Below are 144,179 nucleotides of genomic sequence, written 5' to 3' on the forward strand. Positions count from 1 at the left end.
TCAGGAGGATTTATATTTTTTAAGGCTTTAAGTGCCAAATCTCTGACCTGATCAAAATAGGCAACTACTCCAATGCGGGCCTGTTCTTGAGGATATATGTAGGTGCCACGGCTTGTAAGCATATCAAAGGTTACTGCTATTCCATAGGCAGCATTATTCCTCGCCACAGTTTCAGCCTCTTCCTCATAGGAGGCTTTCCACTGTAAAAACTGTGGTCTTGACAAACATGCCTTGAGCAGTGCAACCCAGTCAAAATGAGTTTGGAGGTTTGCTGCCCATTGTTTGAGCACTTGTTCAAAGTAAGGAGAGTCAGGACCTGACTCTTGAGAAGCCTTTTTTAGCATAGTAAGGTCATTTATGGGCGTTGGAATCCAGGGCCTGAATTCTGCATCCGCTCCTGTATTAACAGCAAATGTGCAGGTGGGACGGGGTCCAGCTGCTGCCCTAAGAGCTTGGGGTGCCCGAGGACTGCCACAAATGTGGGGATCCTCACTGGGTTCGGATGGGATGACCTCGCATGAGTTATTGTGTAAAGGTCCTCTTAGTTCATCCCACGGGTATGTGGGGGTGGCTGACTAGGCATTGCTACCTTGTTTGCTACGTTGTTTTTTTCACTGTCGGAGTTCTCTCTCCCTAAGTCAGCAACCGTTGTCTGTGAGACAGGGACCTGGAGTGTCAGGCTCCTATCACTCACAGATTCACTATCTTTGATAATCTGCACAGGATTCTGAGAGGGGGGTATCTTTCCCATGTCTGAGCGCTTAAGAGTGGCATGGTACGCCAACTCTAGCCAGAGGAAAGACACATAGAGCACTGCTACCGTAACAAAGCAAATTCCTAGCACCTCAACTGTGGATGGCATTTTGTAGGAGGTTTCCCTATGCTAGACAAACAGATAGTGGTGTATCAGATCGTACGTATGTCTTGTGCTTAGTGGGGGACTTCCTTGATTTGTTAGGTCAAGGCCGTATGCCCACACGGTGTCTCCGGAGCATCACCTCTCTCAAAAGAGGGAAGATGACTTGGTTCCGAATTCTGGGATGATCAGTCCCTTATGTGAATTCGCCGGGCGAACCGAAAGTAAAAGGAGGAGCCGAGAAGCGAAGTACGCTTCAGGGCGGTGTGTGCTAACCTGGGGTCACTTAGACTGAGGACAAGGACAAGGAAAGGGGCGTAGGAGGGGGTTCTGTGCTCACCCTCACAGAACCGAACAGCACACAAAACACCGAGGGGCCTACTTGCCGAAATCCAGGGGGGACCTCGCCGAGTCCGACACACTGTCTCTTTCTCAGTCACGTTGGCGCGCCAGATGTTGCCATTGAATGCTCTACAATGTTGCAGTGGGTTCATTTCTGAGAAGAGCAGCGTGGTGGGGGCAAGAGGCACGGAGTCAACACACAGACCCCGGGAGTCCGGTGAGAGCAGGCTTGAGGCGAGCAGCCTGTAGACTCGTTTATTACAGTTGATACAACAGCTTATATAGCCAAGACCAGCCAATCTGGTCAAGGGGTGGTCTATACCCCAACCAATCACAGCCTGTTACCAGGCAGTTTCCAGAGCCATCCAATCACAGCCTGACACCAGGCAGTTTCAAATCCATCCAATCACAGCCTGTCGCCAGCCAGTTTCCAGAGCCATCCAATCACAGCCTGTTGCCAGGCAGTTTCCAAAGCCAGGTGGGTTTCAAAGCCATTCCTGACTAACTGACGCTCGCTTGCCAGTGGCCACCTTGGCATCTATTTCTCATTCCACTACATATTTCCGGTAACATCCAGTCATATCCGGACAAAGTGGTGTGGAATTCGTATGCAATAGACGGAGAATATCACAGTAAACATGGTTTTAGAGAAAAGAAAAGTCATTTCATTAGGCAAGTGCATAAAATGTCATCTATACAAACAGAAATATCATGTTTGTTTGCCGCAGGTCCTCTAGCTTTCTCCCTAGAAAATAGGAATGTGTAGATCTGGTGTTACCATGATGAACCAATTAGTGTTTCAACGGTACAAAATGAAATGTTCCCTGATAAAAACATTCAAAACAATAAAGTCCATTGATAATATCCAGAAAACACAAACACAGAGGCTGTAGCAATATTTCGGATTGAGTTAGCCAAAACACAACCAGATATTTCTGGTTTCATCCAGTCTTATCTGGACAAAGTGGTGTGGAATGTCTATGCAATGGACTGAAAAAATCATAGTAAAAATGATTTTGGAGAAAAGCAAAGTCTTTTCATTAGGCAAGTGCATAAAATGTCATCTATACAAACAGAAATATCATGTTTGTTTGTCGCAGTTCCTCTAGTTGTCGGCTTAGAAAATATGAATGTGTAGAGCTGGTTTCCCCATGTGGAACCAATTAGTGTTTCAATGGTACAAAATGAAATGTTCCCTGATAAAAAACATTCAAAACAATAAAGTCCATTGATAATATCCAGAAAACACAAACACAGAGGCTTTCACAATATTTCGGATTGAGATAGACAAAACACAACCGCATACTTCTGGTATCATCCAGTCATATCCGGACAACGTGGTGTGGAATTCGTATGCAATGTACCAAGAAAATCACAGTAAAAATAGTTTTGGAGAAAATAAAGTTTTTTCGTTAGGCAAGTGCATAAAATGTCATCTATACAAACAGAAATATCATGTTTGTTTGCCACAGTTTCTCTAGCTTTCTCCCTAGAAAATAAAAATATGTAGAGCTGGTGTCTCCATGTGGAAACAATTAGTGTTTACAAGCATAAAATTAAATGTACCCTGATAAAAAAGATTCAAAACAATAAAGTCCGTGGATAATATCAGGAATACACAAACACAGAGGCTGTAGCAATATTTCGGATTGAGTTAGCCAAAACAAAACCGGATATTTACGGATTCATCCAGTCATATCCGGACAAACTGGTGTGGAATTCCTATGCAATGGACTGAAAAAATCAGAGTAAAAATGGTTTTGGAGAAAATCAAAGTCTTTTCGTTAGGCAAGTGCATAAAATGTCATCTATACAAACAGAAATATTATGTTTTTTTGCCGCAGTTCCTCTAGCTTTCTCCCTAGAAAATACGAATATGTAGAGCTGGTGTGTCCATGTGGAACCAATTAGTATTTCCAAGCACAAAATTAAAAATTCCCTGATAAAACATATTCAAAACAATAAAGTCCATGGATAATATCAGGAATACACAAACACAGAGGCTATATCGATATCTGGGATTGAGTTAGCAAAAACCAAACCGGATATTTCTGGTTTCATCCAGTCATATCCGGACAAAGTGGTGTAGAATTCCTATGCAATGCACCGAGAAAATCCAGTACAAATGGTTTTGGAGAAAAGCAAAGTCTTTTCGTTAGGGAAGTGCATAAAATGTCATGTATACAAACAGAAATATCATGTTTGTTTGTCGCAGTTCCTCTAACTTTCTCCCTAGAAAATACGAATGTGTAGAGCTGGTGTCCCCATGATGAACACATTAGTGTTTCTACAGTACAAAAATAAATGTTCGCTGATAAAAATATTCAAAACAATAAAGTCCATCGCTAATATCCAGAAAACACAAACACAGAGGCTATAGCCATAACTGGGATTTAGTAAGCAAAAAACAACTGGATATTTCCAGTTTCATCCAGTCATAACCGGATATGCTGGTGTGGTTTTCGTATGAAATGGACCGAGAAAATCACGGTACAAATGGTTTTGGAGAAAAGCAAATTCTTTTCGTTAGGCAAGTGCATAAAAGTTCATCTATACAAACAATAATATCATGTTTGTTTGCCGCAATTCCTCTAGCTTTCTCCCTAAAAAATACGAGTGTGTTGAGCTGGTGTCTCCATGTGGAAACAATTAGTGTTTCGCAGCACAAAATTAAATGTTCCCTTATAAAAAACATTCAAAACAATAAAGTCTGTGGATAATATCAGGAATACACAAACATAGAGGCAGTAGCAATATCTGGGATTGAGTTAGCCAAAACAAAACCAAATATTTCTGGTTTCATCCAGTCATATTCGGACAAAGTGTTGTGGAATTTGTATGCAATGGACTGAGAAAAATAGAGTAAAAATGGTTTTGGAGAAAAGCAAAGTCTTTTCGTTAGGTAAGTGCATAAAATGTCATCGATACAAACAGAAATATCATGTTTGTTTGCCACATTTCCTCTAGCTTTCTCCCTAGAAAATACGAATAACTAGAGCTGGTGTCTCCATGTGGAACCAATTACTGTATCCAAGCTCAAAATAAAATGTTCCCTGATAAAAAGCATTCGAAACTGTAAAGTCCGTGGATAATAGCAATATCTGGGATTGAGTTAGCAAAAACAAAACAGGATATTTCCGCTTTTTTCCAGTCTCATCCGGACAAACTGTTGTGGAATTCGTATGCAATGGACTGGGAAAATTACAGTAAAAATGATTTTTGAGAACAGCAAAGTCTTTTCGGTAGGCAAGTGCATAAAATGTCAACTATACAAAAAATAATCATGTTTGTTTGCCACAGATCCTCTAGCTTTCTCCCTAGAAAATACGAATGTGTAGAGCTGGTGTCCCCATGATGAAGCAATTGGTGTTTCAACGGTACAAAACGAAATGTTCCCTGATAAAAACATTCAAAACAATAAAGTCCATCGACAATATCCAGAAAACACAAATACAAAGGCTTTTACAATATTTCGGATTGAGTTAGCCAAAACACAACCGGATATTTCTGGTTTCATCCAGTCATATCCGGAAAAAGTCGTTTGGAATTCGGATGCAATGGACCGAGTAAATCACAGTACAAATGGTTTTGGAGAAAAGCAAAGTCTTTTCGTAAGGAAAGTGCATAAAATGTCATCGATACAAACAGAAATATCATGTTTGTTTGTCGCAGTTCCTCTAGCTTTTTCCCTAGAAAATACGAATATGTAGAGCTGGTGTGTCCATGTGGAACCAATTAGTATTTCTATGGTAGAAAATTAAATGCTCCCTGATAAAAATACTCAAAACAATAAAGTCCATCGATAATATCCAGAAAACACAAAAAAAGAAACTTTCACAATATTTCGGTTTGAGTTAGCCAAAACACAACCGGATATTTCTGGTTTCATCCAGTCCATCCAGAAAAAGTCGTTTGGAATTTGGATGCAATGGACCGAGAAAATCACTATAAAAATGGTTTTGGGGAAAAGCAAAGTCTTTTGGTTAGGCAAGTGCATAAAATGTCATCGATGCCAACAGAAATGTCAGCTTTGTTTGTCGCAGTTCCTCTATCTTTCTCCCTAGAAAATACGAATTTGTAGAGCTGGTGTGTCCATGTGGAACCAATTAGTGTTTCCAAGAGCAAAATTAAATGTTCCCTGATAAAAAGCATTCGAAACTGTAAAGTCCGTGGATAATATCAGGAATGCACAAACACAGAGGCTGTAGCAATATCTGGGATTGAGTTAGCCAAAACAAAACCGGATACTTCTGGATTCATCCAGTCATATCCAGACAAACTGGAGTGGAATTCGTATGCATTCGACTGAGAAAATCACAGTAAAAATGGTTCGGAGAAAAGCAAAGTCGTTTCGAAAGGCAAGTGCATAAAATGTCATCGATACAAACAGAAATATCACGTTTGTTTGCCGCAGTTCCTCTAGCTTTCTCCCTAGAGAATATGAATGTGTAGAGCTGGTGTGTCCATGTGGAACCAATTAGTGTTTCCAAGAGCAAAATTAAATGTTCCCTGATAAAAATCATTCGAAACTGTAAAGTCCGTGGATAATATCAGGAATGCACAAACACAGAGGCTGTAGCAATATCTGGGATTGAGTTAGCCAAAACAAAACCGGATATTTCCGGTTTCATCCAGTGATATCCAGACAAACTGGTGTGGAATTCGTATGCAATGGATCGAGAAAATCACAGTAGAAATGGTTTTGGGGAAAAGCAAAGTCTTCTCATTAGGCAAGTGCATAAAATGTCAGGTATACAAACAGAAATATCATGTTTGTTTGTCGCAGTTCCTCTAGCTTTCCCCGTACAAAATACAAATATGTAGAGCTGGTGCCTCCATGTGGAAACAATTAGTGTATCTAAGCTCAAAATTAAATGTTCCCTGATAAAAAACTTTCAAAACAATAAAGTCCATTGATAATATCCTGAAAACACAAACAAAGAGGCTGTAGCAATATGTGGGATTGAGTTAGCCAAGACACAACCGGATACTTCTGGTTTCATCCAGTCATATCCAGACAAAGTGATGTGGAATTCACATTCAATGGACCGAGAAAATCACAGTAAAAATGGTTTTTGAGAAAAGCAAAGTCTTTTCGTTAGGCACGTGCATAAAATGTCATCTATACAAACAGAAATATCATGTGTGTTTGCCGCAGTTCCTCTAGCTTTCTCCCTGGAAAATACGAATATGTAGAGCTGGTGTCTCCATGTGGAACCAATTAGTGTTTCCAAGCACAAATTTAAATGTTCCCTGATAAAAGACATTCAAAACAGTATAGTCTGTGGATAATATCAGGAATACACAAACACAGAGGCTGTAGCAATATATGGGATTGAGTTAGCCAAAACACAAGTGGATATTTCCGGTTTCATCCAGTCATATCCGGTCAAACTGCTGTAGAATCGTATGCAATGAACCGAGAAAATCAGAGTAAAAATGGTTTTGGAGAAAAGCAAAGTCTTTTCATTCGGCAAGTGCATCAAATGTCATCTATACAAAAAGAAATATCATGTTTGTTTGCCGCAGTTCCTCTAGCTTTCTCCCTAGAAAATACGAAGTGTAGTCCTGGTGTCCCCAGGATGAACCAGTTAGTGTTTCAACGGTACAAAATTAAATGTTCCCTGATAAAAACATTCAAATCAATAAATTCCTTGTATAATATCAGGAATACACAAACACAGAGGCTGTAGCAATATCTGGGATTGGGTTAGCCAAAACAAAACCGGATATTTCCGGTGTCATCCAGTCATATCCGGTAATCTGGTGTGGAATTCATATGCAATGGACCGAGAAAATCACAGTAAAAATGGTTTTGGAGAAAAGCAAAGTCTTTTCGTTAGGCAAGAGCATAAAATGTCATCTATACAAACAGAAATATCATGTGTGTTTGCCGCAATTCCTCTAGCTTTCTCCCTAGAAAATACAAATGTGTAGAGCTGGTGTCTCCATGTGGAAACAATTAGTGTATCTAAGCTCAAAATTAAATGTTCCCCGATAAAAAACTTTCAAAACAATAAAGTCCGTTGATAATATCCTGAAAACACAAACAAAGAGGCTGTAGCAATATGTGGGATTGAGTTAGCCAAGACACAACTGGATACTTCTGGTTTCATCCAGTCATATCCAGACAAAGTGATGTGGAATTCACATTCAATGGACCGAGAAAATCACAGTAAAAATGGTTTTTGAGAAAAGCAAAGTCTTTTCGTTAGGCACGTGCATAAAATGTCATCTATACAAACAGAAATATCATGTGTGTTTGCCGCAGTTCCTCTAGCTTTCTCCCTAGAAAATACGAATATGTAGAGCTGGTGTCTCCATGTGGAACCAATTAGTGTTTCCAAGCACAAATTTAAATGTTCCCTGATAAAAGACATTCAAAACAGTATAGTCTGTGGATAATATCAGGAATACACAAACACAGAGGCTGTAGCAATATATGGGATTGAGTTAGCCAAAACACAAGTGGATATTTCCGGTTTCATCCAGTCATATCCGGTCAAACTGCTGTAGAATCGTATGCAATGAACCGAGAAAATCAGAGTAAAAATGGTTTTGGAGAAAAGCAAAGTCTTTTCATTCGGCAAGTGCATCAAATGTCATCTCTACAAACAGAAATATCATGTTTGTTTGCCGCAGTTCCTCTAGCTTTCTCCCTAGAAAATACGAAGTGTAGTCCTGGTGTCCCCAGGATGAACCAGTTAGTGTTTCAACGGTACAAAATTAAATGTTCCCTGATAAAAAACATTCAAATCAATAAATTCCTTGTATAATATCAGGAATACACAAACTCAGAGGCTGTAGTAATATCTGGGATTGGGTTAGCCAAAACAAAACCGGATATTTCCGGTGTCATCCAGTCATATCCGGTAATCTGGTGTGGAATTCATATGCAATGGACCGAGAAAATCACAGTAAAAATGGTTTTGGAGAAAAGCAAAGTCTTTTCGTTAGGCAAGTGTATAAAATGTCATCTATACAAAAAGAAATATGTTCTTTTGCCGCAGTTCCTCTAGCTTTCTCCCTAGAAAATACGGATGTGTAGAGCTGGTGTCTCCATGTGCAAACAATTAGTGTTTCCAAGCAAAAAATTAAATGTTCCCTGTTAAAAAACATTCAAAACAATAAGGTCTGTGGATAATATCAGGAATATACAAACATAGACGCTGTAGCAATATTTTGGATTGAGTTACCCAAAACACAACTGGATATTTCCGGTTTCATCCAGTCATATCCGGACATGCTGGTGTGGAATTCGTATGCAATGGACCGAGAAAATCACAGCAAAAATGGTTTTGGAGAAAAGCAAAGTCTTTTCGTTAGGCAACTGCATAAAATGTAATCTATTCAAACAGAAATATCATCTTGGTTTGCCGCAGGTGCTCTAGTTTTCTCCATGGAAAATACGAATGTGTAGAGCTGGTGTTCCCATGATGAACCAATTAGTGTTTCAACTTTATAAAATTAAATGTTCCCTGATAAAAACATTCAAAACAATAAAGTCCATCGATAAATCCGGAAAACACAAACACAGAGGCTTTCACAATATTTCGGATTGGGTAAGCCAAAACACAACCAGATATTTCTGGTTTCATCCAGTCATATCCGGACAAACTGGTGTGGAATTCCTATGCAATGGACCGAGAAAATCAGAGTAAAAATGGTTTTGGAGAAAAGCAAAGTATTTTCCTTAGGCAAGTACATAAAATGTCATCTATACAAACAGAAGTATTATGTGTTTTTGCCGCAGTCCCTCTAGCTTTCTCCCTAGAAAATACGAATGTGTCGAGCTGGTGTCTTCATGTGGAACCAATTACTGTATCCAAACTCAAAATAAAATGTTCCCAATAAAAAACATTCAAAACAATAATGTTCATTGATAGTATCCAGAAAAAACAAACACAGAAGCTGTAGCAATATCTGGGATTGAATTAGCCAAAACAAAACATGATATTTCCGGTTTCATCCAGTCATATCCGGTAAACTGGTGTGGAATTCGTATGCAATGGACGGAGAAAATCCCAGTACAAATGGTTTTGGAGAAAAGCAAAGTCTTTAGTTAGGCAAGTGAATAAAATGTCATCGGTACAAACAGAAATATATGTTTGTTTTACCCAGTTCCTCTAACTTTCTCCCTAGAAAATACAAATGTGTAGAGCTGGTATCGCCATGATGAACAAATTAGTGTTACTACGGTACAAAGAAAATTGTTCCCTGTTAAAAATATTCAAAACAATAAAGTCCATCGATAATATCCAGAAATCACAAAAAGAGAAGTTTTCACAATATTTCGGATTAAGTTAGCCAAAACACAACCAGATATTTCTGGTTTCATCCAGACATATCCGGGCAAAGTGGTTTGGAATTCATATGCAATGGACCGAGAAAATCACAGTAAAAATTATTTTGGTAAACGGCAAAGTCTTTTCGTTAGGCAAGTGCATAAAATGTCATCTATACAAACAGAAATATCAACTTTGTTTGCCACAGTTCCTCTAGCTTTCTCCCTAGAAAATACGAATAAGTAGAGCTGGTGTCTCCATGTGGAACCAATTACTGTATCCAAGCTCAAAATAAAATGTTCCCTGATAAAAAGCATTCGAAACTGTAAAGTCTGTGGATAATAGCAATATCTGGGATTGAGTTAGCAAAAAAAAAAAAAACAGGATATTTCCGCTTTTTTCCAGTCTCATCCGGACAAATTGTTGTGGAATTCGTATGCAATGGACTGGGAAAATTACAGTAAAAATGATTTTTGAGAACAGCAAAGTCTTTTCGGTAGGCAAGTGCATAAAATGTCAACTATACAAAAAATAATCATGTTTGTTTGCCACAGATCCTCTAGCTTTCTCCCTAGAAAATACGAATGTGTAGAGCTGGTGTCCCCATGATGAAGCAATTGGTGTTTCAACGGTACAAAACGAAATGTTCCCTGATAAAAACATTCAAAACAATAAAGTCCATCGACAATATCCAGAAAACACAAATACAAAGGCTTTTACAATATTTCGGATTGAGTTAGCCAAAACACAACCGGATATTTCTGGTTTCATCCAGTCTTATCCGGAAAAAGTCGTTTGGAATTCGGATGCAATGGACCGAGTAAATCACAGTACAAATGGTTTTGGAGAAAAGCAAAGTCTTTTCGTAAGGAAAGTGCATAAAATGTCATCGATACAAACAGAAATGTCATGTTTGTTTGTCGCAGTTCCTCTAGCTTTCTCCCTAGAAAATACGAATATGTAGAGCTGGTGTGTCCATGTGGAACCAATTAGTATTTCTATGGTAGAAAATTAAATGCTCCCTGATAAAAATACTCAAAACAATAAAGTCCATCGATAATATCCAGAAAACACAAAAAAAGAAACTTTCACAATATTTCGGTTTGAGTTAGCCAAAACACAACCGAATATTTCTGGTTTCATCCAGTCCATCCAGAAAAAGTCGTTTGGAATTTGGATGCAATGGACCGAGAAAATCACTATAAAAATGGTTTTGGGGAAAAGCAAAGTCTTTTGGTTAGGCAAGTGCATAAAATGTCATCGATGCCAACAGAAATGTCAGCTTTGTTTGTCGCAGTTCCTCTATCTTTCTCCCTAGAAAATACGAATTTGTAGAGCTGGTGTGTCCATGTGGAACCAATTAGTGTTTCCAAGAGCAAAATTAAATGTTCCCTGATAAAAAGCATTCGAAACTGTAAAGTCCGTGGATAATATCAGGAATGCACAAACACAGAGGCTGTAGCAATATCTGGGATTGAGTTAGCCAAAACAAAACCGGATACTTCTGGATTCATCCAGTCATATCCAGACAAACTGGAGTGGAATTCGTATGCATTCGACTGAGAAAATCACAGTAAAAATGGTTCGGAGAAAAGCAAAGTCGTTTCGAAAGGCAAGTGCATAAAATGTCATCGATACAAACAGAAATATCACGTTTGTTTGCCGCAGTTCCTCTAGCTTTCTCCCTAGAGAATATGAATGTGTAGAGCTGGTGTGTCCATGTGGAACCAATTAGTGTTTCCAAGAGCAAAATTAAATGTTCCCTGATAAAAATCATTCGAAACTGTAAAGTCCGTGGATAATATCAGGAATGCAGAAACACAGAGGCTGTAGCAATATCTGGGATTGAGTTAGCCAAAACAAAACCGGATATTTCCGGTTTCATCCAGTCATATCCAGACAAACTGGTGTGGAATTCGTATGCAATGGATCGAGAAAATCACAGTAGAAATGGTTTTGGGGAAAAGCAAAGTCTTCTCATTAGGCAAGTGCATAAAATGTCAGGTATACAAACAGAAATATCATGTTTGTTTGTCGCAGTTCCTCTAGGTTTCTCCCTAGAAAATACAAATGTGTAGAGCTGGTGTCTCCATGTGGAACCAATTAGTGTTTCTATGTAGAAAATTAAATGTTCCCTGATAAAAATATTCAAAACAATATAGTCCATCGATAATATCCAGAAAACACAAAAAAAGAAACTTTCACAATATTTCGGATTAAGTTAGCCAAAACACAACCGGATATTTCTGGTTTCATCTAGTCATATCCAGACAAACTGGAGTGGAATTCCTTTGCAATAGACGGAGAAAATCACAGCTGGTGTCTCCATGTGGAACCAATTAGTGTATCTAAGCTCAAAATTAAATGTTCCCCGATAAAAAACTTTCAAAACAAGAAAGTCCATTGATAATATCCTGAAAACACAAACAAAGAGGCTGTAGCAATATGTGGGATTGAGTTAGCCAAGACACAACCGGATACTTCTGGTTTCATCCAGTCATATCCAGACAAAGTGATGTGGAATTCACATTCAATGGACCGAGAAAATCACAGTAAAATTGGTTTTTGAGAAAAGCAAAGTCTTTTCGCTAGGCAAGTGCATAAAATGTCATCGATACAAACAGAAATATCATGTTTGTTTGCCATAGTTCCTCTAGCTTGCTCCCTCGAATATACGAATGTTTAGAGCTCGTTTTCCCATGAGGAACAAATTAGTGTTTCAATGTTACAAAATTATATGTTCCCTGATAAAAACATTCAAAACAATAAAGTTCATCGATAATATCCAGAAAGCACAAACACAGAGGCTTTCACAATATTTCGGATTGAGTTACCAAAACACAACCGGATATTTGTGGTTACATCCAGTCAGATCCGGAAAAAGACGTTTGGAATTCGTATGCAATGGAACGAAAAAATCACAATAAAAATGGTTTTGGAGAAAAGCAAAGTCTTTTCGTTAGGCAAGTGTATAAAATGTCATTGATACAAACAGAAATATCATGTTTGTTTGTAGCAGTACCTCTAGCGGACTCCCTAGAAAATCTGAATGTTTAGAGCTGATCTGTCCATGTGGAACCAATTAGTGTTTCCAAGAACAAAATTAAATGTTCCCTAATAAAAACCATTAGAAACTGTAAAGTCTGTGGATAATATCAGGAATGCACAAACACAGAGGCTATAGCAATATCTGGCATTGAGTGAGCCAAAACAAAACCAGATATTTCCGGTTTCATCCATTCATATCTGGACAAACTGGTGTGGAATTCGTTTGCAGTGTACCAAGAAAATCACAGTACCAATGGTTTTGGAGAAAAGCAAAGTCTTTTCGTTAGGCAAGTGCATAAAATGTTATCTATACAAACAGAAATATCATGTTTGTTTGCCGCAGTTCCTCTACCTTTCTCCCTAGAAAATACGAATGTCTACAGCTGGTCTCTCCATGTGGAACCAATTAGTGTTTCTAAGCACAAAATTGAATGTTCCTTGATAAAAAAACATTCAAAACAATATAATCCGTGGATAATATCAGGAATACACATACCCAGAAGCTGTAGCAATATCTGGGATTCAGTTAGCCAAAACAGACTCGGATATTTCCGGTTTCATCCAGTCATATCCAGACAAACTGGTGTGGAATGCGTATGCAATGGACCGAGAAAATCACAGTAAAAATCGTTTTGGAGAAAAGCAAAGTCTTTTCTTTAAGCAAGTGCATAAAATGTCATCTATAGAAGCAGAAATGTCATGTTTGCTTTCGGCAGTTCCTCTAGGTTTCTCGCTAGAAAATAAGAATTATTCAGCTGGTGTCTCCATTGGAACCATTTACTGTATCCAAGCTCAAAATAAAATGTTCCCCAATAAAAAACATTCAAAAAAAATAAAGTCCTTTGATTTTATCCAGAAAACACAAACACAGAGGCTATGGCAATATCTGGGATTGAGTTAGCCAAAAAAAAATGGATATTTTCGGTTTCATCCAGTCATATCCGGAGAAACTGGTGTGGAATTCGTATGCAATGGACCCAGATAATCACAATAAAGATGGTTTTGGAGAAAAGCAAAGTCTTTTCTTTAGGCAAGTGCATAAAAAGTCATCCAAACAAACAGAAATATCATGTTTGTTTGCCGCAGTTCCTCTAGCTTTCTCCCTAGAAAATACGAATGTGTAGAGCTGGTGTCCACAAGTTGAACCTATTAGTATTTCTACTGTACAAAATGAATTGTTCCCTGATAAAAACATTAAAAACAATAAAGTCCATCGATAATATCCAGAAAACACAAACACAGAGGCTTTCACAATTTTCAGATTGAGTTAGCCAAAACACAACCGGATGTTTCTGTTTTCATCCAGTCATATCCGGACAAACTGGTGTGGAATTCGTATGCAATGGACTGAGAAAATCAGAGTAAAAATGGTTTTGGAGAAAAGCAAAGTCTTTTCGTTAGGCAAGTGCATAAAATGTCATCTGTACAAACAGAAATATCATGTTTGTTTGCTGCAGTTCCTCTAGCAGTCTCCCTAGAAAATATGAATGTGTAGAGCTGGTGTCTCCATGTGGAACCAATTAGTGTTTTTACGGACAAAATTAAATGTTCCCTGATAAAATCATTCAAAACAATAAAGTCCATCAATATTATCCAGAAAACACAAACACAGAGGCTTTCAGAATATTTCAGATTGAGTTAGCCAAAACACAACCGGATATTTCTTTTTCATCCAGTCATATCCTGACAAACTGTTGTGGAATTCATATGGAATGGACAAAAAAATCACAGTGAAAATGGTTTGGGAAAAGCAAAGTCTTTTCATTAGGCAAGTGCATAAAATGTCATCTATACAAACAGAAATATCATGTGTGTTTGCCACAGTTCCTCTAGCTTTTCCAAAGAAAATACGAATGTGTAGAGCTGGTGTCTCCATGTGGAACCAATTAGTGATTCCAAGCACAAAATTAAATGTTCCCTGATAAAAAAACATTCAAAACAATAAAGTCCATCGATAATATCAAGAATACACAAACGCGGAGGCTGTAGCAATATCTGGGATTGAGTTAGCCAAAAAACAACCAGATATTTCTGGTTTCATCCAGTTATATCCGGACAAACTGCTGTGTAATTCGTATGCAATGGATCTAGAAAATCTCAGTAAAAATGGTTTTGTAGAAAAGCAAAGTCTTTTCGTTAGGCAAGTGCATATAATATCATCTATACAAACAGAAATCCCATGTTTGTTTGCCGCAGTTCCTCTAGATTTCTCCCTATAAAATACGAATATATAGAGCTGGTGTCTCCATGTGGAACCAATTACTGTATCCAAGCTCAAAATAAAATATTCCCCGATGAAAAACATTCAAAATAATAAAGTCCGTGGATAATATCCAGAAAACACAAACACAGTGGCTGTAGCAATATCTGGGATTGAGTTAGCCAAAAAAAAAAAAACGGATATTTCCGGTTTCATCTCCTCATATCCTGACAACGTGTTGTGGAATTCGTATGCAATAGACCGAGAAAATCACAGTAAAAATGGTTTTGGAGAATAGCAAAGTCTTTTCGTTAGGCAAGTGCATAAAATGTCATCTACACAAACAGAAATATAATGTTTGTTTGCCAAAGTTCCTCTAGCTTTTCCAAAGAAAATACGAATGTGTAGAGCTGGTGTCTCCATGTGGAAACAATTAGTGTTCCCAAGCACAAAATTAAATGTTCCCTGATAAAAAAACATTCAAAACAATAAAGTCCATCGATAATATCCAGAAAACACAAACACGGAGGCTTTCACAATATTTCGGATTGAGTTAGCCAACACACAACCGGATATTTCTGGTTTCATCCAGTCATATCCGGACAAATTCCTGTGGAATTCGTTTGCAATGGATCTAGAAAATCAGAGTAAAAATGGTTTTGGAGAATAGCAAAGGCTTTTCATTAGGCAAGTGCATAAAATATCATCTATTCAAACAGAAATATCATGTTTGTTTGCCGCAGTTCCTCTAGCTTTCTCCCTAGAAAATACGAATGTGTACAGCTGGTGTCTGCATGTTGAAACAACTATTGATCCCAAGCACGAAATTAAATGTTCCCTGATAAAAAAAAACATTCAAAACAATAAAGTCCGTGGATAATATCAAGAATATACAAACACAGAGGCTGTAGCAATATCTGGGATTGAGTTAGCCAAAACAAAACCGGATATTTCCGGTTTCATCCCGTCATATCCTGACAACGTGTTGTGGAATTCGTATGCAATCGACCTTGAAAATCACAGTAAAAATGTTTTTCGAGAAAACCAAAGTCTTTTCATTAGGCAAGTGCATAAAATGTCATTTATGCAAACATAAATATCATGTTTGTTTGCTGCATTTCATCTAGCAGTCTCCCTAGGAAATACGAATGTGTAGAGCTGGTGTCTCCATGTGGAACCAATTAGTGTTTCCAAGATCAAAATAAAATGTTCCCTGATAAAAAACATTCAAAACAATAAAGTCCGTGGATAATATCAGGAATACACAAACACAGAGGCTATAGCAATATCTGAGATTGAGTTAGCCAAAACAAAAACGGATATTTCTGTTTTGATCCTGTCATATCCGGACAAACTGTTGTGTAATTCGTATGCAATGGACCGGGAAAATTACAGTAAAAATGGTTTTGGAGAAAAGCAAAGTCTTTTCGTTAGGCAAGTGCATAAAATGTCATCTATACAAACAGAAATATCATGTTTGTTTGCCACATTGCCTCTAGCAGTCTCCCTAGAAAATATGAATGTGTAGAGCTGGTGTCTCCATGATGAACCAATTCGTGTTTCTATGGCACAAAATAAAATGTTCCCTGATAAAACATTCAAAACAATAATGTGCATTGATAAATCTTGAAAACACATACACATAAATTTTCACAATATTTCCCATTGCGTTAGCCAAAACACAACCGGATATTTTCCGTTTCATCCAGTTATATCCAGACAACCTGGTGTGGAATTCCTATGCAATGGACCGAGAACATCCCAGTACAAATGGTTTTGGAGAAAAGCAAAGTCTTTTCGTTAGGCAAGTGCATAAAATGTCATCTATACAAACAGAAATATCATGTTTGTTTGTCGCAGTTCCTCTAGCTTTCTCCATAGAAAATACGAATGTATAGAGCTGGTGTCTCCATGTGGAACCAATTACTGTATCCAAGAACAAAATTAAATGTTCCCTGATAAAAAACATTCAAAACAATAATGTCCGTTGATAAAATCCAGAAAACACAAACACAGAGGCTTTCACAATATTTCGGATTGAGTTAGCCAAAACACAACGGGGTTTTCTGGTTTCATCCAGTCATATCCGGAGAAAGTGGTGTGGAATTCGTATGCAATGGAAAGTGAAAATCACAGTTAAAATTCTTTTGGAGAAAAGCAAAGTCTTTTCGTTAGGCAAGTGCATAAAATATCATGCATACAAACAGAAATATCATGTTTGTGGCAGTTCCTCCAGATTTCTCCATAGAAAATATGAATATGTAGAGCTGATGTCTCCATGTTGAACCAATTAGTGATTCCAAGCACAAAATTAAATGTTCCCCGACAAAAAAACATTCCAAACAGTAATTTCCATTGATAATATCAGGAATACACAAACACAGAGGCTGTAGCAATATCTGGGAATGAGTTATCCAAAACAAAACAGTATATTTCTGGTTTCATCCAGTCATATCCGGTAAACTGGTCTGGAATTCGTATGCAATGGACAGAGAATATCAAAGTAAAATGGCTTTGGAGAAAACCAATGTCTTTTCATTAGTCAACTGCATAAAATGTCATCTATATAAACAGAAATATCATGTTTGTTTGCCGCAGTTCCTCCATTTCTACCTTGAAAATACAAATACGTAGAGCAGGTGTCTCCATGTGGAACCAATTAATGTATCGAAGCTCAAAATAAAATGTTCCCCAATAAAACACATTCAAAACAATAAAGTCCGTGGATAATATCCAGAAAGCACAATACAGAGGCTGTAGAAATATCTGGGATTCAGTTAGCCAAAACACAATCGGATATTTCTGTTTTCATCCAGTCATATCCGGACAAACTGGTGTGGAATTCGTATGCAATGGACCGAGAAAATCACAGTAGAAATGGTTTTGGAGAAAAGCAAAGTCTTTTCATTACGCAAGTGCATAAAAAGTCATCGATACAAACAGAACTATCATGTTTGATTGCCGCAGTTCCTCTAGCTTTCTACCTAGAAAATATGAATACATATAGCTGGTGTCTCCATGTGGAACCAATTAATGTATCGAAGCTCAAAATAAAATGTTCCCCAATAAAACACATTCAAAACAATAAAGTCCGTGGATAATATCCAGAAAACACAATACAGAGGCTGTAGAAATATCTGGGATTCAGTTAGCCAAAACAAAACCGAATATTTCTGTTTTCATCCAGTCATATCAGGACAAACTGGTGTGGAATTCGTATGCAATGGACCGAGAAAATCACAGTAGAAATGGTTTTGGAGAAAAGCAAAATCTTTTCGTTATGCAAGTGCATAAAATGTCATCGATACAAACAGAAATATCATGTTTGTTTGCCGCAGTTCCTCTAGCTTTCATCTTGGAAAATAAGAATGTGTAGAGCTTGTGTCTCCATGTGGAACCAATTACTTATTCAAGCTCAAAATAAAATGGTCTCCGATAAAAAACATTCAAAACAATAAAGTCCACTGATAATATCCAGAAAACAAACACACGAAAACTTTCACAATATTTCGGATTCAGTTAGCGAAAACACAACCGGATATTTCTGGTTTTATCCAGTCATATCCGGACAAACTGGTGTGGAATTCATATGCAATGGCCGAGAAAATCACAGTACAAATGGTTTTGGAGAAAAGCAAAGTCTTTTCGTTAGGCAAATGAATAAAATGTCATCTATACAAACAGAAATATCATGTTTGTTTGTCGCAGGTCCCCTAGCTTTCTCCCTAGAAAAAGGAATGTGCAGAGCTGGTGTCCCCAGGGTGAACCAATTAGTGTTTCAACTGTACGAAATTAAATGTCGCCTGATAAAAACATTCAAAACAATATAGTCCATCGATAATATCCAGAAAACACAAACACAAAGGCTTTCACAATATTTCACATTGATTTAACCAAAACACAACAGGATATTTCCGGTTTCATCCAGTCATATCCGGTAAACTGGTGTGGAATTCGTATGCAATGGACCGCGAAAATCACAGTAAAAATGGTTTTGGAGAAAAGCAAAGTCTCTTCATTAGCCAAGTACATCAAATGTCATCTCTACAAACAGAAATATCATGTTTGTTTTTCGCAGTTCCTCTAGCTTTCTCCCTAGAAAATAGGAATGTGTAGAGCTGGTGTCCCCATGATGAACCGATTAGTGTTTCTAAGGTACAAAATTGAATTTTCCCTGATAAAAACATTCAAAACAATAAAGTCTATCGATAATATCCAGAAAACACAAACACAGAGGTTTCAAAATATTTCACATTGAGTTAGCCAAAACACAACCTGATAGTTCTCATCTCATCCAGTCATACCGGACAAACTGGTGTGGAATTCATATGCAATGGACCGAAAAAATCACAGTACAAATGGTTTTGGAGAAAAGCAAAGTTTCTTCTTTAGCCAAGTGCATAAAATGTCATCTATACAAACAGAAACATCATATTTGTTTGCTTCAGTTCCTCTAGCTTTATCCCTAGAAAATAAGAATGTGTAGAGCTGGTGTCTCCATGTGGAACCAATTAGTGATTACAAGAACAAAATTAAATGTTCCCTGATAAAAAACGTTCAAAATAATAAAGTCCATTTATAATATTACGAATACACAAACACAGAGGCTGTAGCAATATCTGGGATTGAGTTAGCCACAAGAAAACCGGATATTTCCAGTTTCATCCAGTCACATCCGCAAAAAGTGGTGCTGAATTCCTATACAATAGACCGAGAAAATCACAGTGAAAATGGTTTTGGAGAAAAGCAAAGGCTTTTCGTTAGGCAAGTGCATAGAATGTCATCGATACAAACAGAAATATCATGTGTGTTTGCCGCAGTTCCTCTAGCTTTCTCTCTAGAAATACGGATGTGTAGAGCTGGTGTTTCCATGTGGAACCAATGACTGTTTCCAACATCAAAATAATATGTTCCCCGATAAAAAACATTCGAAACAATAAAATCCGTGGATAATATCAGGAATACACAAACACAGAGGCTGTAGCAATATTGGGATTGAGTTAGCCAAAACAAAACCGGATATTTCCGATTTCATCCAGTCATATCTGGGCAAACCGCTGTGGAATTTGTATGAAGTGTACCGAGAAAATCAGAGTACAAATGGTTTTGGGGAAAAGCAAGGCTTTTCGTTAGGCAAGTGCATAAAATGTCATCGATATAAACAGAAGTATCATGTTTGTTTGCTGCAGTTCCTCTAGCTTTCTCCCTAGAAAATACAGATGAGTACAGCTGGTGTATCTATGATGAAGCAATTAGTTCTTCTACGGTACAAAATGAAATGTTCACTGATAAAAATATTCAAAACAATAAAGTCCATCGATAATATCCAGAAAACACAAACACAGAGGCTTTCACAATATTTCGGATTGAGTTAGCCAAAATACAACCGGATATTTCAGGTTTCATCCAGTATATCTGGAAAAAGTCGTTTGGAATTCGGATGCAATGGACCGAGAAAATCACAGTAAAAATGGTTTTGGAGAAAAGCAAAATCTTTTCATTAGGCAAGTGCATAAAATGTCATCGATACAAACAGAAATATCATGTTTGTTTGCCGCAGTTCCTCTAGCTTTCTCCCTAGAAAATACGAATGTGTAGAGCTGGTGTCCCCATGATGAACCAATTAGTGTTTCAACGGTACAAAAGTAAATGTTCCCTGATAAAAACTTTCAAAACAATAAAGTCCATCAATAATATCCAGAAAACACAAACACAGAGGCTTTCACAATATTTCGGAATGAATTAGCCAAAACACAACCGGATATTTCTGTTTTCATGCAGTCATATCCGGACAAACTGGTGTGGAAATCGTATGCAATGGGCTAAGAAAATGCGAGTAAAAATGGTGTTGGGGAAAAGCAAAGTCTTTTCGTTAGGGAAGTGCATAAAATATCATCAATACGAACAGAAATCCCCTGTTTGTTTGCCGCAGTTCCTCTAGCTTTCTCCCTAGAAAATATGAATATATAGATTTGGTGTCTCCATGTGGAACCAATTACTGTATCCAAGCTCAAAATAAAGTATTCCCCGATAAAAAACATTCAAAATAATAAAGTCCGTGGATAATATCAAGAAAACACAAACACAGAGGCTGTAGCAGTATCTGGGATTGAGTTAGCCAAAACAAAACCAGATATTTCCGATTTCATCCAGTCATATCCGGAGAAAGTGGTGTGGAATTCGTATACAATGGACCGAGAAAATCACAGTTAAAATGGTTTTGGAGAAAAGCAAAGGCTTCTCATTAGGCAAGTGCATAAAATGTCATCGATACAAACAGAAATATCATGTTTGTATGCCGCAGTTCCTCTAGCTTTCTCCCTAGAAAATACGAACGTGTACAGCTGGTGTTCCCATGATGAACCAATTAGTGTTTCTACAGTACAAAATAAATGTTCCCTGATAAAAACATTCAAAACAAGAAAGTCCATCGATAATATCCAGAAAATACAAACACAGAGGCTTTCACAATATTTCGGATTGAGTTATCCAAAACACAACCGGATATTTCTGTTTTCATCCATTCATATCCAGACAAACTGGTGTGGAATTCGTATGCAATAGACCGAGAAAATCACAGTAAAAATGGTTATGGAGAAAAGCAAAGTCTTTTTGTTAGGCAAGTGCATAAAATGTCATCTATACAAACAGAAATATCATGTTTGTTTGCCTCATTTACTCTAGCTTTCTTCCTAGAAAATACGAATATGTAGAGCTGGTGTCTCCATGTGGAACCAATTACTGTATCCAAGCTCTAAATAAAATGTTGCCCGATAAAAAATATTCAAAAGATTAATTCTGGATAGGAAATTAGGAGAGCGACAAATGGCTGAATAGGCAGGGAGCACACTATTATTTTGAGGGAGAGACAGTTTAATATAAGTGGAGATACTGCAGGGTCAAGGAAGAGTAGGGGATGAAACAGCAGAGGAAACACTTCTGGAACCAGTGATTCACAATGGACCTGTGTGGAAAGCATGGGAGCCCAAGTTCGGGACACCAGTGGCAGACTCAACACACCAGCGCTGGAACGTGAGGTGAGCCGAACCTCAATAGCCCGAGACACCAGCGGGCAAGTGGAAAGAGGTGGCTAGAGGGAACGAGGCTTGAAACTCCGTGGGGAAAAATTCACCAGGCTAACTAGAAGAGAGAGAGGAAAAAATTAAAAAAGTGACTGATATGGACACAAGTTTATCTCTCTCCGCTCACCTCTCAAAGGTGAGCAAGACAGAGCAGGCGCCATTTTGGACATACGTCATAAGCAGGGTGACCTCAGATCTGCACCGGCCCTGAGCCTAGCAGAAAAACCTGACTCTGGGGGGAGGGGTGAAATAACAGGAGGTTAGGATCTAACTTGGCAACCCAGTGGGAGACTGCAGGAGAATTGGAGCCCACACTGAGGGCAGCACAGATTCCCTGTGTGGTCCTTGGGAAAGAGCTTCCGATGTCTGGCTCCTGTGGGTATATCATTTGCCTGCTAACTGCCTCCAATCACGTTCAGCTGTGCGGAATTACTTCCCTTTTGAATCAAAAAAAGAAAGAGACATTTGCCACACCTAACCTGGGAGTGTCATCTTTGACACACCCTCAGCCCTGAGGAACCAAACACAGCTCTCAGTCCACACTCATCTCAAGCCTCTAAGGCTCCAATCAAAGCAGAGAGTCCACTTAATATAGAGCCATAGTGTAACAAGAAAAAACACCACAGTGAAGAAACCAAATATCTCCAACATGCCAAATAACAAACACAAAAACCAAGCTAAGCAGAACAAGGAAGACACTATGACGACCCGAAATGAAAAAGACACCCCAATTCAAGAATATGAAGACGAGGAGATCGAAGAAATGCAATAAGTGGATCTCAAAAAATTGATAAGAACATTAAGAAGTTCTCAAAAACAAATTCTTGAACTACAGAAATCCTTAATGGACAAGATAGAAATTCTCTCTCATGAAAATGAAATATTAAGGAGGAGGGAATAGGAAGGGAGCACATTGATAGTTCGTCAAGACACACGTTAATAAAAGTGGAGATACTGCAGGGTCAAGGAAGAGTAGGGGAAGAAACACCTTGGAAACTCTTCCGGAACTAGTGATTCACAGTGGACCTGCGTGGAGAGCGTGGGAGCCCAGTGGCAGACTCAACGCACCAGCGCTGGAACGCGAGGTGAGCCGAACCTCAATTGCCTGAGACACCAGCGGGCAAGCAGAAAGAGGAGACTAGAGGGAACAAGGCTTGAAACTCCGTGGGGAAAAGTTCACCAAGCTAACTAGAAGAGAGAGAGGAAAAAAAAAGTGACTGATACGGACACGAGTTTCTCTCTCTCCGCTCACCTCTCGAAGGCAAGCAAGACAAAGAGCAGGCACCATTTTGGAGATACGTCATAAGCAGGGCGACCTCATGTCTACACCGGCCCTGAGCCTAGCAGAAACACCTGACTCTGGGGGGAGGGGTGAAATAACAGGAGATTAGCATTTAACTTGGCAACCCAGTGGGAGACTGCAGGAGAATTGGAGCCCACACTGAGGGCAGCAGAGATTCCCTGTGTGGTCCTTGGGAAAGAGCTTCCAATCACGGGCTCCTGTGGGTATATCATTTGCCTGCTAACTACCTCCAATTACGTTCAGCTGTGCGGAATTACTTCCCTTTTGAATCAAAAAAAGAAGGAGACATTTGCCACACCTAACCTGGGAGTGTCATCTTTGACACACCCTCAACCCTGAGGAACCAAACACAGCTCTCAGTCCACACTCATCTCAAGCCTCTAATGCTCCAATGAAAGCAGAGAGTCCACTTAATATAGAGCCTTGTGTAAGAAGAAAAAACACCACAGTGAAGAAACCAAATATCTCCAACATGCCAAACAACAAATGCAAAAACCGTGGTGACAAGAACAAGGAAGACATTATGATGCCCCCAAATGAAAAAGACACCCCAGTGCAAGATTATGAAGATGATGAGATAGAAGAAATGCAAGATGCAGATCTCAAAAAATTGATAAGAACATTAAGAAGTTCTCAAAAACAAATTCTTGAACTACAGAAATCCTTAATGGACAAGATAGAAAATCTCTCTCGTGAAAATGAAATATTAAGGGGGAATCAAAATGAAATGAAACAACTAGTGGAACAAGAAACTCTGATAGTGACGATAAATCATAATGAAATGAAGAATTCAATAGATCAAATGACAAACACATTAGAGAGCCTTAAAAACAGAATGGGCGAAGCAGAAGAGAGAATATCAGACTTAGAAGACGGAGAACAGGAAAGGAAACAGGCAAACCAAAGAAAAGAAGAAGAAATTAGAAATCTAATAAATATTGTCGGGAATCTACAGGATACTATTAAAAAACCCAACATTCGGGTTCTAGGAGTTCCTGAAGGCATGGAGAGGGAGAAAGGATTAGAAGGCATTTTCAGTGAGAAACTAGCAGAAAATTTCCCAGGTTTGGAGAAGGACAGAGGCATCTTAGTACAGGAAGCTTATAGAACCCCTAGTAAACATGACCAAAAGAGATCCTCACCACGACATGTTGTAATCAAACTCACCACAGTGAAACATAAAGAAAAGATCCTAAAATGTGCAAGAGAGAAACGTCAGATTACTCTTAGAGGATCTCCAATTAGACTCACAGCAGACTTCTCATGAGAAACCCTACAAGCTAGAAGGGAATGGAGAGACATAGCCCAGGTATTAAGAGAGAAAAAATGCCAGCCCAGAATACTATATCCTGCAAAGCTCTCATTTGTGAATGAAGGTGAAATTAAGACTTTTCATAGCAAACAGAAACTGAAAGAATTTGTTGCCACTCATCCTGCCCTGCAAAAGATGCTTAAAGATGTGTTACACACAGAAACACAGAAACATGGTCATCAATATGAAAGAAGGTAAAGGAAGGAAACCTCACAGCAAAAGATCACAGGAAGCTCAATTTCTCTTTGACATAGAATTAAACTCTGATGCTCTGTTAAAGCAATGTGTTAAAGTAATCTATTATGTGCTCTTGATGTCTGTTAAATTCTAATTGTTCAAAAACAGCTGAATTTTTATTAAGAGCTATGGGTTATTTAACTATGTGCTTCTTTTCAAAGATTTGAATAATCACCTTGTAACAATGATCAAATTGGTCTATATTATGTCATGCTTTTAAGGAATCTTATTTCAACCAGATATTTTGGATTTTGAGCCTTCTTGGCATTCTTGACAGGCATTCAAAAAATCAAAGTTTCAAACAATCTGGACTCTAAAATTTCCAGTAAATCCTGGACTTTGGTTTGTCCAGTTTGGGCCCAACTGAAAAAATCAAAGGACCTATGTCTCTCATCTTATAGAGACACCAACTAATCAGGCTATTTGGATTATATTAGAAGGACTGTCAAGATGTGATGTGGTACCAGACTTTAAGTTTCTATAATGGAAAATGCTATTAATACAAATGAATGAGAATTAAAAAGTCTAATGATTTTGTGTTACTAGACATGATAGTTATCTTAATGAGAAAGCCCCAGAGGCCTAAAGGGTTAAATACTTGTCAAATCCTACAGGTGCTTTCAAAAATACTGTGAAGTAAGCAAGTGCCTCTTGTTGGTTGATGAGTTTATAATTTTAAACATGGCGACTTAAAGTCTTTTGTCATCCACAGTTATATATGATGTGCTGCTCATAAAACTAAAGCATTGTTGGTTCTGTGTTTATCTGTCCTCCTATAGGTTCCTATGGACTTTTTCCAGCTACTTTTTTTGTATTCAGTACTTTGGGATGGCTCTGTAAACAGATGAAGCCAATAATGTATTAACAGTACCAACTGAGAGAAAGTATGGTTAACTGAGGTTACTAAAAACAAAAAGCAATTCAAATCCATTGGCAATCTACAAAAAGAGTTAAAGATTTTAAAAGCTATTATTAAAATTGCTATATTTTTCTATTATGCTATATTATAAGTGTGTATATATTGTATGTCCACATGGGGAAATTTTATTAAGAGTTTTATTTTAAATGGCTTATAGATAAGATTGTCCATAAATTTAAGCTGCTAAAATCAATCAAAGATACATTTTAATTGGTGTGACCTGAATCTCTGTATCATATGTTTTAAACGTGTTGGTAGAAAGAAACTAAAAACATTTTAGATGGTAGTGCTTAAGTTTACTGGCTAAACAAACTACACCATGTTAGATATTTAAGAGGTGTTTTCAAATACATGATTCTTAAAATTTATAGAAGGCATTCGACCTTCTGGTAAATGTTTTCTTAAGTTGTTATCTAATGGGTGAAACGGTTTGCTAAGTATTCATGTAATATTGCTGTTGTCAGCAAGCGATCTAGGACTTGCTCCCTCATTTCTCTATTCTAAGCCCAACTTGTTCTTTCATTTCTCTATTCTCTTCAAGGTAGGAAACTAATTCTATTATGAAGGAATCTGTAGGATGCACAATTTAATCTTTAGACCTTATAAAAGAGATGGCTAACATTTTTCTGTAATAGCATAGCCAAAATAAGAACTTAAATAATAATCTCATAGCTAGATTCACTTCACCATCAGCGAAGTATACAGTAAGTAGAAAAAACCTCCCTTTCAGACCAAAGGGAAAGAAAGTTTTAAAGTGAGAATATAATTTTCCTCATGGGCATTGTCTACCTTAGAAAACTACTGCAGAACATGCCTGTGACTATAGACTTGTAGTTCAGGCCACCGAAGATTAGAGATGGGACACGGGCACTCCCTTGACTTGCATCCTCTCATCTGCTTTAACACAAACCAGGAGGAAAAGAAAGCTCGGCATCAGAAGCAATGGGTGGCAGTCCTATTAATGGCTGATCTGTACAGTGATCTGCCTCAAAGAGACCCAACAGGCCAGTCCACTGCAGTGGCTTTCAATGTGGTAAGCCTGGGCTTCAGCAGAAGTCAGCTTGTGAAGAGCCCTGGCAGCTCTGCCAAGAGTTGGATCACTGGAAATGGACCTGCCCTGGAGTCGAAGGATGCCCAGGTCAGAGCCACAGATCTTATTGGCTCTAAGCTGTAACACCCTTCACTCAGCCCAACAACCAAAGTGACCACTGCAGCTGAGGGTATGGTCAAGTAGGGTCAGCAACATTGCAGGCAGAACTGTAAATTTCTTGTTAGAGATGCCCCCTGCCTTTACCTGGCCAGCTCTCCTCCCAGGCCAGCCAAGTAATGAAAGTCAACAGAGTGCCTTCCCCTAGGAGGTTCACACCTCCCTTAGGATATACCCCATGTGAAGAGATAGATAGGTCTGGGCCTCTTAACTTACAAGGCCTAAAGCCCACCAGATTATTATCAAGCCCCTTATATCAGGTTCTATTTGCCTCTCGATCAGAAAAATTACTTGTAGCTTAGACAGCACCTTTCTTAGCTCCTCTAATAATGACTCTGTCCTTTGTTCTCCGTCCTGTCTTGCGTACTTGGGCCTCAATCCTTCGTAATCATAACCTCTACTCTACCACCATTGGCTCTACTCCCAACCTGTGTGTACTGATGGTCCTCTTCCCCACTTAATGCTGTATAATTGTTCAAACCTGGTAAATGCCACTCTTAGGATCATTGGTTACTATCCTCACTCTATCTTTTATGACTTTGTCTAAATAGGATCAGAGTCGGTAAAATTGGAAGGCTTCCATAGCCTTGGCAACTCATGATGACAGCCTAGGATGGTTACTGGCGCCATAAACTAGAGTGTCAATTTGTTGGGTCAACAACAGGAGCCACTGTGCACTTGCTCCTCATGTGGGATCTCTGTCCTTAATGTGCTGCACATTGTGATTTAATGCTATAACTAGTACTCCAACAGTATGTTTCACTTTGTGTTTCTATGTGGGTGCAAACTGTTGAACATCTGTATATAAAGAGAATTGAAAATGAATCTTGATGTGAATAGAAAGGGAGAGGGAGCGGGCGATGGGAGGGTTGTGGGTGGGAGGAAAGTTATGGGAGGGAGAAGCCATTGTAATCCATAAGCTGTACACTAGAAATTTATATTCATTAAATAAAAGTTAAAAAAAAAAACAAAAAAAAATAAATGTTCCCTGATAAAAACATTCAAAACAATAAAGTCCATCGATAAGATCAGGAAAACACAAACACAGAGGCTGTAGCAATATTGGGATTGAGTTAGCCAAAACACAACCAGATATTTCCGGTTTCATCCAGTCATATCCGGACAAAGTGGTGTGGAATTCATACACAATGCACTGAGAAAATCACAGTACAAATGGTTTTGGAGAAAAGCAAAGTCTTTTCAATAGGCAAGTGCACAAATTGTCATCTATACAAACAGAAATATCATGTTTGTTTGCCGCAGTTCCTCTAGCTTTCTCCCTATAAAATACAAATATGTAGAGCTGGTGTTCTCATGATGAACCAATTAGTGCTTCAACGGTACAAAAATAAATGTTCCCTGATAAAAACATTCAAAACAATAAAGCCCATGATAAGATGCGGAAAACACAAACACAGTGTCTGTAGCAATATCTGGGATTGAGTTACCCAAACAAAACAGGATTTTCCGGTTTCATCCAATCATATCCAGACAAAGTGGTGTGGAATTCATACGCAATCGACCGAGAAAATCAGAGTAAAAATGGTTTTGGAGAAAAGCAAAGTCTTTTCATTAGGCAAGTGCATAAAATGTCATCTATACAAACAGAAATATCAAGTTTGTTTGCCACAATTCCTCTAGCTTTCTCCCTAGAAAATACGAATATGTAGAGGTGCTGTCTCCATGTGAAAACAATTACTGTATCGAAGATAAAAATAAAATGTTCCCCGATAAAACACATACAAAAAAATAAAGTCCATTGATAGTATCCAAAAAAAACAAACACAGAGGCTGTAGCAATATTTCAGATTGAGATAGCAAAAAAAAAAACCAGATATTTCTGGTTTTATCCAGTCATATCCGGAAAAACTGGTGTGGAATTCGTATGCAATGGACCGAGAAAATCACAGTAAAAATGGTTTTGGAGAAAAGCAAAGTCTTTTCATTAGGCAAGTGCATAAAATGTCATCTAGACAAACAGAAATATCATGTTTCTTTGCCGCAGTTCCTCTAGCTTTCTCCCTGGAAAATAAGAATATGTAGATCTTGTGTATCCATGTGAAACCAATTACTGTATCCAAGCTCAAAATAAAATGTTCCCCAATAAAAAACACTCAAAACAATAAAGTCTATGGATAATATCCAGAAGAAACAAACATAGAGCCTGTAGCAATATCTGGGATTGAGTTAGCCAAAATAAAACCAGATATTTCCGGTTTCATCCAGTCATATCCGGACAAACTGGTGTGGAATTTGTATGCAATGGACAGAGAAAATCACAGTAAAAATGGTTTTGGAGAAGAGCAAAGTCTTTTCATTAGGCAAGTGCATAAAATGTCATTGATACAAACAGAAATATCATGTTTGATTGCCACAGTTCCTCTAGGTTTCTCCATAGAAAATACGAATGTGTAGAGCTGGTGTTCCCATTATGAAACAATTAGTGTTTCAATGGTACAAAATTAAATGATCCCTGGAAAAAACATTCATAATAATAAGTCCATCGATAATATCCTGAAAACACAAACACAGAGTCTGTAGCAATATTTCTGATTGAGTTAGCCAAAACAAAGCCGGATATTTCCGGTTTCATCCAGTCATATCCGGACAAAGTGGTGTGGAATTCCTATGCAATGGACCCAGAAAATCAGAGTAAAAATGGTTTTGCAGAAAAGCAAAGTCTTTACGTTAGGCAAGTGCATAAAATGCCATCTATACAAACAGAAATATCATGTTTATTTGACGCAGTTCCTCTAGCTTTCTCCTTAGAAAATACGAATGTGTAGAGCTGATGTCTCCATGTGGAAGCAATTAGTGTTTCAAAGCACAAAACTAAATGTTCCCTGAAAAAAACATTCAAAATACTAAAGTCCGTGGATAATATCAGGAATACAAAAACCAGAGGCTCGTAGCAATATCTGGGATTAAGTTAGCCAAAACAAAACCAGATATTTCTGGTTTCATCCAGTCATATCTGGACAAAGTGGTGTGGAATTCGTATGCAATGGACCGAGAAAATCACAGTAAAAATGGTTTTGGAGAAAAGCAAAGTTTTTTCCTTAGGCAAGTGCATAAAATGTCATTTATAGAAACAGAAAAATATGTTTGTTTGCCGCAGTTCCTCTAGCTCTCTCCTTAGAAAATATGAATGTGTAGATCTGGTGTTCCCATAATGAAACAATTAGTGTTTCAACACACAAAATTAAATGTTCCCTGATAAAAACATTCAAAACATTAAAGTCCATCGATAATATCCAGAAAACACAAACACAGAGGCTTTCACAATATTTCGGGTTGAGTTAGCCAAAACACAACCGGATATTTCCAGTTTCATCCAGTCATATCCGGACAAAGTGGTGTGGAATTTGTTTGCAATGGACCGAGAAAATCACAGTAAAAATGGTTTTGGAGAATAGCAAAGTCTTTTCGTTAGGCAATGCATAATATGTCATCTGTACAAACAGAAATATCATGTTGGTTTTTCGCAGTTCCTCTAGCTTTCTCCCTAGAAAATAAGAATGTGTAGAGCTTGTGTCCCCATGATGAACCAATTAGTGATTCAAAGCACAAAATTAAATATTCCCTTATAAAAAACATTCAAAACAAGTAAGTCCGTGGATAATATCCAAAAAACACAAACACAGATGCTGTAGCAATATCTGGGATTGAGTTAGACAAAAGAAAACCGGATATTTCTGGTTTCATCCAGTCATATCCGCACAAAGTGGTGTGGAATTCGTATGCAATGGACCGAGAAAATCACAGTAAAAATGGTTTTGGAGAAAATCAAAGGCTGTTCGTTAGGCAAGTGCATAAAATGTCATCTATACAAACAGAAATATCATGATTGTTTGCCGCAGTTGCTCTAGCTTTCTCCCTAGAAAATAGGAATGTGTAGAGCTGGTGTTCCCATGTGGAACAAATTAGTGGTTTCCAAGATCAAAATAAAATGTTCCCTGATAAAAAATATTCAAAACAATAAAGTCTGTGGATAATATCAGGAATACACACACATGGAGGTTTTAGCAATATCTGGGATTGAGTAAGCCAAAAAAAAACGGGTTATATCCGGTTTCATCCAGTCATATCCGGACAAACTGGTTTGGAATTCGTATGCAATGGACCGAGAAAATCACAGTAAAAATGGTTTTGGAGAAAAGCAAAGTCTTTTCGTTAGGCAAGTACATCAAATGTCATCTATACAAACAGAAGTATCATGTTTGTTTGCCGCAGTTCCTCTAGCTTTCTGCCTAGAAAATACGAATGTGTAGAGCTGGTGTCCCCATGATGAACCAATTAGTGTTTCTACGGTACAAAAATAAATGTTAACTGATAAAAAACCTGCAAAACAATAATGTCCATCGATAATATCCCGAAAACACAAACACAGAAGCTTTCATAATATTTTGGATAGAGTTAGCCAAAACACAACCGGATATTTCTGTTTTCATCCAGTCATATCCGGACAAACTGGTGTGTAATTCGTATGCAATGAACCAAAAAAATCAGAGTAAAAAATGGTTTAGGAGAAAAGCAAAGTCTTTTCGTTGGCCAAGTGCATAAAATGTCATCTATACAAACAGAAATATCATGTTTGTTTGCCGTAGTTCCTCTAGCTTTCTATCTAGAAAATACGAATGTGTAGAGCTGGTGTCTCCATGTGGAACCAATTAGCGTTTCCAAACACAAAATTAAATGTTCCCTGATAAAAAAAATTCAAAACAATAGAGTCCATCAATATTATCCAGAAAACACAAACACGGAGGCTGTAGCAATATCTGGGATTGAGTTAGCCAAAACAAAACCGGATATTTCCGTTTCCATCCAGTCATATCCGAATAAAGTGGTGTGGAATTCGTATACAATGGACCGAAAAAACCACAGTAAAAATGGTTTTGAAGAAAAGCAAAGGCTTTTCGTTAGGCAAATGCATAAAATGTCATCTATACAAACAGAAATATCATGATTGTTTGCCGCAGTTGCTCTAGCTTTCTCCCTAGAAAATAGGAATGTGTAGAGCTGGTGTTTCCATGTGGAACCAACTAGTGTTTCCAAGATCAAAATAAAATGTTCCCTGATAAAAAACATTCAAACAATAAAGTCCGTGGATAATATCAGGAATACACAAACAGGGAGGGTGTAGCAATATCTGGGATTGAGTTAGCCAAAACAAAACCGGATATTTCCGGTTTCATCCAGTCATATCCGGACAAACTGATGTGGAATTCGTATGCAATGAACCGAGATATTCACAGTAAAAATGGTTTTGGAGAAAAGAAAAGTCTTTTTCTTAGGCAAGAGCATAAATTGTCATCGATACAAACAGAATTATCATGTTTGTTTGCCGCAGTTCCTCTAGCTTTCTCCCTAGAAAATACGAATGTGTAGAGCTGGTGTCTAATTGTGGAACCAATTAGTGCTACAACAGTTCAAAATGAAATGTTCCCTGATCAAAATATTCAAAACAATAAAGTCCATCGATAATATCCAGAAACAACAAACACAGTGTCTTTCCAATATTTCCGATTGAGTTAGCCAAAACACAACCGGATATTTCTGGTTTCATGCAGTCATTTCTGGAAAAAGTCTTTTGGGATTCGGATGCAATGGACCGAGAAAATCACAGTAAAAATGGTTTTCGAGAAAATCAAAGTCTTGTCCTTCGGCAAGTGCATAAAATGTCATCTATACAAACAGAAATATCATGTTTGTTTGCCGCAATTCCTCTAGCTTTCTCCCTAGAAAATAAGAATGTGTAGAGCTGCTGTCTTCATGTGGAAGCAATTCCTGTGTCCAAGCTCAAAATAAAATATTCCCCGATAAAAAACTTTCAAAAAAATAAAGTCCGTTGATAATATCCAGAAAACACAAACACAGAGGCTGTAGCAATATTTGGGATTGAGTTAGCAAAAAAAAAAAAATTCCGATTTCATCCAGTCATATCCGGACAAACTGGTGTGGAATTCGTTTATAATGGACCGATAAAATCACAGTAAAAATGGTATTGGAGAATAGCAAAGTCTTTTCGTTAGGCTATTGCATAAAATGTCATCTATACAAAGAGAAATATCATTTTTGTTTGCCGCAGTTCCTCTAGCTTTCTCCCTAGAAAATATGAATGTGTAGAGCTGGTGCTCCCACGATGAACCAGTTAGTGTTTCAATGGTACAAAATTAAATGTTCCCTGATAAAAACATTCAAAACAAGAAAGTCCATCTATAATATCCAGAAAACACAAACACAGAGGCTGTTACAATATTTCGGATTGACTTAGTCAAAACACAACTGGATATTTCTGGTTTCGTCCAGTCATATCTGGAAAAAGTCATTTGGAATTCGTAAGCAATGGACCGAGAAAATCACAGTAAAGTGGTTTTGGAGAAAAGCATAGTCTTTTCGTTAGGCAAGTGCATAACATGTCATCTATACAAACAGAAATATCATGTATGTTTGCCGCAGTTCCTCTAAATTTCTACCTAGAAAATTCGAATATATTCAGCTGGTGTCTCCATGTGGAACCAATTAGTATATCCAAGCTCAAAATAAAATGTTCCCCGAAAAAAACATTGAAAAAAATAAAGTCTGTTGATAATATCCAGAAAACACAAACACAGAAGCATTCACAATATTTTGGATTGAGTTAGCGAAAACACAACCAGATATTTCTGGTTTCATCCACTCATATCCGGACAAAGTGGTGTGGAATTCATATGCAATGAACCAAAAATTCACAGTAAAAAGGATTGGAGAAAAGCAATGTCTTTTCATTAGGGAAGTGCATAAAATGTCATCTATACAAACAGAAATATCATGTTTGTTTGCCGCAGTTCCTGTAACTTTAACCTTAAAAATACAAATGTGTAGAGCTGGTGTCTCCATGTGGAACCAATTAGTGTTTCCAAGCACAAAATTAAATGTTCCCCGATAAAAAAAATTCAAAAAAATAAAGTCCGTGGATAATATCAGGAAAACACAAACACAGAGGCTGTAGCAATATCTGGGATTGAGTTAGCCAAAACAAAGCTGGATATTTCCGGTTTCATCCAGTCATATCCAGATAAACTGCTGTGGAATTCATATGCAATACCGAGTAAATCACAGTAAAAATGGATTTGCAGAAAAGCAAAGTCTATTCGTTAGGTAAGTGCATAAACTGTCATCGATACAAACAGAAATATCATGTTTGTTTGCCGCAGTTCCTCTAGCTTTCTCCCTAGAAAATACGAATGTGTAGAGCTGGTGTCCCCATGATGAACCAATCAGTGTTTCTACGGTACAAATGTAAAAGTTCCCTGATAAAAACTTTCAAAACAATATAGTCCATCAATAATATCCAGAAAACACAAACACAGAGGCTTTCACAATATTTCGGATTGAGGTAGCCAAAACACAACCGGATATTTCTGGTTTCATCCAGTCATATCCGGACAAAACTGTGTGGAATTCGTATGCAATGGGCTGAGAAAATGAGAGTCAAAATGGTTTTAGAGAAAAGCAAAGTCTTTTCGTTATGCAATGCATAAAATATCATCTATACAAACAGAATATCATGTTTGTTTGTCACAGGTCCTCTAGGTTTCTCTCTAGAAAATACGAATGTGTAGAGCTGGTGTCTCCATGTGGAACCAAGTAGTGATTCCAAGGACAAAATTAAATATTGCCGGATAAAAAACATTAAAATCAATTAAGTCCGTGGAACATATCAGGAATACACAAACACAGAGGCTTTCATAATATTTTGGATAGAGTTAGCCAAAACACAACCGGATATTTCTGGTTTCATCCAGTCATATCCGGACAAACTGGTATGGAATTCATATGCAATGGACTGAGAAAAGCAAGTAAAAATGGTTTTGTAGAAAAGCAGTCTTTTCATTAGGCAAGTGCATAAAATGTCATCTATACAAACAGAAATATCATGTTTGTTTACCGCAGTTCCTCTAGATTTCTCCCTATAAAATACGAATGTGTAGAGCTGGTTTCACCATGATGAACGAATTAGTGTTTCTACGGTACAAAATTAAATGTTCCCTGATAAAAACATTCAAAACAAGAAAGTCCATCTATAATATCCAGAAAACACAAACGCAGAGGCTGTCACAATATTCAGATTGACTTAGCCAAAACACAACCAGATATTTCAGTTTTCTTCCAGTCATATCAGGAAAAAGTCGTTTGGAATTCGTATGCAATGGACCGAGAAAATCACAGTAAAAATGGTTTTGGAGAAAAGCAAAGTCTTTTTGTTAGTCAATGCATACAATGTCATCTATACAAACAGAAATATCATGTTTGTTTGCCGCAGTTCCTCTAGATTTCTCCCTATAAAATACGAATGTGTAGAGCTGGTTTCCCCATGATGAACCAATTAGTGTTTCTACGGTACAAAATTAAATGTTCCCTAATAAAAACATTCAAAACAAGAAACTCGATTGATAATATCTAGAAAACACAAACACAGAGGCCTTCCCAATATTTTGGATTGAGTTATCCAAAACACAACCGGATATTTCTGTTTTCATCCAGTCATATCCGGAAAAAGCGGTGTAGAATTCTTATGCAATGGACCGAGAAAATCACATTAAAAATTGTTTTGGAGCAAAGCAAAGTCTTTTCCTTAGGCAAGTGCATAAAAGGTCATCTATACAAACAGAAATTTCATGCTTGGTTTCCGCAGTTCCTCTAGGTTTCTCCCTAGAAAATATGAATGTGTAGAGCTGGTGTCTCCATGTGGAACCAATTAGTGTTTTTAAGAACAAAATTAAATGTTCCCTGATAAAAAACATTCAAAACAATAAAGTCCATCGATAATATCCAGAAAACACAAACACAGACGCTGTAGAAATATCTGGGATGGTGTTAGCCAAAACAAAACCGGATATTTCTGGTTTCAACCAGTCATATCCGGACAAACTGGTGTGGAATTCGTATGCAATGGACCGAGAAAATCACAGTAAAACTGGTTTTGGAAAAAAGCAATGTCTTTTCGTTAGGAAAGTGCCTAAAAAGTCATCTATACAAACATAAATATCATGTTTGTTTGCCGCAGTTCCTCTAGCTTTCTCCCTAGAAAATACGAATGTGTATAGCTGGTGTCTCATTGTGTAACCAATTAGTGTTTTCAAGCACAAAATTAAACGTTCCCTGATAAAAACGTTCAAAACAATAAAGTCCATGGATAATATCAGGAATACACCAACACAGAGGCTGTAGCAAAATCTGGGATTGAATTAGCCAAAACACCACCAGATATTTCTGGTTTCATCCAGTCATATCCGGACAAACTGGTGTGGAATTCATATGAAATGGACCGAGAAAAGCACAGTACAAATGGTTTTGGAGTAAAGCAAAGTCTTTTCGCTAGGCAAGTGCATAAAATGTCATCTATACAAACAGAAATATCATGATTCTTTGCCACAATTGATCTAGATTTCTTTCTAGAAAATACAAATATGTAGCGCTGGTGTCTCCATGTGGAACCAATTAGTGTATCCAAGCACAAAATTAAATGTTCCCAGATAAAAAAAAAAACATTCAAAACCAAAAAGTCCGTTAATAATAATTGGGAAACAAATACACAGAGCCTGTAGCAATATCTGGGATTGAGTTAACCAAAACCCAACTGGATATTTCTGGTTTCATCCAGGCATATGCAGAGAAAGTCGTGTGGAGTTCGTACGCAATGGACCGAGAAAATCACAGTAAAAGTGGTTTTGGAGAAAAGCAAAGTCTTTTCGTTAGGCAAGTGCATAAAATGTCATCTAGACAAGCAGAAATATGTTTGTTTCCCACTGTTGCTCTAGCTTTCTCCCTAGAAAATAAGAATCTGTAGAACTGGTGTCTCCATGTGGAACCAATTAGTGTTTCTACGTTACAAAATTAAATGTTCCCTGACAAAAACATTCAAAACATTAAAGTCCATCGATAATATCCAGTAAACACAAACACAGAGGCTTTCACAATATTTCCGAATTGAGTTAGCCAAAACACAACCAGATATTTCTCTTTTCATTCAGGCATATCCGGTCAAAGCGGTGTGGAATTTGTATGCAATGGACTGCGAAAATCACAGTAAAAATGGTTTTGGAGCAAAGCAAAGTCTTTTCTTTAGGCAAGTGCATAAAATGTCATCTATACAAACAGAAATTTCATGCTTGGTAGCTGCAGATCCTCTAGCTTCCACCCTAGAAAATACGAATGTGTAGAGCTGGTGTCTGCATGTGGAACAAATTATTGTTTTTAAGAACAAAATTAAATGTTCCCCAATAAAAAATATTCAAAAAATAAAGTCCGTTAATAAAAATCGGGAAACACAAACACAAAGGCTGTAGCAATATCTGGGATTGAGATGGCTAAAACACAACTAGATATTTCTAGTTTCATGCAGGCATATCCAGAGAATGTAGTGTGGAATTCGTATGCAATGGACCGAGAAAATCACAGTAAAAATGGTTTTGGAGAAAAGCTAAGTCATTTCTTTAGGCAAATGCATAAAATGTCATCGATACACACAGAAATATCATGTTTGTTTGCCGCAGTTCCTCTATCTTTCTCCCTAGAAAATACGAATGTGTAGAGCTGGTGACCCCATGATGGACCAATAAGTGATTCTACGGTACAAAATTAAATGTTCCCTGATAAAAAACCATTGAAAACAATAAAGTCCCTGGATAATATCAGGAAAACACAAACACAGAGGCTGTAGCAATATCTCAGATTGAGTTAGTCAAAATAGCACCGGATATTTCCGGTTTTACCAGTCATATCTGGAAAAGCGCTGTGGAATTCGTATGCATTGGACCGAGGAAATCACAGTAAAAATGGTTTTGGAGGAAAGCAAAGTCTTTTCATTAGGTAAGTGCTTAAAATGTCATCTAGACAAACAGAAATATCATGTTTGTTTGCAGCAGTTCCTCTAGCTTTCTCCCTAGAAAATACGAATGTGTAGAGCTGGTGTCCCCATGGTGAACCAATTAGTGCTTCAACGGTACAAAATTAAATGTTCGTTTTTAAAGACATTCGAAACAATAAATTCAATCGATAATATCCAGAAATGACAAACACAGAGACTTTCACAATATTTCTGATTGAGTTAGCCAAAACACAACCGGATATATCTGATTACATCCAGTCATATCTGGACAAAGTGGTGTGGAATTTGTATGCAATGGACCGAGAAAATGACAGTAAAAATGGTTTTGGAGAAAAGCAAAGTCTTTTCATTAGTCAAGTGCATAAAATGTCATCCATACAAACAGAAATTTCATGCTTGTTTGCCACAGTTCCTCTAGCTTTCTCCCTAGAAACTACAAATGTGTAGAGCTGGTGTCTCCATGATGAACAAATTAGTGTTTCAACGGTAGAAAATAAAATATTCCCTGATAAAAAATTTCAAAACAATAAAGTCCATCGATAGTATCCAGAAAAAAAAAAAACACAGAATCTTTCACAATGTTTCAGATTGAGATAGCCAAAACAAAACAGGATATTTCCGGTTTCATTCAGTCATATCCGAAAAAAGTGGTGTGGAATTCGCATGCAATAGACCGATAAAATCACAGTAAAAATTGTTTTGGAGAAAAGCAAAGTCTTTTCGTTAGGCAAGTGCATAAAATGTCATCTATACAAACAGAAATATCATGTTTGTTTGCCGCAGTTCCTCTAGCATTCTCCCTAGAAAATACGAATGCTTAGAGCTGGTGTCCCCATCATGAACCAATTAGTGTTTCAATGGTAAAAATTTAAATATTCCCTGAAAAAACATTCAAAACAATAAAGTCCATCAATCATATACAGAAAACACAAACACAGAGGCTTTCACAATATTACGGATTGAGTTAGCCAATATACAAATGCATATTTCTGGTTTCATCCAGTCATATCCGGACATAGTGGTGTGGAATTCATATGCAATGGACTGAGACAATCACAGTAAAAATGGTTTTGGAGTAAAGCAAAGTCTTTTCGTTAGGCAAGTGCATAAAATGTCATTTATACACACAGAAATATCATGTATGTTTGCTGCAGTTCCTCTAGCTTTCTCCCTAGAAAATACGAATGTGTGGAGCATGTGTTCCCATGATGAACCAATTACTGTATCCAAGCTCAAAATAAAATGTTCCCTGATAAAAAACATTCACATCATAAAGTCCATTGATAATATCAGGAAAACACAAACACAGAGGCTGTAGCAATATCTGGGATTGAGTTAGCCAAAAGAAAACCGCATATTTCCAGTTTCATCCAGTCATATTGGGACAACGTGGTGTGGAATTCGTATGCAATGGACTGAGACAATAACACTACAAATTGTTTTGGAGAAAAGCAAAGTCTTTTCATTAGGCAAGTGCATAAAATGTCATCGATACAAACAGAAATATGTTTGCTTGCCACAGTTCCTCTAGATTTCTCACTAGAAAATACGAATGTGTAGAACTGGTGTCTCCATGTGGAACCAATTAGTGTTTCTACGGTAAAAAATTAAATGTTCCCTGACAAAAATATTCAAAATAATAAAGTCCATGGATAATATCCAGAAAACACAAACACAGAGGCTTTCACAATATTTCGGATTGAGTTAGCCAAAAAACAACCGGATATTTCTGTTTTCATCCAGTCATATCCAGATAAACTGGTGTGGAATTCTTTACAATTGACTGAGAAAATCACAGTAAAAATGCTTTTGGTGAAAAGCAAAGTATTTTCGTTAGGCAAGTGCATAAAATGTCATCTATACAAACAGAAATATCATGTTTGTTTAACGCAGTTCCTCTAGCTTTTCCCTAGAAAATACGAATGTGTAGAGCTGGTGTCTCGATGTGGAACCAATTAGTGTTTCTACGGTACAAAATCAAATGTTCCCTGATAAAAACATTCAAAACAATAAAGTCCATCGACAATATCCAGAGAACACAAACACAGAGCATGTAGCAATATCTGGGATCAAGTTACCCAAAAGAAAACCAGATATTTCTGTTTTCATCCAGTCATATCCGGACAAAGTGGTGTGGAATTCGTATGCAATGTACTGGGAAAATAACAGTAAAATGGTTTTGGAGAAAAGCAAAGTCTTCTCCTTAGGCAAGTGCATAAAATGTCATCTATACAAACAGAAATATCATGTTTGTTTACCGCAGTTCCTCTAGCTTTCTCCCTAGAAAATAAGAATGTGTAGAGTTGGTGTCCCCATGTGGAACCACTTAGTTTTTCTACGGTACAAAATTAAATGTTCCCTTATAAAAATATTCAAAACAAGAAAGTCCATCGATAATTTCCAGAAAATACAAACACAGAGGCTTTCACAATATTTCGGTTTGAGTTAGCCAAAACACAACCAGATATTTCCGGTTTCATCCAGGCAAATCCAGAAAAAGTGGTGTGTAATTCGTATACAATGGAACGAGAAATCACAGTAAAAATGGTTTTGGAGAAAAGCAAAGTCTTTTCGTGAGGCAAGTGCATAAACTGTCATCTATACAAACAGAAATATCTAGTTTGTTTGCCGCAATTCCTCTAGCTTTCTCCCTAGAAAATAAGGATGTGAAGAGCTGGTGTCTCCATGTGGAACCAATTAGTATTTCTACGGTACAAAATCAAAAGTTCCCTGATAAAAAACATTCAAAACAATAAAGTCTATGGATAATATCAGGAATACACAAACACAGAGGCTGTAGCAATACTTGGGATTGAGTTAGCCAAAACACAACCGTATATTTCCTGTTTCATCCAGTCATATCCGGACAAAGTAGTGTGGAATTCACATGCAATGTACTGAGAAAATCACAGTAAAATGGTTTTGGAGAAAAGCAAAGTCTTTTCGTTAGGCAAGTGCATAAAATGTCTTCTATACAAACAGAAATGTCATGTTTGTTTACCACAGTTCCTCTAGCTTTCTCCCTAGAAAATAAGAATGTGTAGAGTTGGTGTCCCCTTGTCGATCCAATTTGTTTTTCTACGGTACAAAATTAAATGTTCCCTTATAAAAACATTCAAAACAATAAAATCCATCGATAATATCCAGAAAACACAGACACAGAGGCTTTCACAATATTTCCGAATTGAGTTAGCCAAAACACAACCAGATATTTCCGGTTTCATCCACTCATATCCAGACAAAGTGGTGTGTAAATCGTATAAAAGGGACTGAAAAATTACAGTAAAATGGTTTTGGAGAAAAGCAAAGTCTTTTCGTTTGGCAAGTGCATAAAATGTCATCGATACAAACAGAAATATCATGTTTGTTTGCCGCAGTTCCTCTAGCTTTCTCCCTGAAAATACAATGTGTAGAGCTGGTGTTCCCCTGATGAAGCAATTAGTGTTTCACAGCACTAAATTAAAAATTCCCTGATAAAAAACATTCAAAACAATAAAGTCTGTGGATAATATCAGGAATACACAAACACAGAGTCTGTATCAATACCTTGGATTGAGTTAGCCAAAAAAAATCCGGATATTACCAGTTTCATCCAATCATATCTTGAAAAAGTCGTTTGGAATTCGTATGCAATGGACTGAGAAAATCACAGTAAAAATTCTTTTGGAGAACAGGAAAGTTTTTTCATTAGGCAAGTGCATAAAATGTCATCGATACAAACCGAAGTATGATGTTTCTTTGTCGCAATTCCTCTAGCTTTCTCCCTAGAAAATACGAATATGTAGAGCTGGTGTCCCCATGATGAACCAATTACTATTTCTATGGTACAAAATTAAATGTTCCCTGATAAAAACATTCAAAACAATAAAGTCCATCGATAAAATCCAGAAAACACAAACCCAGAGGCTTTAACAATATTTCGGATTCAGTTAGCCAAAATATAACCGGATATTTCTGGTTTCATCCGGTCATATCGGGAGAAAGTGGTGTGGAATTCGTATGCAATGGACCGAGAAAATGACAGTAAAAATGGTTTTGGAGAAAAGCAAAGTCTTTTCGTTAGGCAAGTGCAAACAATGTCATCTATACAAACAGAAATTTCATGCTTGGTTGCCACAGTTCCTGTAGATTTCTCCCTAGAAAATACAAATATGTAGAGCTGGTGTCTCCATGTGGAATAATTAGTGTATCTAAGGTCAAAATTAAATGTTCCCTAAGAAAAAATATTGAAAACAATAAAGTCCCTTGATAATATGCGAAAAACACAAATACAGAGGCTGTAGCAATATCTGGGATTGAGTTAGCCAATACAAAACCGGATATTTGCTGTTTCTTTCAGTCATATTCAGACAAACTGGTGTGGAATTCATATGCAATGGACCAAGAAAATCACAATAAAAATGGGTTTGGAGAAAGCAAAGACTTTTCGTAAGGCAAGTGCATAAAATGCCATCTATACAAACGTAAATATCATGTTTGTTTGTCACAGTTCCTCTAGCTTTCTCCCTAGAAAATACGAATGTGTAGAGCTGGTGTCTCCATGTGGAACTAATTAGTGTTTCCAAGCACAAAATTAAATGTTCCCTAAAAAAAACCATTCAAAAAAATAGAATCCGTGGATAATATCAGCAATACACAAACACAGAGGCTATAGAAATATCTGGGATTGAGTTAGCCAAAACAACACCAGATATTTCCAGTTTCATCCAGTCATATCCGTTAAACTGGTGGGGAATTCGTATGCACTGGACCAAGAAAATCACAGTATAATTGGTTTTGGAGAAAAGCAAAGTCTTTTCGTTAGGCATGTGCCTAAAATTCATCTACACAAACATAAATATCATGTTTTCCGCAGTTCTTCTAGCATTCTCCCTAGAAAATACAAATGCATAGAGCTGGTGTCTCCATGTGGAACCAATTAGTGTTTCAACGGTAAAAAAATAAATGTTCCCTGATAAAAACATTCAAAACAAGAAAGTCCATTGGTAATATCCAGAAAACACAAACAGAGAAGCTTTCACAATATTACGGATTGAGTTAGCCAAAACACAACCAGATATTTCTGGTTTCATCCAGTCATATCCAGACAAAGTGGTTTGGAATTCATATGCAATGGACCGAGAAAATCACAGTAAAAATGATTTTGGAGAAAAGCAAAGTCTTTTCGTTAGGCAAGTGAATAAAATGTCATCTATACAAACAATAATCATGTTTGTTTGCTGCAGTTCCTCTAGCTTTCTCCCTAGAAAATATGAATGTGTACAGCTGGTGTCCCCATGATGAAACAATTAGTGTTTCAATGGTACAAAATTAAATGTTCGGTGATAAAAAACATTCAAAACAATAAAGTCCGTGGATAATATCAGGAATACACAAACACAGAGGCTGTAGCAATATCTGCGATTGAGTTAGCCAAAACAATTCCGGTTGCATCTGTTTTCATCCAGTCATATCCGGAAAAAGTGGTGTGGAATTCGTATGCAATGAACCAAAAAATCACAGTAGAAATTGTTTTGGAGAAAAGCAACATCTTTTCCTTAGGCAAGTGCATAAAATGTCATCGATACAAACAGAAATATCATGTTTGTTTGCCGCAGTTCCTCTAGCTTTCTCCCTAGAAAATACGAATGTGTAGCGCTGGTGTTCCCATGATGAAGCAATTAGTGTTTCAACGGTACAAAATTATATGTTCCCTGATAAAAACATTCAAAACAATAAAGTCCATCGATAATATCCAGAAAATACAAACACAGAGGCTTTCACAATATTTCGGATTGAGTTAGCCAAAACACAACCAGATAGTTCTGGTTCCATCCAGTCATATCCGGACAAAGTAGTGTGGAATTCATATGCAATGGAAGAAGAAAATCACAGAAAAAATGGTTTTGGAGAAAAGCAAAGTCTTTTCGTTAGGCAAGTGCATAAAATGTCATCTATACAAACAGAAATATCATGATTGTTTGTCGAAATACCTCTAGCTTTCTCCCTAGAAAATAAGAATGTTTAGAGCTGGTGTCTCCATGTGGAACCAATTAGTGATTCCAAGAACAAAATTAAATGTTCCCTGATAAAAAACATTCAAAACAATAAAGTCTGTTGATAATATCAGGAATACACAAACACAGAGGCTGTAGCAATATCTGTGATTGAGTTAGCCAAAATAATACCGGAATTTTCGGTTTCATCCAGTCATATCCGGACAAACGGGTGTGGAATTCGTATGCAATGGACCGAGAAAATCACAGTAAAATGGTTTTGGAGAATAGCAATGTCTTTTCGTTAGGCAAGTGTATAAAATATCATCCTTATAAACAGAAATATCATGTTTGTTTGCTGCAGTTGCTCTAGCTTTCTCCCTAGAAAATACGAATGTGTAGAGCTGGTGTCTAATTGTGGAACCAATTACTGAATCCAAGCTCAAAAGAAAATATTCCCCGATAAAAAACATTCTAACCAATACAGTCCGTGGATAATATCAGGAATACACAAACACAGAGGCTGTAGCAATATCTGGGATTGAGTTACCCAAAAGAAAACTGGATATTTCCGGTTTCATCCAGTCATATCCGCACAAACTGGTGTGGAATTCGTATGCGATGGAACGAGAAAATCACAGTACAAATTGTTTTGGATAAAAGCATAGTCTTTTCCTTAGGCAAGTGCATAAAATGTCATCGATACAAACAGAAATATCATGTTTGTTTGCCGCAGTTCCTCTAGCTTTTCCGTAGAAAATACTAATGTGTAGAGCTGGTGTCTGCATGTGGAACCAATTAGTGATTCCAAGAACAAAATTAATGTTCCCCAATAAAAAACATTCAAAACAATAAAGTCCGTTGTTAATATCAGGAATACACAAACACAGAGGCTTTAGCAATATCTGGGATTGTGTTAGCCAATATGACAGCGGAAATTTCGGTTTCATCCAGTCATATCCGGACAACGTGGTGCGGAATTCGTATGCAATGGACCGAGAAAATCACAGTAAAAATGGTTTTGGAGAATAGCAAAGTCTTTTCATTAGGCAAGTGCATAAAATGTCATCTATACAAACAGAAATATCATGTTTGTTTGCCGCAGTTCCTCTAGCTTTCCTCCTAGAAAATATGAATTTGTAGAGCTGGTGTCCCCATGATGAACCAATTAGTATTTCAATGGTACAAAATTAAATGTTCCCTGAAAAAAACATTCAAAACAATAAAGTCCGTGGATAATATCAGGAAACACAAACACAGAGGCTGTAGCAATATCTGGGATTGAGTTAGCCAAAACAATTCCGGTTGCATCTGTTTTCATCCAGTCATATCCGGAAAAAGTGGTGTGGAATTCGTATGCAATGAACCAAAAAAATCACAGTAGAAATTGTTTTGGAGAAAAGCAACATCTTTTCCTTAGGCAAGTGCATAAAATGTCATCGATACAAACAGAAGTATCATGTTTGTTTGCCGCAGTTCCTCTAGCTTTCTCCCTAGAAAATACGAATGTGTAGCGCTGGTGTTCCCATGATGAACCAATTAGTATTTCAACGGTACAAAATTAAATGTTCCCTAATAAAAACATTCAAAACAATAAAGGCCGTTGATAATATCCAGAAAACACAAACACAGAGGCTTTCACAATATTTCAGATTGAGTTAGCCAAAACACAACCGGATATTTCTGGTTCCATCCAGTCATATCCAGACACAGTGGTGTGGAATTCGTATGCAATGGAAGAAGAAAATCACAGAAAAAATGGTTTTGGAGAAAAGCAAAGTCTTCTCATTAGGCAAGTGCATAAAATGTCATCTATACAAACAGAAATATCATGTTTGTTTGCCGCAGTTCCTCTAGCTTTGCCGTAGAAAATACGAATGTGTAGAGCTGGTGTCTCCATGTGGAACCAATTAGTGTTTTCAAGATCAAAATAAAATGTTCCCCGATATAAAACATTCAAAAAAATAAAGTCCGTTGATGATATCCAGAAAACACAAACACATAGACTGTAGCAATATGTGGGATTCAGTTAGCCAAAATAATATGGAATATTTCCGTTTTCATCCCGTCATATCCAATAAAGTGGTGTGCAATTCATATGCAATGCACCCAGATATTCACAGTTAAAATGGCTTTGGAGAAAACCAATGTCTTTTCATTAGGCAACTGCATAAAATGTCATCTACACTAACAGAAATATCATGTTTGTTTGCCGCAGTTCCTCTAGCTTTCTCCCTAGAAAATACGAATGTGTAGAGCTGGTGTCCCCATGATGAACCAATTAGAGTTTCCACGGTACAAAATTAAATGTTCTCTGATGAAAAAACATTCAAAACAATAAAGTCCGTGGATAATATCAGGAATACACAAACCCAGAGACTGTAGCAATATCTGGGATTCAGTTAGCCAAAACAAAACCGGATGTTTCCGGTTTCATCCCGTCATATCCAGTAAACTGGTGTGGAATTCGTATGCAATGTACCGAGATATTCACAGTAAAAATGGCTTTGGAGAAAACCAATGTCTTTTCGTTAGGCAAGTGCATAAAATGTCATCTATACAAACAGAAATATGATGTTTGTTTGCCACAGTTCCTCTTGCTTTCTTCCTAGAAAATACGAATACGTAGAGCTGGTGTCTACATGTGGAACCAATTACTGTATCCAAGCTCAAAATAACTTATATTTGACCAAAGATCCAAATCTAATCCCTGGAATAAGGACAGTCTATTCAATAAATGGTGCTGGGAAAATTGGATTTCCACGTGCAGAAGCTTGAAGCAAGACCCATACCTATCACCTTACACAAAAATTCACTCAACATGGATTAAAGACTTAAATCTACGACCCGAAACCATCAAATTATTAGAGAGCATTGGAGAAACCCTGCAAGATATAGGCACAGGCAAAGACTTCCTGGAAAATACTCCAACAGCACAGGCAGTCAAAACCAAAATTAACATTTGGGATTGCATCAAATTGAGAAGTTTCTGTACTTCAAAAGAAACAGTCAGGAAAGTGAAGAGGCAACCAACAGAATGGGAAAAAATATTCGCAAACTATACTACAGATAAAGGATTGATAACCAGAATCTACAAAGAAATCAAGAAAATCCACAACAACAAAACAAACAACCCACTTAAGAGATGGGCCAAGGACCTCAATAGACATTTTTCGAAAGAGGAAATCCAAATGGCCAACAGACACATGAAAAAATGTTCAAAATCACTGGCAATCAGAGAAATGCAAATCAAAACCACAATGAGGTTCCATCTCACCCCGGTGAGAATGGCTCACATTCAGAAATCGACCAACAACAGATGCTGGAGAGGATGTGGGGAAAAAGGGACACTAACCCACTGTTGGTGGGAATGCAAACTGGTTAAGCCACTATGGAAGTCAGTCTGGAGATTCCTCAGAAACCTGAACATAACCCTACCATACAACCCAGCCATTCCACTCCTTGGAATTTACCCAAAGGAAATTAATTTGGCAAATAAAAAAGCCATCTGCACATTAATGTTTATTGCAGCTCAATTCACAATAGCTAAGACCTGGAACCAACCCAAATGCCCATCAACAGTAGACTGGATAAAGAAATTATGGGACATGTACTCCATAGAATACTATACAGCAGTAAGAAACAACGAAACCCAGTCATTTGCAACAAGATGGAGCAATCTGGAAAACATCATGCTGAGTGAATTAAGCCAGTCCCAAAGAGAAAAATATCATTTGTTTTCCCTGATCGGTGACAACTGAGCGCCAAAGGGGAAACCTGTTAAGTGAAATGGACACTATAAGCAACAATGAACTGATCAGCTCCTGTCCTGACTTTAGATGTACAATGTAATACTTTATCCTTTTTAGTATTTGTTGTTGTTGTTGTTGTTCTAGTACTATTGGTTGAACTCAGTAATTAACACACAATTATTCTTAGGTGTTTAAATTTTAACTGAAAAGTGATCCCTGTTAAATCTAAGAGTGGAAAAAGAGAGGGAGGAGATGAACAATTTGGAACATGCTCAATCGGACTGGCCGCAAATGGTGGAGTTAGAAATGTGCCAGGGGATTCCAACACAATCCCATCAAGATGGCATGTACCAATGCCATCGCACTAGTCCAAGTGATCAATTTCAGCTCACAATTGATAGTTCTGATAGGTCTAAGAGTCAAAGAGATCACACAAACAAGACAAGTATCTGCTAATACTAACTGATAGAATCAAAAAGGGAGAGAAAGATCCAACATGGGAAGTGGGATACACAGCAGACTCATAGGATGGCAGATGTCCTAAACAACACTCTGGCCTCAGAATCAGCCCTCAAGGCATTCAGATCTGGCTGAAGAGCCCATGAGAGTATAGCAGGCATGGAAAGCCAAGATATCATGGAAAAAAAAAAGACCTAAATGAATGATCTCTGTGAGTGAGATCCCAGTGGAAAGAACGGGGCCATCAAAGAAGGAGGTACCCTTCTCCGAAGGGAGGAGAGAACTTCCACTTTGACTATGACCCTATCGGAATAAGACCAAAGTCAGCGAACTCTAAAGGCTTCCATAGCCCTGGCAACTCATGACTAGATCCTAGGGAGATTACTGACGCCATGAACAGGAGTGTCAAATTGTTAAATCAGCAACAGGAGTCACTGTGTACTTACACCCCATGTGGGATCTGTCCCTAATGTGTCGTCTAAAGCGAAGTGATGCTATAACTAGTACTGAAACAGTATTTTTATACTTTGCGTTTCTGTGTGGGCACAAACTGATGAGGTCTTTACTAATTATATACTGAATTGATCTTCTGTATATAAAGAGAATTGGAAATGAAAAAAAAAACAACCTGGTGTTAAAATGGAAATGGCATAGAAAATTAATTAATTTGAAAAAAAAATTATGTAGGATTTCTGTCTTTAATGTGCTTTACATTGCTATTTAATGCTATAATTAGTAATCCAATGGTAGTTTTTTCACTTTGTGTTGCTATATGGGCAAAATGTTGAAATCTTTACCTAATATATACTAAACTGATCTTCTGTATACAAAGAGAATTGAAAATGAATCTTTACATGAATGGAAGGGGAAAGGGAGCGGGAAGGGGGAGGATTGCGGGCGGGAGGGAAGTTATGGGAGGGGGGAAGCCATTGTAACCCATGGGCTATACTTTGGAAATTTATATTCATTAAATAAAAGTTAAAAAAAAATGTTCCCTGATAAAAAACATTCAAAAAACTAAAGTCCGTTGATAATATCCAGAAAACACAAACACAGAGGCTTTCACACTATTTCGTATTGAGTTAGCCAAACCACAACCGGATATTTCTGTTTTCATCCAGTCATATCCGGACAAACTGGAGTGGAATTCGTATGCAATTGACTGAGAAATTCACAGTAAAAATGGTTTTGGAGGATAGCAAGCTCTTTTGGTTAGGCAAGTGCATAAAATGTCATCGATACAAACAGAAATATCATGTTTGTTTGCCGCAGTTCCTCTAGCCTTATTCCTAGAAAATAAGAATGTGTAGAGCGAGTGTCCGCATGATGAACCAATTACTGTATCCAAGCTCAAAATAAAATATTCTTCGATAAAAAACATTCAAAACAATAAAGTCCGTTGAATATATCCAGAAAACACAAACACAGAGGCTGTAGCAATATTTGGGATTGAGTTAGCCAAAACAAAATGGGATATTTCCAGTTTCATCCAGTCATATCCGGACAAACTGGTGTGGAATTCAGATGAAGTGTACCGAGAATATCACAGAAAAATGGTTTTGGAGAAAAGCAAATTCTTTTCGTTAGGCAAGTGCATAAAATGTCATGTATACAAACAGAAATATCATGTTTGTTTGCCGGAATTCCTCTTTTTTTCTCCCTGGAAAATACGAATGTGTAGAGCTGGTGCCTCCATGTGGAACCAATTAGTGTTTCAACGGTACAAAATTCAATGTTCCCCGATAAAAAAACATTTAAAAAAATAAAGTCCGTGGATAATATCAGGAGTACACAAACACAGAGGCTGTAGCAATATCTGGGGTTGTGTTAGCCAAAACAAAACCGGATATTTCTGGCTTCATCCCGTCATATCCAGTAAAGTGGTGTGCAATTCCTATGCAATGAACTGAGATATTCACAGTAAAAATTGCTTTCTAGAAAACCAATGTCTTTTCATTAGGCAACTGCATAAAATGTCATCCATACAAACAGAAATATGATGTTTGTTTGCCACAGATCCTCCATCTTTCTACTTAGAAAATACGAATACGTAGAGCTGGTGTCTCCATGTGGAACCAATTACTGTATCCAAGCTCAAAATAAAACATTCTTCGATAAAAAACATTCAAAACAATAAAGTCCGTTGAATATATCCAGAAAACACAAACACAGAGTCTGCAGCAATATCTGGGATTGAGTTATCCAAAACACAACCTGATATTTCCAGTTTCATCCACTCATATCTGGACAAACTGGTGTGGAATTCCTGCGCAATGGACCGAGAAAAATCACAGTAAAAATGGTTTTGCAGAAAAGCAAATCTTTTCGTTAGGCAAGTGTATAAAATGTCATCGATACAAACTGAAATATCATGTTTGTTTGCTGCAGTTGCCCTAGCTTTCTCCCTAGAAAATACGAATGTGTAGAGCTGGTGTCACCATGATGAACCAATTAGTGTTTCTACGGTACACAAATAAATGTTCCCTGATAAAAACATTCAAAACCATAAAGTCCATTGATAGTATTCAGAAAAAAACATACACAGAGTCTGTAGCAATATTTCGGATTGAGTTAGACATAACACAACACGATATTTCCCGTTTCATCCAGTCATATCCGGACAAAGTGGTTTGGAATTCCTATGCAATGGGCCGAGAAAAGCACAGTAAAAATGGTTTTGGAGAAAAGTAAAGTCTTTTCTTTAGGCAAGTGCATAAAATGTCATCTATACAAACAGATAAATCATGTTTTTTTTGCCGCAGTTCCTCTAGAGTTCTACCTAGAAAATATGAATGTGTAGAGCTGGTGTCTCCATGTTGAACCTATTACTGTATCCAAGCTGAAAATAAAATTATCTCAAATAAAAAACATTCAAAACAATAAAGTCCGTTGATAATATTCAGAAAACACAATCACAGAGACTGTAGCAATATCTGGGATTGAGTTTGCCAAAAAAAACCGGATATTTCCGGTTTCATCCAGTCATATCCGGACAAACTGGTGTGGCATTCGTATGCAATAGACCGAGAAAATCACAGTAAAAATGGTTTTGGAGAAAAGCAAAGTCTTTTCATTAGCCAAGTGCATAAAATATCATCGATACAAACAGAAATATCATGTTTGTTTGCTGCAGTTCCTCTAGCTTTCTCCCTAGAAAATACGAATGTGTAGAGCTGGTGTCTCCATTTGGAACCAATTACTGTATCACAGCTGAAAATAAAATATTCTCCTATAAAAACATTCAAAACAATAAAGTCTGTTGATAATATCCAGAAAACACAAACACAGAGGCTGTAGCAATATTTCAGTTTGAATTATCCAAGACACAACCGGATATTTCCGGTTTCACCCAGTCATATCTGGACAAACTGGTTTGGAATTCGTATAAAATGGACAGAGAAAATCACAGTAAAAATGGTTTTGGAGAAAAGCAAAGTCTTTTAGGTAGGCAAATGCATAAAATGACATCTATACAAACAGAAATATCATGTTATTTTTTCGCAGTTCCTCTAGCTTTCTCCCTAGAAAATACTAATGTGTAGAGCTGGTGTTTCCATGTGGAACTCATTATTGTATCCAAGTTCAAAATAAAATATTCTCTGATAAAAAACATTCAAAACAATAAAGTCCGTTGATAATATTCAGAAAACAGAAACACAGAGATTGTAGCAACATCTGAGATTGAGTTAGCCAAAACAAAACTGCATATTTCTGTTTTCATCCAGTCATATCCGGACAAACTGGTGTGTAATTCGCATGCAATGGTCCGAGAAAATCACAGTAAAAATGGTTTTGGAGAAAAGCAAAGTCTTTTCATTAGGCAAGTGCATAAAATGTCATCTATACAAACAGAAATATCATGTTTGTTTGCCGCAGTTCCTCTAGCTTTCATCCTAGAAAATACGAATTTGTAGAGCTGGTGTCCCCATGATGAACCAATTAGTATTTCAACGGTACAAAATGAAATGTTCCCTGATAAAAACATTCAAAACAATAAACTCCATGGATAATATCAGGAATAAAGAAACACAGAGGCTGTAGCAATATCTGGGATTGAGTTAGACATAAAAAAAATGGATATTTCCTTTTATATCCAGTCATATCCTTACAAACTGGTGTGGAATTCGTATGCAATGGACCGAGAAAATCACAGTAAAAATGGTTTTGGTGAAAAGCAAAGTCTTTATGTTAGGCAAGTGCATAAAATGTAATCTCTAGAAACAGAAATATCATGTTTGTTTGCCGCAGTTCTTCTTGATTTCTCCCTAGAATATATGAATGTGTAGAGCTGGTGTCACCATGAACCAATTCGTGTTTGCAAGATAAAACTAAATGTTCCCTGATAAAAAACATTCAAAACAATAAAGTCTGTGGATAATATCAGGAATACACAAACACAGAGGCTGTAGCAATATCTGGGATTCAGTTAGCCAAAACAAAACCAGATATTTCTGGTTTCTTCCAGTCATATGCAGACAAAGTGGGGTGGAATTCGTATGCAATGGACCGAGAAAATCACAGTAAAAACGGTTTTGGAGAAAAGCAAAATCTTTTCGTTAGGCAAGTGTATAAAATGTCATCTATACAAACAGAAATATCATGTTTGTTTGCCGCAGCTCCCTTGGGTTTCTCCCTAGAAAATACGAATGTGTAGAGCTGGTGTCTCCATTTGGAACCAATTAGTGATTCCAAGATCAAAATTAAAAGTTCCCTGATAAAAAACATTCAAAACAATAAAGTCCATAGTTAATATCTGGAATACTCAAACACAGAGGCTGTAGCAATATCTGGTATTGAATTAGGCAAAACACAACCGGGTATTTCGGGTTTCATCCAGTCATATCCGGACATAGTGGTGTGGAATTCGTATGAAGTGTACCGAGAAAATCACAGAAAAATGGTTTTGGAGAAAAGCAAAGTCTTTTCGTTAGGAAAGTGCATAAAATTTCATCTATACAAACAGAAATATCATGTTTGTTTCCCGCAGTTCCTCTAGCTTTCTCCCTAGAAAATAGGAATGTGTAGAGCTTGTGTCCCCATGATGAACCAATTAGTGTTTCAACGGTACAAAAGTAAATGTTCCCTGATAAAAACTTTCAAAACAGTAAAGTCCATCGATAATATCCAGAAAACACAAACACAGAGGCTTTCACAATATTTCGGATTGAGTTAGCCAAAACAAAACTGGATATTTCTGTTTTCATCCAGTAATATCCGGAAAAAGTGGTGTGGCGTTCATATGCAATGGGCTGAGAAAATGAGAGTAAAAATGGTTTTGGAGAAAAGCAAAGTCTTTTCGTTTGGCAAGTGCATAAAATATCATCAATAGAAACAGAAATACCATTTTTCTTTGCTGCAGTTCCTCTAGCTTTCTCCCTAGAAAATGCAAATACTTAGAGCTGGTGTCTCCACGTGGAACCATTTACTGTATCGAAGCTCAAAATAAAATATATCCCGATAAAAAACATTCAAAATAATAAACTCCGTGGATAATATCCAGAAAACACAAACACAGAGGCTGTAGCAATATCTGGGATTCAGTTAGCCAAAACAAAACTGGGTATTTCCGGTTTCATCCAGTCATATCCGGACAAAGTGGTGGGGAATTCGTCTGCAATGGACCGAGAAAATCACAGTAAAAATGGTTTTGGAGAAAAGCAATGTTTTTTCATTAGCCAAGAGCATAAAATGTCATCCATACAAACAGAAATATCATGTTTGTTTGCCACAGCTCCCTTGGGTTTCTCCCTAGAAAATACGAATGTGTAGAGCTGGTGTCTCCATGTGGAACCAATTAGTGTTTCCAAGATCAAAATAAAATGTTCCCTGATAAAAAACATTCAAAACAATAAAGTCCGTAGATAATATCAGGAATACTCAAACACAGAATCTGTAGCAATATCTGGGATTGAGTTAGCCAAAACACAACCGCATATTTCTGGTTTCATCCAGTCATATCCGGAATAATTCTTTTGGAATTCGGATGCAATGGACCGAGAAAATCACAGTACAAATGGTTTTGGAGAAAAGCAAAGTCTTTTCGTTAGGCATGTGCATAAAATGTCATCTATAGAAACCGAAATATCATGGTTGTTTGCCACAGGTCCTCTAGCTTTCTCCCTAGAAAATACGAATATGTTCAGCTGGTGTCTCCATGTGGAACCAAATACTATATCCAAGCTCAAAATAAAATGTTACCTGATAAAAAACATTCTAAAGAATAAAGTCCGGATAGGAAATTTGGAGAGCGGCAAGATGGCGGAATAGGCAGGGAGCACACTATTAGTCATGGCAGAGACAATTTAATGTAAGTGCAGATACTGCATGGTCAAGGAAGAGTAGGGGATGAAGCAGCAGAGGAAACACTTCCGGAACTAGTGATTCACAGTGTACCTGGGTGGAGAGCGTGGGAGCCCAAGTTCGGGACACCAGCGGCAGACTCAACACACCAGCGCTGGAACGTGAGGTGAGCCGAACCTCAATAGCCCGAGACACCAGCGGGCAAGCGGAAAGAGGAGGCTAGAGGCAACGAGGCTTGAAACTCCGTGGGGAAAAATTCACCAGGCTAACTAGAAGAGAGAGAGGAATAAAATAAAAAAGTGACCGATACAGACACAAGTTTCTCTCTCTCCGCTCACCTCTCAAAGGTGAGCAAGACAGAGCAGGCGCCATTTTGGAGATACGTCATAAGCAGGACGACCTCAGGTCTGCACCGGCCCTGAGCCTAGCAGAAACACCTGACACTGGGGGGAAGGGTGAAATAACAGGAGTTTAGGATCTAACTTGGCAACCCAGTGGGAGACTGCAGGAGAATTGGAGCCCACACTGAGGGCAGCACAGATTTCCTGTGTGGTCCTTGGGAAAGAGCTTCCGATCTCTGGCTCCTGTGGGTATATCATTTGCCTGCTAACTGCCTCCAATTACGTTCAGCTGTGCAGAATTACTTCCCTTTTGAATCAAAAAAAGAAAGAAAGAAAGTGAGATTTACCACACCTAACCTGGGAGTGTCATCATTGACACACCCTCAACCCTGAGGAACCAAACACAGCTCTCAGTCCACACTCATCTCAAGCCTCTAAGACTCCACTGAAAGCAGACAGTCCACTTAATATAGAGCCATAGTGTAACAAGAAAAAACACCACAGTGAAGAAACCAAATATCTCCAACAGGCCAAACAACAAACACAAAAACAAAGCTAACAAGAACAAGGAAGACACTATGATGCCCCAAATGAAAAAGGCACCCCAATTCAACGTTATGAAGATCTTGAGATCGAAGAAATGCAAGAAGCAGATCTCAAAAAATTGATAAGAACATTAAGAAGTTCTCAAAAACAAATTCTTGAACTACAGAAATCCTTAATGGACAAGAAAGAAAATCTCTCTCGCGAAAATGAAATATTAAGGAGGAATCAAAATGAAATGAAACAACTAGTGGAACAAGAAACTGTGATAGTGACGATAAATCATAATGAAATGAAGAATTCAATAGATCAAATGACAAACGCATTAGAGAGCCTTAAAAACAGAATGGGCGAAGCACAAGAGAGAATATCAGACTTAGAAGACGGAGAACAGGAAAGGAAACAGGCAAACCAAAGAAAAGAAGAAGAAATCAGAAATCTAAATAATATTGTCAGGAATCTACAGGATACTATTAAAAAACCCAACATTCGGGTTCTAGGAGTTCCTGAAGGCATGGAGAGGGAGAAAGGATTAGAAAGCATATTCAGTGAGATACTAGCAGAAAATTTCCCAGGTTTGGAGAAGGACAGAGGCATCTTAGTACAGGAAGCTTATAGAACCCCTAGTAAACATGACCAAAAGAGATCCTCACCACGACATGTTGTAATCAAACTCACCACAGTGAAACATAAAGAAAAGATCCTAAAATGTGCAAGAGAGAAATGTCAGATTACTCTTAGAGGATCTCCAATTAGACTCACAGCAGACTTCTCATCAGAAACCCTACAAGCTAGAAGGGAATGGCGAGACATAGCCCAGGTACTAAGAGAGAAAAACTGCCAGCCCAGAATACTATATCCTCCAAAGCTCTCATTTGTGAATGAAGGTGAAATTAAGACTTTTCATAGCAAACAGAAACTGAAAGAATTTGTTGCCACTCATCCTGCCCTGCAAAAGATGTTTAAAGATGTGTTACACACAGAAACACAGAAACACGGTCACCAATATGAAAGAAGGTAAAGGAAGGAAACCTCACAGCAAAAGATCACAGGAAGCTCAGTTTCTCTTTGACATAGAATTAAACTCTGATGCTCTCTTAAAGCAATGTGTTAAAGTAATCTATTATGTGCTCTTGATATCTGTTAAATTCGAATTGTTCAAAAACAGCTGAATTTTTATTAAGAGCTATGGGTTATGTAAATATGTGCTTATTTTCAAAGATTTGAATAGTCACCTTGTAACAATGATCAAATTTGGTCTATGTTATGTCATGATTTTAAGAAATCTTATTTCAACCAGATATTTTGGATTTTGAGCCTTCTTGGATATTCTTGACAGGCATTCAAAAAATCAAAGTTTCAAACAATCTGGTCTCTAAAATTTCCAGTAAATCCTGGACTTTGGTTTCTCCAGTTTGGGCCCAACTGAAAAAATTGAAGGACCTATGTCTCTCATCTTATAGAGACACCAACTAATCAGGCTATTTGGATTATATTAGAAGGACTGTCAGGATGTGATGTGGTACCAGACTTTAAGTTTCTATAATGGAAAATGCTATTAATACAAATGTTTGAGAATTAAAAAGTCTAATGATCTTGTGTTACTAGACATGATAGTTACCTTAATGAGAAAGCCCTAGAGGCCTAAAGGGTTAAATACTTGTCAAATCCTACAGGTGCTTTCAAAAATACTGTGAAGTAAGCAAGTGCCTCCTGTTGGTTGATGACTTTATAATTTTAAACATGGCGACATAAAGTCTTTTGTCATCCTCATTTATATATGATGTGCTGCTGATAAAACTAAAGCGTTTTTGGTTCTGTGTTTAGCTGTCCTCCTATAGGTTCCTATGGACTTTTTCCATCCACTTTTATTGTATTCAGTACTTTGGGATGGCTCTGTAAACAGATGAAGCCAATAATGTATTAACAGTACCAACTGAGAGAAAGTATGGTTAACTGAGGTTACTAAAAACAAAAAGCAATTCAAATCCATTGGCAATCTAGAAAAGAGTTAAAGATTTTAAAAGCTATTATTAAAATTGCTATATTGGTCTATTATGCTATGTTATATGTGTGTACATATTGTATGTCCACATGGGGAAATTTTATTAAGAGTTTTATTTTAAATGGCTTATAGATAAGATTGTCCATAAATTTAAGCTGCTAAAATCAATCAAAGATACATTTAAATTGGTGTGACCTGAATCTGTGTTTCATATGTTTTATACTTGTTGGTAGAAAGAAACTAAAAACATTTTAGATGGTTGTGCTTAAGTTTACTGGCTAAACAAACTACACCATGTTAGATATTTAAGAGGTGTTTTCAAATACATGATTCTTAAAATTTCTAGAAGGCATTGGACCTTCTGGTAAATGTTTTCTTAAGTTGTTATCTAATGGTTGAAATGGTTTGCTAAGTATTCATGTGATATTGCTATTGAGAGCAAGCGATCTAGGACTTGCTCCCTCATTTCTCTATTCTAAGCCCAACTTGTTCTTTCATTTCTCTATTCTCTTCAAGGTAGGAAACTAATTCTATTATGAAGGAATCTGTAGGATGCACAATTTAAGCTTTAGACCTTATAAAAGAGATGGCTAACATCTGTAATAGCATAGCCAAAATAAGAACTTAAATAATAATCTCATAGTAGATTCACTTTGCCATCAGCGAAGTATACAGTAAGTAGAAAAAACCTCCCTTTCAGACCAAAGGGAAAGAAAGTTTTAAAGTGAGAATATAATTTTCCTCATGGGCATTGTCTACCTTAGAAAAACTACTGCAGAACATGCCTGTGACTATAGACTTGTAGTTCAGGCCACAGAAGATTAGAGATGGGACTTGGGTACTCCCTTGACTTGCATCCTCTGGTCTGCTTTAACACAAACCAGGAGGAAAAGCAAGCTAGGCATCAGAAGCAATGGGTGGCAGGCCTATTAATGGCTGATCTGTACAGTGATCTGCCCTCAAGGAGACCCAACAGACCACTCCACTGCAGTGGCTTTCAATGTGGTAAGCCTGGGCTTCAGCAGAAGTCAGCTTGTGAAGAGCCCTGGTAGCTCTGCCAAGAGTTGGATCACTGGAAATGGACCTGCCCGGAGTTGAAGGATGCCCAGGTCAGAGCCACAGATCTTATTGGCTCTAAGCTGAAAAGCCCTTCACTCAGCCCAACTTCCAAAGTGACCACTGCAGCTGAGGGTTTGGTCAAGTAGGGTCAGCAACATTGCAGGCAGAACTGTAAATTTCTTGTTAGAGATGCCCCCTGCATTTACCTGGCCAGCGCTCCTCCCAGGCCAGCCAAGTAATGAAAGTCAACAGAGTGCCTTCCCCTAGGAGTTTCACACCTCCCTTAGGATATACCCCATGTGAAGAGATAGATAGGTCTGGGCCTCTTAACTTACAAGGCCTAAAGCCCAACAGATTATTATCAAGCCCCTTCTATCAGGTTCTATTTGCCTCTCGATCAGAAAAATTACTTGTAGCTTAGACAGCACCTTTCCTAGCTCCTCTAATAATGACTCTGTCCTTTGTTCTAGGCCCTGTCTAGTGCACTTGGGCCTCATTCCTTTGTAATCATAACCTCTACTCTACCACCAAAGGCTCTACTACCAACCTGTGTGTACTGATGGTCCTCTTCTCCACTTCATGCTGTACAATTGCTCAAACCTGGTAAATGCCACTCTTAGGATCATTGGTTACTATCCTCACTCTGTCTTTTATGAACTTGTCTAAATATGATCAGAGTCGGTAAACTTGGAAGGCTTCCATAGCCTTGGCAACTCATGATGACAGCCTAGGATGGTTACTGGCGCCATAAACTAGAGTATCAATTTGTTGGGTCAACATCAGGAGCCACTGTGCACTTGCTCCTCATGTGGGATCTCTGTCCTTAATGTGCTGCACATTGTGATTTAATGCTATAACTAGTACTCCAACAGTATGTTTCACTTTGTGTTTCCATGTGGGTGCAAACTGTTGAAATCTTTACTTCATATATACTAAATTGATCTTCTGTATAGAAAGAGAAATGAAAATGAATCTTGAAGCAAATGGAAGGGGAGAGGGAGCGGGAGAGGGGAGGGTGGCGGTTGGGAGGGAAGTTATGGGAGGGGGAAGCCATTGTAATGCATAAGCTGTACACTGGAAATTTATATTTATTAAATATAAGTTAATAAAAAGAAAAAAAATAAAGTCCATCGATAATATCCAGAAACCACAAAAACAGAGGCTTTCAAAATATTTCGGATTGAGTTAGCCAAAACACAACCGTATATTTCTGTATTCATCCAGTAATATCCGGACAAAGTGGTGTGGAATTCGTATGCAATGGACCGAGCAAATCACAGTAAAAATGGTTTTGGAGAAAAGCAAAGTTTTTTCGTTAGGCAAGTGCATAAAATGTCATCTATACAAACAGAAATATCATGTTTGTTTGCTGCAGTTCCTCTAGCTTTCTCCCTAGAAAATACGAATATGTAGAGCTGTTGTCTCCATGTGGAACCAATTACTGTATCCAAGCTCAAAATAAAATGTTCCCCGATAAAAAACATTCAAAACAATAAAGTCCATCAATAATATCCAGAAAACACAAACACAGAGGTTTTCACAATATTTCGGATTGAGTTAGCCAAAACACAACCGGATATTTCTGTTTTCATCCAGTCATATCTGGACAAACTGGTGTGGAATTCGTATGCAATGGAACGAGAAAATCACAGTACAAATGGTTTTGGAGAAAAGCAAAGTCTTTTTTTAGGCAAGTGCATAAAATGTCATCTATACAAACAAATATCATGTTTGTTTTTCATAGTTCCTCTAGCTTTCTCCCTAAAAATACGAATGTGTAGAGCTGGTGTCTCCATGATGAACCAATTAGTGTTTCCAAGAACAAAATTAAATGTTCCCTGATAAAAACATCCAAAACAGAAAAATCTGTTGATAATATCAGGAATACAGAAACACAGAGACTGTAGCAATATCTGGGATTGAGTTAGCCAAAACACAACCGTGTATTTCTGTTTTCATCCAGTCATATCCGGACAAAGTGGTGTGGAATTCATATGCAATGGACCAAGAAAATCACAGTAAAAATGGTTTTGGAGAAAAGCAAAGTCTTTTCGTTAGGCAAGTGCATAAAATGTCATCTATACAAACAGAAATATCATGTTTGTTTGCCGCAGTACCTATAGCTTACTCCTAGAAAATACGAATGTGTAGAGCTGGTGTCACCATGATGAACCAATTAGTGTTTCAACGGTACAAAAGTAAATGTTCCCTGATAAAAAGCATTCAAAACAATAAAGTCTGTTGATAATATCAGGAATACACAAACACAGAGGCTGTAGCAATATCTGGGATTGAGTTAGCCAAAACAAAACCGGATATTTCCAGTTTCATCCAGTCATATCCGGACAAAGTGGTGTGAATTCATATGCAATGGACCGAAAAAATTACAGTAAAAATGGTTTTGGAGAAAAGCAAATTCTTTTCGTTAGGCAAGTGCATAAAATGTCATCCATAGAACAGAAGTATCATTTGTTTGCCGAAGTTCCTCTTGCTTTCTCCCTAAAAAATATGAATGTGTAGAGCTAGTGTCCCCATGAAACACCAATTAGTGTTTCTACAGTACAAAATGAAATGTTCCCTGATAAAAATATGCAAAATAATAAAATCCACCGATAATATCCAGAAAACACAAACACAGAGGCTTTCAAAATATTTCGGATTGAGTTAGCCAAAACACAACCGGATATTTCTGGTTTCATCCTGTGATATCCGGAAAAAGTCGTTTGGAATTCAGATGCAATGGACAGAGAAAATCACAGTAAAAATGGTTTTGGAGAAAAGCAAAGAGTATTTGTTAGGCAAGTGCATAAAATGTCATCTATACAAACAGAAATATCATGTTTGTTTGCCGCAGTTCCTTTAGCTTTCTCCGAGAAAATACGAATGTGTAGAGCTGGTATCTCCATGTGGAAACAATTACTGTATCCAAGCTCAAAATAAAATGTTCCCCGATAAAAAACATTCAAAAAAATAAAGTACGTGCATAATATTAGGAATACACAAACACAGAGGTTGCAGCAATATCTGGGATTGAGTTAGCCAAAACAAAGCGGATATTTCCGGTTTAATCCAGTCATATCCGGACAACCTGGTGTGGAATTTGGATTCAATGTTCCGAGAAAATCACAGTAAAAATGGTTTTGGAGAAAAGCAAAGTCTTTTCGTTAGAAAAGTGCATAAAATGTCATCTATACATACAGAAATATCGTGTTTGTTTGCCGCAATTCCTATAGCTTTCTACCTAGAAAATACGAATATGTGGAGCTGGTGTCTCCATGTGGAACCAATTACTGTCTCCAAGGTCAAAATAAAATGTTCCCCAATAAAAAGCATTCAAAACAATAAAGTCCATCGATAATATCCAGAAAACACAAACACAGAGGCTTTCACAATATTTCGGATTGAATTAGCCAAAACACAACCAGTATTTCTGTTTCATCCTGTCATATCTGGACAAACTGACGTGGAATTCGAATGCAATGGACCGAGAAAATCATAGTAAAAATGGTTTTGGAGAAAAGCAAAGTCTCTTCGTTAGGCAAGTGCATAAAGTGTCATCGATACAAACAGAAATATTATCTTTGTTTGTTGCAGTTCCTCTAGCTTTCTCCCTAGAAAATACGAATGTGTAGAGCTGGTGTCCCCATGATGAACCAATTAGTGTTTCAACGGTACAAAAATAAATGTTCCCTGTTAAAAACATTCAAAACAATAAAGTCCATTGATTGTATCCAGAAAAAACAAACACAGAGTCTGTAGCAATATTGGGATTGAGTTAGCCAAAAAACAAACCAGATATTTCCGGTTTCATCCAGTCATATGTGGACAAAGTTGTGTGGAATTTGTAGGCAATAGACCGAGATAATCACAGTACAAATGGTTTTGGAGAAAAGCAAAGTCTTTTTGTTACAAAAGTGCAAAAAATGTCATCTATACAAACAGAAATATCATGTTTGTTTGCCGCATTTCCTCTAGCTTTCTTCCTAGAAAATACGAATATATAGAGCTGGTGTCTCCATGTGGAACCAATTACTGTATCCAAGCTCAAAATAAAATGTTCCCCGATAAAAAGCATTCAAAACAATAAATTCCATTGACAGTATCCAGAAAAAGCAAACACAGAGGCTGTATCAATATCTGGGATTGAGTTAGCCAAAACAAAAAGGGATATTTCTGGTTTCATCCAGTCATATCCGGACAAACTGGTGTGGAATTTGTATTAAATCTTCTGAGAAAATCACAGTAAAAATGGTTTTGGAGAAAAGCAAAGTCTTTTCTTCAGGCAAGTGCATAAAATGTCATCTATAAAACAGAAATATCATGTTTGTTTGCCACAGTTCCTCTAGCTTTCTCCCTAGAAAATACAAATATGTAAAGCTGTTGTCTCCATGTGGAAACAATCAGTGTTTCGCAGCACAAAATTAAATGTTCCCTGATTGAAAACATTCATAACAATAAAGTCTGTGGATAATATCAGGAATACACAAACACAGAGGCGGTATCAATATCTGGGATTGAGTTAGCCAAAACAAAATTGGATATTTCTGGTTTCATCCAGTCATATCCGGACAAACTGGTGTGGAATTCCTATGCAATTGAACGAGAAAATCACAGTAAAAATGGTTTTGGAGAAAATCAAAGTCTTTATGTTAGGCAAGTGCATAAAATGTCATCTACACAAAAAGAAATATCATGTTTGTTTGCCACAGTTTCTCTAGATTTCTCCCTAGAAAATACGAATGTGTAGAGCTGGTGTAGCCACTATGAACCAATTAGTGTTTCTGCGGTACAGAAATAAATGTTCCCTGATAAAAACATTCAAATCAATAAAGTCCGTTGATAATATCCAGAAAACACAAACACGAGGCTCTAGCAATATTTCAGATTTTGTTAGCCAAAACAAAACCGGATATTTCTGGTTTCATCCAGTCATATTCGTGCAAGGTGGTTTGGAATTCGTATGCAATGGACCTAGAAAATCACAGTAAAAATGGTTTTGGAGAAAAGCAAAGTCTTTTCTTTAGGCAAGTGCATAAAATGTCATCGATACAAACAGAAATATCATGTTTGTTTTTCGGAGTTCTTCTAGCTTTCTCCCTAGACAATACGGATTTGTAGAGCTGGTGTCCCCATGATGAACCAATTAGTTTTTCCAAGAACAAAATTAATTGTTCCCTGATAAAAACATTCAAAACAATAAAGTCCATCGATAATATCCAGAAAACACAAACACAGAGGCTGTAGCAATATTTCGGATTGAGTTAACCAAAACTCAACCGGATATTCTTGGTTTCATCCTGTCATATCCGGAAAAAGTGGTGTGGAATTCGTACGCAATGGACAGAGAAAATCAGAGTAAAAATTGTTTTGGAGAAAAGCAAAGTCTTTTCGTTAGGCAAGTGCAGCAAATATCATCTATACCAACAGAAATATCATGTTTGCTTGCCGCAGTTCCTCTAGCTTTCTCCCTAGAAAATACGAATATGTAGAGCTGGTGTCTCCATGTGGAACCAATTATAGTATCAAAGCTCAAAATTAAATGTTCCCTGATAAAATCTTTCAAACAATAAAGTCCCTTAATAATATCCAGAAAATGCAAACACAGATTCTGTAGCAATATTGGAATTGAGTTAGCCAAAAAAAAACCGGAGATTTCCGGTTTGTCCAGTCATATCTGGGCAAAGTGGTGTGGAATTCATATGCAATGGACCGAGAAAATCACAGCAAAAATGGTTTTGGAGACAAGCAAAGTCTTTTCGTTACGAAAGTGCATAAAATGTCATCGATACAAACAGAAATATCACGTTTGTTTGCCGCAGTTCCTCTAGCTTTCTCCCTAGAAAATACGAATGTGTAGAGCTGGTGTCTGCATGTGGAACCATTTAGTGTTTCCAAGCAAAAAATTAAATGTTCCCAGAAAAAAGAAAATTGAAAAAAATAAAGTCCGTGGATAATATCAGGAATACACAAACACAGAGCCTGTAGCAATCTTTTGGATTGAGTTAGCAAAAACACAACCAGAGGCTCTAGCAATATTTCAGATTGAGTTAGCCAAAACAACCGGATATTTCTGGTTTCATCCAGTCATATCCGGCAAGGTTGTTTGGAATTCGTATGCAATGGACCGAGAAAATCACAGTAAAAATGGTTTTGGAGAAAACAAAGTCTTTTCATTAGACAAGTGCATAAAATGTCATCGATACAAACAGAAATATCATGTTTGTTTGCCGCAGTTCCCCAGATTTCTCGCTAGAAAATATGAATTTGTAGAGCTGGTGTCCCCACGATGAAGCAATTAGTGTTTCAACGGTACAAAATGAAATGTTCCCTGATAAAAACATTCAAAACAATAAAGTCCATCGATAATATCTAGAAAACACAAACACAGAGGCTGTAGCAATATTTCGGATTGAGTTAGCCAAAACACAAGCGGATATTTCTGGTTTCATCCAGTGATATCCAGACTAAGTGGTGTGGAATTCGTATGCAATGGACCGAGAAAATCACAGTGAAAATGCTTTTGGAGAAAAGCAAAGTCTTTTCGTTAGGCAAATGCATAAAATGTCATCTATACTAACAGAAACATCAGGTTTGTTTGCCGCAGTTCCTCTAGCTTTTTTCCTAGAAAATAGGAATATGTAGAGCTGCTGTATCCATGTGGAACCAATTACTGTTTCCAAGCACAAATTATATATTCACTGATAAAAGAAATTCAAAACAATAAAGTCCATGGATAATATAAGGAACACACAAACACAGAGGCTGTAGCAATATCTGGGATTGAGTTACCCAAAACAAAACTGGATATTTCTGGTTTCATCCAGTCATATCCGGACAACGTGGTGTGGAATTCGTACGCAATCTACCGAGAAAATCACAGTAAAAATGATTTTGGAGAAAAGCAAAGTTTTTTCGTTAGGTAAGTGCATAAAATATCATCTATATAAACAGAAATATCATGTTTGCTTGTTACAGTTCCTCTAGCTTTTTCCCTAGAAAATAGGAATGTGTTGATCTGGTGGCTCCATGTGGAACCAATTAGTGTTTCCAAGATGAAAATTAAATGTTCCCTGATATAAAGCATTCAAAACAATAAAGTCAGTGGATAATATCAGGAATACACAAACACAGAGGCTGTAGCAATATCTGGGATTGAATTAGCCAAACTAAGGCGGATATTTCTGTTTTTATCTAGTCATATGCGGAGACACTGGTTGGAATTCGTATGCAATCGACCGAGAAAATCACATTAAAAATGGTTTAGGAGAAAATCAAAGTCTTTTTGTTAGGCAAGTGCATAAAATGTCATCGATACAAACAGAAATATCATGTTTGTTTGCCACAGTTCCTCTAGCTTCCTCCCTAGAAAATACGAATATGTTTACTTGGTGTCTCCACCAGCTGGTGTATCCAAGCTCAAAATAAAATGTTCCCCGACAAAAAACATTCAAAATGTAAAGTCCATCGATAATATCCAGAAAACACAAACATAGAGGCTGTAGCAATATCTGGGATTGAGTTAGCCAAAAAAAAACCCGGATATTTCCTATTACATCCCATCATATACGGACAAACTGGTGTGGAATTCATATGCAGTGTAACGAGAAAATCACAGTAAAAACGGTTTTGGAGAAAAAAAGGCTTTACGTTGGGCAAGTGCATAAAATGTCATCTATACAAACAGAAATATGATGTTTGTTTGCCGCAGTTCCTCCAGTTTTCTCCCTAGAAAATACGAATATGTAGAACTGGTGTCCCCATGATGAACCAATTAGTGTTTCAATGGTACAAAATTAAATGTTCCCTGATAAAAACATTCAAAACAATAAAGTCCATTGATAATACACAGAAAACACAAACACAGAGGCTGGATCAATATCTGGGATTGAGTTAGCCAAAATGAAACCGGATATGTCCGGTTTCATCCAGTCATATCCGGGCAGCGTGGTGTGGAATTCGTATGCAATGGACCGAGAAAATCACAGTAAAAATAGTTTTGGAGGAAAGCAAAGTCTTTTCGTTAGGCAAATGCATAAAATGTCATCTATACAAACAGAAATATCACGTGTGTTTGCCGTAGTTCCTCTAGCTTTCTCCCTAGAAAACACAAATGTGTAGAGCTGGTGTCTCCATGTGGAACCAATTCATCATTTCAAGCACAAAATTAAATATTCCCTGAAAAAAATATTCAATGAATAAAGTCCGTCGTAATATCAGGAATACACAAACATAGAGGCTGTATCAATATCTGCGATTGAGTTAGCCAAAACAAAACCGGATATTTCCGGTTTCATCCCGTCATATCCAGTAAACTGGTGTGGAATTCGTATGCAATGGGGCTAGAAAAATCACAGTAAAAATGGTTTTGGAGAAAAGCAAAGTCTTTTCGTTAGGAAAGTGCAAAAATATCATTTATACAAACATAACTATCATGTTTGTTTTCCGCAGTTCCTCTAGCTTTCTCCCTAGAAAATACGAATGTGTAGAGCTGATGTTCCTATGATGAACCAATTAGTGTTTCAATGGTACAAAATTATATGTTCCTTGATAAAAACATTCAAAACAATAAGTCCATCAATAATATCGGGAATACACAAACACAGGCTGTGGCACTATCTGGGATTGAGTTATGCAAAACAAAACCGGATATTTCCGGTTTCATCCAGTCATATCCGGACAATGTGTTGTGGAATTCTTATGTAATGGACTGAGAAAATCACAGTAAAATGTTTTGGAGAAAAGCAAGTCTTTTCATTAGGCAAGTGCGTAAAATGTCATCTATATAAACAGAAATACCATGTTTGTTTGCCGCAATTCCTATAGGTTTCTCTGTAGAAATTACGAATGTAATTACTGACGCCATTAACAAGAGTGTCAAATTGTTAAGTCAGCAACATGAGTCACTGTGTACTTACATCCCATGTGGGATCTGTCCTTAATGTGTTGTCTAATGTGCAGTGATGCTATAACTTGTACTGAAACAGTATTTTTACACTTTGTGTTTCTGCGTGGGTACAAACTGATGAGATCTTTACTAATTATATACTGAATCGATCTTCTGTATACAAAGATAATTGGAAATGAAAAAAAAACCTGGTGTTAAATTGGAAATAGCATAGAAAATTAATTAATTTTTTAAAAAAATATTATGTAGGATCTCTGCCTTTAATGTGCAGTATACTCTTTTTTAATGCTATAACTAGTACTCCAACAGTATTTTTTTTCACTTTGTGTTGCTATATGGGGGCAAACTGTTGAAATCATTATCTAATTTATACTAAACTGATCTTTTGTATATAGAGAGAATTGAAAATGAATCATGATGTGATTGGAAGGTGAGAGGGAGCATGAAAGGGGAGGGTTGTGGGTGGGAGGGAAATTTTGGGAGAGGGAAGCAATTATAGCCCATGAGCTGCACTTTGGAAATTTATATTCATTAAATAAAAGTTAAAAAAAAAGAAATTACGAATGTGTAGAGCTGGTGTCTCCATGTGGAAACAATTAGTGTTTCAACGGTACAAAATTAAATGTCCCTGATAAAAAACATTCAAAATAATAAAGTCTGTTGATAATATCAGGAATACACAAACACAGAGGCTGTAGCAATATCTGGGATTGAGTTAGCCAAAACAAAACCAGATATCTCTGGTTTCATCCAGTCATATCTGGACACAGTGGGGTGCAATTGGTATGCAATAGAAAGAGAAAATCAGAGTAAAAATTGTTTTGGAGAAAAGCAAAGTTTTTTCATTAGCAAGAGCATAAAATATTATGGATACAAACAGAAATATCATGTTTGTTTGTCGCAGTTCCTCTAGCTATTTCCCTGGAAAATGTCTCCATGTGTAACCGATTACTGTATCCAAGCTCAAAATAAAATGTTCCCCAGTAAAAAACATTCAGAACAATAAAGTCCACTGCTAATATCCAGAAACACAAACACAGAGGCTCTAGCAATATCTGGGATTGAGTTAGCCAAAACAAACCGGATATTACCAGTTTAATCCAGTCATATCCGGACAAACTGGTCTGGAATTCGTATGCAATGGACCGAGAAAATCACAGTACACATGGTTTTGAAGAAAAGGAAAGTCTTTTCATTCGGCAAGTGCATAAAATGTCATTGATACAAACAGAAATATCATGTTTGTTTGCTGCAGTTCCTCTAGCTTTCTCCCTAGAATATACGAATATGTAGAGCTGGTGTCTCCATGTGGAACAAATTAGTATTTCCAAGCACAAAATTAAATGTTATCTGATGAAAAACATTCAAAAAAATAAAGTCCGTGGATAATATCAGGAATACACAAACACAGAGGCTGTAGCAATATCTGGGATTGATTTAGCCAAAACAAAACCAGATATTTCAGGTATCATCCAGTCATATGCGGAAAAAGTGGTGTGGAAATCATATGCAATGGACGGAGAAAATCACAGTACAAATGGTTTTGGAGAAAAGCAAAGTCTTTTCATTAGGCAAGTGCATACAATGTCATTGATACAAACATAAATATCATGTTTGTTTGCCGCAGTTCCTCTAGCTTTCTCCCTAGAATATACGAATATGTAGAGCTGGTGTCTCCATGTGGAACCAATTAGTGTTTCCTAGCACAAAATTAAATATTCCCTGATGAAAAAATTCAAAACAATAAAGTCTGTGGATTATATCCAGAAAAAACAAACACAGAGGCTGTAGCAATATCTGGGATTGAGTTAGCAAAAAGAAAACCAGATATTTCCGGTTTCATCCAGTCATATACGGACAAAGTGGTGTGGAATTCCTATGCAATGGACCGAGAAAATAACAGTAAAAATGGTTTTGGTGAAAAGCAAAGTCTTTACATTAGGCAATTGCATAAAATGTCATCTATACAAACAGAAATATCATGTCTGTTTATGGCAGTTCCGCTAGCTTTCTACCTAGAAAGTACGAGTGTTTAGAGCTGGTGTCCCCATGCTGAACCATTTAGTGTTTCTATGATAAAAAATTAAATGTTCCCTGATAAAAACATTCAAATCAATAAAGTCCATCAATAATATCCAGAAAACACAAACACAGATTCTTTCACAATACTTCGGATTGAGTTAGCCAAAACACAACCGTATATTTCTGTTTTCATCCAGTCATATCTGGACAAAGTGGTGTGGAATTCGTATGCAATGGACCAAGAAAATAAGAGTAAAAATTGTTTTGGAGAAAAGCAGTCTTTTCGTTAGGCAAGTGCATAAAATGTCATTATACAAACAAATACCATGTTTATTTCTCGCAATTCCTCTTGCTTTCTCCCTAGAAAATATGAATGCGTAGTGCTAGTGTCTCCGTGTAAAACCTATTACTGTATCAAAGCTCAAAATAAAATAATTGCCAATAAAAAAATTCAAAACAATAAAGTCCATCGATAATATCAGATAAAACAAACCCAGAAACTTTCACAATATTTCTGATTGAGTTAGCCAAAACATAACCAGATATTTCTGGTTTCATCCAGTCATATCCGGACAACGTGGTGTGGAATTCATATGCAATGGACCGAGAAAATCACAGTAAAAATGGTTTTGGTGAAAACAAAGTCTTTTCGTTAGGCAAGTGCATAAAATGCCATCGATACAAACAGAAATATCATGTTTGTTGGCCGGAGTTCCTCTAGCTTTCACCCTAGAAAATACGAATGTGTAGAGCTGGTGTCCCCATGATGAAGCAATTAGTGTTTCCAAGCACAAAATGAAATGTTCCCTGATAAAACATTCAAAACAATAAAGTCCATCGATAATATCCAGAAAACACAAACACAGAGGCTGTAGCAATATTTCGGATTGAGTTAGCCAAAACACAAGCGGATATTTCTGGTTTCATCCAGTGATATCCAGACTAAGTGGTGTGGAATTCGTATGCAATGGACCGAGAAAATCACAGTGAAAATGCTTTTGGAGAAAAGCAAAGTCTTTTCGTTAGGCAAATGCATAAAATGTCATCTATATTAACAGATATATCAAGTTTGTTTCCCCCAGTTCCTCTAGCATTCTCCCTAGAATATATGAATGTGTAAATGTGTAGAGCTGGTGTCCCCATGATGAACTAATTAGTGTTTCTAAGGTACAAAAATAAATGTTCCCTGATAAAAATATTCAAAACAATAAAGAACAACAAAAATATCCAGAAAAAACAAACACAGAGGCTTTGACAATATTTCGAATTGAGTTAGCCAAAACACAACCGGATATTTCTGTTTTCATCCAGTCATATCCGGAAAAACTGGTGTCAAATTCGTTTCAATGGACCAAGAATGTCACAGTAAAAATGGTTTTGGAGAAAAGCAAAGTCTTTTCGATATCAAGTGCATAAAATATCATCTATACAAACAGAAATATCTTGTTTGTTTGCCGTAGTTCCTCTAGCTTTCTATCTAGAAAATACGAATGTGTAGAGCTGGTGTCACCATGAAGAACCAATTAATGATTCCAAGCTCAAAATAAAATGTTCCCCGATAAAAAACATTCAAAAATAAAGTCCGTTGATAATATCCAGAAAACACAAATACAGAGGCTGTAGCAATATCTGGGATTGAGTTAGCCAAAACAAAACCAGATATTTCCGGTTTCATCCCATCATATCCAGACAAATCGTGTGGAATTCATATGAAGTGTACCGAGAAAATCACAGAAAACTGGTTTTGGAGAAAAGCAAAGTCTTTTTGTTAGGGAAGTTCATAAAATGTCATCTATACAAACAGAAATATCATGTTTGTTTGCCGCAGTTCCTCTAGCTTTCTCCCTAGAAAATACGAATGTGTAGAGCTGGTGTCTCCATGTGGAACCCATTAGGGATTCCAAGCAGAAAATGAAATGTTCCCTGATAAAAAACATTCAAAACAATAAAGTCTGTGGATAATATCAGAAATACAAAAACACAAAGTCTGTAGCAATATCTGGGATTGAGTTAGCCAAAACAAAACCGGATTTTACGGTGTCATCCAGTCATATCCGGACAAACTTGTATGGAATTCGTATGCAATGGACCGAGAAAATCACAGTAAACATGGTTTTGGAGAAAAGCAAAGTCTTTTCATCAGGCAAGTGTATAAAATGCCATCGATACAAACAGAAATATCATGTTTGTTTGCCGCAGTTCCTCAGATTTCTCCCTAGAATATACGAATGTGTACAGGTGGTGTCTCCATGATGAACCAATTAGTGTTTCAGTGGGACAAAATTAAATGTTTCCTGATAAAGAACATTCAAAACAATAAAGTCCATCGATAATATCCAGAAAAACCAACACAGAGGATTTCACCTTATTTCGTATGGAGTTAGCCAAAACACAACCGGATATTTCTGGTTTCACCAGTCATATCCAGACAAACTTGTATGGAATTCGTATGCAATGGTCCCAGAAAATCACAGTAAAAATGGTTTTGGAGAAAAGCAAAGTCTTTTCGTTAGACAAGTGCATAAAATGTCATCTATACAAACAGAAATATCATGTTTGTTTACCGCAGTTCCTCTAGCTTTCTCCCTAGAAAATGGAATGTGTAGAACTGGTGTCTCCATGTGGAAACAATTAGTGTTTCAATGGGACAAAATTAAATATTCCCTGATAAAAACATTGAAAACAATAAAATCTATTGATAGTATCCAGAAAAAAAAAAACACAGAGGCGGTAACAATATGTGGGATTGAGTTAGCCAAAACAAAACTGGATATTTCTGGTTTCATCCAGTCATATCCGAACAAACTGGTATGGAATTCAAATGCAATAGAACAAGAAAATCACAGTAAAAATGGTTTTGGAGAAAAGCAAAGTCTTTTCGTTAGGCAAGTCCATAAAATGTCACCTATACAAACAGAAATATCATGTTTGCATGCCGCAGTTTCTCTAGCTTTCTACCTAGAAAATACGAATACGTAGAGCTGGTGTCTCCATGTGGATATAATTACTGTATCCAAGCTCAAAATAAAATGTTCTCCGATAAAAAACATTCAAAACAATAAAGTCCATCGATAATATCCAGAAAACACAAACATAGGATTTCACAATATTTCGGATTGAGTTAGACAAAACAAACCGGATATTTCTGTTTTCATCCAGTCATATCCGAACAAACTGGCATGGAATTCAAATGCAATAGAACAAGAAAATCACAGTAAAAATGGTTTTGGAGAAAAGCAAAGTCTTTTCGTTAGGCAAGTGCATAAAATGTCATCTATACAAACAGAAATATCATGTTTGCATGCCGCAGTTCCTCTAGTTTTCTCCCTAGAAAATACAAATGTGTAGAGCAGGTGTCCCCATGATGAACCAATTAGTGATTCAATGGTACAAAATTAAATGTTCCCTGATAAAAACATTCAGAACAATAAAGTCCATCGATAATATACAGAAAACACAAACACAGAGGCTTTCAAAATGTTTCGGATTGAGTTAGCCAAAACACAACCGGATATTTCTGGTTTCATCCAGTCATATCCGGACAAACCGGTGTGGAATTCGTATGCAATGGACCGAGAAAATCACAGTAAAATTGGTTTTGGAGAAAAGCAAAGTCTTTTCGTGAGACAAGTGCATAGAATGTCATCTATACAAACAGAAATATCATGTTTGTTTGTCACAGTTCTTCTAGCTTTCTACCTAGAAAATATGAATATGTAGAGCTGGTGTTTCCATGTGGAACCAATTACTGTATGCAAGCTCATAATTAAATGTACCCGAAAAAAAGCATTCAAAACAATAAAGTCCATTGATAGTATCCAGAAAAAACAATCATAGAGGCTGTAGCAATATCTGGGACTGAGTTAGCCAAAACAAAACTGGATATTTCCGGTTTCATCCAGTCATATCCGGACAAACTCCTGTGGAATTCGTATGCAATGCACGGAGAAAATCACAGGACAAATGGTTTTGGAGCAAAGCAAAGTCTTTGCATTAGGCAACTGCATAAAATGCCATCGATACAAACAGAAATATCATGTTTGTTTGCCGCAGTTCCTCTAGCTTTCTCCCTAGAAAATACGAATGTGTAGAGCTGGTGACTCCATGATGAACCAATTAGTGTTTCAATGGGACAAAATTAAATGTTCCCTGATAAAAACATTCAAAATAATAAGTCCCTCGAAAATATCCAGAAAACACAAATACAGAGGCTGTAGCAATATCTGGGATTGAGTTAGCCAAAACACAACTGGATATTTCTGGTTTCATCCATTCATATCCGGACAAAGTGGTGTGGAATTTGTATGCAATGGACCGAGAAAAGTGCAGTAAAAACCGTTTTGGAGAAAAGCAAAGTCTTTTCGTTAAGCAAGTGCATAAAATGTCATCTATACAAACAGAAATATCATGTTTCCTTGCCGCAGTTCCTCCAGTTTTCTCCCTAGAAAATACGAATATGTAGAGCTGGTGTCTCCATGTGGAACCAATTAGTGTTTCCAAGAACAAAATTAAATGTTCCCTGAAAAAAAAAACATTCAAAACAATAAATTCCGTAGATAATATCAGGAATATACAAACACAGAGTCTGTAGTAATATCTGGGATTGAGTTAATCAAAACACAACTGGATATTTCTGGTTTCATCCATTCATATCTGAAAAAGGGGTTTGGAATTCGTATGCATTGGACTGAGAAAATCACAGAAAAAATGGTTTTGGAGAAAAGCAAAGTCTTTTCGTTGGGCAAGTGCATAAAATGTCATCTATACAAACAGAAATATCATGTTTGTTTGTCGCAGTTCCTCTAGCTATTTCCCTGGAAAATGTCTCCATGTGTAACCGATTACTGTATCCAAGCTCAAAATAAAATGTTCCCCAGTAAAAACATTCAGAACAATAAAGTCCACTGCTAATATCCAGAAACACAAACACAGAGGCTCTAGCAATATCTGGGATTGAGTTAGCCAAAACAAACCGGATATTACCAGTTTAATCCAGTCATATCCGGACAAACTGGTCTGGAATTCGTATGCAATGGACCGAGAAAATCACAGTACACATGGTTTTGAAGAAAAGGAAAGTCTTTTCATTCGGCAAGTGCATAAAATGTCATTGATACAAACAGAAATATCATGTTTGTTTGCTGCAGTTCCTCTAGCTTTCTCCCTAGAATATACGAATATGTAGAGCTGGTGTCTCCATGTGGAACAAATTAGTATTTCCAAGCACAAAATTAAATGTTATCTGATGAAAAACATTCAAAAAAATAAAGTCCGTGGATAATATCAGGAATACACAAACACAGAGGCTGTAGCAATATCTGGGATTGATTTAGCCAAAACAGAACCAGATATTTCAGGTATCATCCAGTCATATGCGGAAAAAGTGGTGTGGAAATCATATGCAATGGACGGAGAAAATCACAGTACAAATGGTTTTGGAGAAAAGCAAAGTCTTTTCATTAGGCAAGTGCATACAATGTCATTGATACAAACAGAAATATCATGTTTGTTTGCCGCAGTTCCTCTAGCTTTCTCCCTAGAATATACGAATATGTAGAGCTGGTGTCTCCATGTGGAACCAATTAGTGTTTCCTAGCACAAAATTAAATATTCCCTGATGAAAAAATTCAAAACAATAAAGTCTGTGGATTATATCCAGAAAAAACAAACACAGAGGCTGTAGCAATATCTGGGATTGAGTTAGCAAAAAGAAAACCAGATATTTCCGGTTTCATCCAGTCATATACGGACAAAGTGGTGTGGAATTCCTATGCAATGGACCGAGAAAATAACAGTAAAAATGGTTTTGGTGAAAAGCAAAGTCTTTACATTAGGCAATTGCATAAAATGTCATCTATACAAACAGAAATATCATGTCTGTTTATGGCAGTTCCGCTAGCTTTCTACCTAGAAAGTACGAGTGTTTAGAGCTGGTGTCCCCATGCTGAACCATTTAGTGTTTCTATGATAAAAAATTAAATGTTCCCTGATAAAAACATTCAAATCAATAAAGTCCATCAATAATATCCAGAAAACACAAACACAGATTCTTTCACAATACTTCGGATTGAGTTAGCCAAAACACAACCGTATATTTCTGTTTTCATCCAGTCATATCTGGACAAAGTGGTGTGGAATTCGTATGCAATGGACCAAGAAAATAAGAGTAAAAATTGTTTTGGAGAAAAGCAGTCTTTTCGTTAGGCAAGTGCATAAAATGTCATTATACAAACAAATACCATGTTTATTTCTCGCAATTCCTCTTGCTTTCTCCCTAGAAAATATGAATGCGTAGTGCTAGTGTCTCCGTGTAAAACCTATTACTGTATCAAAGCTCAAAATAAAATAATTGCCAATAAAAAAATTCAAAACAATAAAGTCCATCGATAATATCAGATAAAACAAACCCAGAAACTTTCACAATATTTCTGATTGAGTTAGCCAAAACATAACCAGATATTTCTGGTTTCATCCAGTCATATCCGGACAACGTGGTGTGGAATTCATATGCAATGGACCGAGAAAATCACAGTAAAAATGGTTTTGGTGAAAACAAAGTCTTTTCGTTAGGCAAGTGCATAAAATGCCATCGATACAAACAGAAATATCATGTTTGTTGGCCGGAGTTCCTCTAGCTTTCACCCTAGAAAATACGAATGTGTAGAGCTGGTGTCCCCATGATGAAGCAATTAGTGTTTCCAAGCACAAAATGAAATGTTCCCTGATAAAACATTCAAAACAATAAAGTCCATCGATAATATCCAGAAAACACAAACACAGAGGCTGTAGCAATATTTCGGATTGAGTTAGCCAAAACACAAGCGGATATTTCTGGTTTCATCCAGTGATATCCAGACTAAGTGGTGTGGAATTCGTATGCAATGGACCGAGAAAATCACAGTGAAAATGCTTTTGGAGAAAAGCAAAGTCTTTTCGTTAGGCAAATGCATAAAATGTCATCTATATTAACAGATATATCAAGTTTGTTTCCCCCAGTTCCTCTAGCATTCTCCCTAGAATATATGAATGTGTAAATGTGTAGAGCTGGTGTCCCCATGATGAACTAATTAGTGTTTCTAAGGTACAAAAATAAATGTTCCCTGATAAAAATATTCAAAACAATAAAGAACAACAAAAATATCCAGAAAAAACAAACACAGAGGCTTTGACAATATTTCGAATTGAGTTAGCCAAAACACAACCGGATATTTCTGTTTTCATCCAGTCATATCCGGAAAAACTGGTGTCAAATTCGTTTCAATGGACCAAGAATGTCACAGTAAAAATGGTTTTGGAGAAAAGCAAAGTCTTTTCGATATCAAGTGCATAAAATATCATCTATACAAACAGAAATATCTTGTTTGTTTGCCGTAGTTCCTCTAGCTTTCTATCTAGAAAATACGAATGTGTAGAGCTGGTGTCACCATGAAGAACCAATTAATGATTCCAAGCTCAAAATAAAATGTTCCCCGATAAAAAACATTCAAAAATAAAGTCCGTTGATAATATCCAGAAAACACAAATACAGAGGCTGTAGCAATATCTGGGATTGAGTTAGCCAAAACAAAACCAGATATTTCCGGTTTCATCCCATCATATCCAGACAAATTGTGTGGAATTCATATGAAGTGTACCGAGAAAATCACAGAAAACTGGTTTTGGAGAAAAGCAAAGTCTTTTTGTTAGGGAAGTTCATAAAATGTCATCTATACAAACAGAAATATCATGTTTGTTTGCCGCAGTTCCTCTAGCTTTCTCCCTAGAAAATACGAATGTGTAGAGCTGGTGTCTCCATGTGGAACCCATTAGGGATTCCAAGCAGAAAATGAAATGTTCCCTGATAAAAAACATTCAAAACAATAAAGTCTGTGGATAATATCAGAAATACAAAAACACAAAGTCTGTAGCAATATCTGGGATTGAGTTAGCCAAAACAAAACCGGATTTTACGGTGTCATCCAGTCATATCCGGACAAACTTGTATGGAATTCGTATGCAATGGACCGAGAAAATCACAGTAAACATGGTTTTGGAGAAAAGCAAAGTCTTTTCATCAGGCAAGTGTATAAAATGCCATCGATACAAACAGAAATATCATGTTTGTTTGCCGCAGTTCCTCAGATTTCTCCCTAGAATATACGAATGTGTACAGGTGGTGTCTCCATGATGAACCAATTAGTGTTTCAGTGGGACAAAATTAAATGTTTCCTGATAAAGAACATTCAAAACAATAAAGTCCATCGATAATATCCAGAAAAACCAACACAGAGGATTTCACCTTATTTCGTATGGAGTTAGCCAAAACACAACCGGATATTTCTGGTTTCACCAGTCATATCCAGACAAACTTGTATGGAATTCGTATGCAATGGTCCCAGAAAATCACAGTAAAAATGGTTTTGGAGAAAAGCAAAGTCTTTTCGTTAGACAAGTGCATAAAATGTCATCTATACAAACAGAAATATCATGTTTGTTTACCGCAGTTCCTCTAGCTTTCTCCCTAGAAAATGGAATGTGTAGAACTGGTGTCTCCATGTGGAAACAATTAGTGTTTCAATGGGACAAAATTAAATATTCCCTGATAAAAACATTGAAAACAATAAAATCTATTGATAGTATCCAGAAAAAAAAAAACACAGAGGCGGTAACAATATGTGGGATTGAGTTAGCCAAAACAAAACTGGATATTTCTGGTTTCATCCAGTCATATCCGAACAAACTGGTATGGAATTCAAATGCAATAGAACAAGAAAATCACAGTAAAAATGGTTTTGGAGAAAAGCAAAGTCTTTTCGTTAGGCAAGTCCATAAAATGTCACCTATACAAACAGAAATATCATGTTTGCATGCCGCAGTTTCTCTAGCTTTCTACCTAGAAAATACGAATACGTAGAGCTGGTGTCTCCATGTGGATATAATTACTGTATCCAAGCTCAAAATAAAATGTTCTCCGATAAAAAACATTCAAAACAATAAAGTCCATCGATAATATCCAGAAAACACAAACATAGGATTTCACAATATTTCGGATTGAGTTAGACAAAACAAACCGGATATTTCTGTTTTCATCCAGTCATATCCGAACAAACTGGCATGGAATTCAAATGCAATAGAACAAGAAAATCACAGTAAAAATGGTTTTGGAGAAAAGCAAAGTCTTTTCGTTAGGCAAGTGCATAAAATGTCATCTATACAAACAGAAATATCATGTTTGCATGCCGCAGTTCCTCTAGTTTTCTCCCTAGAAAATACAAATGTGTAGAGCAGGTGTCCCCATGATGAACCAATTAGTGATTCAATGGTACAAAATTAAATGTTCCCTGATAAAAACATTCAGAACAATAAAGTCCATCGATAATATACAGAAAACACAAACACAGAGGCTTTCAAAATGTTTCGGATTGAGTTAGCCAAAACACAACCGGATATTTCTGGTTTCATCCAGTCATATCCGGACAAACCGGTGTGGAATTCGTATGCAATGGACCGAGAAAATCACAGTAAAATTGGTTTTGGAGAAAAGCAAAGTCTTTTCGTGAGACAAGTGCATAGAATGTCATCTATACAAACAGAAATATCATGTTTGTTTGTCACAGTTCTTCTAGCTTTCTACCTAGAAAATATGAATATGTAGAGCTGGTGTTTCCATGTGGAACCAATTACTGTATGCAAGCTCATAATTAAATGTACCCGAAAAAAAGCATTCAAAACAATAAAGTCCATTGATAGTATCCAGAAAAAACAATCATAGAGGCTGTAGCAATATCTGGGACTGAGTTAGCCAAAACAAAACTGGATATTTCCGGTTTCATCCAGTCATATCCGGACAAACTCCTGTGGAATTCGTATGCAATGCACGGAGAAAATCACAGGACAAATGGTTTTGGAGCAAAGCAAAGTCTTTGCATTAGGCAACTGCATAAAATGCCATCGATACAAACAGAAATATCATGTTTGTTTGCCGCAGTTCCTCTAGCTTTCTCCCTAGAAAATACGAATGTGTAGAGCTGGTGACTCCATGATGAACCAATTAGTGTTTCAATGGGACAAAATTAAATGTTCCCTGATAAAAACATTCAAAATAATAAGTCCCTCGAAAATATCCAGAAAACACAAATACAGAGGCTGTAGCAATATCTGGGATTGAGTTAGCCAAAACACAACTGGATATTTCTGGTTTCATCCATTCATATCCGGACAAAGTGGTGTGGAATTTGTATGCAATGGACCGAGAAAAGTGCAGTAAAAACCGTTTTGGAGAAAAGCAAAGTCTTTTCGTTAAGCAAGTGCATAAAATGTCATCTATACAAACAGAAATATCATGTTTCCTTGCCGCAGTTCCTCCAGTTTTCTCCCTAGAAAATACGAATATGTAGAGCTGGTGTCTCCATGTGGAACCAATTAGTGTTTCCAAGAACAAAATTAAATGTTCCCTGAAAAAAAACATTCAAAACAATAAATTCCGTAGATAATATCAGGAATATACAAACACAGAGTCTGTAGTAATATCTGGGATTGAGTTAATCAAAACACAACTGGATATTTCTGGTTTCATCCATTCATATCTGAAAAAGGGGTTTGGAATTCGTATGCATTGGACTGAGAAAATCACAGAAAAAATGGTTTTGGAGAAAAGCAAAGTCTTTTCGTTGGGCAAGTGCATAAAATGTCATCTATACAAACAGAAATATCATGTTTGTTTGTCCCAGTTCCTCTAGCTTTCTCCCTAGAAAACATGAATGTGTAGAGCTGGTGTTTCCATGTGAAACCAATTAGTGTTTCGACGGTACAACATGAAATGCTCCCTGAAAAAAACATTCAAAACAATAAAGTCCCTCGATAATATCCAGAAAACACAATCACAGAGGCTGTAGCAATATCTGGGATTGAGTTAGCCAAAGCAATACCGGATATTTCTGGATTCATCCAGTGATATCCGGACAAAGTGGTTTGGAATTCGTATGCAATGGTCTGAGAATATCACAGTAAAAATGGTTTTGGAGAAAAGCAAAGTGTTTTTGTTAGGCCAGTGCATAAAATTTCATCTATACAAACGGTAATATCATGTTTGTTTGCCGGATTTCCTCTAGCTTTCTACCTATAAAATATGAATGTGTAGAGCGGGTATCCCATGTGAATATAATTCATGTTTCGCAGCACAAAATTAAATGTTCCCTGATTAAAAACATTCAAAACAATAAAGTCTAGCGATAATATCAGGAATACACAAGCACAGAGTCTGTAGCAATATCTGGGATTGAGTTAGCCAAAACAAAACCGGATATTTCCTGTTTCATCCAGTCATATCCGGACAAACTGTTGTGGAATTCACATGCAATGGAACAAGAAAATCACAGTAAAAATGGTTTTGGAGAAAAGCAAAGTCGTTTCATTAGGCACGTGCATAAAATGTCATCGATACAAACAGAAATATCATGTTTGTTTGCCGCAGTTCCTCTAGCATTCTCCCTAGAAAATAAGAATGTGTAGAGCTGGTGTCTCCATGATGAACTAGTTAGTGTTTCTGCAGTACAAAATTAAATGTTCCCTGATAAAAAAAATATTCAAAACAATAAGTCCATCGATAATATCCAGAAAACACAAACACAGAGTCTGTAGCAATATTTTGGATTGAGTTAGCCAAAACACAACCGGATATTTCTGGTTTCATTCAGTCATATCTGGACAAACTGGTGTGGAATTCGTATGCAATGGACCGAGAAAGGCACAGTAAAAATGGTTTTGGAGAAAAGCAAAGTCTTTATGTTAGGCAAGTGCATAAAATGTCATGGATACAAACAGAAATATCATGTTTATTTGCCGCACGTCCTCAAGATTTCTCCCTAGAAAATATGAATGTGTAGAGCTTGTGCCTCCATGTGGATCCAATTAGTGTTTCAAAGCACAAAATTAAATGTTCCCTGATTAGAAAACATTCAAAACAACAAAGTCTGTGTATAATATCAGGAATACACAAACACAGAGGCTGTAGCAATATCTGAGACTGAGTTAGCCAAAGCAAAACCGGATATTTCTGGTTTCATCCAGTCATATCCGGACAAAGTGGTGTGGAATTCGTATGCAATGTACAGAGACAATCACATTAAAAATGGTTTTGGAGAAAAGCAAAGTCTTTTCGTTAGGCAAGTGCATAAAATGTCATCTAGACATTCATAAATATCATGTTTCTTTGCTGCATTTCCTCTAGCTTTCTCCCAAGAAAATACAAATATATAGAGCTGGTGTCTCCATGTGGAACCAATTACTGTATCCAAGCTCAAAATAAATTATTCCCTGATAAAAAACATTCAGAGCAATAAAGTCTATGGACATATCGAGAAAAAACAAGCATAGAGGCTGTAGCAATATATGGGATAAAGTTAGCCCAAACAATACCAGATATTTCCGGTTTCATCCAGTGATATCCAGTAAAACTGGTGTGGAATTCGTATGCAATGGACCGAGAAAATCACAGTACAAATGGTTTTGGAGAAAAACAAAGTCTTTTCGTTAGGCAAGTGCATAAAATGTAATCTATACAAACAGAAATATCATGTTTGTTTGCTGCTGTTCCTTTAGCTTTCTCCCTAGAAAATATGAATGTGTAGAGCTGGTGTCTCCATGTGGAAACAATTAGTGTTTCACAGCAAAAAATTAAATGTTCGCTGATAAAGAACATTCAAAACAATAAAGTCTGTGGATAATATCAGGAATACACAAACACAGAGGCTGTAGCAATATCTGGGATTGAGTTAGCCAAAATAAAACCGGATATTTCCGGTTTCATCCAGTCATATTCGGACAAAGTGGTATGGAATTCGCATACAATGGACCGAGAAAATGACAGGAAAAATGGATTTGGAGAAAAGCAAAGTCTTTTTGTTAGGCAAGTGCATAAAATGTCATCTATACAAACAGAAATATCATGTTTGCTTGCCGCAGTTCCTCTAGCTTTCTCCCTAGAAAATACGAATGTGTAGAGCTGGTGTCTCCATGTGGAAACAATTAGTGTTTCAACGTTACAAAATTAAATGTTCCCTGATAAAAAAACATTTAAAGCAATAAAGTCTGTGGATAATATCACGAATACACAAACACAGAGGCGGTAAGGATATCTGGGATTGAGTTAGTCAAAACAAAACCGGATATTTCTGGTTTCATCCAGTCATATCCGAGAAACTGGTGTGGAATTCATATTAAATGGACGAAGAAAATCACAGTAAAAATGGTTTTGGAGAAAAGCAAAGTCTTTTCTTTAGGAAAGTGCATAAAATGTCATGGATACAAACAGAAATATCATGTTTGTTTGTCGCAGTTCCTCTAGGTTTCTCCCTGGAAAATACGAATGTGTAGAGCTGGTGTCCATGTGGAACCAATTAGTGTTTCCAAGCACAAAATTAAAAATTCCCTGAATAAAAAACATTTAAAAAAATAAAGTCAGTGGATAATATCAAGAATACACAAACACAGAGGATGTAGCAATATTTCGGATTGAGTCAGCCATAATACAACCAGATATTTCTTGTTTCTTCCACTCATATCTGGACAAAGTTTTGTGGAATTCGTACGCAATGGACCGAGAAAATCACAGTAAAAATGGTTTTGGAGAAAAGCAAAGTCTTTTCGTTACCCAAGTGCATAAAATGTCACCTATACAAACAGAAATATCATGTTTGTTTGCCGCAGTTCCTCTAGCTTACTCCCTAGAAAATACGAATGTGTAGAGCTTGTGTTTCCATGTGGAACCAATTAGAGTTTCCAAGATCAAAATAAAATGTTCCCTGATAAAAAACATTCAAACAAGAAAGTCCGTGGATAATATCAGGAATACACAAACACAGAGTCTGTAGCAATATCTGGGATGGAGTTAGCCAAAACAAAACCGGATATTTCAGGTTTCATCCAGAGATATCTAGAAAAACTGCTGTGGAATTCGTATCAAGTGTACCGAGAAAATCACAGACGAATGGTTTTGGAGAAAAGCAAAGTCTTTTCATTAGGCAAGTGCATAAAATGTCATCGATACAAACAGAAATATCATGTTTGCCGCAGTTCCTCTAGCATTCTCCCTAGAAAATAAGAATGTGTAGAGCTGGTGTCTCCATGATGAACTAGTTAATTTTTCCGCAGTACAAAATTAAATGTTCCCTGATAAAAAAAATATTCAAAACAATAAGTCCATCGATAATATCCAGAAAACACAAACACAGAGTCTGTAGCAATATTTTGGATTGAGTTAGCCAAAACACAACCGGATATTTCTGGTTTCATTCAGTCATATCTGGACAAACTGGTGTGGAATTCGTATGCAATGGACCGAGAAAGGCACAGTAAAAATGGTTTTGGAGAAAAGCAAAGTCTTTATGTTAGGCAAGTGCATAAAATGTCACGGATACAAACAGAAATATCATGTTTGTTTGCCGCACGTCCTCAAGATTTCTCCCTAGAAAATATGAATGTGTAGAGCTTGTGCCTCCATGTGGATCCAATTAGTGTTTCAAAGCACAAAATTAAATGTTCCCTGATTAGAAAACATTCAAAACAACAAAGTCTGTGGATAATATCAGGAATACACAAACACAGAGGCTGTAGCAATATCCGAGATTGAGTTAGCCAAAGCAAAACCGGATATTTCTGGTTTCATCCAGTCATATCCGGACAAAGTGGTGTGGAATTCGTATGCAATGTACAGAGACAATCACATTAAAAATGGTTTTGGAGAAAAGCAAAGTCTTTTCGTTAGGCAAGTGCATAAAATGTCATCTAGACATTCATAAATATCATGTTTCTTTGCTGCATTTCCTCTAGCTTTCTCCCAAGAAAATACAAATATATAGAGCTGGTGTCTCCATGTGGAACCAATTACTGTATCCAAGCTCAAAATAAATTTTTCCCTGATAAAAAACATTCAGAGCAATAAAGTCTATGGACAATATCGAGAAAAAACAAGCATAGAGGCTGTAGCAATATATGGGATAAAGTTAGCCCAAAAAAAACCAGATATTTCCGGTTTCATCCAGTGATATCCGGTAAAACTGGTGTGGAATTCGTATGCAATGGACCGAGAAAATCACAGTACAAATGGTTTTGGATAAAAACAAAGTCTTTTCGTTAGGCAAGTGCATAAAATGTAATCTATACAAACAGAAATATCATGTTTGTTTGCCACAATTCCTCTAGCGTTCTCCCTAGAAAATACGAATGTGTAGAGCTGGTGTCTCCATGTGGAACTAATTAGTGTTTCCAAGCTCAAAATTAAATGTTCCCCGAAAAAAAAAAAACATTGAAAAAAATAAAGTCCATTGATAACATCAGGAATACACAAACAGAGAGGCTGTAGCAATATCTGGGATTGAGTTAGCCAAAACACAACCAGATACTTCCGGTTTCATCCACTCATATCCGGACAAAGTGGTGTGGAATTCATATGCAATGGACCGAAAAAATCACAGTAAAAATGGTTTTTTAGAAGAGCAATATCTTTTCATTAGGGAAGTAGATAAAATAGCATCGATACAAACAGAAATATCATGTTTGTTTGCTGCAGCTCCTCTAGCTTTCTCCCTAGAAAATACAAATATATAGAGCTGGTGTCTCCATGTGGAAACAATTAGTGATTTCAAGCACAAAATTAAATATTCCTTGATAAAAAACATTCAAAACAATAAAGTCCCTGGATAATATCAGCAATACACAAACACAGAGGCTGTAGCAATATCTTGTATTGAGTTGGCCAAAAAAAAAAAAAACACACACAAATATTTCTGGTTTCAACCAGTCATATCCGGACAAAGTGGTGTGGAATTCATATGCTATGGACCGAGAAAATCACAGTAAAAATGGTTTTGGAGAAAAGCAAAGACTTTTCTTTAGGAAAGTGCATAAAATGTCATCTATATAAACAGCAATATCATGTTTGTTTGCTGCAGTTCCTCTAGCTTTCTTCCTAGAAAATACGAATGTGTAGAGCTGTTGTCCCCATGATGAAGCAATTCGTGTTTCTACGGTACAAAATTAAATGTTCCCTGATAAAAAACATTCGAAACAATAAAGTCCATGGATAATATCAGGAATACACAAACACATGGGCTGTAGCAATATCTGGGATAGAGTTAGCAATATGAAACTAGATATTTCCAGTTTCATCCAGTCATATCCGGTAAACTGGTGTGGAATTCATATGCAATGAACCGAGAAAATCACAGTAAAAATGGTTTTGGAGAAAAGCAAAGACTTTTCATTAGGCAAGTGTATAAAATATCATCGATACAAACAGAAATGTCATGTATGTTTGCCACAGTTCCTCTGGATTTCTCCCTAGAAAATATGAATGTTTAGAGCTGGTGTCTCCATGTGCAAAAAATTAGTAATTACCAGCACAAAACTAAATGTTCCCTGATAGAAAACATTCAAAACAATAAAGTCTGTGGATACTATCAGGAATGCACAAACACAGATGCTGTAGCAATATCTGGGATGGAGTTCGCCAAAACACAACAGGATATTTCCGGTTTCATTCAGTCATATCCGGACAAACCAGTGTGGAATTCCTATGCAATGGACCGAGAAAATCAGAGTAAAAATGGTTTTGGAGAAAAGCAAAGTCTTTTCGTTAGACAAGTGCATAAAATGTCATCTATACAAACAGAAATATCATGTTTGTTTGCCGCAGTTCCTCTAGCTTTAAACTTGGAAAATAACAATGTGCAGAGCTTGTGTCTCCATGTGGAACCAATTACTTAACCAAGCTCAAAATAAAATGGTGTCCGATAAAAAATATTCAAACCAATAAAGTCCGTTGATAATATCCAGAAAACAAACACACAAAAACTTTCACAATATTTCGGATTCAGTTAGCGAAAACACAACCGGATATTTCTGGTTTCATCCAGTCATATCCGGACAAACTGGTGTGGAATTCATATGCAATGGACCGAGAAAATCACAGTAGAAATGGTATTGGAGAAAAGCAAAGTCTTTTCGTAAGGCAAATGAATAAAATGTCATCTATACAAACAGAAATATCATGTTTGTTTGTCGCAGGTCCCCTAGCTTTCTCCCTAGAAAATAAGAATGTATAGAGCTGGTGTCCCCCTGATGAACCAATTAGTGTTTCAACTGTACAAAATTAAATGTTCCCTGATAAAAACATTAAAAACAGTATAGTCCATTGATAATATCCAGAAAACACAAACACAGAGGCTTTCACAATATTTCACATTGATTTAGCCGAAACACAACAGGATATTTCCAGTTTCATACAGTCATATCCGGTAAACTGGTGTGCAATTCGTAAGCTATGGACCGAGAAAATCACCGTAAAAATGGTTTTGAGAAAAGCAAAGTCTTTTCGTTAGCCAAGTGCATAAAATGTCATCGATACAAACAGAAATATCACGTTTGTTTGCCGCAGTTCCTCTAGCACTCTCCTTAGAAAATATGAATGTGTAGAGCTGGTGTCCCCAGGATGAACCAATTAGTGTTTCTACGGTAAAAAATGAAGTGTTCCCTGAAAAAAAACATTCAAAACAAGAAATTCCATCGATAATTTCCAGAAAACACAAACACAGAGGCTTTCAGAATATTTCGGATTGAGTTAGCCAAAACAAAACCGGATATTTCCGGTTTCATCCAGTGATATCCAGAAAAAGTCGTTTGGAATTCGGATGCAATCTAATGAGAAAATAACTGTAAAAATGGTCTTTGAGAAAAACAAAGTCTTTTCGTTAGGAAACTGCATAAAATGTCATCTATATAAACAGAAATATCATGTTTGTTTGCCGCAGTTCCTCTAGCTTTCTCCCTAGAAAATACAAATATGTACAGCTGGTGTCTCTATGATGAAGCAATTAGTGTTTCCACGGCACAAAATGAAATGTTCACTGATAAAAATATTCAAAACAATAAAGTCCATCGATAATATCCAGAAAACAGAAACACAGAGGCTTTCACAATATTTAGGATTGAGTTAGCCAAAACACAATCGGATATTTCAGGTTTCATCTAGTCATATCTGGAAAAAGTCGTTTGGAATTCGGATGCAATGGACCGAGAAAATCACAGTAAAAATGGTTTTGGAGAAAAGCAAAGTCTGTTCGTTAGGCAAGTGCATAAAATGTCATCGATACAAACAGAAATATCCAGTTTGTTTGCCGCAGTTCCTCTAGCTTTCTCCCTAGAAATACGAATGTGTAGAGCTGGTGTCCCCATGATGAACCAATTAGTGTTTCAACGGTACAAAAGTAAATGTTCCCTGATAAAAACATTCAAAACAAAAAAAGCCCATCGATAATATCCAGAAAACACAAACACAGAGTCTTTCACAATATTTCAGAATGAATTATCCAAAACACAACCGGTTATTTCCGGTTTCATCCAGTCATATCTGGACAAAGTTGTGTGGAATTCGTATGCAATGGGCTGAGAAAATGAGAGTAAAAATGGTGTTGGAGAAAAGCAAAGTCTTTTTGTTAGGCAAGTGCATAAAATATCATCAATACGAACAGAAATCCCATGTTTGTTTGCCGCAGTTCCTCTAGCTTTCTCCCTAGAAAATACGAATATATAGAGCTGGTGTCTCCATGTGGAACCAATTACTGTTTCCAAGCTCAAAATAAAATATTCCCTGATAAAAAACATTCAAAATAATAACGTCCGTGAATAATATCCAGAAAAAACAAACACAGAGGCTGTAGCGATATCTGGGATTGAGTTAGCCAAAACAAAACCAGATATTTGCGGTTTCATCCAGGCATATCTTGACAAAATGGTGTGGAATTTGTATACAATGGACCGAGAAAATCACAGTAAAAATAGTTTTGGAGAAAAGCAAAGGCTTTTCATTAGGCAAGTGCATAAAATGTCATCGATACAAACAGAAGTATCATGTTTGTTTGCCACAGTTCCTCTAGCTTTCTCCCTAGAAAATACGAATGTGTAGAGCTGGTGTTCCCATGATGAACCAATTAGTGTCTCTACAGTACAAAAATAAATGTTCCCTGATAAAAACATTCAAAACAAGGAAGTCCATTGATAATATCCAGAAAATACAAACACAGAGGCTTTCACAATATTTTGGATCGAATTAGCCAAAACACAACTGGATATTTCTGTTTTCATCCATTCATATCCGGACAAACTGGTGTGGAATTCCTATGCAATGGACCGAGAAAATCACAGTAAAAATGGTTTTGGAGAAGCAAAGTCTTTTCGAAAGGGAAATGCATAAAATGTCATCTATAGAAACAGAAATATCATGTTTGTTTGCCGCAGTTCCTGTAGATTTCTACCTAGAAAATACGAATGTGTAGAGCTGGTGTCCCCAGGATGAACCAATTAGTGTTTCTATGGTACAAAATTAAATGTTCCCTGATAAAAATATTCAAAACAATAAAGTCCATCGATAATATCTAGAAAACACAAACACAGATGCTTTCACAATATTTCAGATTGAGTTAGCCAAAACACAAGCGGATATTTCTGGTTTCATCCAGTCATATCCGGAAAAAGTTGTTTGGAATTTGGATGCAAGGGACCAAGAAAATCACAGTACAAATGGTTATGGAGAAAAGCAAAGTCTTTTCGTTAGGCAAGTGCATAAAATGTCATGTATACAAACAGAAATATCATTTTTTTTGCCTCATTTCCTCTAACTTTCTCCCTAGAAAATACGAATATGTAGAGCTGGTGTCTCCATGTGGAACCAATTACTGTATCCAACCTCTAAATAAAATGTTGTCTGATAAAAAACATTCAAAAGATTAAAAATCCGGATAGGAAATTAGGAGAGCGGCAAGATGGCGGATTAGGCAGGGAGCACACTATTAGTTCGGGGGAGAGACAGTTTATTATAAGTGGAGATACTGCAGGGTCAAGGAAGAGTCGGGGATGAAACAGCAGAGGAAACACTTCTGGAACTAGTGATTCACAGTGGACCTGGGTGGAAAGCGTGGGAGCCCAAGTTCGGGACACCAGTGGCAGACTCAACACACCAGTGCTGGACCGTGAGTTGAGCCAAACCTCAATAGCCCGAGACACCAGCGGGCAAGTGGAAAGTAGAGGCTGGAGGGAACAAGGCTTGAAACTCCGTGGGGAAAAATTCACCAGACTAACCAGAAGAGAGAGAGGAAAAAAATTAAAAAATTGACCGATACGGACACAAGTTTCTCTCTCTCTGCTCACCTCTCAAAGGCGAGCAAGACAGAGCAGGCTCCATTTTGGACATACATCATAAGCAGGGTGACCTCAGGTCTGCACTGGCCCTGAGCCTAGCAGAAACACCTGACTCTGGGGGGAGGGGTGAAATAACAGGAGGTTAGCATCTAACTTGGCAACCCAGTGGGAGACTGCAGGAGAATTGGAGCCCACACTGAGGGCAGCACAGATTCCCTGTGTGGTCCTTGGGAAAGAGCTTCCAATCACTGGCTCCTGTGGGTATATCATTTGCCTGCTAACTACCTCCAATTACGTTCAGCTGTGCGGAATTACTTCCCTTTTAAATCAAAAAAAGAAAGAGACATTTACCACACCTAACCTGGGAGTGTCATCTTTGACACACCCTCAACCCTGAGGAACCAAACACAGCTCTCAGTCCACACTCATCTCAAGCCTCTAAGACTCCACTGAAAGCAGACAGTCCACTTAATATAGAGCCATAGTGTAACAAGAAAAAACACCACAGTGAAGAAACCAAATATCTCCAACATGCCAAATAACAAACACAAAAACCAAGCTAACGAGAACAAGGAAGACACTATGATGCCCCCAAATGAAAAAGACACCCCAATTCAAGATTATGAAGACGAGGAGATCGAAGAAATGCAAAAAGTGGATCTCAAAAATTGATAAGAACATTAAGAAGTTCTCAAAAACAAATTCTTGAACTACAGAAATCCTTAATGGACAAGATAGAAAATCTCTCTCGTGAAAATGAAATATTAAGGAGGAGGGAATAGGAAGGGAGCACATTGATAGTTCGTCAAGACACACGTTAATAAAAGTGGAGATACTGCAGGGTCAAGGAAGAGTCGGGGATGAAACAGCAGAGGAAACTCTTCTGGAACTAGTGATTCACAGTGGACCTGCGTGGAGAGCGTGGGAGCCCAAGTTCGGGACACCAGTGGCAGACTCAACACACCAGTGCTGGAACGCGAGGTGAGCCGAACCTCAATAGCCTGAGACACCAGCGGGCAAGCAGAAAGAGGAGACTAGAGGGAACGAGGCTTGAAACTCCGTGGGGAAAATTTCACCAAGCTCACTAGAAGATAGAGAGGAAAAAAAAGTGACTGATACGGACACGAGTTTCTCTCTCTCCGCTCACCTCTCAAAGGCAAGCAAGACAAAGAGCAGGCGCCATTTTGGAGATACGTCATAAGCAGGGCGACCTCAGGTCTGCACCAGCCCTGAGCCTAGCAGAAACACCTGACTCTGGGAGGAGGGGTGAAATAACTGGAGATTAGCATCTAACTTGGCAACCCAGTGGGAGACTGCAGGAGAATTGGAGCCCACACTGAGGGCAGCACAGATTCCCTGTGTGGTCCTTGGGAAAGAGCTTCTAATCACTGGCTACTGTGGCTATATCATTTGCCTGCTAGCTACCTCCAATTACGTTCAGCTGTGCGGAATTACTTCCCTTTTGAATCAAAAAAAGAAAGAGACATTTACCACACCTAACCTGGGAGTGTCATCTTTGACACACCCTCAACCCTGAGGAACCAAACACAGCTCTCAGTCCACACTCATCTCAAGCCTCTAAGACTCCACTGAAAGCAGACAGTGCACTTAATATAGAGCCTTGTGTAACAAGAAAAAACACCACAGTGAAGAAAATAAATATCTCCAACATGCCAAACAACAAATGAAAACCCGAGGTAACAAGAACAAGGAAGACACTATGACGCCCCCAAATGAAAAAGACACCCCAATGCAAGATTATGAAGATGATGAGATAGAAGAAATGCAAGAAGCAGATCTCAAAAAATTGATAAGAACATAAAGAAGTTCTCAAAAACAAATTCTTGAACTACAGAAATCCTTCATGGACAAGATAGAAAATCTCCCTCGTGAAAATGAAATATTAAGGAGGATTCAAAATGAAATGAAACAAGTAGTGGAACAAGAAATTTTGATAGTGACGAGAAATCGTAATGAAATGAAGAATTCAATAGATCAAATGACAAACACATTAGAGAGCCTTAAAACAGAATGAGCGAAGCAGAAGAGAGAATATCAGACTTAGAAGATGGAGAAAAGGAAAGGAAACAGGCAAAGCAAAGAAAAGAAGAAGAAATCAGAAATCTAAATAATATTGTCAGGAATCTACAGGATACTATTAAAAAACCCAACATTCGGGTTCTAGGAGCTCCTGAAGGCATGGAGAGGGAGAAAGGATTAGAAGGAATTTTCAGTGAGATACTAGCAGAAAATTTCCCAGGTTTGGAGAAGGACAGAGGCATCTTAGTACAGGAAGCTTATAGAACCCCTAATAAACATGACCAAAAGAGATCCTCATCACGACATGTTGTAATCAAACTCACCACAGTGAAACATAAAGAAAAGATCCTAAAATGTGCAAGAGAGAAACGTCAGATTACTCTTAGAGGATCTCCAATTAGACTCACAGCAGACTTCTCATGAGAAACCCTACAAGCTAGAAGGGAATGGCGAGACATAGCCCAGGTATTAAGAGAGAAAAAATGCCAGCTCAGAATACTATATCCTGCAAAGCTCTCATTTGTGAATGAAGGTGAAATTAAGACTTTTCATAGCAAACAGAAACTGAAAGAATTTGTTGCCACTCATCCTGCCCTGCAAAAGATGCTTAAAGATGTGTTACACACAGAAACACAGAAACACGGTCACCAATATGAAAGAGGGTAAAGGAAGGAAACCTCACAGCAAAAGATCACAGGAAGCTCAATTTCTCTTTGACATAGAATTAAACTCTGATGCTCTGTTAAAGCAATGTGTTAAACTAATCTATTATGTGCTCTTGATGTCTGTTAAATTCTAATTGTTCAAAAACAGCTGAATTTTTATTAAGAGCTATGGGTTATTTAACTATGTGCTTCTTTTCAAAGATTTGAATAATCACCTTGTAACAATGATCAAATTTGGTCTATGTTATGTCATGATTTTAAGGAATCTTATTTCAACCAGATATTTTGGATTTTGAGCCTTCTTGGCATTCTTGACAGGCATTCAAAAAATCAAAGTTTCAAACAATCTGGTCTCTAAAATTTCCAGTAAATCCTGGACTTTGGTTTGTCCAGTTTGGGCCCAACTGAAAAAATCGAAGGACCTATGTCTCTCATCTTATAGGGACACCAAGTAAGCAGGCTATTTGGATTATATTAGAAGAACTTCAAGATGTGATGTGGTACCAAACTTTAGTTTCTATAATGGAAAATGCTATCAATACAAATGTCTGAAAATTAAAAAGTCTAATGATCTTGTATTACTAGACATGATAGTTATCTTAATGAGAAAGCCCCAGAGGCCTAAAGGGTTAAATACTTGTCAAATCCTACAGGTGCTTTCAAAAATACTGTGAAGTAAGCAAGTGCCTCTTGTTGGTTGATGAGTTTATAATTTTAAACATGGAGTCTTAAAGTCTTTTGTCATCCACAGTTATATATGATGTGCTGCTCATAAAACTAAAGCGTTGTTGGCTCTGTGTTTAGCTGTCCTCCTATAGGTTCCTATGGACTTTTTCCAGCTACTTTTATTGTATTCAGTACTTTGGGATGGCTCTGTAAACAGATGAAGCCAATAATGTATTAACAGTACCAACTGAGAGAAAGTATGGTTAACTGAGGTTACTAAAAACACAAAGCAATTCAAATCCCTTGGCAATCTAGAAAAAGAGTTAAAGATTTTAAAAGCTATTATTAAAATTGCTATATTGGTCTATTATGCTATATTATATGTGTGTACATATTGTATGTCCACATGGGGAAATTTTATTAATAGTTTTATTTTAAATGGCTTATAGATAAGATTGTCCATAAATTTAAGCTGCTAAAATCAATCAAAGATACATTTTAATTGGTGTGACCTGAATCTGTGTATCATATGTTTTAGACTTGTTGGTAGAAAGAAACTAAAAACATTTTAGATGGTTGTGCTTAAGTTTACTGGCTAAACAAACTACACCATGTTAGATATTTAAGAGGTGTTTTCAAATACATGATTCTTAAAATTTATAGAAGGCATTCGACCTTCTGGTAAATGTTTTCTTAAGTTGTTATCTAATGGTTGAAACTGTTTGCTAAGTATTCATGTAATATTGCTGTTGTCAGCAAGCGATCTAGGACTTGCTCCCTCATTTCTCTATTCTAAGCCCAACTTGTTCTTTCATTTCTCTATTCTCTTCAAGGTAGGAAACTAATTCTATTATAAAGGAATCTGTAGGACGCACAATTTAATCTTTAGACCTTATAAAAGAGATGGCTAACATTTTTCTGTAATAGCATAGGCAAAATAAGAACTTAAATAATAATCTCATAGTAGATTCATTTTGCCATCAGCAAAGTATACAATAAGTAGTAAAAACCTCCCTTTCAGACCAAAGGGAAAGAAAGTTTTAAAGTGAGAATATAATATTCCTCATGGGCATTGTCTACCTTAGAAAAACTACTGCAGAACATGCCTGTGACTATAGACTTGTAGTTCAGGCCATTGAAGATTCGAGATGGGACACGGGCACTCCCTTGACTTGCATCCTCTGGTCTGCTTTACACAAACCAGGAGGAAAAGAAAGCTCGGCATCAGAAGCAATGGGTGGCAGGCCTATGGATGGCTGATCTGTACAGTGATCTGCCCTCAAGGAGACCCAACAGGCCAGTCCACTGCAGTGGCTTTCAATGTGGTAAGCCTGGGCTTCAGCAGAAGTCAGCTTGTGAAGAGCCCTGGCGGCTCTGCCAAGAGTTGGATCACTGGAAATGGACCTGCCCTGGAGTCGAAGGATGCCCAGGTCAGAGCCACAGATCTTATTGGCTCTAAGCTGAAATGCCCTTCACTCAGCCCAACTTCCAAAGTGACCACTGCAGCTGAGGGTTTGGTCAAGTAGGGTCAGCAACATTGCAGGTAGAAGTGTAAATTTCTTGTTAGAGATGCCCCCTGCCTTTACCTGGCCAGCGCTCCTCCCAGGCCAGCCAAGTAATGAAAGTCAACAGAGTGCCTTCCCCTAGGAGGTTCACACCTCCCTTAGGATATACCCCATGTGAAGAGATAGATAGGTCTGGGCCTCTGAATTTACAAGGCCCAAAGCCCACCAGATTATTATCAAGCCCCTTCTATCAGGTTCTGTTTGCCACTCGATCAGAAAAATTACTTGTAGCTTAGACAGCACCTTTCTTAGCTCCTCTAATAATGACTCTATCCTTTGTTCTAGGCCCTGTCTAGTGCACTTGGGCCTCATTCCTTTGTAATCATAACCTCTACTCTACCACCAATGGCTCTACTCCCAACCTGTGTGTACTGATGGTCCTCTTCCCCACTTAATGCTGTACAATTGTTCAAACCTGGTAAATGCCACTCTTAGGATCATTGGTTACTATCCTCACTCTGTCTTTTATGACCTTGTCTAAATATGATCAGAGTCGGTAAACTTGGAAGGCTTCCATAGCCTTGGCAACTCATGACGACAGCCTAGGATGGTTACTGGCGCCATAAACTAGAGTGTCAATTTGTTGGGTCAACAACAGGAGTCACTGTGCACTTGCTCCTCATGTGGGATCTCTGTCCTTAATGTGCTGTACATTGTGATTTAATGCTATAACTACTACTCCAACAGTATGTTTCACTTTGTGTTTCTATGTGGGTGCGAACTGTTGAAACCTTTACTTCATATATACTAACTTGATCTCCTGTATATAAAGAGAATTGAAAATGAATCTTGATGCAAATGGAAGGGGAGAGGGAGCGGAAGAGGGGATGGTTGCGGGTGGGAGGGAAGTTATGGGAGGGGGAAGCCATTGTAATCCATAAGCTGTACACTGGAAATTTATATTCATTAAATAAATGTTAAAAAAAGAAAAAAATAAAGTCCGTTGATAATATCCAGAAAACACAAACACAGAGGCTTTCACAATATTTCGGATTGAGTTAGCCAAAACAATATCAGATATTTCTGGTTTCATCCAGTGATATCCGGACACAGTGGTGTGCAATTCGTATGCAATGAACCAAAAAAATCACAGTAAAAATGGTTTGGGAGAAAAGCAAAGTCCTTTAGTTAGGCAAGTGCATAAAATGTCATCTATAGAAACAGAAATATCTTGTTTGTTTGTCGCAGTTCCTCTAGCTTTCTCCATAAAAAATACGAATGTGTAGAGCTGGTGTCTCCATGTGGAACCAATTAGTGATTCCAAGCACAAAATTAAATGTTCCCTGATAAAGAAACATTCAAAACAATAAAGTCCGTGGATAATCTCAGGAATACACAAACACAGAGGCTGTAGCAATATCTGGGATTGAGTTAGCCAAAACTGAACCTGATATTTCTGGTTTCATCCAGTCATATCTGGACAAACGCGTGTATAATGCGTATGCAATGGACCGAGAAAATCACAGTACAAATGGTTTTGGAGAAAAGCAAAGTCTTTTCGTTAGGCAAGTGCATAAAATGTCATCTATACAAACAGAAATATCATGTTTGTTTGCCGCAGTTCCTCTAGCTTTCTCCCTAGCAAATACGAATTTGTAGAGCTGGTGTCTCCATGTGGAACCAATTAGTGTTTCTACGGTACAGAATTAAATGTTCCCTGATAAAATATTCAACACAATAAAGTCCATCGATAATATCCAGAAACACAAATACACAGGCTTTCAGAATATTTCAGATTGAGTTAGCCAAAACAGAACCGGATATTTCTGGTTTCATCCAGTCATATCCAGAAAAAGTCGTTTGGAATTCATATGCAATGGACCGAGAAAATGACAGTAAAAATGGTTTTGGAGAAAAGCAAAGTCTTTTCGTTAGGCAAGTGCATAAAATGTCATCAATACAAACAGAAATATCATGTTTGTTTGTTGCAGTGACTCTAGCTTACTCCCTAGAAAACACGAATGTGTAGAGCTGGTGTCTCCATGTGTAACCAATTAGTGATTCGAAGCACAAAATTAAATGTTCCCTGATAAAAAAACTTTCAAGGCCGGCGCCGCGGCTCAATAGGCTAATCCTCCGCCTAGCGGCGCTGGCACACCGGGTTCTAGTCCCGGTCGGGGCACCGGATTCTGTCCCGGTTCCCCCTCTTCCAGGCCAGCTCTCTGCTGTGGCCAGGGAGTGCAGTGGAGGATGGCCCAAGTACTTGGGTCCTGCACCCCACGGGAGACCAGGAGAAGCACCTGGCTCCTGCCATCGGATCAGCGAGGTGCGCCGGCCGCAGCGCGCCAGCCGCGGCAGCCATTGGAGGGTGAACCAATGGCAAAAGCAAGACCTTTCTCTCTGTCTCTCTCTCTCACTGTCCACTCTGCCTGTCAAAAATAAAAAAAAAACATTCAAAAGAATAAAGTCCGTGGATAATATCAGGAATACAGAAACACAGAGCAGTAGCAATATCTGGAATTGAGTTTGCCAAAACAAAACCGGATATTTCCGGTTTCATCCAGTCATATCCGGTAAACTGGTGTGGAATTCATAAGCAATGGACCGAAATATTCACAGTAAAATTGGTTTTGGAGAAAAGCAAAGACTTTTTGTTAGGCAAGTGCATAAAGTGTCATCTACACAAACAAAATATCATGTTTTTTTGCCGCAGCACCACAGCTTTCTCCCTAGAAAATACGAATGTGTAGAGCTGATGTCTGTATGTGGAAACAATTAGTGTTTCCAAGCACAAAATTAAATGTTCCCTGATAAAGAAACATTCAAAACAATAAAGTCCGTGGATAATTTCAGGAATACACAAGCACAGAGGCTGTAGCAATATCTGGGATTGAGTTAGCCAAAACAAAACCGGATATTTCCGGTTTCATCCATTCATATCTGGACGAACTGTTGTGGAATTCGTATGCAATGGACCGAGAAATCACAGTACAAATGGTTTTGGAGAAAAGCAAAGTCTTCTCGTTAGGCAAGTGCATAAAATGTCATCTATACAAACAGAAATATCATGTTTGTTTGTCCACAGTTCCTCTAGCATTCTTTCTAGAAAATACGAATATGTAGAGCTGGTGTTTCCATGTGGAACCAATTACTGTATCCAAGCTCAAAATTAAATGTTCCCCAATAAAAAGCATTCAAAACAAAAAAGTCCATTGATAGTATCCAGAAAAAACAAACACAGAGGCTGTAGCAATATCTGGGATTGAGTTAGCCAAAACAAACCGGATATTTCCGGTTTCATCCAGTCATATCCGGACAAACTCCTGTGGAATTCATATGCAATGGACCGAGAAAATCACAGTACAAATGGTTTTGGAGAAAAGCAAAGTCTTTTCGTTAGGCAAGTGCATAAAATGTCATCTATACAAACAGAAATATCATGTTTGTTTGCCGCAGTTCCTCTAGCTTTCTCCCTAGAAAATACGAATGTGTAGAGCTGGTGTCTCCATGTGGAAACAATTAGTGTTTTGCAGTTCAAAATAAAATGTCCCCAGATAAAACCATTCAAAACAATAAAGTCTGTGGATAATATCAGAAATACACAAACACAAAGGCTGTAGCACTATCTGGGATTGAGTTAGCAAAAACAAAACCTGATATTTATGGTTTCATCCAGTCATATCTGGACAAACTCCTCTGGAATTCATATTCAATGGACCGAGAAAATCACAGTACAAATGGTTTTGGAGAAAAGCAAAGTCTTTTCGTTAAGCAAGTGCATAAAATGACATCTATACAAACATAAATAGCATGTTTCTTTGCTGCAGTTCCTCTAGCGTTCTCACTAGAAAATACGAATGTGTAGAGCTGGTGTCTCCATGTGGAACCAATTACTGTATCCAAGCTCAAAATAAAATGTTCCCCCATAAAAAGCATTCAAAACAGTAAAGTCAATTGATAGTATCCAGAAAAAACCAACAGAGATGCTGTAGCAATAGCTGGGATTGAGTTAGCCAAAACAAAACCGGATATTTCTGGTTTCATGCAGTCATATCTGGAGAAACTGGTGTGGAATTCGTACGCAATGGACTGAGAAAATCACAGTACAAATGGTTTTGGATAAAAGCAAAGTCTTTTCGTTAGGCAAGTGCATAAAATGTCATCGATACAAACAGAAATATCATGTTTGTTTGCCGCAGTTCCTCTAGCTTTCTCCCTAGAAAATACAAATGTGTAGAGCTGGTGTCTCCATGTGGAACCAAGTACTGTATCCAAGTTCAAAATAAAATGTTTCCTGATAAAAAGCATTCAAAACAATAAAGTCCATTGATAGTATCCAGAAAAAACAAACAGAGAAGCTGTAGCAATCGCTGGGATTGAGTTAGCCAAAACAAAACCGGATATTTCTGGTTTCATGCAGTCATATCTGGAAAAACTGGTGTGGAATTCATACGCAATGGACTGAGAAAATCACAGTACAAATGGTTTTGGATAAAAGCAAAGTCTTTTCGTTAGGGAAGTGCATAAAATGTCATCGATACAAACAAAAATATCATGTTTGTTTGCCACAGTTCCTCTAGCTTTCTCCCTAGAAAATACGAATGTGTAGAGCTGGGGTCCCCATGATGAACCAATTAGTGTTTCTTTGGCACAAAATTAAATGTTCTCTGATAAAAACATTCAAAACCATAAAGTCCATCGATAATATCCATAAAACACAAACACAGAGTCTTTCACAATATTTCAGCTTGAGTTAGCCAAAACACAACCGGATATTTCTGTTCTTTCCAGTCATATCCAGACAAAGTGGTTTGGAATTCATAAGAATTGGACAGGGAAATTCACAGTGAAAATGGTTTAGGAGAAAAGCAATGTCTTTTCGTTAGGCAAGTGCATAAAATGTCATCGATACATACAGAAATATCATTCTTGCTTGCCGCAGTTCCTCTAGCTTTCTCCCTAGAAAATACGAATGTGTAGAGCTGGTGTCCCCATGATGAACCAATTTGTGATTCAACACTACAAAATTAAATGTTCCCTGATAAAAACATTCAAGACAATAAAGTCCATCGATAATATCCAGAACACACAAACACAGAGGCTGTAGCAATATTTCTATTGAATTAGCCAAAACACAACCGGATATTTCTGGTTTAATACTGCCATATCCGGAAAACTGTTGTGGAATTCGTATACAATGGACAGAGAAAATCACAGTACAAATGGTTTTGGCGAAAAGCAAAGTCTTCTCGTTAAGCAAGTGCATAAAATATCATCGATACAAACAGAAATATCATGTTTGTTTGCCGCACTTCCTCTAGCTTTCTCCTTAGAAAATACGAATGTGTAGAGCTGGTGTCTCCATGTGGAACTAATTAGTGTTTCCAAGCTCAAAATTAAATGTTCCCCGAAAAAAAGCATTCAAAACAAAAAAGTCAATTGATAGCATCCAGAGTAAAACAAACATAGAAGCTGTAGCAATATCTGGGATTGAGTTAGCCAAAACAATATCGGATATTTCCTTTTTCATCCAGTCATATCCGGACAAACTCCTGTGGAATTCGTATGCAATGGACCGAGAAAATCACAGTACAAATGGTTTTGGAGAAAAGCAAAGTCTTTTCGTTAAGCAAGTGCATAAAAAGTCATCGATACAAACAGAAATATCATGTTTGTTTGCCGCACTCCCTCTAGCTTTCTCCCTAGAAAATATGAATGTGTAGAGCTGGTGTCTCCATGTGGAAACAATTAGTGTTTCGCAGTTGAAAATTAAATGTTCCCTGATAAAAAACATTCAAAACAATAAGTCTGTGGATAATATCAGGAATACAAAAACACAAAGTCTGTAGCAATCTCTGGGATTGAGTTAGCCAAAACAAAACCGGATATTTCCGGTTTCATCCAGTCATATCCTGACAACTCCTGTGGCATTCGTATGCAATGGACCGAGAAAATCACAGTAAAATTGGTTTTGGATAAAAGCAAAGTCTTTTCGTTAGCCAAGTGCATAAAATGTCATCTACACAAACATTAATATCATGTTTGTTTGCCACAGTTGCTCTAGCAGTCTCCCTAGAAAATAGGAATGTGTAGAGCTGGTTTCCCCATGATGAACCAATTAGTATTTCTACGGTACAAAAACAAATGTTCCCTGATAAAAATATTCAAAACAATAAAGTCAATCGATAATATGCAGAAAACACAAACACAGAGTCAGAGTCTTTTACAATATTTTGGATTGAGTTAGCCAAAACAAAACCGGATATTTCTGGTTTCATCCAGTCATATCCGGACAAACTGTTGTGGAATTCCTATTCAAGGACAGAGAAAATCACAGTACAAATGGTTTTGGAGAAAAGCAAAGTCTTCTCGTTAGGCAAGTGCATAAAATGTCATCGATACAAACAGAAATATCATGTTTGTTTGCCACAGTTCCTCTAGCTTTCTAAATAGAAAATATGAATATGTAGAGCTGGTGTCTCCATGTGGAAACAATTACTGTATCCAAGCTCAAAATTAAATGCTCCCCGACAAAAAGCATTCAAAACAAAAAAGTCCATTGATAGTATCCAGAAAAAAACAAACATAGAGGCTGTAGCAATATCTGGGATTGAGTTAGCCAAAACAATATCAGATATTTCCGGTTTCATCCAGTCATATCCGGACAAACTCCTGTGGAATTCATATGCAATGGACCGAGAAAATCACAGTACAAATGGTTTTGGAGAAAAGCAAAGTCTTTTCGTTAGGCAAGTGCATAAAAAGTCATCTATACAAACAGAAATATCATGTTTGTTTGCTGCACTCCCTCTAGCTTTCTCCCTAGAAAAAACGAATGTGTAGAGCTGGTGTTGCCATGATGAACCAATTACTGTTTCAACGGTACAAAATGACATGTTCGCTGATAAAAAACATTCAAAACAATAAAGTCCATCGATAATATCCAGAAAAAAAAAACACAGAGGCTGTTGCAATATTTCGGATTGAGTTAGCCAAAACACAAGCGGATATTTCTGTTTTCATCCAGTCATATCTGGACAAACTGGTGTGGAATTCGTATGCAATGGACCGAGAAAATCGCAGTAAAATGGTTTTGGAGAAAAGCAAAGTCTTTTCGTTAGGCAAGTGCATAAAATGTCATCAATACAAATAGAAATATCATGTTTGTTTGCCGCAGTTCCTCCAACTTTCTCCCTAGAAAATACGAATGTGTAAATCTAGTGTCGCCATGATGAACCAATTAGTGTTTCCAAGCACAAAATTAAATATTCCCTGATAAAAAACATTCAAAACAATAAAGTCCATTGATAGTATCCAGAATATATAAACACAGAAGCTGTAGCAATATCTGGGATTGAGTTAGCCAAAACACAACCGGATATTTCTGCTTTCATCCAGTCATATCCGGAAAAACTCCTGTGGAATTCATATGAAATGGACCGAGAAAATCAAGTACAAATTGTTTCGGAGAAAAGCAAAGTCTTTTCATTAGGCAAGTGCATAAAATGTCATCGATACAAACAAAAATATCATGTTGGTTTGCTGCAGTTCCTCTAGCTTTCTCCCTAGAAAATACGCATGTGTAGAGCTGGTGTCCCCATGATGATCCAATTAGTGTTTAATCGGTACAAAATTAAATATTCCCTAATAAAAACATTCAAAACAATAAATTCCATCTATAATATCCAGAAAACAGAAACACAGAATCTTTCACAATATTTCAGGTTGAGTTAGCCAAAACAAAACCGGATATTTCTGTTTTATCCAGTCATATCCGGACAAATTGCTGTGGAATTCGTATTCAATGCACCGAGATAATCACAGTACAAATGGTTTTGGAGAAAAGCAAAGTCTTTTCATTAGGCAAGTGCATAAAATGTCATCTATACAAACAGAAATAGCATGTTTCTTTGCTGCAGTTCCTCTAGCTTTCTCCCTAGAAAATACGAATGTTTAGAGCTGGTGTCTCCATGTGGAACGAATTACTGTATCCAAGCTCAAAATAAAATGTTCCCCAATAAAAAGCATTCAAAACAATAAAGTCCATTGATTGTATCCAGAAAAAACAAACAGAGAAGCTGTAGCAATAGCTGGGATTGAGTTAGCCAAACACAATCAGATATTTCTGGTTTCATGCAGTCATATCCGGAAAAACTGGTGTGGAATTCGTACGCAATGGACTGAGAAAATCACAGTACAAATGGTTTTGGATAAAAGCAAAGTCTTTTCGTTAGGGAAGTGCATAAAGTGTCATCGATACATACAGAAATATCATGCTTGCTTGCCGCAGTTCCTCTAGCTTTCTCCCTAGAAAATATGAATGTGTAGAGCTGGTGTCCCCATGATGAACCAATTTGTGATTCAACGGTACAAAATTAAATGTTCCCTGATAAAAACATTCAAAACAATAAAGTCCATCGATAATATCCAGAAAACACAAACACAGAGGCTGTAGCAATATTTCGTATTGAGTTAGCCAAAACACAACCGGATATTTCTGGTTTCATCCTGTCATATCCGGAAAACTGTTGTGGAATTTGTAAACAATGGACCGAGAAAATCACAGTACAAATGGTTTTGGAGAAAAGCAAAGTCTTCTCGTTACGCAACTGCATAAAAATCATGTATACAAACAGAAATATCATGTTTGTTTGCCACAGTTCCTCTAGCTTTCTAAGTAGAAAATACGAATATGTAGAGCTGGTGTCTCCATGTGGAACCAATTACTGTATACAAGCTCAAAATAAAATGTTCCCCCATAAAAAACATTCAAAACAATAAAGTCCATTGATAGTATCCAGAAAAAACAAACATAGAAGCTGTAGCAATATCTGGGATTGAGTTAGCCAAAACAAAACCGGAAATTTCCGGTATCATCCAGTCATATCCGGACAAACTGGTGTGGAATTCATATGCAATGGAATGAGAATATCAGAGTGAAAATGGTTTTGGAGAAAAGCAAAGTCTTTTCGTTAGGCAAGTGCATAAAATGTCATCTATACAAACAGAAATATCAAGTTGTTTGCCACAGTTCCTCTAGCTATCTCCCAACAAAATATGAATGTGTAGAGCTTGTGTCCCCATGACGAACCAATTAGTCATTCAACGGTACAAAATTAAATGTTCCCTGAGAAAAATATTCAAAACAATAAAGCCCATCGATAATATCCAGAAAACACAAACACAGAGGCTGTAGCAATATTTTGGATTGAGTTAGCAAAAAAAAAAAAAAAACACCACATGTTTCCGGTTTCATGCAGTCATATCTGTACAAATTGGTGTGGAATTCGTATGCAATGGACCAAGACAATCACAGTAAAAATGGTTTTGGAGAAAAGCAAAGGCTTTTCGTTAGGCAAGTGCATAAAATGTCATGTGTACAAACAGAAATATCATGTGTGTTTGCCGCAGTTCCTCTAGCTTTCTCCCTAGAAAATACGAATGTGTAGAGCGGGTGTCCCCATGGTGAACCAATTAGTGTTTCACAGCACAAAATTAAATGTTTGCTGATAAAAAACATTCAAAACAATAAAGTCCATTGATAATATCCAGAAAACTCAAACACAGAAACTCACAATATTCCGAATTGTGTTAGCCAAAAGAAAACCGGATATTTCTTGTTTCATCCAGTCATATGCGGACAAACTGGTTTTTAATTCGTATACAATGGACCAAGAGAATCACAGTAAAAATGGTTTTGGAGAAAAGCAAAGTCTTTTCGTTAGGCAAGTGCATAAAATGTCATTGATACAAAGAGAAATATCATGTTTGTTTCCCACAGTTCCTCTAGCTTTCTCCATAGAAAATATAAATATGTAGAGCTGGTGTCTCCATGTGGAAGCAATTAGTGTTTCCAAGGTCACAATTAAATATTGCCTGATCAAAAACATTCGAAACAATACAGTCCGTGGAGAGCAGCAAGATGGCGGAATAGGCAGGGAGCACACTATTAGTCTGGGGGGAGAAAAAGTTTAATATAAGTGGAGATACTGCAGGGTCAAGGAAGAGTAGGGGATGAAACAGCAGAGGAAACTCTTCTGGAACTAGTGATTCACAGTGGACTTGCGTGGAGAGCGTGGGAGCCCAAGTTCGGGACACTAGCGGCAGACTCAACACACCAGCGCTGGAACGCGAGTTGAGCCGAACCTCAATAGCCCGAGATACCAGCGGGCAAGCGGAAAGAGGAGGCTAGAGGGAACGAGGCTTGAAACTCCGTGGGGAAAAGTTCACCAGGCTAACTAGAAGAGAGATAGGAAAAAAATAAAAAAAGTGACCGATACGGACACAAGTTTCTCTCTCTCCGCTTACCTCTCAAAGGCGAGCAAGACAGAGCAGGCGCCATTTTGGACATACGTCATAAGCAGGGCAACCTCAGGTCCGCACCAGCCCTGAGCCTAGCAGAAACACCTGACTCTGGGGGAAGGGGTGAAATAACAGGAGATTAGCATCTAACTTGGCAACCCAGTGGGAGACTGCAGGAGAATTGGAGCCCACACTGAGTGCAGCAGAGATTACCTGTGTGGTCCTTGGGAAACAGCTTCCGATGTCTGGCTCCTGTGGGTATATCATTTGCCTGCTAACTGCCTCCAATTACGTTCAGCTGTGCGGAATTACTTCCCTTTTAAATCAAAAAAAGAAAGAGACATTTGCCACTCCTAACCTGGGAGTGTCATCTTTGACACACCCTCAACCCTGAGGAACCAAACACAGCTCTCAGTCCACACTCATCTCAAGCCTCTAAGGCTCCACCGGAAGCAGACAGTCCACTTAATATAGAGCCATAGTGTAACAAGAAAAAACACCACAGTGAAGAAACCAAATATCTCCAACATGCCAAACAACAAACGCAAAAACCAAGCTAACAAGAACAAGGAGGACACTATGACGATCCCAAATGAAAAAGACACCCCAATTCAAGGTTATGAAGACGATGAGATCGAAGAAATGCAATAAGCGGATCTCAAAAAATTGATAAGAACATTAAGAAGTTCTCAAAAACAAATTCTTGAACTACAGAAATGCTTAATGGACAAGATAGAAAATCTCTCTCGTGAAAGTGAAATATTAAGGAGGAATCAAAATGAAATGAAACAACCAGTGGAACAAGAAACTGTGATAGTGATGAGAAATCATAATGAAATGAAGAATTCAATAGATCAAATGACAAACACATTAGAGAGCCTTAAAAACAGAATGGGCGAAGCAGAAGAGAGAATATCAGACTTAGAAGATGGAGAACAGGAAAGGAAACAGGCAAACCAAAGAAAAGAAGAAGAAATTAGCAATCTAATAAATATTGTCGGGAATCTACAGGATACTATTAAAAAACCCAACATTCGGGTTCTAGGAGTTCCTGAAGGCATGGAGAGGGAGAAAGGATTAGAAGGCATTTTCAGTGAGATACTAGCAGACAATTTCCCAGGTTTGGAGAAGGACAGAGGCATCTTAGTACAGGAAGCTTATAGAACCCCTAATAAACATGACCAAAAGAGATCCTCACCACGACATGTTGTAATCAAACTCACCACAGTGAAACATAAAGAAAAGATCCTAAAATGTGCAAGAGAGAAATGTCAGATTACTCTTAGAGAATCTCCGATTAGACTCACAGCAGACTTCTCATCAGAAACCCTACAAGCTAGAAGGGAATGGCGAGACATAGCCCAGGTACTAAGAGAGAAAAACTGCCAGCCCAGAATACTATATCCTGCAAAGCTCTCATTTGTGAATGAAGGTGAAATTAAGACTTTTCATAGCAAACAGAAACTGAAAGAATTTGTTGCCACTCATCCTGCCCTGCAAAAGATGCTTAAAGATGTGTTACACACAGAAACACAGAAACATGGTCACCAATATGAAAGAAGGTAAAGGAAGGAAACCTCACAGCAAAAGATCACAGGAAGCTCAATTTCTCTTTGACATCGAATTAAACTCTGATGCTCTGTTAAAGCAATGTGTTAAAGTAATCTATTATGTTCTCTTGATGTCTGTTAATTTCTAATTGTTCAAAAACAGTTGAATTTTTATTAAGAGCTATGGGTTATTTAACTATGTGCTTCTTTTCAAAGATTTGAATAATCACCTTGTAACAATGATCAAATTTGGTCTATGTTATGTCATGCTTTTAAGGAATCTTATTTCAACCAGATATTTTGGATTTTGAGCCTTCTTGGCATTCTTGACAGGCATTCAAAAAATCAAAGTTTCAAACAATCTGGTCTCTAAAATTTCCAGTAAATCCTGGACTTTGGTTTGTCCAGTTTGGGCCCTACTGAAAAAAATCGAAGGACCTATGTCTCTCATCTTATAGAGACACCAACTAATCAGTCTATTTGGATTATATTAGAAGGACTGTCAAGATGTGATGTGGTACCAGACTTTAAGTTTCTATAATGGAAAATGCTATTAATACAAATGTTTGAGAATTAAAAAGTCTAATGATCTTGTGTTACTAGACATGATAGTTATCTTAATGAGAAAGCCCCAGAGGCCTAAAGGGTTAAATACTTGTCAAATCCTACAGGTGCTTTCAAAAATACTGTGAAGTAAGCAAGTGCCTCTTGTTGGTTGATGAGTTTATAATTTTAAACATGGCGACTTAAAGTCTTTTGTCATCCACAGTTATATATGATGTGCTGCTCATAAAACTAAAGCGTTGTTGGTTCTGTGTTTAGCTGTCCTCCTATAGGTTCCTATGGACTTTTTCCAGCTACTTTTATTGTATTCAGTACTTTGGGATGGCTCTGTAAACAGATGAAGCCAATAATGTATTAACAGTACCAACTGAGAGAAAGTATGGTTAACTGAGGTTACTAAAAACAAAAAGCAATTCAAATCCATTGGCAATCTACAAAAAGAGTTAAAGATTTTAAAGCTATTATTAAAATTGCTATATTGGTCTATTATGCTATATTATATGTGTGTACATATTGTATGTCCACATGGGGAAATTTTATTAATAGTTTTATTTTAAATGGCTTATAGATAAGATTGTCCATAAATTTAAGCTGCTAAAATCAATCAAAGATACATTTTAATTGGTGTGACCTGAATCTGTGTATCATATGTTTTAGACTTGTTGGTAGAAAGAAACTAAAAACATTTTAGATGGTTGTGCTTAAGTTTACTGGCTAAACAAACTACACCATGTTAGCTATTTAAGAGGTGTTTTCAAATACATGATTCTTAAAATTTATAGAAGGCATTCGACCTTCTGGTAAATGTTTTCTTAAGTTGTTATCTAATGGTTGAAACGGTTTGCTAAGTATTCATGTGATATTGCTATTGTCAGCAAGCGATCTAGGACTTGCTCCCTCATTTCTCTATTCTAAGCCCAACTTGTTCTTTCATTTTTCTATTCTCTTCAAGGTAGGAAACTAATTCTATTATGAAGGAATCTGTAGGATGCACAATTTAATCTTTAGACCTTATAAAAGAGATGGCTAACATTTTTCTGCAATAGCATAGCCAAAATAAGAACTTCAATAATAATCTCATACCTAGATTCACTTCACCATCAGTGAAGTATACAGTAAGTAGAAAAAACCTCCCTTTCAGACCAAAGGGAAAGAAAGTTTTAAAGTGAGAATATAATTTTCCTCATGGGCATTGTCTACCTTAGAAAAACTACTACAGAACATGCCTGTGACTATAGACTTGTAGTTCAGGCCACCAAAGATTAGAGATGGGTCACGGGCACTCCCTTGACTTGCATCCTCTGGTCTGCTTTAAGACAAACCAGGAGGAAAAGAAAGCTAGGCATCAGAAGCAATGGGTGACAGGCCTATTAGTGGCTGATCTGTATTGTGATCTGCCCTCAAGGAGACCCAACAGGCCAGTCCACTGCAGTGGCTTTCAATGTGGTAAGCCTGGGCTTCAGCAGAAGTCAGCTTGTGAAGAGCCCTGGCAGCTCTGCCAAGAGTTGGATCACTGGAAATGGACCTGCCCTGGAGTCGAAGGATGCCCAGGTCAGAGCCACAGATCATATTGGCTCTAAGCTGAAAAGCCCTTCACTCAGCCCAACTTCCAAAGTGACCACTGCAGCTGAGAGTATGGTCAAGTAGGGTCAGCAACATTGCAGGCAGAACTGTAAATTTCTTGTTAGAGATGCCCCCTGCCTTTACCTGGCCAGCGCTCCTCCCAGGCCAGCCAAGTAAGGAAAGTCAACAGAGTGCCTTCCCCTAAGAGGTTCACACCTCCCTTAGGATATACCCCATGTGAAGAGATAGATAGGTCTGGGCCTCTGAATTTACAAGGCCTAAAGCCCACCAGATTATTATCAAGCCCCTTCTATCAGGTTCTGTTTGCCTCTCAATCAGAAAAAATTACTTGTAGCTTAGACAGCACCTTTCTTAGCTCCTCTAATAATGACTCTGCCCTTTGTTCTAGGCCCTGTCTAGCGCACTTGGGCCTCATTCCTTTGTAATCATAACCTCTACTCTACCACCAATGGCTCTACTCCCAACCTGTGTGTACTGATGGTCCTCTTCCCCACTTCATGCTGTATAATTGTTCAAACCTGGTAAATGCCACTCTTAGGATCATTGGTTACTATCCTCACTCTGTCTTTTATGACCTTGTCTAAATATGATCAGAGTCGGCAAACTTGGAAGGCTTCCATAGCCTTGGCAACTCATGACGACACCCTAGGATGGTTACTGGCACCATAAACTAGAGTGTCAATTTGTTGGGTCAACAACAGGAGCCACTGTGCACTTGCTCCTCATGTGGGATCTCTGTCCTTAATGTGCTGTACATTGTGATTTAATGCTAACTAGAACTCAAACAGTATGTTTCACTTTGTGTTTCTATGTGGGTGCAAACCATTGAAATCTTTATACTAAATTGATCCTCTGTATATAAAGAGAATTGAAAATGAATCTTGATGCAAATGGAAGGGGAGAGGGAGCGGGAGAGGGGAGGGTTGCGGGTGGGAGGGAAGTTATGGGAGGGGGAAGCCATTGTAATCCATAAGCTGTACACTGGAAATTTGTATTCATTAAATAAAAGTTAAAAAATAAATAAATAAATGTCACTAACTTGAAAAAAAAAGAAAAAAGAAATTATGGGACAAGTACTCTATAGAATTCTATACAGCAGTAAAAAAAATGAAATCCAGTCAATTGCAACAAGATGGAGGAATCTGGAAAACATCATGCTGAGTGAAATAAGCCAGACCCAAAGGGACAAATATCACATTTTCTCCCTGATCGGCGACAACTAACTGAGCACCAAAGGGAAAACCTGTTGAAGTGAAATGGACACTATAAGAAACAGTGACCTGATCAGCTCTTGTCCTGACTGTTGATGTACAATGTAATACTTTATCCATTTTATTTTTTTTGTTCTAGTACTATTAGTTAAACTCTAATTAACATACATTTATTCTTAGGTGTTTAAATTCTAACTGAAAAGTGATCCCTGTTAAATATAATAGTGGGAATAAGAGAGGGAGGAGAGTACAATTTGGGACATGCCCAATCGGACTTGCCCCAAATGGTGGATTAGAAACGTGCCAGGGGATCCCAATACAATCCCATCAAAGTGGCATGTACCAATGCCATCTCACTAGTCCAAGTCATCAATTTCAGTCATCAAAATCAAGTTCAATTGATCACACTGATAGGTCTAAGAGTCAAAGGGATCACACAAGCAAGACTAGTGTCTGCTAATACTAACTGTTAGAATCAAAAAGGGAGAGAACGATCCAACATGGGAAGCAGGATACACAGCAGACTCATAGAATGACAGATGTCCTAAACAGCACTCTGGCCTCAGAATCAGCCCTTAAGGCATGCGAATATGGCTGAAGAGCCCATGAGAGTATTTTAGGCATGCAAAGCCAAGACACCATGGAAAAGAAAAAAAAAGAAGAAGACCTAAATGAAAGATCTCAGTGAGTGAGATCCCAGTGGAAAGAACAGGTCATCAAAGAAGGAGGTACCTTTCTCTGAAGGGAGGAGAGAACATCCACTTTGACTATGACCCTGTCTGAATAAGATGAAGTCTGCAAACTCTAAAGGCTTCCATAGCCTTAGCAACTCATGACTAGAGCCTAGGGAGATTACTGACGCCATAAACAAGAGTGTCAAATTGTTAAGTCAACAACAGGAGTCACTGTGTACTTACATCCCATGTGGGATCTGTCCTTAATGTGTTGTCCGATGTGATTTAATGCTATAACTAGTACTGAAAATGTATTTTACACTTTGTGTTTCTGTGTGGGTACAAACTGTTGAAATCTTTACTCAATATATACTAAATTGATCTTCTGTATATAAAGAGAATTGAAAATGAATGTTGATGTGAATGGAAGGGGAGAGGGAGCGGGAGACAGGAAGGGTGCGAGTGGGAGGGAAATTATGTCTGGGGGAGCCATTGTAATCCATAAACTGTACTTTGGAAATTTATATTTACTAAATAAAAAAAAACTTAAAAAATATAAAAGCAATTGTATAACTTGATTAAATTTTAGGGCCAGGAGTCCAGAACCCAGAATTCAGTTCTTTAGGGACTGACTAAATCACCGGTATCAATGCTTACAAATGTGTCTTAAACTTGGACATGAGTAATAAAGTTTATATTTTTTATTTTTATCTTTTAATTCCACAAACCTCTTTAAATCCCCTCATATAGTCATATAATGAAAAACTGAATATTATTAATTTTATCATAAAATAGTATGAATGCACTATTCATGAAAAAATTAAATATTTCAGAAAATAATAAACTACAAAATAAAACTCTCCTGTTTCATATCTTCAAAAAAAAAAAAGAACAGGTCATCAAAGAAGGAGGTACCTTTCTCTGAAAGGAGGAGAGAACTTCCACTTTGACTATGACCTTGTTTAAATATAATCAGAGTCGGTGAACTCAAAAGGCTTCCATAGCCTTGGCAACTCATGACTAGAGCCTAGGGTTCTTACGCCATAAACAACAGTGTCAATTTGTTAAGTCAACAACAGGAGTCTCTGTGCACTTACTCCTCATATAGGATCCCTGTCCTTAATGTGCTGTACATTGTGATTTAATGCTATAAATAGTACTCAAACAGTATTTTGCACTTTGTGTTTCTGTGTGGGTGCAAACTGTTGACATCTTTACTGAATATATACTAAATTGATCTTCTGTACATAAAGAGAATTGAAAATGAATATTGTTGTGAATGGAAGGGGAGAGGGAGCGGGAGACTGGAGGGTTGTGGGTGGGAGGGAAGTTCTGGGAGGGGGAAGTCATTATAATCCATAAACTGTACATCGGAAATTTATATTCATTAAATAAAAGTTTAAAAAAATAAAAAAATTGATCTTCTGTATATAAAGAGAATTGAAAATGAATCTTGATGTGACTGGAAGAGGAAAGGAAGCAGGAGAGGGGAGGGTTGCAGGTGGGAGGGAAGTTATGTCGAGGGGGGAAGCCATAATAATCCATAAGCTGCATTTTGGAAATGTATATTCATTATATACCGGTACCACCATGATGAACCAATTAGTGTTTCAGCGGTACAAAGTTAAATGTTCCATGATGAAAAATTTCAAAACAATAACATCCATTGATAATATCCAGAAAACACAAACACAGAGGCTTTCACAATATTTCGGAATGAGTTAGCCAAAACACAACCAGATATTTCTGTTTTCATGCAGTCATATCTGGACAAAGTTGTGTGGAATTCATATGCAATGGGCTGAGAAAATGAGAGTAAAAATGGTTTTGGAGAAAAGCAAAGCCTTTTCATTAGGCAAGTGCATAAAATATCATCAATACGAACAAAAATCCAATGTTTGTTTGCCGCAGTTCCTCTAACTTTCTCCCTAGAAAATTCGAATATATAGAGCTGGTGTCTCCATGTGGAACCAATTACTGTATCCAATCACAAAATAAAATATTCCCCGATAAAAAATATTCAACACAATAAAGTCCATCGATAATATCCAGAAAACACAAACACAGAGGATTCACAATATTTTGCATTGAGTTAGACAAAACACAACTGGATATTTCCAGTTTCATCCACTCATATCCGGAAAAAGTCGTTTGGAATTCGTAGATAATGGACCGAGAAAATGACAGTAAAAATGGTTTTGGAGAAAAGCAAAGTCTTTTCGTTAGGCAAGTGCATAAAATGTCATTGATACAAACAGAAATATCATGTTTGTTTGCCGCATTTCCTCTTAGCTTTCTACCTAGAAAATACGAATATGTTCAGCTGGTGTCTCCATGTGGAACCAATTACTGTATCCAACCGCAAAATAAAATGTTCCCCGATAAAAAAACATTCAAAAGAAGTAAGTCCATTGATAATATCCAGAAAACACAAACACAGAGGCTTTCCCAATATTTCGGATTGAGTTAGCCAAAACACAACCGGATATTTCTGGTTTCATCCAGTCATATCCGGACAAAGAGGTGTGGATTTCGTATGCAATGAACCAAAATAATCACAGTAAAAATGGTTTTGGAGAAAAGCAAAGGCTTTTCGTTAGGCAAGTGCATAAAATGTCATCTATACAAATAGAAATATGTTTGTTTGCCGCCGTACCTCTAGCTTACTCCCTAGAAAAGACGAATGTGTAGAGCTGGTGTCTCCATGTGTTACCAATTAGTGATTCTAAGCACAAAATTAAATGTTCCCTGATAAAAAAACATTCAAAACAATAAAGTCCGTGTATAATCTCGGGAATACACAAACACAGAGTCTGTACAATATTTCGGATTGAGTTAGCCAAAACACAACCGGATATTTCTGGTTTCATCCAGTCATATCCGGACAAACTGTTGTGGCATTCGTATGCAATGGACCGAGAAAATCACATTAAAAATAGTTTTGGAGAATAGCAAAGTCTTTTCGTTAGGCAAGTGCATAAAATGTCATCTATACAAACAGAAATATCATGTTTGGTTGCCGCAGTTCCTCTAGCTTTCTCCCTAGAATATACGAAAGTGTAGCGCTGGTGTCCCCATGATGAACCAATTAGTGTTTCAACGGTACAAGCTTAAATGTTCCCTGATAAAAACATTCAAAACAAGAACGTCCATCGATAATATCCAGAAAACACAAACACAGAGGCTTTCACAATATTTCGGATTGAGTTAGCCAAAACACCACCAGATATTTCTGCTTTCATATAGTCATATCTGGAGAAAGTGGTGTGGAATTCGTATGTAATGGACTGAGAAAATCACAGTAAACATGGTTTTGGAGAAAAGCAAAGTCTTTCGTTAGGCAAGTGCATAAAATATCATCTATACAAATAGAAATATCTTGTTTGATTGTCGTAGTTCCTCTAGCTTTCCCCTTAGAAAATAGGAATATGTAGAGCTGGTGTCTCCATGTGGAACCAATTAGTGTTTCCAAGATCAAAAATAAATGTTCCCTGATAAAAAAATATTCAAAACAAAAAATCCATTGATAATATCAGGAATACACAAACACGGAGGCTGTAGCAATATCAGGGATTGAGTTAGCCAAAACACAACCGGATATTTCCGGTTTCATACAGTCAATCCGGATAAACTGGTGTGGAATTTGCATGCAGTGGACTGAGAAATACACTTTAAAAGTGGTTTTGCAGAAAAGCAAAGTCTTTTCGTTAGGCAAGTGCATAAAATGTCATCTATATTTCTGCTTTCATATAGTCATATCTGGAGAAAGTGGTGTGGAATTCGTATGTAATGGACTGAGAAAATCACAGTAAACATGGTTTTGGAGAAAAGCAAAGTCTTTCGTTAGGCAAGTGCATAAAATGTCATCTATACAAACAGAAATACCATGTTTGTTTGCTGCAGTTCCTCTAGCGTTCTCCCTAGAAAACATGAATGTGTAGAGCTGGTGTCTCCATGTGGAACCAAATAGTGTTTCACAGCACAAAATTAAAAATTCCCTGAAAAAAAAAACATTCAAAAAAATAAAGTCAGTGGATAATATCAAGAATACACAAACACAGAGGATGTAGCAATATTTCGGATTGAGTCAGCCATAATACAACCAGATATTTCTTGTTTCATCCAGTCATATCCTGACAAAGTGGTGTGGAATTCATATGCAATGGACCGAGAAAATCACAGTAAAAATGGTTTTGGAGAAAAGCAAAGGCTTTTCGTTAGGCAAGTGCATAAAATGTCATCTATACAAACAGAAATATCATGTTTGTTTGCCGCCGTTCCTCTAGCTTACTCCCTAGAAAATACGAATGTGTAGAGCTGGTGTTTCCATGTGAAACCAATTAGTGTTTCCAAGATCAAAATAAAATATTCCCTGATAAAAAACATTCAAAACAATAAAGTCCATGGATAACATCAGGAATACACAAACATAGAGGCTGTAGCAATATCTGGGATTGAGTTAGCCAAAACAAAACCGGATATTTTCGGTTTAATCCAGTCATATCCGTACAAACTGGTGTGGAATTCGAATGAAGTGTACCGAGAAAATCACAGAAACATGGTTTTGGATAAAAGCAAAGACTTTTCGTTAGGCAAGTGCATAAAATGTGATCGATACAAACAGAAGTATCATATTTGTTTGCCGCACTTCCTCTAGCTTTCTCCCTAGAAAATACGAATGTGTAGAGCTGGTGTCTCCATGATGAACCAATTAGTGTTTCTATGGTACAAAATGAAATGTTCCCTGATAAAAATATTCAAAACAATAAAGTCCATCGATAATATCCGGAAAACATAAACACAGAGGCTTTCACAATATTTCGGATTGAGTTAGCCAAACACAACTGGATATTTCTGGTTTAATCAAGTCATATCCGGACAAAGTGGTGTGGAATTCGTATGCAATGGACCGAGAAAATCACAGTACAAATGTTTTGGAGAAAATCAAGGATTTTTGTTAGGCAAATGCATAAAATGTCAGCTATAGAAACAGAAATATCATGTTTGTTTGCCACAATTCCTATAGGTTTCTCCGTAGAAATTACGAATGTAATTATTGACGCCATGAACAAGAGCGTCAAATTGTTATGTCAGCAACAGGAGTCACTGTGTTCTTACCTCCCATGTGTGATCTGTCCTTAATGTGTTGTCTAATGTGCAGTGATGCTATAACTAGTACTGAAACAGTATTTTTACACTTTGTGTTTCTGCATGGGTACAAACTGATGAGATCTTTACTAATTATATACTGAATCGATCTTCTCTATATAAAGATAATTGGAAATGAAAAAAAAAAAACCTGGTGTTAAATTGGAAATGTCATAGAAAATTAATTAATTTTTAAAAAAATATTATGTAGGATCTCTGCCTTTAATGTCCTGTACACTCTTATATAATGCTATAACTAGTATTCCAACAGTATGTTTTTTTTTCACTTTGTGTTGCTATATGGGGGCAAACTGTTGAAATCGTTACCTAATTTATACTAAACTGATCTTTTGTATATAAAGAGAATTGAAAATGAATCATGATGTGATTGGAAGGGGAGAGGGAGCGGGAAAGGGGAGGGTTGTGGGTGGGAGGGAAGTTTTGGGAGAGGGAACCCATTGTAACCCATGAGCTGTACTTTGGAAATTTATATTCATTAAATAAAAGTTTAATAAAAAAAAAAGAAATTACGAATGTGTAGAGCTGGTGTCTCCATGTGGAAACAATTAGTGTTTCAACGGTACAAAATTAAATGTTCCCTGATAAAAAAAACATTCAAAACCATAAAGTCTGTGGACAATATCAGGAATACACAAACACAGAGGCTGTAGCAATATATGGGATTGAGTTAGGCAAAACACAACCAGATACTTCCGGTTTCATGCAGTCATATCCGGACAAACTGGTGTGGAATTCGTATGCAATGGACTGAGAAAATCACAGTAAAAATGGTTTTGGAGAAAAGCAAAATAATGAATATAGGCAAGTGCATAAAATGTCATCGATACAAACAGAAATATCATGTTTGTTTGCCGCAGTTCCTCTAGCTTTCTCTTTAGAAAATACGAATGTGTAGAGCTGGTGTCTCCATGATGAACCAATTAGTGTTTCTACGGTACAAAATGAAATGTTCCCTGATAAAAATATTCAAAACAATAAAGTCCATCGATAATATCCAGAAAAAACAAATACAGAGGCTTTCACAATATTTCGGATTGAGTTAGCCAAAACACAACCGGATATGTCAGGTTACATACAGTTATATCTGGAAAAAGTCGTTTGGAATTTGGATGAAATGGACAAAGAAAATCACAGTAAAAATTGTTTTGGAGAAAAGCAAAGTCTTTTCGTAAGGCAAGTGCATAAAATGTCATCTATAGAAACAGAAATATCATGTTTGTTTGCCGCAGGTCCTCTAGCATTCTCCCTAGAAAATACGAATGTGTAGAGCTGTTGTCTCCATGTGGAACCAATTAGTGTATCCAAGCTCAAAATAAAATATTCCCCGATAAAAAACTTTCAAAAAAATAAAGTCCGTTGATATATCCGGAAAACACAAACACAGAGGGTGTAGCAATATTTGGGATTGAGTTAGCAAAAAAGAAACCAAAAATTTCCCCTTTCATCCAGTCATGTCCGGACAAACTGGTGTGGAATTCGTATGTAATGGACCGAGAAAATCACAGTGAAAATGGTTTTGGAGAATAGCAAAGTCTTTTCGTTAGGCAAGTGCATAAAATGTCATCTATACAAACAGAAATATCATGTTTGTTTGCCGCAGTTCCTCTAGCTTTCTCCCTAGAAAATACGAATGTGTAGAGCTGGTGTCCCCATGATGAACCAATTAGTGTTTCAACGGTACAAAAGTAAATGTTCGTGATGAAAACTTTCAAAACAATAACGTCCACTGATAATATCCAGAAAACACAAACACAGAGGCTTTCACAATATTTCGGATTGAGTTAGCCAAAATGCTACCGGATATTTCTGTTTTCATGCAGTCATATCCGGACAAAGTTGTGTGGAATTCGTATGCAATGGGCTGAGAAAATGAGAGTAAAAATGGTTTTGGAGAAAAGCAAAGTCTTTTCGTTAGGCAAGTGCATAAAATGTCATGGATACAAATAGAAATATCATGTTTGTTTGCCGCAGTTCCTATAGCTTTCTCCCTAGAAAATACGAGTGTAGAGCTGGGGTCTCCATGTGAAACCAATTAGTGTTTCTACTGTACATAATTAAATGTTCCCTGATAAAAACATTCAAAACAATAAATTCCATCGATAATATCGAGAAAACACAAACACAGAGGCTGTAGCAATATCTGGGATTGAGTTAGCCAAACACAACCGGATATTTCTTGTTTCATCCAGTCATATCCGGACAAAGTGTTGTGGAATTCGTATGCAATGGACCAAGAAACTCACAATAAAAATGGTTTTGGAGAAAAGCAAAGTCTTTTCGTTAGGCAGGTGCATAAAATGCCATTTATACAAACAGAAATATCATGTTTGTTTGCCGCAGTTCCTCTAGCTTTCTCCCTAGAAAATACAAATGTGTAGATCTGGGGTCTCCATGTGAAACCAATTAGTGTTTCTACTGTACATAATTGAATGTTCCCTTATAAAAACATTCAAAACCATAAAATACATCAAAAATATCCAGAAAAGAAAAACACAGAGGCTGTAGCAATATCTGGGATGTAGTAAGCCAAAACACAACAGGATATTTCTGGTTCCATCCAGTAATATCCGGACAAAGTGGGGTGGAATTCGTATGCAATGGACCGAGAAAATCACAGTAAAATGGTTTTGGAGAAAAGCAAAGTCTTTCCTGCAGCCAGTGCATAAAATGTCATCTATACAAACAGAAATATCATGTTTGATTGCCTCAGTTCCTCTAGCTTTGTCCCTGGAAAATACGAATGTGTAGAGCTGGTGTCACCATGTGGAAGCAATTAGTGTTCCCCAGCACAAAATTAAATGTTCCCTGATAAAAAACATTCAAAGCAAAAAAATCCATCGATAATATCCAGAAAACACAAATACTGAGGCTGTAGCAATATCTGGGATATAGTAAGCCAAAACACAACCAGATATGTCTGGTTTCATCCAGTCATGTCCAGACAAAGTGGGGTGGAATTCGTATGCAATGTAACCAGACAATCACATTAAAAATGTATTTAGAAAAAAGCAATGTCTGTTCGTTAGGCAAGTGCAAAAAATGTCATCTATACAAACAGAAATATCATGTTTGTTTGCCGCAGTTCATTTAGCTTTTCCCTAGAAAATACGAATGTGTAGTCTGGTGTCTCCATCTGGAACCAATTAGTGTTTCTATGGTAAAAAATTTGGGATTGAGCCAAAAAGCAACAGGACATTTCTGGTTTCATCCAGTCATATCCGGCCAAAGTGGTGTGGAATTCGTATGTAATGGAGCCATAAAATCATAGTAAATATGCTTTTTGAGAAAAGCAAAGTCTTTTCCTTCAGTCAGTGCATAAGATGTCATGTATACAAACAGAAATATCATGTATGTTTTCCACAGTTCATCAAGCTATCTCCCTAGAGAACACGAATGTGTAGAGCTGTTGTCTCCATGTGGAACCAATTAGTGTTTCCAAGCACAAAATGTAATGTTCCCTGAAAAAATATTCAAAACAATTTAGTCCGTCAATAATAATCAGAAAACACAAACACAGAGGCTTTCACAATATCTGGGATTGCGTTAGCCAAAACACAACCGGATATTTCTGGTTTCATCCAGTCATATCCGCACAAAATGGGATGGAATTCCTATGCAATGGACGGAGAAAATCACAGTAAAAATGCTTTTGGAGAAAAACAAAGTCTTTTCGTTAGGCAGGTGCATAAAATGTCATCTATAAAAACAGAAATATCAGGTTTGTTTGCCACAGTTCTTCTAGCTTTCTCCCTAGAAAATACGCATGTGTAGAGCTGGTGTCTCCATGTGGAACCAATTAGTGTTTCCCAACACAAAATTAAATGTTCCCTGATAAAAAACATTCAAAACCATACAGGCCATTGATAATATCCAGAAAACACAAACACACAGGTTGTAGCAATATCTGAGATTGAGTTAGCCAAAACACAACCAGATATTTCTGGTTTAATCCAGTCATATCCGGACAAACTGGTGTGGAATTCGTATGCAATGGACTGAGAAAAGTAAATGAAAATGGTTTTGGAGAAAATCAAAGACATTTCTTTAGGCAAGTGCATAAAATGTCATCCATACAAACAGAAATATCATGTTTGTTTGCCACAGTTCTTCTAGATTTCTCCCTAGAAAATAAGAATGTGTAGATCTGGTGTCTCCATGATGAACCAATTAGTGTTTCTAAGGTACAAAATTAAATGATCCCTGATAAAAATATTCAAAGCAATAAAATTCATCGATAATATCCAGAAAACACAAACACAAAGGCTGTAGCAATATGTTGGATTCAGTTAGCGAAACACAACCGGATATTTCTGGTTTCATCCAGTCATATCCGGCCAAAGTGGTGTGGAATTCGTATGTAATGTACCCATAAAATCATAGTAAAAATGCTTTTTGAGAAAAGCAAAGTGTTTTCCTTTGGCCATTGCATAAAATGTCATCGATACAAACAGAAATATCATGTTTGTTTGCCGCAGTTCCTCTAGCTTTCTCATTAGAAAATGCAAATATGTGGAGCTGGTGTCTCCATGTGGAACCAATTAGTGTTTCCAAGCACAAAATGAAATGTTCCCTGATAAAAACATTCAAAGCACTAAAATCCATCGATAATATCCAGAAAACAGAAACACTGAGGCTTTAGCAATATTTGGGATATAGTAAGCCAAAACACAACCGGATATTTCTGGTTTCATCCTGTCATATCTGGGCAAAGTGGTGTGGAATTCGTATGTAATGGACCGAGAATATCACAGTAAAAATGCTTTTGGAGAAAAACAAAGTCTTTTCGTTAGGTAGGTGCATAAAATGTCATCTATACAAACAGAAATGTCATGTTTGTTTGCTGCAGTTCCTCTACCTTTCTCCCTAGAAAATACGAATATGTAGAGCTGGTGTCTCCATGTGGAACCAATTAGTGTTTCTACTGTACAAAATTAAATGTTCCCTGATAAAAACATTCAAAACAATAAAGTCCATCGATACTATCCACAAAACACAAACACAGAGGCTGTAGCAATATCTGGGATTGAGATAGCCAAAACAGAACCGGATATTTCTGGTTGCATCCAGTCATATCCGGCCAACGTGGGGTGGAATTCGTGTGTACTGGACCGACAAAATCACACTAAAAATGTTTTTAGATAAAATCAAAGTCTTTTCGTTAGGCAGGTGCATAAAATGTCATCTATACAAACAGAAATATCATGTTTCTTTCCCGCAGTTCATCTAGCTTTTCCCTAGAAAATACGAATGTGTAGTCTGGTGTCTCCATGTGGAAGCAATTAGTGTTTCCAAGCACAAAGTGAAATGTTCCCTGATAAAAAAACATCAAAAACATAAAGGCCATTGATAATATCCAGGAAAAACATACACAGAGGCTGTAGCAATATCTGGGATTGAGTTAGCCAAAACACAACCAGATATTTCTGGTTTCATCCAGTCATATCCAGAAAAAGTGGTGTGGAATTCATATGTAATGGAACGAGAAAATCTGAGTAAAATGGTTTTGGAGAAAAGCAAAGTCTTTCCTGCAGCCAGTGCATAAAATGTCATCTATACAAACAGAAATATCATTTCTGTTTACTGCAGTTCCTCTAGCTTTCTCCCTGGAAAATACGAATGTGTAGAGCTTGTGTATCCATGTGGAAGCAATTAGTGTTCCCCAGCACAAAATTAAATGTTCCCTGATAAAAAACATTCAAAGCAACAAAATCCATCGATAATATCCAGAAAACACAAACACTGAGGCTGTAGCAATATCTTGGAAATAGTAAGCCAAAACACAACCGGATATGTCTGGTTTCATCAGGTCATGTCCAGACAAAGTGGGGTGGAATTCGTATGCAATGGACCGAGAAAATCACAGTAAAAATGTTTTTAGAGAAAAGCAAAGTCTATTCGTTAGGCAAGTGCAAAAAATGTCATCTATACAAACAGAAATATCATGTTTGTTTGCCGCAGTTCATCTAGCTTTTCCCTAGAAAATACAAATGTGAAGTCTGGTGTCTCCATCTGGAACCAATTAGTGTTTCTACGGTACAAAATTTGGGATTGAGCCAAAACACAACCGGATATTTCTGGTTTCATCTAGTCATATGCGGCCAATGTGGTGTGGAATTCATATGTAATGTACCCACACAATCATAGTAAAAATGCTTTTTGAGAAAAGCAAAGTCTTTTCCTTCGGGCAGTGCATAAGATGCCATGTATACAAACAGAAATATCATGTTTGTTTGCCACAGTTCCTCTAGATTTCTCCCTAGAAAACACAAATGTATAGAGCTGTTGTCTCCATGTGGAACCAGTTAGTGTTTCCAAGCAGAAAATGAAATGTCCCCTGATAAAAATATTCAAAACAATAAAGTCCATCGATAATATCCGGAAAACACAAACACAGAGGCTTTCACAATTTCTGGGATTGTGTTAGCCAAAACACAACCAGATATTTCTGGTTTCATCCAGTCATATCCGGCCAGCATGTGGTGGAATTCATGTGCAATGTACCGAGAAAATCACAGTAAAAATTCTTTTGGAGAAAAAAAAGTCTTTTTGTTAGGCAGGTGCATAAAATATCATTTATACAAACAGAAATATCATGTTTGTTAGCCGCAGTTGCTCTAGCTTTCTCCCTAGAAAATGCGCATGTGTAGAGCTGGTATCTCCATGTGGAACCAATTAGTGTTTCCCAACAAAAATTAAATGTTCCCTGATAAAAAACATTCAAAACCATAAAGCCCATCGATAATTTCCAGAAAACACAAACACAGAGGCTGTAGCATTATCTGGGATTGAGTTAGCCAAAACACAACCGGATATTTCTGGTTTCATCCAGTCATATCCGGACAAAGTGGGGTGGAATTCCTATGCAATGGATACAGAAAATCACAGTAAAAATGGTTTTAGAGAAAAGTAAAATCTTTACCTTAGGAAAGTGCATAAAATGTCATGTATACAAACAGAAATATCATGTTTATTTGTTGCATTTCCTCTAGCAGTCTCCCTGGAAAATACGAATGTGTAGAGCTGGTGTCTCCATGTGGAACTAACAAGTGTTTCCCAGCAAAAAATTAAATAATCCCTGATAAAAAACATTCAAAACCATAAATTCCGTTGATAATATCCAGAAAACACGAACACAGATGCTGTAGCAATATCTGGGATTGAGTTATCCAAAACACAACCGGATATTTCTGGTTTCATCCAGTCATATCTGGTCATTTTGGGGTGGAATTTCTATGCAATGCACCCAGAAAGTCAGAGGAAAAATGATTTTAGAGAAAAGGAAAATCTTTACGTTAGGAACGTGCATAAAATATCATCTATACACACCGAAATATCATGTTTGTTTGCTGCAGTTCCTCTAGCTTTCTCTCTAGAAAATACGAATGTGTAGAGCTGTTGTCTCCATAAGGAACCAAGTAGTGTTTCCAAGCACAAAGTGAAATGTTCCCTGATAAAAAACATGCAAAAACATAAATTGCGTTGAAAATATCCGTAAAACACAAACACAGAGGCTTTCACAATATCTGGGATTGAGTTAGCCTAAACACAGCTGGATATTTCTGGTTTCATCCAGTCATATCCTGACAAAGTGGTGTGGAGTTCGTATGCAATGGAACGAGGAAATCGGAGTAAAAATGGTTTGCAAAGCCTTTCCATCAGCAAGTGAAACCAATTAGTGTTTCCCAGCACAAAATTAAATATTCCCTGATAAAAATGTCGAAAACAATAAAGTCTATGGATAATATCCAGAAAACGCAAACACAGAGGCTTTCTCAATATTTCTTATTGAGTTAACCAAAACACAACAGGATATGTCTAGTTTCATCCAGACATATCTGGACAAAGTGGTGTGGAATTTGTATGCAATGGACAGAGATAATCACAGTAAAATGGTTTTGGAGAAAAGCAAAGTCTTTTCGTTAGGCAAGTGCATAAAATGTCATCTATAGAAACAGTTATATCATATTTGTTTGCCACAGTTCCTCTAGCTTTTTCCCTAGAAAATACGAATGTGTAGAGCTGGTGTCTCCATGTGGAACTAATTAGTATTTCCCAGCACAAAATTAAATGTTCCCTGATAAAAAACATTCAAAACTATACAGTCCATTGATAATATCCGGGAAACAGAAACACAGAGCCTGTAGTAATATCTAGTATTGAGTTAGCCAAAACAAAACCGGATATTCTGGTTTCATCCAGTCATATCTGGACAAATTGGTGTGGAATTCATATGCAATGGACCAAGAAAATCACAGTAAAAATGGTTTTTTGAGAAAAGCAAAGTCTTTTCGTTAAGCAACTGCATAAAATGTCATCTATACAAACAGAAATATCATGGTTGTTTGCCGCAGTTCCTCCAACTTTCTCCCTAGAAAGTACGAATGTGTAGAGCTGGTGTCTCCATGTGGAACCAATTAGTGTTTCCCAGGAAAAAATTAAACGTTCCCTGACAAAAACATTGTAAACCATAAAGTGCATTGATAATATCCAGAAAACACAAATACAGAGGCTTTCACAATATTTTGGATTGAGTTAGCAAAAACAAAACCGGGTATTCTGGTTTCATCCAGTCGTATCCGGACAAGTGGTGTGGAACTCGTATGCAATGGACAGAGAAAATCACAGCAAATATGATTTTGGAGAAAAGCAAAGTGTTTTTGTTAGGAACGTGCATTAAATGTCATCTCAACAAACAGAATTATCATGTTTGTTTGTTGAAGTTCCTCTAGCTTTGTCCCTTGAAAACACGAATGTGTAGAGCTGGTGCCTCCATGTGGAACCAATTAGTGCTTCTACGGCACCAAATTAAATGTTCCCTGACAAAAACATTGTAAACCATAAAGTGCATCGATAATATCCAGAAAACACAAATACAGAGGCTTTCACAATATTTCGGATTGAGTTAGCAAAAACAAAACCGGGTATTTCTGGTTTCATCTAGTTGTATCCGGACAAGTGGTGTGGAACTTGTATGCAATGGACAGAGAAAATCACAGTAAAAATGGTTTTGGAGAAAAGTAAAGTCTTTCCGTTAGGCAATGCATAAAATGTCATCTGTACAAAGAGATATTTCATGTTCGTTTGCCACAGTTCCTCTATCTTTCTGCCTAGAAAATACGAATGTCTAGAGCTGGTGTCTCCATGTGGAACCTATTAGTGTTTCTACTGCACAAAATTAAATGTTCCCTGATAAAACATTGAAAACAATAAAGTCCATGGATAATATCCAGAAAACACAAACACAGAGGCTTTCAAAATATTTTGGATTGAGTTAGCCAAAACACAACAGGATATTTCTGGTTTCATGCAGTCATATCTGGACAAAGTGGTGTGGAATTCGTATGCAATGGACCAAGAACATCATAGTAAAAATGGTTTTGGAGAAAAGCAAAGTCTTTTTGTTAGGCAAGTGCATAAAATGTCATCTATAGAAAGAGATATTTCATGTTCGTTTGCCAGAGTTCCTCTAGCTATCTGCCTAGAAAATATGAATGTGTAGAGCTGGTGTCTCCATGTGGAACCAATTAGTGTTTCCCAGCACAAAATTAAATGTTCCCTGATAAAGATACATTCCAAACAATAAAGTCTGTCGATAATATCCAGAAAACAGAAACACGGAAGCTTTCGCAATATTTTGGATTGAGTTAGCCAAAACAAAATGGATATTTCTGGTTTCATCCAGGAATATCCAGACAAAGTAGAATTCATATGCAATGGACCAAGAGAATCACAGTAAAAATAGTTTTCGAGAAAAGCAAAGTTTTTCGTTAGGCAAGTGCATAAAGTGTCATCTATACAAACAAAATATCATCTTTGTTTGCCACAGTTCCTCTACCTTTCTCCCTAGAAAATATGAATGTGTAGAGCTGCTGTCTCCATGTGTTACCAATTAATGTTTCTTCGGTAGAAAATTAAATGTTCCCTTTTAAAAAATATTCAAAACCATAAAGTCCGTTGATAATATCTGGAAAACACAAAGATGGAAGCTGTAGCAAATTCTGTGACTGAGTTAGCCAAAACACAACGGGATATTTCTGGTTTCACCCAGTCATATCCAACAAACTGCTGTGGAATTCGTATGCATTAGACCGAGTATATCACAGTAAAAATGGTTTTGGAGAAAAGCATAGTCTTTTCGTTAGGCAAGTGCATAAAATGTCATCTATACAAACAGAAATATCGTGTTGGTTTACCACAGTTCTGCTAGCTTTCTCCCTAGAAAATACGAATGTGTATAGCTGGTGTCTCCATGTGGAACCAATTAGTGTTTCCCAGCACAAAATTAAATGTTCCCTGATAAAACACTTTCAAAACAATAAAGTGCATTGATAATATCCACGAAACACAAACATAGAGGCTTTCACAATATTTCTGATTTAGTAGGCCAAAACACTACCAGATATTTCTGTTTTCATCCAGGCATACCCGGACAAATTGGTGTGGAATTCGTTTAAAATGGACTGAGAAAATCACAGTAAAAATGGTTTTGGAGAAAAGCAAAGTCTTTTCGTTAGGCAAGTGCATAAAATGTCATTGATACAAACAGAAATATCATGTTTGTTTGCCACAGTTCCACTAGCTTTCTCCCTAGAAAATACGAATATGTAGAGCTGGTTTCTCCAGGTGGAAACAATTAGCGTTTCAATGGTACAAGATTAAATGTTCCCGGATAAAAATATTGAAAACAATTAGTCCATCGATAATATCCAGAAAACAGAAACACACAGACTGTAGCAATATTTCAGATTGAGTTAGCCAAAACACAACAGGATATTTCTGGTGTCTTCCAATCATATCCAGACAAAATGGTGTGGAATGCGTATGCAATGGACCGAGAAAATCACAGTAAAAATCTTTTTGGAGAAAAGCAACGTATTTTCGTTAGGCAAGTGCATAAAATGTCATCAATACAAATAGAAATATCATGTTTGTTTGCCGCAGTTCTTCTTGCTTTCTCCGTAGAAATACATATATATAGAGCTGATGTCTCCATGTGGAAACAGTTAGTGTTTTCAAGCACAAAATAAAATGTTCCTTGATAAAAAACATTGAAAACAATAAAGTCCATGGATAATATCAGGAATACTCAAACACAGAGGCTGTAGCAATATCTGGGATTGAGTTAGCCAAAACAAAACCGGATATTTCCGGTTTCATCCAGTCATATCCAGACAAACTGGTCTGGAATTCGAATGCAATGGACCGAGAAAATCACAGTACAAATGGTTTTGGAGAAGAACAAAGTATTTTACTTAGGCAAGTAGATAAAATATCATCGATACAACAGAAATATCATGTTTGTTTGCAGCAGTTCCTCTAGCTTTCTCCCTAGAAATACATATATATAGAGCTGATGTCTCCATGTGGAAACAGTTAGTGTTTTCAAGCACAAAATAAAATGTTCCTTGATAAAAAACATTGAAAACAATAAAGTCCATGGATAATATCAGGAATACTCAAACACAGAGGCTGTAGCAATATCTGGGATTGAGTTAGCCAAAACAAAACCGGATATTTCCGGTTTCATCCAGTCATATCCAGACAAACTGGTCTGGAATTCGAATGCAATGGACCGAGAAAGTCACAGTACAAATGGTTTTGGAGAAGAACAAAGTATTTTACTTAGGCAAGTAGATAAAATATCATCGATACAACAGAAATATCATGTTTGTTTGCAGCAGTTCCTCTAGCTTTCTCCCTAGAAATACATATATATAGAGCTGATGTCTCCATGTGGAAAAGTGTTTTCAAGCACAAAATTAAATGTTCCTTGATAAAAAACATTGAAAACAATAAAGTCCGTGGATGATATCAGGAATACTCAAACACAGAGGCTTTAGCAATATTTGGGATTGAGTTAGCCAAAAAAAAACCGGATATTTCCTGTTTCATCCAATCATATACAGAAAAGCTGGTGTGGAATTCGTATGCAATGGACTGAGAAAATCACAGTAAAAATGGTTTTGGAGAAAAGCAAAGTTGTTTCATTAGGCAAGTGCATAAAATGTCATCTACACAAACATAATTATCATTATTGTTTGCCGCAGTTCCTCTAGCTTTCTCCCAAGAAAATACGAATTTGCAGAGCAGTTTCCCCATGAAAAACCAATAAGTGTTTCTACGGTACAAAATTAAATGTTCCCTGATAAAAACATTCAAAACAATAAAGTCCATTGATAATATCCAGAACACACAAACACAGAAGCTGGAGCAATATTTCGGATTGAGTTAGCCAAAACACAACCAGATATTTCTGGTTTCATCCAGTCATATCCGGATAAAGTGGTGTAGAATTCATATGAAATGGACCGAGAAAATCACAGTAAAAATAGTTTTGCATAATAGCAAAGTCTTTCGTTAGGCAAGGGCATAAAATGTCATCTATACAAACAGAAATATCATGCTTCTTTGCCATAGTTCCTCTAGCTTTCTCCCTAGAAAATACGAATGTGTAGAGCTGGTGTCTCCATGTGGAAACAATTAGTGTTTTCAAGCACAAAATTAAATGTTCCCTGATAAAAAACATTCAAAACAATTAAGTCCGTGGAAAATATCACGAATATACAAACACAGAGGCTGTAGCAATATCTGGGATTGAGTTAGCAAAAAAAAAAACAAAACAAAAAACGGATATTTCTGGTTTCATCCAGTCATATCCGGACAAACTGTTGTGGAATTCGTATGCATTAGACTGAGAATATCACAGTAAAAATCATTTTGGAGAAAAGGAAAGACTTTTCGTTAGGCAAGTGCATAAAATGTCATCGATACAAACAGAAATATCATGTTTGTTTGCCGCTGTTCTTCTAGCTTTCTCCCTAGAAAATATGAATGTGTGGAGCTGGTGTCTCCATGTGGAAATAATTAGTGTTTCACAAACATAATTATATGTTCCCTGATAAAAAACTTTCAAAACAAAAAAAGTCCATGGATAATTTCAGGAATACACAAACAAAGAGGCTGTAGCAATATCTGTGATTGAGTTAGCCAAAACACAACCGGACATTTCCGGTTTCTTCCAGTCATACCCGGACAAACTGGTGTGGAATTCATATAAAATGGACCAAGGAAATCACAGTAAAAATGATTTTGGAGAAAAGCAAAGTCTTTTCGTTAGGCAAGTGCATAAAATGTCATCGATACAAACAGAAACAACATGTTTGTTTGCCACAGTTCCTTAAATTTTCTACCAAGAAAATACAAATACATAGAGCTGGTGTCCACATGATGAACCAATTTGTGTTTCTTCGGTACAAAATTAAATGTTCCCTGATAAAAACATTGAAAACAATAAAGCCTTTCGATAATATGCAGAAAAAACAAACACAGAGGCTTTCACAGTATTTAGGATTGAGTTAGCCAAAACACAACTGGATATTTCTGGTTTCATCCAGTCATATCCGGACCAAGTGGTTTGGAATTCGTGTGCAATGGACCGAGAAAATCATAGTAAAAATGGTTTTGGAGAAAAGCAAGTCTTTTCGTTAGGCAAGTGCATAAAACGTCATAGATACAAACAGAAATATCATGTTTGTTTGCCGCAATTCTCATAGGTTTCTCCATAGAAATTACAAATGTAATTACTGACGCCATGAACAAGAGTGTCAAATTGTTAAGTCAGCAACAGGAGTCATTGTGTACTTACATCCCATGTGAGATCTGTCCTTAATGTGTTGTCTAATGTGCAGTGATGCTATAACTAGTACTGAAACAGTATTTTCATACTTTGTGTTCCTGCATGGGTACAAACTGATGAGATCTTTACTAATTATATACTGAATCGATCTTCTGTATATAAAGATAATTGGAAATGAAAAAAAAACCTGGTGTTAAATTGGAAATGACATAGAAAATTAATTAATTTAAAAAAATATTATGTAGGATCTCTGCCTTTAATGTGCAGTATACTCTTATTTAATGCTATAATTAGTACTCCAACAGATTTTTTTTTTCACTTTGTGTTGCTATATGGGGGCAAACTGTTGAAATCGTTACCTAATTTATACTAAACTGATGTTTTGTATATAAAGAGAATTGAAAATGAATCATGATGTGATTGGAAGGGGAGAGGGAGCGGGAAAGGGGAGGGTTGTGGATGGGAGGGAATTTTTGGGAGAAGGAAGCCATTGTAACCCATGAGCTGTACTTTGGAAATTTATATTCATTAAATAAAAGTTTAATAAAAAAAAAGAAATTACGAAAGTGTAGAGCTGGTGTCTCCATGTGGAAACAATTAGTGTTTCAACGGTACAAAATTACATGTTCCCTGATAAAAAACATTCAAAACAATAAAGTCTGTGGATAATATCAGGAATACACAAACACAGAGGCTGTAGCAATATCTTGGATTGAGTTAGCCAAAAAACCCAGATATTCCCGGTTTCATCCAGTCATATCCGGACAAAGTGGTGTGGAATTTGTATGCAATGGACTGAGAAAATCACAGTAAAAATGGTTTTGGAGAAAAGCAAAGTCTTTTCATTAGGCAAGTAGATAAAATATCATCGATACAAACAGAAATATCATGTTTGTTTGCCGCAGTTCCTCAAGCTTTCTCCCTAGAAAATACGAATGTGTAGAGCTGGTGTCTCCATGTGGAACCAATTAATGTTTCCAACCACAAAATTAAATGTTCCCTGATAAAAACATTCAAAACAATAAGTCCATCTATACTATCCAGAAAAGACAAACACAGAGGCTGTAGCAATATTTTGGATTCAGAAAGCCGCAACACAACTGGATATTTCTGGTTTCATCCAGTCATATCCGGACAAAGTGGTGTGGAATTCGTATGCAATGCACCGAGAAAATCACATTACAAATGGTTTTGGAGAAAAGCATAGTCTTTTTTTTAGGCAAGTGCATAAAATGTCATCGATACAAACAGAAATATCATGTTTGCTGCACTTCCTCTAGGTTTCTCCCTGGACAATAAGAATGTGTAGAGCTGGTGTGTCCATGTGGAAACAATTAGTGTTTCAACGGTACAAAATTAAACGTTCCCTGATTAAAAAACATTCAAAACAATAAACTCTGTGGATAATATCAGGAATGCACAAACACAGAGGCTGTATAAATATGTGGGATTGAGTTAGCCAAAACAAAACTGGATATTTCCTGTTTCATCCAGTCATATTCGGAAAAAGTGGTGTGGAATTCATATGCAATGGACCGAGTAAATCACAGTAAAAATGGTTCCGGTGAAAAGCAAAGTCTTTTCGTTAGGCAAGTGCATAAAATGTCATCGATACAAACAGAAATATCATGTTTGTTTGCTGCAGTTTCGCTAGCTTTCTCCCTAGAAAATACAAATGTGTAGAGCTGGTGTCTCCATGTGTAAACAATTAGTGTTTCCAAGCACAAAATTAAATGTTCCCTGAAAAAAAACATTCAAAACAATAAAGTCTGTGGATGATATCAGGAATACACAAACACAGAGGCTTTCACAATATTTCGTATTGAGTTAGCAAAAAAAAAAAAACGGATATTTCAAGATTCATCCAGTCACAACAGGACAACCTGGTGTGGAATTCGTATGCAATGGAACGAGAAAATCACAGTAAAAATGGTTTTGGAGAAGAGCAAAGTCTTTTCATTATGCATGTGCATAAAATGTCATGTATAGAAACAGAAATATCATGTTTGTTTGCCGCAGATCCTCTAGCTTTCTCCCTAGAAAATACGAATGTGTAGAGCTGGTGTCCCCATGATGAACCAATTAGTGTTTCTACGGTACAAAAATAAATGTTCCCTTAACAATATATTCAAAACAATAAAGTCCATCGATAATATCCAGAAAACAGAAACACAGAGGCTTTCACAATATTTCGGATTGAATTAACCAAATCACAACCGGATTTTTCTGGTTTCATCCAGTCATATCCGGACAAAGTGGTGTGGAATTCGTATGCAATGGACCGAGAAAATCACATTACAAATGGTTTTGGAGAAAAGCATAGTCTTTTTTTTAGGCAAGTGCATAAAATGTCATCGATACAAACAGAAATATCATGTTTGCTGCACTTCCTCTAGGTTTCTCCCTGGGCAATAAGAATGTGTAGAGCTGGTGTGTCCATGTGGAAACAATTAGTGTTTCAATGGTACAAAATTAAACGTTCCCTGATTAAAAAACATTCAAAACAATAAACTCTGTGGATAATATCAGGAATGCACAAACACAGAGGCTGTATAAATATGTGGGATTGAGTTAGCCAAAACAAAACTGGATATTTCCTTTTTCATCCAGTCACATCAGGACAACCTGGTGTGGAATTCGTATGCAATGGAACGAGAAAATCACAGTAAAAATGGTTTTGGAGAAGAGCAAAGTCTTTTCATTAGGCAAGTAGATAAAATATCATCGATACAAACAGAAATATCATGTTTGTTTGCTGCAGTTTCACTAGCTTTCTCCCTAGAAAATACGAATGTGTAGAGCTAGTGTCTCCTGTGGAATTAATTAGTGTTTCCAAGCACAAAATTAAATGTTCCCTGAAAAAAAAAAACATTCAAAAATATAAAGTCCATGGATAATATCAGGAATACACAAACACAGTGGCTGTAGCAATATTTTGAATTGAGTTAGCCAAAACACAACCAGATATTTCTGGTTTCATCCAGTCATATCCAGACAAACTGGTGTGGAATTCGTATGCAATGGACTGAGAAAATCACAGTACAAATGGTTTTGGAGAAAAGCAAAGTCTTTTTGCCAGGCAAGAGCATAAAATGTCATCTATACATTCAGAAATATCATGTTTGTTTGTCACAGTTCCTCTAGTTTTCTCCCTAGAAAATACGAATGTGTAGAGCTGGTGTCTCCATGTGGAAACAATTAATATTTCCAAGAGCAAAATTAAATGTTCCCTGATAAAAAAACATTCAAAACAATAAAGTCTGTGGATAATATCAGGAGTACACAAACACAGATGCTGTAGCAATATTTCGTATTGAGTTAGCCAAAACACAACCGGATATTTCTCTTTTTATCCAGTCATTTCCGGACAAACTCATGTGGAATTCGTATGCAATAGACGGAGAAAATCACAGTAAAAACGGTTTTGGCGAAAAGCAAAGTCTTTTCGTTAGGCAAGTGCATAAAATGTCATCTATACAAACAGAAATATCATGTTTGTTTGCCACAGTTCCTCAAGCTTTCTCCCTAGAAAATGAGAATATGTAGCGCTGGTGTCTCAATGTGGAACCAATTACTGTATCTAAGCTCAAAATAAAATGTTCCCTGAAAAAAATATTCAAAAAATAAAGTCCATCGATAATATCCAGAAAATACAAACAGAGAGGCTGTAGCAATATTTTGATTGAGTTAGCAAAACAAAACCGGATATTTCCCTTTTTATCCAGTCATATCCAGACAAACTGTTGTGGAATTCGTATGCAAGGGACTGAGAAAATCACAGTAAAAATGGTTTTGGAGAAAAGCAAATTCATTTCGTTAGGCAAGTGCATACAATGTCATGTATACAAACAGAAATATCATGTTTGTTTGCCACAGTTCCTCTAGCTTTCTCCCTAGAAACTACGAATGTATAGAGATGGTGTTCCCATAAAGTACTAACTGGTGTTTCAACGGTACAAAATTAAATCTTCCCTGATGAAAACATTCAAAAGAATAAGTACCTCGATATATCCAGAAAACTCAAACACAGAGGCTTTCACAATATTTCGGATTGAGTTAGCCAATGCGCAACTGGATATTTCTGGTTTCACCCAGTCATATCCGGACAAACTGTTGTGGAGTTTGTATGCAATGGACCAAGAAAATCACAGTACAAATTGTTTTGGAGAAAAGCAAAGTCTTTTCGTTAGGCAAGTGCATTAAAATGTCATCTATACAAACAGAAATATCATGTTTATTTGCCGAAGTTCCTCTAGCTTTCTCCCTAGAAAATACGAATCTGTAGAGCTGGTGTCTCCATGTGGAAATAATAAGTGATTTCAAGCACAAAATAAAATGTTCCCTGATAAAAAAATTCAAAACAATAAAGTTCTTGGATAATATCAGGAATACACAAACACAGTGGCTATAGCAATATCTTGGATTGAGTTAGCCAAAACAAAACTGGATATTTCTGCTTTCATCCAGTCTTATCCGGACAAAGTGGTGTGGAATTCGTATGCAATGGACCGAGAAAATCACAGTAAAAACGGTTTTGGAGAAAAGCAAAGTCTCTTCATAAGGTAAGTAGATAAAATATCATCGATACAAAGAGAAATATCATCTTTGTTTGTGGCAGTTCCTCTTGCTTTCTCTCTAGAAAATACAAATATGTAGAGCTGGTGTCTCCTTGTGGAACGAATTAGTATTTTTGCAGCACAAAATTAAATGTTCCCTGATAAAAACATGCAAAACAATAAAGTCCGTGGATAATATCAGGAATACACAAACACAGAGGCTGTAGCAATAACTGGGATTGAGTTAGCCAAAACAAAACCGGATATTTCCGGTTTCATGCGGTCATATCCGGACAAAGGGGTGTGGAATTCATATGCAATGGACCGAGAAAAATCACGGTAAATATGGTTTTTTAGAAGAGCAATATTTTTTTATTAGGCAAGTAGATAAAATATCATCAATACAAACAGAAATTTCATGTTTGTTGGCTGCAGTTCCTCTAGCTTTCTCCCTAAAAATACGAATTTGTAGAGCTGGTGTTCCCATGAGGATCCAATTAGTGTTTCAACGGTACAAATTTAAATGTTCCCTGATAAAAACATTCAAAACAATAAAGTCCATCGATAATATCCAGAAAACACAAACACAGAGGCTTTCAAATTATTTCGGTTTGAGTTAGCCAAAACACAAAAGGAGATTCCTGGTTTCATCCAGTGATATCCGGACAAAGTGGTTTGGAATTCGTATGCAATGAACCGATAAAATCACAGTAGCAATGATTTTGGAGAAAAACAAAGTCTTTTCGTTAGGCAAGTGCATAAAATGTCATCTACAGAAACAAAAATATCATGTTTGTTTGCTGCAGTTCCTTTAGCCTTCTCCCTAGAAAATACGAATATGTAGAGCTGGTGTCTCCATGTGGAACGAATTACTGTATCCAAGCTCAAAATAAAATGTTCCCCGATAAAATGCATTCAAAACAATAGAGTACATTGTCAGTATCCAGAAAAAACAAACACACAGGCTGTACTAATATCTGGGATTAAGTTAGCCAAACAAAACTGGATATTTCCGGTTTCATCCAGTCATATCCGGACAAACTCCTGTGGAATTCGTATGCAATGGACCGAGAAAATCACAGTACAAATGGCTTTGGAGAAAAGCAAAGTCTTTTCGTTAGGCAAGTGCATAAAATGTCATGTATACAAACAGAAATATCATGTTTGTTTGCCACAGTTCCTCTAGCTTTCTCCCTAGAAAATACGAATATGTAGAGCTGGTGTCTCCATGTGGAACCAATTACTGTATCCAAGGTCAAAATAAAATGTTCCCTGATAAAATGCATTAAAAACAATAAAGTCCATTGATAGTTTGCAGAAAAAACAAACACAGAGGCTGTAGCAATATCTGGGATTGATTTAGCCAAAACAAAACCGGATATTTCCGGTATCATCCAGTCATATCCGGACATACTGGTTTGGAATTCGTATGCAAGGGACCGAAAAAATCAGAGTAAAATTGGTTCTGGCGAAAAGCAAAGTCTTTGCATTAGGCAAGTGCATAAAATGTCATCGATACAAACAGAAATGTCATGTTTGTTTGCAGCAGTTCCTCTAGCTTTCTCCCCAGAAAATACGAATGTGTAGAGCTGGTGTTCCCATGATGAACCAATCAGTGTTTCAACGGTACAAAATTAAATGTTGCCTGATAAAAACATTCAAAACAATAAAGTCCATCGATAATATCCAGAAAACACAAACACAGAGGCTTTCACAATATTTCAGTTTGAGTTAGCCAAAACACAACTGGATATTTCTGTTTTCATCCAGTGATATCCGGACAAACTGGTGCGGAATTTTTATGCAATGGACCGAGAAAATCACAGTACAAATGGTTTTGGAGAAAAGGAAGTCTTTTCGTTAGGCAAGTGCATAAAATGTCATCTATACAAACAGAAATATCATGTTTGTTTGTTGCAGTTCCTGTAGCTTTCTCCCTAGAAAATACGAATATGTAGAGCTGGTGTCTCCATGTGGAACCAATTACTGTATCCAAGCTCAAAATAAAATGTTCCCCGATAAAAAGCATTCAAAACCATAAAGTCCATTGATAGTATCTAGAAAAAACTAACAAAGAGGCTGTAGCAATATCTGGGATTGAGTTAGCCAAAACAAAACCGATATTTCCGGTTTCATCCTGTCATATCCAGACAAGCTGGTGTGAAATTCATATGCAATGGACCGAGAGAATCACAGTACAAATGCTTTTGGAGGAAAGCAAAGTCTTTTCAATAGGCAAGTGCATAAAATGTCATCGATACAAACAGAAATATGATGTTTGTTTGTAGCAGTTCCGCTAGGTTTCTCCGTAGAAAATCCGAAAGTGTACAGGTGCTGTCCACATAATGAACCAATTAGTGATTCAATGGTACAAAATTAAATGTTCCCTGATAAAAACATTCAAAACAATAAAGTCCACCGATAATATCCAGAAAACACAAATACAGAGGCTTTCACAATATTTCGGTTTGAGTTAGCCAAAACACAACCGGATATTTCTGGTTTCATCCAGTCATATCCGGACAAAGTGGTTTGGAAATCATATGCAATGGACCGATAAAATCACAGTACAAATGGTTTTGGAGAAAAGCAAAGTCTTTTCATTAGGCAAGTGCATAAAATGTCATCTATAGAAACAGAAATATCATGTTTGTTTGCTGCAGTTTCTCTACCTTTCTCCCTTGTAAATATGATAATGCAGAGCTGGTGTCTCCATGTGGAACCAATTACTGTATCCTAGCTCAAAATAAAATGTTCCCCGCTAAAAAGCATTCAAAACAATAAAATACATTGATAGTATCCCGAAAAAACAAACACAGAAGCTGTAGCAATATCTGGGATTGAGTTAGCCAAAACAAAACCGGATATTTCCGGGTTCATCCAGTCATATCAGGACAACGTGGTGTGGAATTCGTATGCAATGGACCGAGAAAATCACAGTAGTAATTGTTTTGGAGAAAAGCAAAGTCTTTTCGATAGGCAAGTGCATAAAATGTCATCTATACAAACAGAAACATCATCTTTGTTTGCCGCAGTTCCTCTAGCTTTCTCCCTAGAAAATATGAATGTGTAGAGTTGGTGTCCCCATGATGAACCAATTAGTGTTTCAACGGTACAAAATTAAATGATCCCCGATAAAAAGCATAAAAAACAATATAGTCCATCGTTAATATCAGAAAACACAAACACAGAGGTTGTAGCAATATTTCGTATTGAGTTAGGCAAAACACAACCAGATATTTCTGTTTTCATCCAGTCATATCCGGACAAACTGGTGTAGAATTTGTATGCAATGGACCAAGAAAATCACAGTACAAATGGTTTTGGAGAAAAGCAAAGTCTTTTCGTTAGGCAAGTGCATAAAATGTCATCGATACAAACAGAAATATCATGTTTGTTTGCCGCAGTTCCTCTAGTTTTCTCCCTAGAAAATACGAAAGTGTAGAGGTGGTGTCGCCATGATGAACCAATTAGTGATTCAATGGTACAAAATTAAATGTTGCCTGATAAAAACATTCAAAACAATAAAGTCCATCGATAATATCCAGAAAACACAAACACAGAGGCTGTTGCAATATCTGGGATTGAGTTAATCAAAACACAACTGGATATTTCTGGTTTCATCCAGTCATATCCGGACAAACTGATGTGGAATTCATATGCAAGGGACCGAGAAAATCACAGTACAAATGGTTTTGGAGGAAACCAAAGTCTTTTTGTTAGGCAAGTGCATAAAATGTCATCGATACAAACAGAAATATCATGTTTGTTTGCCGCAGTTCCTCTAGCTATCGCCCTAGAAAATGCGAATGTGTAGAGCTGGTGTCTCCATGTGGAACCAATTACTGTATCCTAGCTAAAAATAAAATGTTCCCCGATAAAAAACTTTCAAAACAATAAAGTCCGTGGATAATAACAGGAATACTCAAACACAGAGGGTGTAGCAATATCTGTGATTGAGTTAGCCAAAACAAAACCGAATATTTCCGGTTTCATCCAGTCATATTCGGAGAAAGTGGCGTGAAATTCGTGTGCAATGGACCGAGAATCACAGTAAAAATGGTTTTGGAGAAAAGCAAAGTCTTTTTATTGGGCAAGTAGATAAAATATCATCGATACAAACAGAAATATCCTGTTTGTTTTCTGCAGTTCCTCTAGCTTTCTCCCTAGAAAATATGAATGTCTAGAGCTGGTGTTTCCATATGGATCCAATTACTGTATCCAGGCTCAAAATAATATGTTCCCCGATAAAAAAAAACTTTCAAAACAATAAAGTCCATTGATAATACCCATAAAAAACAAACACAGATGCTGTAGCAATATCTGGGACTGAGTTAGCCAAAACATAACAGGATATTTCCGGTTTCATCCAGTCATATCCAGACAAACTGGTGTGGATTTCGTATGCAATGGAACGAGAAAATCACATTAAAAATGGTTTTGGAGAAAAGCAAAGTCGTTTTGTTAGGCAACTGCATAAAATGTCATCGATACAAACAGAAATATCATGTTTGTTTGCCCCAGTACCTCTAGCTTCCTCCCTATAAAATACAAATGTGTAGAGCTGGTGTCTCCATGATGAACCAATTAGTGTTTCTATGGTACAAAATTAAATGTTCCCTGATAAAAACATTCAAAACAATAAAGTCCGTTGATAATATCCAGAAAACACAAACACAGAGGCTGTAGCAATATACGGATTGATTTAGCCAAAAAACAACCTGATATTTCTGGTTTCATCCAGTAATATCCGTACAAACTGTTGTGGAATTCAAAACAATAAAGTTCATGGATAATATTCAGAAATCACAAACACTGAGGGTTTCACAATATTTCAGATTGAGTTAGCCAAAACACAACCGGATATCTCTGGTTTCATCTAGTCATATCCGCACAAAGTGGTGTGGAATTCGTATGCAATGGACCAAAAAAATCACAGTAAAAATCGTTTTGGAGAAAAGCAAAGTCTTTTCGTTAGGCAAGTGCATAAAATGTCATCTATACAAACAGAAATATCCTGTTTATTTGTCGCAGTTCCTCTAGCTTTCTCCCTAGAAAATACGAATGTGTACAGCGGGTGTCTCCATGTGGAACCAATTAGTGTTTCCAAGCACAAAATTAAATGTTCCCTGAAAAAAAACATTCAAAAAATATAGTCGGTGGATAATATCAGGAATACACCAATACAGAGGCTGTTTTAATAACTGGGATTGTGTTTGCCAAAACAAAAGCTGATATTTCTGGTTTCCTCCAGTCATATCCGGACAAACTGGTGTGGAATTTGTATGCTATGGACCGAGAAAATCAGAGAAAAATGGTTTTGGATAAAAGCAAAGTCTTTTCTTTACGCAAGTGCATAAAATGTCATCTATACAAACAGGAATATCATGTTTGTTTGCCGCAGTTCCTCTAGTTTCCTCCATTGAAAATACGAATATGTAGAGCTGGTGTCTCCATGTGGAACGAATTAGTTTTTCCAAGAAGAAAATTAAAAGTTCCCTGAAAAAAACATTCAAAACAATAAATTCCATGGATAATATCAGGAATATACAAACACAGAGGCTGTTGCAATATCTGGGATTGAGTTAATCAAAACACAACTTGATATTCCTGGTTTCATCCAGTCATATCCGGACAAACTGATGTGGAATTCGTATGCAATGGACTGAGAAAATCACAGTAAAAATGGTTTTGGAGAAAAGCAAAGTCTTTCCTTAGACAAGTGCGTAAAATGTCATCTATAGAAACAGAAATATCATGTTTGTATGCCGCAGTTCCTCTAGCTTTCTCCCTAGGAAATACGAATGTGTAGATCTGGTGTTCCCATGATGAACCAATTAGTGTTTCCAACAACAAAATTAAATGTTCCCTGATAAAACATTCAAAACAATAAAGTCCATCGATAATATACAGAAAACACAAACACAGAGACTTTCACACATTTCAGATTGAGTTAACCAAAACATAACTGGATATTTCCAGTTTCATCCAGTCATATCCGGACAAACTGGTGTGGAATTCATATGCAATGGACCGAGAAATTCAGAGTAAAATGGTTTTCAGAAAAGAAAGTCTTTTCGTTAGGCAAGTGCATAAAATGTCATCTATACAAACAGAAATATCATGATTGTTTGCCGCAGTTCCTCTAGCATTCTCCCTGGAAAATACAAATGTGTAGAGCTGGTGTTCCCATGATGAACCAATTAGGGTTTCTACAGTACAAAAATAAATGGTCCCGAGAGAGCAGCAAGATGGTGGAGTAGGCAGGGAGCACACTATTATTCCGTGGGAGAGACAGTTTTATATAAGTGGAGATACTGCAGGGTCAAGGAAGAGTAGGGGAAGAAACAGGAGAGGAAAATCTTCCGGAACTAGTGATTCACAGTGGACCTACGTGGAGAGCGTGGGAGCCCAAGTTCAGGACACCAGAGGCAGACTCAACACACCAGCGGTGGAACACGAGGTGAGCCAAACCTCAATAGCCCGAGACACCAGCGGGCAAGCGGAAAAAAGAGGCTAGAGAGAACGTATCTTGAAACTCTGTGGGGAAAAATTCGCCAGGCTAACTAGAAGAGAGAGAGGAAAATAATTAAAAAAAATGACTGATACGGACACAAGTTTCTCTTTCTTCGCTCACCTCTCTAAGGCGAGCAAGACAGAGCAGCGCCATTTTGGACATACGTCATATGCAGGGCGACCTCAGGTCTGCACCAGCCCTGAGCCTAGCAGAAAAACCTGACTCTGGGGGGAGGGGTGAAATAACAGGAGATTAGCATCTAACTTGGCAACCCAGTGTGTGACTGCAGAATTGGAGCCCACACTGAGGGCAGCACAGATTCCCTGTGTGGTCCTTGGGAGAAAGCTTCCAATCTCTGGCTCCTGTGGGTATATCATTTGCCTGCTAACTACCTCCAATTACATTCAGCTGTGTGGAATTTCTTCCCTTTTGAATCAAAAAAAGAAAGAGAGATTTACCACACCTAACCTGGGAGTGTCATCTTTGACACACCCTCAACCCTGAGGAACCAAACACAGCTCTCAGGCCACACTCATCTCAAGCCTCTAAGGCTCCACTGAAAGCAGACAGTCCACTTAATATAGAGCCATAGTGTAACAAGAAAAAACACCACAGTGAAGAAACCAAATATCTCCAACATGCCAAACAACCAACGCAAAAACCAAGCTAACGAGACAAGGAAGACATTATGATGCCCCCAAATGAAAAAGACACCCCAATTCAAGATTATGAAGATGATGAGATCGAAGAAATGCAATAAGCGCATCTCAAAAAATTGATAAGAACATTAAGAAGTTCTCAAAAACAAATTCTTGAACTACAGAAATCCTTAATGGACAAGATAGAAAATCTCTCTTGTGAAAATGAAATATTAAGGAGGAATCAAAATGAAATGAAACAACTAGTGGAACAAGAAACTGTGATAGTGACGATAAATCATAATGAAATGAAGAATTCAATAGATCAAATGACAAACACATGAGAGAGCCTTAAAACAGAATGAGCGAAGCAGAAGAGAGAATATCAGACTTAGAAAACGGAGAACAGGAAAGGAAACAGGCAAACCAAAAAAAGAAGAAGAAATCAGAAATCTAAATAATATTGTCAGGAATTATACAGGATACTATTAAAAAACCCAACATTCGGGTTCTAGGAGTTCCTGAAGGCATGGAGAGGGAGAAAGGATTAGAAGGAATTTTCAGTGAGATACTAGCAGAAAATTTCCCAGGTTTGGAGAAGGACAGAGGCATCTTAGTACAGGAAGCTTATAGAACCCCTAATAAACATGACCAAAAGAGATCCTCACCACGACATGTTGTAATCAAACTCACCACAGTGAAACATAAAGAAAAGATCCTAAAATGTGCAAGAGAGAAACGTCAGATTACTCTTAGAGGATCTCCAATTAGACTCACAGCAGACTTCTCATCAGAAACCCTCCAAGCTAGACGGGAATGGCGAGACATAGCCCAGGTACTAAGAGAGAAAAACTGCCAGCCCAGAATACTATATCCTGCAAAGCTCTCATTTGTGAATGAAGGTGAAATTAAGACTTTTCATAGCAAACAGAAACTGAAAGAATTTGTCGCCACTCATCCTGCCCTGCAAAAGATGCTTAAAGATGTGTTACACACAGAAACACAGAAACATGGTCACCAATATGAAAGAAGGTAAAGGAAGGAAACCTCACAGCAAAAGATCACAGGAAGCTCAATTTCTCTTTGACATAGAATTAAACTCTGATGCTCTGTTAAAGCAATGTGTTAAAGTAATCTATTATGTGCTCTTGATGTCTGTTAAATTCTAATTGTTCAAAAACAGCTGAATTTTTATTAAGAGCTATGGGTTATTTAACTATGTGCTTCTTTTCAAAGATTTGAATAGTCACCTTGTAACAGTGATCAAATTTGGTCTATGTTATGTCATGCTTTTGAGGAATCTTATTTCAACCAGATATTTTGGATTTTGAGCCTTCTTGGCATTCTTGACAGGCATTCAAAAAATCAAAGTTTCAAACAATCTGGTCTCTAAAATTTCCAGTAAATCCTGGACTTTGGTTTGTCCAGTTTGGGCCCAACTGAAAAAATCGAAGGACCTATGTCTCTCATCTTATAGAGACACCAACTAATCAGTCTATTTGGATTATATTAGAAGGACTGTCAAGATGTGATGTGGTACCAGACTTTTTAAGTTTCTATAATGGAAAATGCTATTAATACAAATGTTTGAGAATTAAAAAGTCTAATGATCTTGTGTTACTAGACATGATAGTTATCTTAATGAGAAAGCCCCAGAGGCCTAAAGGGTTAAATACTTGTCAAATCCTACAGGTGCTTTCAAAAATACTGTGAAGTAAGCAAGTGCCTCTTGTTGGTTGATGAGTTTATAATTTTAAACATGGCGACTTAAAGTCTTTTGTCATCCACAGTTATATATGATGTGCTGCTCATAAAACTAAAGCGTTGTTGGTTCTGTGTTTAGCTGTCCTCCTATAGGTTCCTATGGACATTTTCCAGCTACTTTTATTGTATTCAGTACTTTGGGATGGCTCTGTAAACAGATGAAGCCAATAATGTATTAACAGTACCAACTGAGAGAAAGTATGGTTAACTGAGGTTACTAAAAACAAAAAAGCAATTCAAATCCATTGGCAATCTACAAAAAGAGTTAAATATTTTAAAAGCTATTATTAAAATTGCTATATTGGTCTATTATGCTATGTTATATGTGTGTACATATTGTATGTCCACATGGGGAAATTTTATTGAGTATTATTTTAAATGGCTTATAGATAAAAATGTCCATAAATTTAAGCTGCTAAAATCAATCAAAGATACATTTTAATTGGTGTGACCTGAATCTCTGTATCATATGTTTTAGACTTGTTGGTAGAAAGAAACTAAAAACATTTTAGATGGTTGTGCTTAAGTTTACTGCCTAAACAAACTGCACCATGTTAGATATTTAAGAGGTATTTTCAAATACATGATTCTTAAAATTTATAGAAGGCATTGGACCTTCTGGTAAATGTTTTCTTAAGTTGTTATCTAATGGTTGAAACTATTTGCTAAGTATTCATGTGATATTGCTATTGTCAGCAAGCGATCTAGGACTTGCTCCCTCATTTCTCTATTCTAAGCCCAACTTGTTCTTTCATTTCTCTATTCTCTTCAAGGTAGGAAACTAATTCTATTATAAAGGAATCTGTAGAACACACAATTTAAGCTTTAGACCTTATAAAAGAGATGGCTAACATTTTTCTGTAATAGCATAGCCAAAATAAGAACTTAAATAATAATCTGATAGCTAGATTCACTTCGCCATCAGCGAAGTACACAGTAAGTAGAAAAAACCTCCCTTTCAGACCAAAGAGAAAGAAAGTTTTAAAGTGAGAATATAATTTTCCTCATGGGCATTTTCTACCTTAGAAAAACTACTACAGAACATGCCTGTGACTATAGACTCAAAATAAAATGTTCCACAATAAAAAACATTCAAAACAATAAAGTCCATTGAGAATACCCAGAAAACACAAACAGAGAGGCTGTAGTAATATCTGGGATTGAGTTAGCCAAAACAAACCCGGATATTTCCGGTTTCATCTAATCATATCCGGACAAACTGGTGTGGAATTCGTGTGCAATGGACCGAGAAAATCACTGTAAAATGGGTTTTGGAGAAAAGCAAAGCCTTTTCGTTAGGCAAGTGCATAAAATGTCATCTATACAAACACAAAAATCATGTTTGTTTGCCGCAGTTCCTCTAGTTTTCTCCCAAGAAAACACGAATGTGTAGAGCTGGTGTTCCCATTACGAACAAATTAGTGTTTCAATGGTACAAAATTAAATGTTCCCTGATAAAAATATTCAAAACAATAAAGTCCATCGATAATATCCAGAAAACACAAACACAGAGGCTTTCACAATATTTCGGATAGAGTTAGCCAAAACACAACCGGATATTTCTGGTTTCATCCAGTCATATCCGGACATACAGGAGTGGAATTCCTATGCAATGGACCAAGAAAATCACAGTACAAATGGTTTTGGAGAAAGGTAAAGTCTTTTCATTAGGCAAGTGCATAAAATGTCATCTATACAAACAGAAATATCATGTTTTTTGCTGCATTTCTCTAGATTTCTCCCTAGAAAACACAAATGTATAGAGCTGGTATCTCCATGTGGAAACAATTAGTGTTTCGCAGCACAAAATTAAATGTTCTCTGAGAAAAAACATTCAAAAAAATAAAGTTTGTGGATAATATCAGGAATACACAAACACAGAGGCTGCAGCAATATCTGGGATTGAGTTAGCCAAAACAAAACTAGATATTTCCGGTTTCA

This window comes from Lepus europaeus, unplaced genomic scaffold (genome assembly GCF_033115175.1).
Source record: "Lepus europaeus isolate LE1 unplaced genomic scaffold, mLepTim1.pri SCAFFOLD_28, whole genome shotgun sequence".
Lineage (NCBI taxonomy): Eukaryota > Metazoa > Chordata > Mammalia > Lagomorpha > Leporidae > Lepus > Lepus europaeus.